Source organism: Oncorhynchus tshawytscha, linkage group LG16 (assembly GCF_018296145.1).
Source record: "Oncorhynchus tshawytscha isolate Ot180627B linkage group LG16, Otsh_v2.0, whole genome shotgun sequence".
NCBI lineage: Eukaryota > Metazoa > Chordata > Actinopteri > Salmoniformes > Salmonidae > Oncorhynchus > Oncorhynchus tshawytscha.
This window is the reverse complement of record NC_056444.1, coordinates 69,214,296-69,358,474: the sequence shown is the minus strand read 5'-3', so window position 1 is coordinate 69,358,474 and position 144,179 is coordinate 69,214,296. Positions and strand designations below refer to the sequence as shown.

The 144,179-nt window shown below is 42.5% G+C and overlaps 4 protein-coding genes and 1 long non-coding RNA gene across 7 annotated transcripts; 3 read left to right on the top strand and 2 right to left on the bottom strand.

The window, feature by feature from the left end:
- Positions 1 to 2,942: 2,942 nt before the first annotated feature.
- On the top strand, positions 2,943 to 30,268 carry LOC112215219 (PAN2-PAN3 deadenylation complex catalytic subunit PAN2-like). The gene is given in 20 exon segments (XM_024374148.2): positions 2,943 to 3,600; positions 4,250 to 4,419; positions 5,322 to 5,444; positions 5,583 to 5,658; positions 5,776 to 6,046; positions 6,148 to 6,493; positions 8,125 to 8,221; positions 8,320 to 8,442; positions 8,608 to 8,727; positions 8,872 to 9,000; positions 9,268 to 9,467; positions 10,207 to 10,297; positions 17,709 to 17,768; positions 17,884 to 17,974; positions 18,261 to 18,418; positions 27,702 to 27,747; positions 27,750 to 27,838; positions 28,782 to 28,961; positions 29,261 to 29,354; positions 29,483 to 30,268. Coding segments are annotated over 20 exon segments (2,976 nt in total). The 5' UTR covers positions 2,943 to 3,315; the 3' UTR covers positions 29,710 to 30,268.
- A 7,657-nt stretch (positions 30,269 to 37,925) lies between these two features.
- Positions 37,926 to 43,652, top strand: LOC121839553. The gene is made up of 3 exons (XR_006079000.1): positions 37,926 to 38,241; positions 41,049 to 41,085; positions 43,459 to 43,652. It is a non-coding gene; the product is annotated as an uncharacterized LOC121839553 (long non-coding RNA).
- A 19,441-nt stretch (positions 43,653 to 63,093) lies between these two features.
- Positions 63,094 to 117,037, bottom strand: LOC112216233 (spermatogenesis-associated serine-rich protein 2). 3 transcript variants are annotated; one of them, XM_024376074.2, is made up of 13 exons: positions 116,851 to 116,972; positions 87,599 to 87,936; positions 84,257 to 84,336; positions 73,221 to 73,329; positions 73,032 to 73,081; positions 70,608 to 70,839; positions 70,280 to 70,462; positions 69,927 to 70,062; positions 69,492 to 69,550; positions 67,966 to 68,075; positions 66,229 to 66,331; positions 65,877 to 66,025; positions 63,094 to 65,737 (listed from the first exon to the last, which is right to left on the bottom strand). In XM_024376074.2, exons 2-13 carry the CDS (start codon positions 87,621 to 87,623, stop codon positions 65,435 to 65,437), a joined length of 1,539 nt encoding a protein of 512 aa, XP_024231842.1. In that variant the 5' UTR covers positions 87,624 to 87,936; positions 116,851 to 116,972; the 3' UTR covers positions 63,094 to 65,434. The 3 variants fall into 3 exon arrangements, with proteins under 3 accessions (XP_024231842.1, XP_024231841.1, XP_024231840.1); XM_024376073.2 differs by lacking the exon at positions 116,851 to 116,972 and adding an exon at positions 92,779 to 92,916; XM_024376072.2 differs by lacking the exon at positions 87,599 to 87,936 and having other exon boundaries at positions 116,851 to 117,037.
- LOC112216235 (partner of Y14 and mago A) lies at positions 117,038 to 126,496 on the top strand. Its single transcript, XM_024376076.2, has 3 exons — positions 117,038 to 117,172; positions 119,157 to 119,250; positions 125,194 to 126,496. Exons 1-3 carry the CDS (start codon positions 117,142 to 117,144, stop codon positions 125,675 to 125,677), a joined length of 609 nt encoding a protein of 202 aa, XP_024231844.1. The 5' UTR covers positions 117,038 to 117,141; the 3' UTR covers positions 125,678 to 126,496.
- Positions 126,497 to 135,977: 9,481 nt separating this feature from the next.
- LOC112216232 (transmembrane protein 198) lies at positions 135,978 to 140,230 on the bottom strand. Its single transcript, XM_024376071.1, has 5 exons — positions 139,981 to 140,230; positions 138,390 to 138,864; positions 136,867 to 137,442; positions 136,581 to 136,720; positions 135,978 to 136,379 (listed from the first exon to the last, which is right to left on the bottom strand). The coding sequence occupies exons 2-5, from the start codon at positions 138,577 to 138,579 to the stop codon at positions 136,221 to 136,223; spliced, it is 1,065 nt and encodes a 354-aa protein (XP_024231839.1). The 5' UTR covers positions 138,580 to 138,864; positions 139,981 to 140,230; the 3' UTR covers positions 135,978 to 136,220.
- Between the last annotated feature and the right edge of the window lie 3,949 nt (positions 140,231 to 144,179).

Below are 144,179 nucleotides of genomic sequence, written 5' to 3'. Positions count from 1 at the left end.
CGCCAAACGCGTGAAAAAATATACATGTCAAATAACACTATTTGACACGTTAAGTAAGCTTTTAATTTGACATGTCAAATAACAGAGTTTAATTGCTAAATGTTGTCTTGGACCGTAACTTCTGGGGTAGCTAGCTAGCTTTAGCTTGATACCTAGCTAGCACCAATACAACTAGCCTGAAAACAATGAAATGGGGTATCACTCTACTCGGTGACACCTACAGAACACAACTGTGAAGAGTTTACGCAAATATTAGCGTTGTAGCTCTTATAGCGGGACTGTGACTGTGTGAAATAATCTCCCCAGTCAGCGGGACTGTATTGACATTCATATTGCACTGTAAAGCTTTATATGGATATTTTTTCCAAATGTCCTCCTTAGAGTTATCAGACTCCACAACATTTACGCAGTATTGTTTTTCTTTTTTAATATATATTTTTTTGAATTTACCCCCTTTTCTCCCCAATTACGTGGTATCCAATTGTTAGTAGCTACTATCTTGTCTCATCGCTATAACTCCCGTACGGGCTCGGGAGAGACGAAGGTTGAAAGTCATGCGTCCTCCGATACACAACCCAACCAAGCCGCACTGCTTCTTAACACAGCATGCATCCAACCCGAAAGCCAGCCGCACCAATGTGTCGGAGGAAACACTGTGCACCTGGCAACCTTGATTAGCGTGCACTGCCCCCGGCCCGCCACAGGAGTTGCTGGTGCGCGATGAGACAAGGATATCCCTACCGGCCAAACCCTCCCTAACCCGGACGAGGCTAGGCCAATTGTGCGTCGCCCCATGGACTTCCCAGTCGCGTCCGGTTAAGACAGAGCCTGGGCACGAACCCAGAGTCTCACCCGGGAGGCCTATTGTTTTTCTTATGGAATAGTGTTCAATACACATAGGTTGACAATAAATGTGGCTCAATTCACAGATGTTTCAGAGTCCCACAATAAGAGCTACGACGGTAATGTTCTCTGGGTGTCACTGAGTAGACCTATACCCCATGTCATTGATCCACAATCCACAGGTAAGGCTGTACAGTGAAATAAGTATGCCCCCAATGCAATTCTAAAGACTAATACAGCCAGTGTGATTTCAACCAATTTTTGTCGAATTAACAAATTATTGTATTTTGTTGATTTTATATAACATTCCAACCTCTTTTAGCATGATCTATTCAATTATGGCATAATTCTACTATTTGTATTAATTTGCATCACTGTCAATGATATACCTTTATTTTGAAGGCTAACCGCAAAGTCCACTATTGTGGCGTATCCTTATTGTAGCTAGCTTCACATAGATGGGCCCGAACATTAATCAAATAAGAGCTGTCTTATAAATTAGGGTTATTTTAGATGATGACACCTAGCTATACTATAGCTACTGTTGATTATGTCGTTTTGCTATGTTTTTGGGGAAGAACATTGTTTGCATCCATGAGCTAGCTAGCTTTTTTTAAATGACCAGCACTGTAGGTGTGCGAGACAAGTTTACCAGCATCATAGAATCATAGCCTACGTATCGATGAATCGTGTTGACATTTGAAATACGAGTGATAGTGAAATCAATGTGTAATAACAACGTAAAAAAAATGTATGTACGAGTTCAATTAAAAATGTGGCGTGTAGTCATATTCATGTCCTGATTGGTCAACAAGATTATTTGACACGTCAAATAATGTTATTTGACATTTTGACGTGTATTTATTACTGTTATTTTTTGACACGCAAAGACCCAAACGGTTTTTGACCTGCGCATGATGCGCGCTGTGACACCACTCTAGGTGCACTGGGACCACCCCTCTTCTTGCGTTTCATCCATATGTATACATCACTCCTGGCCATCATCTCACATTTGACTCCTGCTGTCATCATCATTGACTGACCAATTTCCTCCTTTGTAATGTATTCTGCGGTTAGTTTGACACGTTAGATAGTTATAACACTACAGCTCATTGTCTAGGAGGTGAAATTAACCAACATTTGTTACATGAAAAGTTGCTGTGAAATGTACAGTAGTGGCTTCCAATACGTGTGCTAGGAGTGGTGTACATTTTCTGCTTGCTGCTTAAGCCTTTAACAAATTATTAAGAGAAAAATATTTTGTTAACCACTAAAAGTGGAGTTAGGCCTACACTGAAAAGTACACAGACAAATACCACAATGAGTAATGCCATTATTATTTTAGAGCACATGTTTTTATTTCATAAGGAAAGAGAAGGGAAGGAAATGTAGATGATCAATTAATTAAACTCCACTTGTATGGTGAAGCCAATGCATGAATATGCATGATCAAAACAAAAAAAATTTAAAAAAAAAAATTGGTTGAACATTAAACTCCCAAAACACGAACACTTGCCATCAGGCCTGTATAACAATACAATATATTCTGATTCCCACTCAGATTTAAAATACACATTTTACCAGGTCTAGATTTGGCCTAGGCATAAGCCATATGCTTGACAACAAAAATGATAATAAAACATTCAATTTTGTAAGCTTACTGCCCTGGCAAAGAGGTGAGACAGTTAATTAATTTACTTTTAATTTAAAAAATGAACACCAGGCAACTATCATTTTACCGTCAATGTACCGGCATATGTATTCTGCAACGTTTTTAACATTGAGGGTTGGTTCTGAACTTTGTCGTTTCGTGAATGTTACACTATTTGCCCCGGAAGTACTTGGTTGTTATGATGAATGAAACAATCATGGCTCCAGTGAAGTCTCCATAATACAATTATCACTTGAGATTGATAAGCTATTTGGGGCACAGTGTACATATATACATTTGGTAAACGATTGATTTATTAATTTCCATTGATTTTGAGAATGGGATTCTTAGGAGTTGTATCCAAGTTGTAGCGCTGTAGCTCGCAACTAACGGTTACTAGCTAGTTAGCTAGCCAACAGTTGCTTGCTATTTCTTATACAGGTGAAAAAGTCAGGGCTACACTTGCTGGGCCGATACAGTTAGCTAGCTAGCCTATTTCCATTGCATTTGAATATAATGAACACTGTACTATTACAATCCAGTGCTAGCAATATGGTTACCTAGCTCACGAATCCAGCAGACCAAGAACAATATCCCTGACGACCTACCTATTATGCTTAGTGAGTGTAGGTATACCGACAGGCATGCTGACAGGGCCAGTTTAGCTGTAACACCAAGAGGCCATTGGTGTTGTTATAAGAATGCTATCAAAGATAATTCATAACCTATAGCTAACTGGCTCATACAGTTAGTATATAAGCCAAGATGCAAGCCTATTCGAACAACATGCACCCATTTGATTTTTTAGGTCAGCTATACTCATGAACTTTGACGGTCTGGACCCAGGGATGGGTGAATACGCACCTGCCCTCCATGGGAGTCTAGAGCCAGGTATGGAGCCCTCAATGGACCCACGGCTCAATCCTGTCTTGTTGCAAGGTGTGGAGCTCAATCCAGATGGTTTTACCGTGGCCGTACCCGAATCTGTGCACATGATGGAAGGGATGTTCTCAGAACTCCACAGTGTGCATGCAGAAGTGGGCGTTCCTGTCACAGCAACTCACTTTGACCTGCAAGAGGAGCTGCTCTGGATGGGGAACCACAGGGTAAGAGAAAAATATTATGCCAGAATATAGAGTATTACTGTGTTAGGTTCTAATTATCAAAGTAAGAACTCGACGGACACAATGAAAGCTTAAACCAAGTTTATTCTTCCCAAAGGATCGAACAGCTGAACCGACAAAAGACATATTCACACAAGCACTGATATTTAACCCTTTCTCCTATGCTGAGTCTCCTACACATCTGAACAGCCAATGCATCTCTGTTGCTAAGCAGAACCTTAGTGATACCTGTTCTTCCCCACTTCATCTGACCTGACCTCTGCCCCAAAGTGCTCAATCCTCTTATCAGTGCTGCCACAAGTGATCATTTTCCCTGCACTCAGCACATTCCAAACTTAATTGCACCCACCATATACCTTCCTCCTACAGATGACCATTAACTTCTGGTATAAACCCTCTCTATACCATAGCACTCAATATTTCAATAGGATACCTGATAATTAACCCTATTTGAAGTTTTAGGAGTCAGAACCCAGAATCCATCAACTGGTACTTGGAACATGAAGTGCGTCCACAAATGTTTTTGTACACTTTGGTTTCAGCTGCCACTTTTGTGTACATTTGCAAAATGGGGTATTCAGCAACATTTTTCTAACATACAGAATTGTTTCACCACTCTCTTTTTCCATAGGGGCATGGAATGTCCTTCTTTGGTCCCACAATGGGTCGCTACTCTTCTTTCCAGGCGCACTCAACTGATGATATTCGTTAGATTCAGAGCATGGAGACAGGGGTTCTGTTTCTCTCTAAGAGTAATCTCAAGTGCCAAACTCGTGGAGGCCTTGTCATGTTCGACTACCTGTGAGTTGATTTCAAATGATAATTCACATTATTGTGGTTCTTACTGATTTATATTTTTATTTAAGCTTTATTTAACTAGGCTAGCCAGTTAAGAACAAATTCTTATTTACAATGATGGCCTACCAGAAGGCAAAAGGCCTCCTGCGGGACAGGGGCTGGGATAAAATAAAATAAATACAAAATAGGACAAAACACACATCGCGACAAGAGACACAACACTTCATAAAGAGAGACCTAAGACAACAACATAGCATGGCAGCAACACATGAAAACACAGCATGGTAGCAACACATGGCAGCATCACAACATCGGGGCGGAAGGTAGCCTAGTGATTAGAGTGTTGGACTAGTAACCGAAAGGTTGCAAGATCGAATCCCCGAGCTGACAAGGTAAAAAAAATATGTCGTTCTGCCCCTGAACAAGGCACTGTTAACCCACTGTTCCTAGGACGTCAAAAATAATTTGTTCTTAACTGACTTGCCTAGTTAAATAAAGGTAAAAAAGTATATATTAAAAAAATTGGTAGCAGCACAAAACATGGTACAAACAGTATTGTGCACAGACAACAGCACAAAGGGCAAGAAGGTAGAGACAACAATACATCACGCAAAGCCACCACAACTGTCAGTAAGGGTGTCCATGATTGAGTCTTTGAATGAAGAGATGGAGATAAAATGGTCCAGTTTGAGTGTTTTTTTTTAGTTGGGGAACATTTATTTTAAATGTTTTATGCAAACCATACACCCATGTTAACTTAGGTTCAAAGGTGAGTGCCGAAAGGATGCTTGCAAAAATCAACATTTAGTTGAAACATGTTATAGTTTCAAATCAGTTTGGATGTGCATCTTGAATACTGTACAGTATAATGGTATTGTCTTAATGAATTCATGTGTGTATTTTAGAATGGAGGAGGGAGCTGACATGCATAGTCTGCTTATGACAGGAAACAACGCAATGCTCATGGGTGGACTACAGAATTATGTGCTTGAATTTGACCTTAATACTGTGCAGCAGACACAAAGGTATTGCATGACACCAGCATGTGAAAATATAGGCCTAACTCTAAGGATGCAATACATTTTTGGCCTATAGGCTCTCAAAAATAAGTGATTCAATAGGTAAATAATTGTACACATTGTGATCTTTCCTTCCTATGCCTAGTTTACGGTCGAAGCTCCAGGGGTAGCTATCATGCGGCAGTACAATCGTTTCTTATTCTGTGGGAACATATCTGGGAAGGTAAGGACAACAAGAGAGGCCCAAGGCCACTCCTGTTTCTCAGTGTTTGGAAGATGTTACTAGTTATTTTTTTTTACATTAGTATATATCTCACCTTCTTGCCTTCCACACAAACAGGTGTCGCTTTGTGACCTGCGCACCTTCAAGCTAGAACATGAGTTTGATGCCTTCTCCAGTAGCCTGTCAGACTTTGATGTCCATGGCAACCTCTTGGCTGCGTGTTGGTTCTCCAGTCGAGGAATGAACGAACTAGCGTGTGACCGCTTCCTCATGGTGTTTGACCTGCGCATGATGCGCACTGTGACACCACTCCAGGTGCATGTGGACCCCCTCTTCTTGTGCTTCATCCCTACGTACACGTCACGCCTGGCCATCATCTCACAGACAGGTATTGATCAAATGGAGAATGTGTTTGTTGTGCAGCCTGCTAGCTGTATTTATCAGAGAATGCAGAAAATATGACTGACTTTATTTTCCCTCCATCCCCAGGACAGTGTCAATTCTGTGAACCCACTGGGCTAGCCAACCTGGCTGATGTCTTCCATGTCAACACTGTTGGCCAGTTGCTCATGAGCTTCGACGTGTCCTCCAGCAAGCAGGCTTTGGTCTTTGGGGACTCTGGAGGAGGTGTGCACCTTTGGTCAGACGCCCCAGAGGTCTCCTACAACGGTTATTCACAGGAGACTGAATTTGCTCTGCCCTGTCTGGTGGACTCCTTGCCTCAGCTGGACTGGATCCATGACCTGTTGCCCTTGTCCCTCATCCCCATGCCCTTTACCAGCTCAGAGCCACTACTGTCAGACTGGGTCACCACACAGGCCACTCCCAGCCCTAGGTAAGTAACACATTGTTTTAAGACAAGTTGTGATCACCTTTTGGGGACTTTGATCTGCTAAAGTAGGCTATGTGGTGAATTCACTGCTTCTTGAGGTGGGGTAACACCAACCTCTCTTCAAAATGTCCCTTCACAAGGAGGGCTTTTGATAGATATCTTGTGCCCGAAGGATGACTAAGTTAAAACCTGTTGAGGCTAGGGGGCAGCATTTTCACTTTTGGATGGAAGGCGTGCCCAGAGTAAACGGCCTCCTACTCTTTCCCAGATGGGAATATATGCATAGTGTTATTACTGGTGGATAGAAAACACTCTGAAGTTTCTAAAACTGTTTGAATTATGTCTGTGTGTATAACAGAACTCATATGGCAGACAAAAACCTGAGAAGAAATCCAAACAGGAAGTGAGAACTCAATTTAGAAAACAGTGCCATTGGATGTCCACCTTAGATATGGATGAGAATGCACTTCCTAGGGCTTCCACAAGATGTCACCGTCTTTAGATTCTGATTGAATGATTCTACTATAAAGGTGGGGCTCATAATAGCTCTTTGAGTGGGTGGTCTGGCAGAAAGCCTCGGTTTCATTACGTGCGGTCACGAGAGAGTGTTCTTGCGTTCCTATGCTTTTCTTCAGACAATGCAATTCTCCGGTTGGAAATTTATTGCTGATTAATGTTTAAAACATCCTAAATATGGATTGCATACATCATTTGACTTGTTTCTACGACCTGTAACGGAACCTTTTGAGTTTTTGTCTGGAGGAATTGCTCGTGCTTTTTGAGGATTGAATGCTGGGCTGAACAAGCTAACAACAAGTGGCTAAATGGGCTTTTTGGAACTTTATGGAACAAATCAGTAATTTATTGTCGAACTGGGATTCCTGGAACTGCCTTCTGATGAAGATATTCAAAGGTAAGTGAATATTTATAGTGTTTTTTGTAGCTTCTGTTGACGCCAAAATGGCGGTTATTTCTTTGGGTTCTGAGCGCCGTTCTCAGATTATTCTTTTTCTGTAAAGTTTTAAAAAAAATCTGACACAGCGGTTGCATAGAGGATACATTTAACTTTCATTCTGTGAAAACACTTGCATCTTTTATCAATGTTTATTGTGAGTATTTCTGCAAAATCACCAGATGTTTTGGAATCAAAACATTACTGCACATAACGCGCCAATGTAAACTGAGATTTTTTTTTTTCTATATATATATATATATATATATATATATATATATATATATATATATGCACATTGTCGAACAAAACACACAATACATGTATAACATGATGTCCTATGAGTGTAATCTGATGGTGATAATCAAAGGTTAGTGATTCATTTTATCTATATTTATGCTTTTGTGACTGTGAAATATCGCGTTTTTGAATTTGGTGGTCATCTAACATAAATATATGTTGTTTTCGCTGTAAAACATTAAACAAATCGGACACGATGGGTAGATTAACAAGATGTTTATCTTTAATTTGCTGTATTGGACTTGTTAATGTGTGAAAGTTAAACATTTCTAAAGAATATTTTTTTCAGCTGAATGGGAGGGGGTGTTCCCTTTAGGGAACTCTCCCCCCCCCCAGCCCCAACAGTAAGTATCCAAATATTTCTCACCTTTTTTCTCTCCAGACGAGCACCCCCAGTGGACCCAGAGATCCTGCATACGATGAAGACTGTCGGGTTCGTTGGTTACGCCCCCAATCCTCACACCCGTCCCCGGGACCAGGTATGTCAATCATCCACAAATTCTGTGTCTCAGAAAGAGTTGGGTTCTGAACTATGCTTTGCTTGTATAAACATCCCCTCCTATTTGCTGTATTTCAGGTTCCGTACAAGATCAAGGAGGTGGAGCTGGACTTTGACAACTACAATCAGGGGGTTCCTGAGTCTCCTATTGGTCGAGATGAAGAACCACACATCTACATGGTGCCCAAAAAATACAGGAAGGTGTGTCCCTTACTTATTACATTGTTATCTACTTGTAAATGTGAAATGTGTGGTTCAACAGTATGGATTTGTGTTATGAGCACAATGTGGTTCATTGTGGTTTTGAGATTAGCTTGTTGTGTCAATGATGAGAGCTTACATCTTTGATTGTTTTGTGCCCATCAGGTCACCATTAAATACTCCAAACTTGGGCTGGAAGACTTTGACTTCAAACATTATAACAGGACCCTGTTTGCTGGCCTGGAACCTCACATTCCCAATGCTTACTGTAACTGCATGATCCAGGTGAGAATCGGAAATGTGTGGCGTTCATTTATATAGTGTAAATATACGGTTGATTTATCCATGTTTATTCGTATATTATTTCATTATTTGTTCCCATTTACAAATATCAGTGAGTATTTTCCCCCTGTGTGTCTGATTTGTTAGGTGTTGTATTTCCTGGAGCCAATCCGCTGCCTGGTCCAGAACCACCTGTGTCAGAAGGAGTTCTGTCTGGCATGTGAGCTGGGCTTCCTCTTCCACATGCTAGACCTGTCACGAGGAGACCCCTGTCTGGTAGTCACCAATAGCCATGACACATCTCACTCTGTCCTATCTTTCTATCCCTACAAAATAACATACTCTTTGCATGATAGAGCACTGTAGTAGTGTGCTTATGTAACAGAGTTGTAATAAAGATAGTTTGATGGAGTTGTAATAGAGTGGTAATAGAGCACTGTAATAATGTGTATGTATGCACTGAACTGACTGACCACAATTAAACCGTCCTGCTGCCTACTCCCATTGCCATTCACTTATTGCAACCACTGTCCCCTCTCACAGGCTAGTAATTTCCTCAGAGCTTTCCGAACTATCCCGGAGGCGTCTGCCCTGTGTCTGATCCTGGCTGACTCTGATGAGCAGACGGGGAAGGCCAGGTTGGGCCGTCTCATCCAGAGCTGGAACCGCTTCATCCTCACCCAGCTCCACCAGGAGACCCAGGAGCAGGAGGGGCCACAGGCCTACCGAGGAGCCAGCAGCAGGTGACACTGATCATTTGCACACATTTTTACTGCACCTTTTAACTTTTGTTTTAACATTTTTCTGCCCAAGCAATCAAAAAACGAACAGATATTCTTTAAAATGATTTGCGTTTATTACACTATCAATGATAGGAATTAAATCAGCTTGTGGATAACAAAATATTTCTTTAGTGTATACTAGAGCATCTGGTGTGTTTAGTGATGATTTGGCTTCATTATTTTTCTCTTAATTTGTGTATTTTTTACCCTTTTTTCTCCCCAATTTCATGATATCCAATTGGTATATTACAGTCTTGTCACATCGCTGCAACTCCCGTACAGACTCGGGAGAGGCGAAGGTCGAGAGCCGTGCGTCCTCCGAAACACAACCAAGCCAAGCCGCACTGCTTCTTGACACAATGCCCGCTTAACTCGGAAGCCAGCCGCACCAATGTGTCGGAGGAAACAACGTACACCTGGCAACTGTGTCAGCGTGCATTGCTCCCGGCCAAGCCACAGGAGTCGCTAATGCGGGATGGAACAAGAACATCCCTGCCGGCCAAACCCTCCCCTAACCCGGACGACGCTGGGCCAATTGTGCGCCGCTTCATGGGTCTCCCGGTCGCGGCTGGCTTGCGACAGAGCCTGGACTCGAACCAGGATCTCTAGTGGCACAGCTAGCACTACGATGTAATACCTTAGATAACTGCACTACTCTGAAGGCCCGCTTTGTCTCCTTTTGATGCTTTATTTGTTACAGTGTTCTGGGCTCCTCAGGAGAGTCTGTGATTGGAAGGAAGTTTGGGTGTGAGGTTGAGAACAGCAGCCTGTGTCGCTGTGGAAAGGAGACAGTACCTACCGGCCAAACCCTCCCTAACCCTCCCTAAAAATATTCCACTTAGAGGAACGGCAAGCCAGACAAAAATTAAAACGGGCCTATTTATATAATGAATACAGTGCATTTGGAAAGTATTCAGACCCCTTGACTTTTTCCACATTTTGGTATGTTACAGCCTTATTCTAAAATGTATTCAAAAAATAAATCCTCATCAATCTACACACAATACCCCATAATGACAAAGTGAAAACAGGTTTTTAGAAAAACAGAAATACCATATTTACATAAGTATTCATAACCTTTGCTATGAGACTCAAAATTGAGCTCAGCTGCATCCTGTTTCCATTGATCGTCCTTGAGATGTTTCTACAACTTGATTAGAGTACAGCTTTGGTAAATTCAATGGATTGGACATGATTTGGAAAGGCACACACCTGTCTATATAAAGTCCCACAGTTAACAAAGCAACAACCAAGCCATGAGGTCGACGGAATTGCCCGTAGAGCACCGAGACAGGATTGTGTCAAAGCACAGATCTGGTGAAGGGTATGAAAACATTTTTGCGGCATTGAAGGTCCCCAAGAACACAGTGGTCTCCATCATTCTTAAATGGAAGAAGTTTGGAACCACCAAGACTCTTCCTAAAGCTGGCTGTCCAGCCAAACTGGGAAATCGGGGGAGAATGGCCTTGGTCAAGGAGTTGACCAAGAACCTGGTGGTCACTCTGACAGAGCTGTGGAGATGAGAGAACCTTCCAGAAGGACAACCATCTATGCAGTACTCCACCAATCAGGCCTATATGGTAGAGTGGCCAGACGGAAGCCACTCCTCATTAAAAGGCACATGACAGCCCGCTTGAAGTTTGCCAAAAGGCATCTAAAGACTTTCAGACCATGAGAAACAAGATTCTCTGGTCTGATGAAACCAAGATTGAACTCTTTGGCCTGAATACCAAGTGTCACATCTGGAGGAAATCTGGCACCATCTCTACAGTGAAGCATGGTGTTGGCAGCATCATGCTGTGGGGATGTTTTTCAGAGGCAGTGACTGGGACACTAGTCAGGATCGAAGGAAAGATTAACGGAGAAAGGTACATAGAGATCCTTGATGAAAACCTGCTCCAGAGTGCTCAGGACCGCAGACTGGGGCGAAGGTTCACCTTCCAACAGGAGAATGACCCTAAGAACATAGCCAAGACAACGCAGGAGTGGTTTCTGTAAAAGTCTATGGGTGGCCCAGCCAAATCCCGGGCTTGAAATCGATCTAACATCTCTGGAAAGACCTGAAATTAGCTGTGCAGTGACACTCCCCATCCAACCTGACAGAGCTTGAGAGAATCTGCAGAGAAGAATCAATCAATCCAATTTATTTATAAAGCCCTTCTTACATCAGCTGATGTCACAAAGTGCTGTACAGAAACACAGCCTAAAACCCCCAAAATCAAGCAATGCAGGTGTAGAAGCACAGTGGCTAGGAAAAACTCCCTAGAAAGGCCAAAACCTAGGAAGAAACCTAGAGAGGAACCAGGCTATGAGGGGTGGCCAGTCCTCTTCTGGCTGTGCCAGTTGGAGGTTATAACAGAACATGGCCAAGATGTTCAAATGTTCATAGATGACCAGCAGGGTCGAATAATAATAATCACAATGGTTGTCGAGGGTGCAACAGGTCAGCACCTCAGTAGTAAATGTCAGTTGGCTTTTCATAGCCGATCATTCAGAGTATTTCTACCACTCCTGCTGTCTCTAGAGAGTTGAAAACAGCAGGTCTGGAACAGGTAGCACGTCCGGAAAACAGGTCAGGGTTTCATAGCCGCAGGCAGAACAGTTGAAACTGGAGCAGCAGCACGGCCAGGTGGACTGGGTACAGCAAGGAGTCATCAGGCCAGGTTGTCCTGAGGCATGGTCCTAGGGCTTAGATCCTCCGAGAGAGAGAGAAAAAGAAAGAAAGAAAGAAAAAGAGCGCATTGGAGGGAGCATACTTCAATTCCCACAGGACACCGGATAAGACAGACTGACCCTAGCCCTCCGACACATAAACTACTGCAGCATAAATACTTGAGGCTGAGACAGGAGGGGTCGGGAGACACTGTGGCCCCGTGCGACGATACCTCCGGACAGGGCCAACCAGGCAGGATATAACCCAAATGGGAGAAACTCCCCAAATACAGATGTGCCAAGCTTGTAGCGTCATAACCAAGGAGACTTGAGGCTGTAATCGCTGCCAAAAGGTGCTTCAACAAAGTACTGAATTAAGGGTCTGAATACTTATGTAAGTGAGAGATATCAAAAAATTATATACATTTGCAAAAATGTCTAAAAACTAGTTTTTGCTTCGTCATGATTGGGTATTGTGTGTAGATAGATGAGTAGAGTAAAAAAAACAATTTAATCCAACTTTACTTAAATCTGATGTCTCACCCCGTGTTCAAGAATAGCTTTTTTTCCTTCATTCAGATTTGAAAATGAAATAATCTCCAAAATATCACTATTTTTAAAACAAGCTATAGAAAGCTGGTTGCAATTTCAGTTTAATCTCAAATATACTAATTGATTAAAAAAAAACATCATTTTTGGAAAAAGTGTTTAAAAATGGTATAATCAGGGGCCTCCCGAGTGGCACACAATTGGTCCAGCGTCGTCCAGGTTAGGGGAGGGTTTGGCCGGGGGGGCTTTATTTGGCTCATCGCGCTCTAGCGATTCCTTGTGGCAATAGATATACAGTGGGGCAAATTTTTTTGTATTTAGTCAGCTACCAATTGTGCAAGTTCTCCCACTTAAAAAGATTATGACAGACAAAAATCTGGAAAATCACATTGTAGGATTTTTAATGAATTTATTTGCAAATGATGGTGGAAAATAAGTATTTGGTCAATAACAAAAGTTTATCTCAATACTTTGTTATATACCCTTTGTTGGCAATGACAGAGGTCAAACGTTTTCTGTAAGTCTTCACAAGGTTTTCACACACTGTTGCTGGTATTTTGGCCCATTCCTCCATGCAGATCTCCTCTAGAGCAGTGATGTTTTGGGGCTGTTGCTGGGCAACACGGACTTTCAACTCCCTCCAAAGATTTTCTATGGGGTTGAGATCTGGAGACTGGCTAGGCCACTCAAATCAAATCAAATTTTATTTGTCACATACACATGGTTAGCAGATGTTAATGCGAGTGTAGCGAAATGCTTGTGCTTCTAGTTCCGACAATGCAGTAATAACGAGCAAGTAATCTAACTAACAATTCCAAAAAAAACTACTGTCTTATACACAGTGTAAAGGGATAAAGAATATGTACATAAGGATATATGAATGAGTGATGGTACAGAGCAGCATAGGCAAGATACAGTAGATGATATCGAGTACAGTATATACATATGAGATAAGTATGTAAACCAAGTGGCATAGTTAAAGTGGCTAGTGATACATGTATTACATAAGGATGCAGTCGATGATATAGAGTACAGTATCAACGTATGCATATGAGATGAACAATGTAGGGTAAGTAACATTATATAAGGTAGCATTGTTTAAAGTGGCTAGTGATATATTTACATCATTTCCCATCAATTCCCATGATTAAAGTGGCTGGAGTAGAGTCAGTGTCATTGACAGTGTGTTGGCAGTAGCCACTCAATGTTAGTGGTGGCTGTTTAACAGTCTGATGGCCTTGAGATAGAAGCTGTTTTTCAGTCTCTCGGTCCCAGCTTTGATGCACCTGTACTGACCTCGCCTTCTGGATGACAGCGGGGTGAACAGGCAGTGGCTCGGGTGGTTGATGTCCTTGATGATCTTTATGGCCTTCCTGTAGCATCGGGTGGTGTAGGTGTCCTGGAGGGCAGGTAGTTTGCCCCCGGTGATGCGTTGTGCAGACCTCACTACCCTCTGGAGAGCCTTACGGTTGAGGGCGGTGCAGTTGCCATACCAGGCGGTGATACAGCCCGCCAGGATGCTCTCGATTGTGCATCTGTAGAAGTTTGTGAGTGCTTTTGGTGACAAGCCGAATTTCTTCAGCCTCCTGAGGTTGAAGAGGCGCTGCTGCGCCTTCCTCACGATGCTGTCTGTGTGAGTGGACCAATTCAGTTTGTCTGTGATGTGTATGCCGAGGAACTTAAAACTTGCTACCCTCTCCACTACTGTTCCATCGATGTGGATGGGGGTGTTCCCTCTGCTGTTTCCTGAAGTCCACAATCATCTCCTTAGTTTTGTTGACGTTGAGTGTGAGGTTATTTTCCTGACACCACACTCCGAGGGCCCTCACCTCCTCCCTGTAGGCCGTCTCGTCGTTGTTGGTAATCAAGCCTACCACTGTTGTGTCGTCCGCAAACTTGATGATTGAGTTGGAGGCGTGCATGGCCACGCAGTCGTGGGTGAACAGGGAGTACAGGAGGGGGCTCAGAACGCACCCTTGTGGGGCCCCAGTGTTGAGGATCAGCGGGGAGGAGATGTTGTTGCCTACCCTCACCACCTGGGGGCGGCCCGTCAGGAAGTCCAGTACCCAGTTGCACAGGGCGGGGTCGAGACCCAGGGTCTCGAGCTTGATGACGAGCTTGGAGGGTACTATGGTGTTGAATGCCGAGCTGTAGTCGATGAACAGCATTCTCACATAGGTATTCCTCTTGTCCAGATGGGTTAGGGCAGTGTGCAGTGTGGTTGAGATTGCATCGTCTGTGGACCTATTTGGGCGGTAAGCAAATTGGAGTGGGTCAAGGGTGTCAGGTAGGGTGGAGGTGATATGGTCCTTGACTAGTCTCTCAAAGCACTTCATGATGACGGATGTGAGTGCTACGGGGCGGTAGTCGTTTAGCTCAGTTACCTTAGCTTTCTTGGGAACAGGAACAATGGTGGCCCTCTTGAAGCATGTGGGAACAGCAGACTGGTATAGGGATTGGTTGAATATGTCCGTAAACACACCGGCCAGCTGGTCTGCGCATGCTCTGAGGGCGCGGCTGGGGATGCCGTCTGGGCCTGCAGCCTTGCGAGGGTTAACACGTTTAAATGTCTTACTCACTTCGGCTGCAGTGAAGGAGAGACCGCATGATTCCGTTGCAGGCCGTGTCAGTGGCACTGTATTGTCCTCAAAGCGGGCAAAAAGTTATTTAGTCTGCCTGGGAGCAAGACATCCTGGTCCGTGACTGGGCTGGGTTTCTTCCTGTAGTCCGTGATTGACTGTAGACCCTGCCACATACCTCTTGTGTCTGAGCCGTTGAATTGAGATTCTACTTTGTCTCTGTACTGGCGCTTAGCTTGTTTGATAGCCTTGCGGAGGGAATAGCTGCACTGTTTGTATTCAGTCATGTTACCAGACACCTTGCCCTGATTAAAAGCAGTGGTTCGTGACTTCAGTTTCACACGAATGCTGCCATCAATCCACGGTTTCTGGTTAGGGAATGTTTTAATCGTTGCTATGGGAACGACATCTTCAACGCACGTTCTAATGAACTCGCACACCGTATCAGCGTATTCGTCAATGTTGTTGTCTGACGCAATACGAAACATCTCCCAGTCCACGTGATGGAAGCAGTCTTGGAGTGTGGAGTCAGCTTGGTCGGACCAGCGTTGGACAGACCTCAGCGTGGGAGCTTCTTGTTTTAGTTTCTGTCTGTAGGCAGGGATCAACAAAATGGAGTCGTGGTCAGCTTTTCCGAAAGGGGGGCGGGGCAGGGCCTTATATGCGTCGCGGAAGTTAGAGTAACAATGATCCAGGGTCTTTCCACCCCTGGTTGCGCAATCAATATGCTGATAAAATTTAGGACCTTGAAATGCTTCTTACGAAGCCAGTCCTTCGTTGCCCGGGCGGTGTGTTTGGGATCATTGTCATGCTGAAAGACCCAGCCACGTTTCATCTTCAATGCCCTTGCTGATGGAAGGAGGTTTTCACTCAAAATCTCACGATACATGGCCCCATTCATTCTTTCTTTTACACGGATCAGTCGTCCTGGTCCCTTTGCAGAAAAACAGCCCCAAAGCATGATGTTTCCACCCCCATGCTTCACAGTAGGTATGGTGTTCTTTGGATGCAACTCAGCATTCTTTGTCCTCCAAACACGACGAGTTGAGTTTTTACCAAAAAGTAATATTTTGGTTTCATCTGACCATATGACATTCTTCCAATCTTCTTCTGTATCATCCAAATGCTCTCTAGCAAATTTCAGACGGGCCTGGACATGTACTGGCTTAAGCAGGGGGACACGTCTGGCACTGCAGGATTTGAGTCCCTGGCGGCGTAGTGTGTTACTGATGGTAGGCTTTGTTACTTTGGTCCCAGCTCTCTGCAGATCATTCACTAGGTCCCCCCGCGTGGTTCTGGGATTCTCACCGTTCTTGTGATCATTTTGACCCCACGGGGTGAGAGTTTGCGTGGAGCCCCAGATCGAGGGAGATTATCAGTGGTCTTGTATGTCTTCCATTTCCTAATAATTGCTCCCACAGTTGATTTCTTCAAACCAAGCTGCTTACTTATTGCAGATTCAGTCTTCCCAGCCTGGTTCAGGTCTACAATTTTGTTTCTGGTGTCCTTTGACAGCTCTTTGGTCTTGGCCATAGTGGAGTTTGGAGTGTGACTGTTTGAGGTTGTGGACAGGTGTCTTTTATACTGATAGCAAGTTCAAACAGGTGCCATTAATACAGGTAACGAGTGGAGGACAGAGGAGCCTCTTAAAGAAGAAGTTACAGGTCTGTGAGAGCCAGAAATCTTGCTTGTTTGTAGGTGACCAAATACTTATTTTCCACCATAATGTGCTAATTAATTCATTAAAAAAATCTACAATGTGATTTTCTGGATTTTTTTCCCTCATTTTGTCTGTCATAGTTAAAGTGTACCTATGATGAAAATTACAGGCCTCTCTCATCTTTTTAAGTGGGAGAACTTGCACAATTGGTGGCTGACTAAATACTTTTTTGCCCCACTGTATATATAGACCGATTTTATATATATATCAATCGATCAATAATATAATAATACTCTTAGCAAAGATGTTTCTTTAATTTATAATCTGTAGAAACTATGAGAATAGAATGGTTCAGAACTTTTGAAACAGCACAGTGGAAAAATATATGGCAGCTAGAAATCAAAACTGGATAGTCTACAGTGATAAGATGTGAGGGGTTGAATTTTGGCTGAAGGCTGGGACTAAAAACAAACAATAGTTAACTAATGTAAAATATACTGTCCATGAAATGTATGTAGTATGTAAAAGCTGAAAGTGGAAGCATAAGTATTGTTGTCCATTAGTTTACTAGGGTTAGGGGAAAATAATAAAGAAGGAAATATATTTCAAAAATATATATTGGGAATGGAAATTATGCAGACAATTACATTGATAAAAGCCACAATCTATCTGCATTAAAATAAAAAAGTAAAATGAAAGGCTAAAAGTTCTATTTGAAAACCGTATTTGACTAACTTATTTTTGTTGATATTGCGGTGTAAGGGGGTAACACATCAGCAGTGGTATCTATTCAATGACTTCCTGATTGAGCCAATTGACAAGGTAATCTTTGGTTACTCACTGAATCAACACATCAAATATCTTATCAATAAATGAGCTCTTATCAATTCCTCAAATATAACAATGTGTTTGTATTTTGTTTTTGTGTGTGTCTCAGGCTGAAGCAGCACAGTTTGATGTGAACTGGAAGCTTCCAGCCATCCTGTATTACGCCAAGAGAAACTACCACTCCAAATACGACCTACGCAGTAAGCCATCCACTCATTGTCTGTTACAGTTTCTTCATTTATCTGATCAGGGTCAACATGACTGTAGATTGCCATACATTTTACATACAGGATTTCATTTAAATCATATAAAATAAATAAGGTAATTTCAGCAGTAGATATTTTCTTTAGTGCATGCCACTCCACAACATAACCTTGACATCCTCTGTGAAGATGAGGGATGGTTGTGGTACTGTGTATGACTGCACTCATTACCTGTTTAAGAACATGCCCACCCTGACACTTGATGCCTGTCTGTCTTCCCCAGTTAAGAACCCCATCGAGGCCAGTGTGCTGCTGACAGAGGCATCGCTGGCGCGAAAGCAGAGGAAGAGCCACGCCACGTTCATCCCCCTCATGGTCAGTGAGATGCCCCAGGCCGGGGACCTCGTGGGACTGGACGCTGAGTTTGTCACCCTCAACCAGGTCAGTCTGGCAGGTGTGATTGCTAGATTTAGAGTATACAGTGCATTCGGAAAGTATTAAGGCCCCTTGACTTTTTCCACATTTAGTTATGTTACAGCCTTATTCTAAAACAGATTAAATCTGTTTTTTTAGGGATGCACAATATATTGGTGAGCATATCGGAATTGGACGATATTAGCTAAAAATGCCAACATCAAAGCTGACGTGCATACCTATATAATGTAAGTAGATGACATAATGACGCCACGAAAAATACAGCGCTACACAGAAGAAAAGCAGAAAAATACTAAGCGCACACTTCCAACAACTAAACAAGTTCAAGTCAAGCAGTCATTTGAAACAGTAAGAAAATTTCAGCGTGACAACTCAAAGGTGAAATCCATTAACTCCAAGATAATGGAATTTATTACCCTTGACAATCAACTATCTTCTGTCGTGGATGATGTTGGCTTTCGCCGACTCGTCGAGCCCGGTACACACTTTTTTTCAGATGTTGCCCTACCGGAGTTACAGTATCGCTCTTCGTCCAAGATGGCGTAGCAGTAAGTCGTCCTGTCACGTCGTGTCCCTTGTATATATCGTTTCTTTTTCGTTTTTTACGTATTTTTCTTCGCATATCTCTTTAAAAACATTTTGCTAAACCTAAGCTTCCAAATACTCTCCTGCAACCCGCCTCACCCAATGTAGCTATTTTTCCTAAAGTATTTATATTTACTTCGGAACCGGAACCCCTCAACTGAAGCTAGCCAGCTAACCACCAGCTATGCTAACGGTCTTCAGCTAACCGGTCTTCAGCTAAGCTAACCTTTAGCTCGGAAAGCTCTCGCCAGTTCGAACAACGTGACTCTAACCAGAGCATAACGGACCTATTTATTTTTCATTCCCGGATTCATCCCCGGATTCCCACCGCAAACGGAACATTTTTCAGCTGGATCTTCACAACTAGCTATCTAGCTAAACCGCAACCCCGGATGATTACTCCTGGCTAGCGTTTCCACCCACTTAGCGTGAAGCTAGCCCGGCCAGCGCACCTGTGCTACCACCGTAGCATACTCCTGGGCTACAATACCCGGGCCCACGACCGGTCTATCGATGTCACCGCATGAAGAGGAATAAACAGACTCACCCCATCGCGACGTCCCCCAAAGGCTAACTCTCTAGCCCTCGCTATCTCCCTGCTTGCTAAATTCGGCCTGCTAACTGCTAGCTTGTCTAGCCCCGGTCCGCTAACTGCTACCTTGTTTAGCCCGGGCCTACGAACTGTTAGCTTGTTAGCACAGGCCTGCTAACCGTCTGAATCGCCGCGTCCCAAACACTCACCGGACCCATATTTACTTTCTATCTCTTCTTGATTTTTAATCTGTTTATACCTTTCCGGAAACCTGCCTCACCCAATGTGATACGGAATCGCTATTATTTTTAATTTTTAGAACACACTCAAGAACCTCCAGAAGCTAACCAGCTAACTAGCTACAAGCTATTTAGTCATTGTTAACTTTTTTCAACCTGGATAACACTCGCCAGTCCAGCTTCCCTGCCCCATCCACCGCTGCCCCCTGGACACTGATCTCTTGGCTACATAGCTGATGCACTCTGGACTGTCCATTAATCACGGTACTCCATTCTGCTTGTTTATGTTTTATCTGTCGGCCCCGTTGCCTAGTCAACGCCATTTTACCTGCTGTTGTTGTGCTAGCTGATTAGCTGTTGTCTCACCTACTGTTTTAGCTAGCTTTCCCAATTCAACACCTGTGATTACTGTATGCCTCGCTGTATGTCTCTCTCAAATGTCAATATGCCTTGTATACTGTTGCTCAGGTTAGTTATCATTGTTCTAGTTCACAATGGAGCCCCTAGTTCTACTCTTCATACCCCTGATAACTCCTTTGTCCCACCTCCCACACATGCGGTGACCTCACCCATTACAACCAGCATGTCCAGAGATACAACCTCTCTCATCATCACCCAGTGCCTGGGCTTACCTCCGCTGTACCCGCACCCCACCATACCCCTGTCTGCGCATTATGCCCTGAATATATTCTACCATGCCCAGAAACCTGCTCCTCTTATTCTCTGTCCCCAACGCTCTAGGCGACCAGTTTTGATAGCCTTTAGCCGCACCCTCATACTACTACTTCTCTGTTCCGCGGGTGATGTGGAGGTAAACCCAGGCCCTGCATGGCCCCAGGCACCCTCATTTATTGACTTCTGTGATCGAAAAAGCCTTGGTTTCATGCATGTCAACATCAGAAGCCTCCTCCCTAAGTTTGTTTTACTCACTGCTCTAGCACACTCTGCTAAACCTGATGTCCTTGCTGTGTCTGAATCCTGGCTCAGGAAGGCCACCAAAAATTCAGAGATTTCCATACCCAACTATAACATCTTCCGTCAAGATAGAACTGCCAAAGGGGGAGGAGTTGCAGTCTACTGCAGAGATAGCCTGCAAAGTAATGTCATACTTTCCAGGTCCATACCCAAACAGTTCGAACTACTAATTTTGAAAATTACTCTCTCCAGAAATAAGTCTCTCACTGTTGCCGCCTGCTACCGACCCCCCTCAGCTCCCAGCTGTGCCCTGGACACCATTTGTTAATTGATCGCCCCCCATCTAGCCTCAGAGTTTGTTCTGTTAGGTGACCTAAACTGGGATATGCTTAACACCCCGCCAGTCCTACAATCTAAGCTAGATGCCCTCAATCTCACACAAATCATCAAGGAACCCACCAGGTACAACCCTAACTCTGTAAACAAGGGCACCCTCATAGACGTCATCCTGACCAACTGGCCCTCCAAATACACCTCCGCTGTCTTCAACCAGGATCTCAGCGATCACTGCCTCATTGCCTGTATCCTCCCTAAAACACTTCTGTGAGCAGGCCTTTCTAATCGACCTGGCCCGGGTATCCTGGAAGGACATTGACCTCATCCCGTCAGTTGAGGATGCCTGGTCATTCTTTAAAAGTAACTTCCTCACCATTTTAGATAAGCATGCTCCGTTCAAAAAATGCAGAACTAAGAACAGATACAGTCCTTGGTTCACCCTAGACCTGACTGCCCCGACCAGCACAAAAACATCCTGTGGCGGACTGCAATAGCATCAAATAGTCCCGTGATATGTAACTGTTCAGGGAAGTCCGGAACCAATACACGCAGTCAGTCAGGAAAGCTAAGGCCAGCTTCTTCAGGCAGAAGTTTGCATCCTGTAGCTCCAACTCCAAAAAGTTCTGGGACACTGTGAAGTCCATGGAAAACAAGAGCACCTCCTCCCAGCTGCCCACTGCACTGAGGCTAGGTAACACGGTCACCACCGATAAATCCATGATTATCGAAAACTTCAATAAGCATTTCTCAACGGCTGGCCATGCCTTCCGCCTGGCTACTCCAACCTCGGCCAACAGCTCCGCCCCCGGCAGCTCCTCGCCCAAGCCTCTCCAGGTTCTCCTTTACCCAAATCCAGATAGCAGATGTTCTGAAAGAGCTGCAAAACCTGGACCCGTACAAATCAGCTGGGCTTGACAATCTGGACCCCCTATTTCTGAAACTATCTGCCGCCATTGTCGCAACCCCTATTACCAGCCTGTTCAACCTCTCTTTCATATCGTCTGAGATCCCCAAGGATTGAAAGCTGCCGCAGTCATCCCCCTCTTCAAAGGGGGAGACACCCTGGACCCAAACTGTTACAGACCTATATCCATCCTGCCCTGCCTATCTAAGGTCTTCGAAAGCCAAGTCAACAAACAGGTCACTGACCATCTCGAATCCCACCGTACCTTCTCCGCTGTGCAATCTGGTTTCCGAGCCGGTCACGGGTGCACCTCAGCCACACTCAAGGTACTAAACGATATCATAACCGCCATCGATAAAAGACAGTACTGTGCAGCCGTCTTCATTGACCTTGCCAAGGCTTTCGACTCTGTCAATCACCATATTCTTATCGGCAGACTCAGTAGCCTCGGTTTTTCGGATGACTGCCTTGCCTGGTTCACCAATTACTTTGCAGACAGAGTTCAGTGTGTCAAATCGGAGGGCATGCTGTCCGGTCCTCTGGCAGTCTCTATGGGGGTGCCACAGGGTTCAATTCTCGGGCCGACTCTTTTCTCTGTATATATCAATGATGTTGCTCTTGCTGCGGGCGATTCCCTGATCCACCTCTACGCAGACGACACCATTCTATATACTTTCGGCCCGTCATTGGACACTGTGCTATCTAACCTCCAAACAAGCTTCAATGCCATACAACACTCCTTCCGTGGCCTCCAACTGCTCTTAAATGCTAGTAAAACCAAATGCATGCTTTTCAACCGATCGCTGCCTGCACCCGCATGCCCGACTAGCATCACCACCCTGGATGGTTCCGACCTTGAATATGTGGACATCTATAAGTACCTAGGTGTCTGGCTAGACTGCAAACTCTCCTTCCAGACTCATATCAAACATCTCCAATCGAAAATCAAATCAAGAGTCGGCTTTCTATTCCGCAACAAAGCCTCCTTCACTCACGCCGCCAAGCTTACCCTAGTAAAACTGACTATCCTACCGATCCTCGACTTCGGCGATGTCATCTACAAAATGGCTTCCAACACTCTACTCAGCAAACTGGATGCAGTCTATCACAGTGCCATCCGTTTTGTCACTAAAGCACCTTATACCACCCACCACTGCGACTTGTATGCTCTAGTCGGCTGGCCCTCGTTACATATTCGTCGCCAGACCCACTGGCTCCAGGTCATCTACAAGTCCATGCTAGGTAAAGCTCCGCCTTATCTCAGTTCACTGGTCACGATGGCAACACCCATCCGTAGCACGCGCTCCAGCAGGTGTATCTCACTGATCATCCCTAAAGCCAACACCTCATTTGGCCGCCTTTCGTTCCAGTACTCTGCTGCCTGTGACTGGAACGAATTGCAAAAATCGCTGAAGTTGGAGACTTTTATCTCCCTCACCAACTTCAAACATCAGCTATCTGAGCAGCTAACGGATCGCTGCAGCTGTACATAGTCTATTGGTAAATAGCCCACCCATTTTCACCTACCTCATCCCCATACTGTTTTTATTTATTTACTTTTCTGCTCTTTTGCACACCAATATCTCTACCTGTACATGACCATCTGATCATTTATCACTCCAGTGTTAATCTGCAAAATTGTAATTATTCGCCTACCTCCTCATGCCTTTTGCACACATTGTATATAGACTCCCCCCTTTGTTTTCTACTGTGTTATTGACTTGTTAATTGTTTATTCCATGTGTAACTCTGTGTTGTCTGCTCACACTGCTTTATCTTGGCCAGGTCACAGTTGCAAATGAGAACTTGTTCTCAACTAGCCTACCTGGTTAAATAAAGGTGAAATTAAAAAAAAAACATTTAATTGTTGAAACATGCATCTATGAGCTACGTGTTATGGGTGTCACTGCTATTAGCTTCACGACTGACATTTGGACCAGCGATGTCAGCCCCATGAGTATGCTGAGTCTGACAGCACAGTGGGTTGATAAGGATTTCGTACTGAGGAAAGCCGTATTGCATGCTCATGAATATGCTGGTTGTCATACCACTGCTGCCATTTCAATGGCATTTGAGAACATGTTTAAAACTTGGAAACATGAACACACTAGTTAGCGCCATTCGAACAACTGACTGGAGAAATAAGCTAATCAACTGTGTCTGCAGCAGACGTGATACCCTCTGTCATGGCATTGAAACGCCTGCTCAACAAAACTGCCAACACAAACCGTGGGGTTAAAATTTGAGGCTGTGAACAAGCGATTCAGTGGCATTCTCTCTGAGCCTCTTTACTGTGTTGCCACCATGCTCAATGCTAGGTAAAAGGACTGTTACTTCGTTGCAGACAAGAAACAGGGTTTCCTTGAAAAATTACATACACAGCTGGACAAGATGGAAACGGACACAGTGACAGTGGGTACAGAGGAAGAGGCATCACAGACAGACAGAGCTGAAACTTCACTGCTTGACATGTATGATGAAATCCTGGTTGAGAATGAAACAAATGAACAACGAAACAGCACAGCAAGTAAGTGAAATAAATAGGTTTTGATGATGTTTTACTGGTAATGGGGACATAAGTAAATACCAACAAAATAACTTTTTGGTCAATGTGGTGTGTAACCTTTTATTTAACAAGACAAGTCAGTTAAGAACAAATTCTTATTTACAATGACGGCCTACCCCGGCCAAACCCGGACGACGCTGGGCCAATTGTGTCACGGCCGGATGTGATACAGCCTGGATTCGAACCAGGGACTGTGGTGATGCCTTTTGCACTGAGATGCAGTGCCTTAGACCGCTGCGTCCATGTGTGTGTGTTAACTATTTAACTGTACTATAATGCTTAAAAGGCTGCAAAAAATGTAAATATCGGTTATCGTTATTGTTTTTTTTGTCAAGGAAAATATTAGATGTCAGTATCGGCCAAAAATGTCATATCGGTGCATCCCTCGTTTTTTCCCCCTCATCAATCTACACACAATACCCCATAATGACAAATCAAAACCAGGTTTGTAGAATTTTCTGCAAATGTATTAAAAATAAAAAACTGCAATATCAAATGTACATAAGTATTCAGACCCTTTACTCAGTACTTTGTTGAAGCACCTTTGGCAGTGATTACAGCCTTGAGATTTCTTGGGTATGATGCTACAAGCTTGGCACAACTGTAGTTGGGGAGTCTCTCCCATTTTTCTCTGCAGATCCTTTCAAGATCGGTCAGGTTCTGACTGAGCTCAATTGTCAAGAAACGCATATACAGTGATTACTTTTTTGTCTCTTTTATACAAACTTTGAGAAATAACGAGGAGTGCCCCTAATGTGTTTTGTGTGGGAAAGTGCTTAGTAATGTGTCTCTCAAAACTAACAAATTAATAAAACGACAAGTCCTGACCAAACATCCAGGCAAAACATGATGGTAAACCCAGGGAGTTATTTCAGAACAGGGCAGAATGCTTCAGGAAACAGTGCTTTGAAAGTGGAAAAGTAAGTCAACTAACAAGGCATAGTTGTCATTAACGTTAGCCAAAGCAAGCTAACTAGCTACTGATAGTGCATCCCTAAGAAACCGTACAGATGAAGATGGAAAATTCAGGCCTACTGTACATTTTACTGTAGAAATTATTGTTGAAAACAAGTTTAGGTTGGAACTGTTGCAAGTAATACTTTTTATTCTGAACTGGAATAAACTGATTGAAGCAAGATGCTTTTTGAGACAAACACAGTTCTGGGTTGCTCATCTTCAGCAGGAAGTGGTCTCCTGCCTGACTGAGAAAGCAGTAGATGTTCAGATCCACTTTGGCACCACATACCTATGTAAGTCAGGGTTCTCAAGTACAGAAACAGTGTCAATGCTGAGCATCACCTCAGTGTTGCACTGTCAAAAACTGATCCCAGATTAGACCTGCTTGTTGAAAACCTTAACCAGCCACACACCTCTCATTAGTAGTGTGTGTGTGTGTGTGTGTTCTGGTCTACATCTGTGTGATGTGATCAATCAGTTTATTCCAGTTCAGAATAAAAAATATGCATTTTAACAGCAACAGTTCCAACCTAGACTTTCTATCAACAATAATTTATACAGTAAGATGTACAGTAGGCCTGGTTATTTTTTTATCTACTGTTACTTAGGGATGCACAAGCAAAAAGCCTGTGTGTGTGTGTTCTGTTAGACATCTGTGTGATGTGATCAATATGTTTATTCCAGTTCAGAATGAAATTATTTATTGTATTTTAACAGCAACAGTTCCAACCTAGACAGGTATGTAAGAGTGTTTTTAATGGGAAAAATAAACATTAGGTATATGGGTATTTCATTGTTATTTGTTTTTGTCTATATTCTTTTTAGGCATAAGGGCAATGAAATGTACCGATATTTACGTATAGTTGCATATTTTCCTAAGCTTGGGTCCCAGGAAAACATAGAATTTCTCATTTGGGTCCCAGGCTGAAAAAGTTTAAGAACCCCTACTCAAGGATATTCAGAGACTTGTCCTGGAGCCACTCCTGCATTGTCTTGGCTGTGTGCTTAGAGTCGTTGTCCTGTTGGAAGGTGAACCTTCGACCCAGTCTGAGGTCCTAAGTGCTCTGGAAGCAGGTTTTCATCAAGCATCTCTCTGTACTTTGCTCCGTTCATCTTTCCCTCGATCCTGACTAGTCTCCCAGTCTCTGCCGCTGAAAAACATCCCTACAGCATGATGCTGCCACCATCATGCTTCAGTGTAGCGATGGTGCCAGGTTTCCTCCAGACGTGACGCTTGGCATTCAGGCCAAAGACTTCAATCTTGGTTTCATCAGACCAGAGAATCTTGTTTCTCATGGTCCTTTAGATGCCTTTTGGCAAACTCCAAGCGGGCTGTCATGTGCCTTTTACTGAGGAGGGGCTTCCAGCTAGACACTCTACCATATAGGCCTGATTGGTGGAGGGCTGCAGAGATGGTTGTTCTCTCATCTCCACAGAGGAACTCTAGAGCTCTGTCAGAATGACCATCGGGTTCTTGGTCACCTCCCTGACCAAGGCCCTTCTCCACCGATTGCTCAGTTTGGCCAGGCGGACAGCTCTAGGAAGAGTCTTGGTGGTTGCAGACTTCTTCCATTTAAGAAAGTTTGAGGCCACTGTGTTCTTGGGGACCTTCAATGCTGCAGAATTATTTTAGTACCCTTCCCCAGATCTGTGCCTCGAAAACAAACCACGTCTTGGAGCTCTATGAACAATTCCTTTGACCTCATGGCTTGGTTTTTGCTCTGCCATGCACTGTCAACTGTGGGACCTTATATAGACAGGTTTTTGCCTTCCCAAATCATGTCGAATCAATTGACTGTAGCAAAGGGTCTGGTTAGTTATGAAAATAAGGTATTTCTGTAAAAATATATATATATATTTGCAAAAATGTATAAAACCCTGTTTTCGCTTTGTCATTATGCGGTATTGTCTGTAGATACATTCGGAATTTATTTAATACGTTTTAGAATAAGGTTGTAACGTAACAATGTGGAAAATGTAAAGGGGTCTGAATATTTTCAGAATGTACTGTAAGTCAGAGTATGCTAGGTCAACAATGTATCTGGGTAGAAGGTTCCTTTAGGTACAGATCCGGGATCAGTTTTTCCTGCCCAGATCCTAACCTTAACCATTTAACAGGTGTATAATAGGGGCAGCTTCACCCTAGCAACATAGCAATGAGGATAATAATTAACAACTGTGATACATCAAGGAGCTCTGCTTGGAGATCCACTGTGTAAATTCCCCCTTATGGACCGCATACTGTCTATATATAGGAGGAGGCAGAGCTACGCAGCGACGGCACCAAGTCCACCATTAAGCCATGTCTATGGCACGGATCACCTGCGTGCGTGGTCAGGGTCCCAACGAGGGAGTACCGTTCATCGATGACTACATCTCTACTCAGGAGCAGGTAATGCAGGTAATCCTTCCTGTTTGGCCCTGTCCGGGGGTGACCTCGGATGGGGCCACAGTGTCTCTTGACCCCTCCTGTCTCAGCCTCCAGTATTTATGCTGCAGTAGTTTGTGTCGGGGGGCTGGGGTCAGTTTGTTATATCTGGAGTACTTCTCCTGTCCTATTCGGTGTCCTGTGTGAATCTAAGTGTGCGTTCTCTAATTCTCTCCTTCTCTCTTTCTTTCTCTCTCTCGGAGGACCTGAGCCCTAGGACCTGAGCTCCAGGACTACCTGACATGATGACTCCTTGCTGTCCCCAGTCCACCTGGCCATGCTGCTGTTCCAGTTTCAACTGACCTGAGCCCTAGGACCATGCCCCAGGACTACCTGACATGATGACTCCTTGCTGTCCCCAGTCCACCTGGCCATGCTGCTGCTCCAGTTTCAACTTCCACCTGACTGTGCTGCTGCTCCAGTTTCAACTGTTCTGCCTTATTATTATTCGACCATGCTGGTCATTTATGAACATTTGAACATCTTGGCCATGTTCTGTTATAATCTCCACCCGGCACAGCCAGAAGAGGACTGGCCACCCCACATAGCCTGGTTCCTCTCTAGGTTTCTTCCTAGGTTTTGGCCTTTCTAGGGAGTTTTTCCTAGCCACCGTGCTTCTACACCTGCATTGCTTGCTGTTTGGAGTTTTAGGCTGGGTTTCTGTACAGCACTTTGAGATATCAGCTGATGTACGAAGGGCTATATAAATAAATTTGATTTGATTTGCAGCCCCTCTCGCCCTGGCAATAATAATGACTACTTTAGGATGGATGGATGGATGGATGGATGTCCAGATAATTATTGCTATGCAGTAAAATCTGATGTGACAGCTTCCTAACAAAGCGACCTAGTTTTAACTAATCTTAGTTCTTAAAATGTATTCTTCCTCGCTGTTTTGCTGGTGCAGGTGGTGGACTATCTGACCCAGTACTCAGGCATCAAACCAGGGGACCTGGATGCTAAGATTTCTTCTAAGCACTTGACCACTCTGAAGTCAACATACCTGAAGCTGCGCTTCCTCATTGACACCGGAGTGCGCTTTGTTGGCCATGGTTTACAGAAGGACTTCCGGGTTATAAATTTGCTGGTAAGTTTGTATACTTAATTTACCTGATTTTTAAATGGAACCAATTTTATCTGTGTTTCTATATCCCTGGCCACAGTTTTAATAAAGATTATGGGCCGGTTTCCTGGAGACAGATCAAGCCTAGTCCTGGACTAAAAGCATGCTCAATGGGGAATCTGCTTTGAAAAATGGCTGTTTAGCCTGGGAGTAGTCTTTATATGTGTCCAGGAAACCAGCCCTATAGGTTAGCTAGATTAACAGTAGACAGGGTAATTTCAATGAAGGGAGTGTGGGAGCTCATTTTGATATACCTTGTTCAGGTGCTGAAGGATCAGGTAGTTGACACCGTCTACCTGTTCCATATGCCTCGTAAGAAGATGATTTCTCTGCACTTCCTCGCCTGGTACTTTCTGGGTAAGAGCTTATACTCCTTCACCACTGTTTTGGTCATATAGAAATTACTACTTAGTCTGCCATTTTCCAAATTCATCCATGCAACAACCAAATTGTGTGAAATGGAAAACTTCTACTTCCTTCTCCAGACCTTAACATCCAAGGTGAGAACCATGACAGTATTGAGGACGCACGGACTGCCCTTGCTCTGTACAGGAAGTACCTGGAACTGAGTTGTGGAGGAGCGATTGACGAAGTCCGCAAAGTTCTGAAGGGACTCTATGAGAAAGGCCGCAAGCTAGACTGGAAAGTCCCTGACTGTGACACAGGAGATGGTCAAGGTAGCCCAAAAAGTATGAAACTGGCATTGCAATAGAGGGTGTAATGTTGGTGGGATCTGGATATTATTGGGGCTAACTTTATTTTTATTAGCAGTATACGGGATCTATCAATCTTCGTTGATTGAATGTAGTCCCCTCAGTACAGTCTTCCCCTCAGTGAAGGGTCTGTGAAGAGTGCCTGAAGACATTCCTGCCAAACTGATTTAATCCTGGTGTTTAATCATTTCAATCAGCCTTTTATTTATTGTTAAAACCAGTACTCACAAGGTATTGACTCCCATAAAGTATGAAACTGGACAGGTTATCAACAAGAGCAGAATGCTGAAAGAGGTTGTGTCAGTGTCCCAACTTTCCACATCATCTTGCTTGCCTGTACAGTACCCTGATCTGACTCTGCCATTTACATTATTTGAAAAAGGACTGAACAGTTTTGATCTTCTCCAAAACAGAAGTCAAAACAATTTCTACTTTCATAAAGAGTGTTTGTCTTTATGCTGTACATTATGCTGCTTACATGGGCAAATAATGTTAAGATTTTGATAAACTTTTTATAGTGATGTTTTTTTAAATAAAAGCTTAATATAGTACACTGAATTGTATATTCATATTTCTATTTTCTTCCTAATTCACATTTTATGATAAAGTGGGAGATAGACATTTAGCTTAAAAGCTAGAATCCTCAGTTGCTACATCCACTTATACATTAATGATATATACGCATTGATTATTGAGGAATATAACTTTATTTATTTATTTCACCTTTATTTAACCAGGTAGGCAAGTTGAGAACAAGTTCTCATTTACAATTGCGACCTGGCCAAGATAAAGCAAAGCAGTTCGACACATAAAACAACACAGAGTTACACATGGAGTAAAACAAACATACAGTCAATAATACAGTAGAAAAATAAGTCTATATACAATGTGAGCAAGTGAGGTGAGATAAGGGAGGTAAAGGCAAAAAAAGGCCATGGTGGCAAAGTAAATACAATATAGCAAGTAAAACACTGGAATGGTTGATTTACAGTGGAAGAATGTGCAAAGTAGAGATAGAAATAATGGGGTGCAAAGGAGCAAAATAAATAAATAAAGTATGGATAGAGGTAGTTGTTTGGGCTAAATTATAGATGGGCTATGTACAGGTGCAGTAATCTGTGAGCTGCTCTGACAGCTGGTGCTTAAAGGTAGTGAGCGAGATAAGTGTTTCCAGTTTCAGAGATTTTTGTACTTCGTTCCAGTCATTGGCAGCAGAGAACTGGAAGGAGAGGCGGCCAAAGGAAGAATTGGTTTTGGGGGTGACCAGAGAGATATACCTGCTGGAGCGCATGCTACAGGTTGGTGCTGCTATGGTACCAGCGAGCTGAGATAAGGGGGGACTTTACCTAGCAGGGACTTGTAGATGACCTGGAGCCAGTGGGTTTGGCGATGAGAATGAAGCGAGGGCCAGCCAACGAGAGCGTACAGTTCGCAGTGGTGGGTAGTATATGGGGCTTTGGTGACAAAACGGATGGCACTGTGATAGACTGCATCCAATTTATTGAGTAGGGTATTGGAGGCTATTTTGTGAATGACATCGCCGAAGTCAAGGATTGGGGTATGTTTGGCAGCATGCATGAAGGATGCTTTGTTGCGAAATAGGAAGCCAATTCTAGATTTAACTTTGGATTGGATATGTTTGATGTGAGTCTGGAAGGAGAGTTTACAGTCTAACCAGACACATAGGTATTTGTAGTTGTCCACATATTCTAAGTCAGAGCCGTCCAGAGTAGTGATGTTGGACAGGCGGGCAGGTGCAGGCAGCGATCAGGTGAAGAGCATGCATTTAGTTTTACTTGTATTTAAGAGCAATTGGAGGCCACGGAAGGAGAGTTGTATGGCATTGAAGCTTGCCTGGATGGTTGTTAACAGTGTCCAAAGAAGGGCCAGAAGTATACAGAATGGTGTCGTCTGCGTAGAGGTGGATCAGAGACTCACCAGCAGCAAGAGCGTCATCATTGATGTATACAGAGAAGACAGTCGGTCCAAGAATTGAACCCTGTGGCACCCCCATAGAGACTGCCAGAGGCCGGGACAACAGACCCTCAGATTTGACACACTGAACTCTTATCAGAGAAGTAGTTGGTGAACCAGGCGAGGCAATCATTTGAAAAAACATTTTAAATATGCTTAATGAACTTATTTTAACTGTCATACCCCAGCAGAACCAAAAATATAACGGTGTTTTACACCAATGTTTTTAAACAATGTGAAATTTAAACCAACACTATATAGCCTCAAAACATGGTTAAAACATGATGTTGATATCATTGATGAGTCCTTGCATCCACAGCCCTGTCTGAATTTGAGAGGGGTTACATTTCTCCAGGCCCATTGCTTTTTACCAAAACAGAGGTGGGGTAACTCATGTTTCACTTTGAGGGCTAATTATCCCATATATTGTAGTGTAGCGCGACATTGTGTGACGGCACGAGTTTATAGCACCCCCTGCTGACCATACTTGGAAATGTTTGCTTCTGTAATTCCAGGTGAGACGGGTGTAATCATTCATCCTGAATAGGTCAACGCAGGCTACTTCCAGTCTGCTTGTCTGACCATAATAAACCATTGAAAAGTTTTCTTCAACAGAAACTCTTTCTTTGCCTAATTTTGCAATGTCCAATACGTTTTTGTTAGCTACCCTACATTTGTGCAGGAACGACGGGAGGTAGGCTATTTACTTTTGCAGCTTTTGAAAATGTTTTTCTGGAGCAAGTAAAAAAAAAAAAAATTTTATTGGTTAACGCTGCACAGAGTTGCAATTTAAATGAGTAGACACTGGGTGAACGTATTTATAAATGTTAAAATGGATTTGAATTAGGTCTAAAACGTGCTATTTGGGTTATTGGACGGGATCATGCGATGACGACCACCCAACGTTTCATTAGCCGTGCGCTAACCCGTGCTGTTACGTCATCTGTGTCTCTATTGTGATGTATGAGATTAGGTGGTTGTCAAAAAATGGCCAATCATACGGTCATCATTTTCTACAATACAGGTCATGAGGCAGTCGATCAGCAGAGATCTTACCAGCCAGCCACCCTACTCAGTAGACCCCTAGATCATACTCCACCGTCTCGACAATTATGATCGGACAGAAGAACAAAGTAAATCCTGTATTTCTCTACCCTAGAATATCCCATAGCCAAATATCCAGTCCATAATAATGACAATGGACTTTTCGACTGCAATCAATTTAGTCTCCATAGGCTTATTAATGTTTTAGGATACGTTTAGCAGATTATGTCCTTATTAAGCCGCATACAGACAGTCCGGGAAAACGCTGCTGCCTCTATTCGTTTTCAAGTGAAAATATATTTCTCAAGCGGCAGAGAAAAATGACCAGCACGTGCGGCAGTAGTTGTGGTCGGTAGCTAGCTGCGCCTTCGATGCCGCTGGGTGGGAGGCAAATCTGCCGCTGGCTTTCCATAGAAAATTGAGGGGGCTACGTTTTATTTCGTTGTGTGTAGACCAATGCATGCTCAAAAAAGGTGCTAGTTAATATAGCCTACCAAATAAGGGTTATTAATTTGCACCTGTAGGAGAACCCTTTGGATAACCTTTTATAAAGGTTCTATGTATAACCATCCACAACTAGATGTAACTTAATTAGAGGGTTCTATGATTCCCATACAGGGACAAATCAAAGAACCATAAGGGGTTGATATTGTTGCTGTGTGGGAACCGTTTTTGGTGCAATGTGGAACCTTTTTTTTTTAGACCCATAGAGGGTTCTCTGATTTGTCCCTTTAGGCCAGTGTAGGGGACTGTTTTTTCATGCTATGTACAACTAATTTTTGAAGAACCATAAAGGTTATTTGGGTTGTCCTTGTAGGAGAACCGTTTTGCTGCTATGTAGAACTTATTTGGAACAAATTTAAGGGGACTATTTGATTTCTACAAGGGAACCCTTTCTGGTGCTATGTAGTGAGTACCCTCTTATGAAAAACTCTATTCTGGGTTCCAGGTAGAACCAATAACTTGTTCTATCTGGGACTGAACTAGAATTGCATTATCTGATTACTATTTACATTTAGCAGAATGGCTTATCCATAATTAAACTTGAGGAGTTGAACCCTTTTGGAACCCTTTTTTAAAAACTGTAGTAGATCATTTATTTCACATATGCAATCCATTCTCTCTTCTCTTCATCTACAGCGCAATAGTCTAAGGCGTAGCAGTCGCCGTGCCATGCAGGTGAGGTTGCTGTAAGCTAGCATGCTTTCCATGCAGTCTGTTAACATCTGTTGCAACGATGCATCATACCATTAGGCCTATATTCAGCTGAGACCCAACTATACTGATTATTCTACATAGAGGATGCTTTTAAGTCCATGGCAGGATCATCTTTTTGTTTGTTACGACAATCCCAAATGGCACTCTATTCCTTATTTAGTGCACTACTTTTGACCAGGACCCATAGGGGAATAGGGTGCCATTTGGGACAGATTATTTTATTTAATAAGGGTACAGGAAATACAATTATGTTCACAGGCCACGTTGACCTACCCTGAGGTGATCGTTCGGAGTGTGGAGATGACATCGGTCAGTCGGAGAGACATCTCCTCTTCGATCAGCAACAACACCTACAACCGATACTTGCTGGAGAAACAACAGAAGATAGGTTTGAAACACTTAGATGTTGGTAGCCCTTAAAACTCTTACCCATATGTGTTTGAAAATGGCTGATTTGGGCACTGATAATCGCCTAAATTGGAACGCAGTGGCAATTCAGTAAAATGCTATAAATTACGTCAGAGCTCAGGCTCTAAGCTTCACAGCGCAGAATGCGGACGCAACAAAGTTACCCCCATCCCTCCCGCTAATTGTGCAATGTTTGCACCTTTTTCGTTGTCTGAGTGAGGGAAATGCTGTAAATTAAGAGGGCTCAATGTATTTTGAAAGATGAGGTTGAGGATTATAATAAATATTGCTTTGATGTCCTACAAGCAAGTCAAACACCCGAGTCCAAATGTGCACTTGACATTTCCATATCATAAAACTCATGTCATATACAGTGTCAACGTTTATGATCACTATGTTTGATGTAGTTACAAGATGACATAACGTGGTACCCTGGGTTGTTCTGAACAGAATGAGCCTATGTTTGTCTATTGTGGAGCCAATTTCCTGTGGAACACGTACCTGAACGCATGCATGACTCCTTTCAATGCGCATCAAAATCATGATTTGTTTCTCTGAATTGCCCTATGAAAGCCTAACACTGTAAGATTGTATTTTATAACTTAGCTAGTCATGTTGGCAATAGAACAAGATTTCAAATGATGCCCACCTGACCCATGGGCTGTTTTTTTTTATTGCGTAAACAACAACAGTAATCGTATGATGGTGGGGATGCAAGGTTATGTTCAAAACAACTACAAGTGTGTTTGCTTCGGTTCATTTGAGCGATTAAAGTGCATCGAAATGACTTAGGAACTTTGCACTTTTTGGAGAAGCGTGTGTCCACTTGGAGATACCAGTTAGTCCTCTCACTCAAACCCATTTTTTTGTCATGTTGCACCTACTCCACATTTTCCAGGAATATTCTTTCTTATTTTCAGATTTCGTAATCAACAAATGCAGCGAAAAGTAAAGTAAATATAAAATGCACATTAAATCAAAAGTCTTGTGTCAGGTGAACTGTTGTGTCCTCATCTTTGGTTCAAATTTTCCCTAAATCCGCAAACTGTTCCCTTTCAAATGCTACTATGCTTATGCATATGCTTTTTATATTTATTCTGTTAGAAACATTTCAATTTAGACCTATAAGCCAAGGGTTAAATAGGCAAATGGATGGTGTTTTTTCAGTTTGGGCGTCTTACACAACAGATTTTGTATAATAAGGAAATACTTGAGTACCAGTTTGGTAAACTGAAAAAAAAACAAAAAAAAACATGTAAAGTGTTGGTTTGATGAGCTGAAATAACAGATCTCAGAAGTTTTCCATATGAACAAAGTGTATTTCTCTCAAATTTTGTGCACAAATTTGTTTACATCCCTGTTAGTGAGCATTTCTCCTTTGCCAAGAGAATCCATCCACCTGACAGGTGTGGTATATCAAGAAGCTGATTAAACAGCATGATAATTACACAGGTGCACCTTATACTGGGGACAATAAAAGACCACTCTAAAATGTGCCATTTTGTCACACAGCACAATGCCACAGATGTCTCAAGTTTTGAGAAAGCGTGCAATTGGCATGCTGAATGCAGGAATGTCCACCGGAGTTGTTGCCAGAGAATTGAATGTTAATTGCTCTACCATAAGCCACCTCCAACGTTTTAGAGAGTTTGTCAGTACGTCCAACCGGCCTCACAACTGCAGACCAAGTGTAATCACCCCAGCCCAGGACCTCCACAACCTGCTTTTTCACCTGTGGGATCGTCTGAGCCCAGCCACCCAGACTGGTGAAACTGGGTTTGCACAACCAAAGAATTTCTGCACAAACTGTCAGAAACCGTTTCAGGGAAGCTCGTCGTCCTCACCAGGGTCTAGACCTGACTGCAGTTCGGCGTTGTAACCGACTTCAGTTGGCAAATGTTGACCTTCGATGGCCATTGGCACGCTGGAGAAGTGTACTCTTCATGGATGAATCACGGTTTCAACTGTACCGGGCAGATGGCAGACAGCATGTATTGGGTCATGGGGGCGAGCGATTTGCTGATGTCAACGTTGTGAACAGAGTGCCCCATGTTGGCGGAGGGGTTATGGTATGGGCAAGCATAAGCTACGGACAACGAACACAATTGCATTTTATGGATGGCAATTTGAATGCACAAAGATACAGTGACAATATCCTGATCAAACCATTGTCATGTCATTCATCCGCCACCATCACCTCATGTTTTAGCATGATAACGCAAGAATCTGTAAACAATTCCTGGGTGCTGAAAATGTCCCAGTTCTTCCATGGCCTGCATACTCACCAGACATGTCACCAATTGAGCATGTTTGGGATGCTCTGGATCATTGTGTACGACAGCGTGTTCCAGTTCCCGCCAATATCCAGCAACTTCGCACAGCCATTGAAGAGGAGTGGCACCACATTCCATAGGCCACAATCAACAGCCTGATCAACTCTATGCAAAGGAGATGTGTCGCGCTGCACATGGTGGTTACACCAAATACTGACTGGTTTTCTGATCCACGTCCCTACCTTTTTTTAAGGTATCTGTGACCAGCAGATGCATATCTGGATTCCCAGTCATGTGAAATCTGTCACACCTTGATCTGTTTGACCTGTCTTTGTGCTTGTCTCCATCCCCCACCAGTTGTCTCCCATCTTCCCCCATTATCCCGTGTATTTATACCTGCGTTTTCTGTTTGTCTGTTGCCAGTTCATCTTGTCCCATCAAGTCCTACCATCGTGTTTCCTGTGCTCAAGTTTTTGTTTTTCTTAGTCCTCCCAGCTCTGACCTTTCTGCATGTCCTGACCCTGATCCTGCTTGCCGCCCTGTACCTGCCTGACTCTGATTTGGATTACGACTCTTTGCCTGCCTTGACATACCTTTTGCCTGCCAATTGTCTCTGCATCTGGGTCTTAGCCTGAGATTAGGTTCTTATGAATTTATTTCAATTGACTGATTTCCTTATATGAAATGTATCTCAGTTAAGTCTTTGAAATTGTTGCATGTTGCTTTTATATTTTTGCTCAGTGTAGATGAAGGACAACATACATTTCCCAATAAGCAAAAACTGGTTGAATCAATGTTGTTTCCACTTCATTTCAACCAAAACATTTAATGTGATGATGTTGAATCAAAGTGGATAACTGATTGGATTTGAAAATCAGTGCAAGAGAATTATTTATTTTTTCAGACAAATTTTAGCCTAAGTCTAATGACATGGTGACATTTTTTGTTGATTTCACGTTGAATTCACATTAGTTGACAACTCAACCAAATGTAATTCAAAACTAGACGTTTAAATGACATGTGTGCCCAGTGGGTTGATACTTAGATTCGTTGTTAAGCCTTTGTCACGGCTGGCTAGGTGTGTAGCGAGGAATCAGGCGCAGAGAGGTCCAGGGGAAAAGTGCACTTTAATACGGCACAAAAATGAAATGCCCAACACGCAGGGCGCAAACACTGACCAACCCAAAACAACGGGTAACAAGGTCCAGAGCACTAACAACACCAACGATACAACGTGAACATCAAAATAATCCCGCACAACAAAGGGGCGGGTTCCATACGCCAAAATAGGGAAGAAAATCAAGCACACACAAAATAGGAACAGGTGTAACAAATGAGACAAAACTAACAGAAAAGAAAAAGGGATCGGTGGCGGCTGGTGACGATGACCGCCGAGCACCACCCGAACAGGCGGAGGAGCCAACTTCGGCGGGAGTCGTAACAGCCTTTGTCAAGTACTTGTTACACTGTAAAGATTAAACATCTAATCAACTTCATTTTTGGGCTTACAGAGTTGGTTTGGTTCCAGAAGACAGGGAAGAAATCAACTCTGGCTGTCGGAGCAACCAGTCCAACACCTGCTGTGTTCAATGTCACTAAGGGTCTATCTGACAAGTAAGGTATTTTTTACATATCCTTTGTGGTTCAGGGTTGGTATGATGTCGACGGATCCCCAGCAGTTGTCAATTTATGAAGTGCATATACACATTAGGCCTACAACAGAGCCATAGATTGATCTGGCTGTACTGAAGTTGCATTGCACACATGATCAGATCTGACAACGCCTGGTTGTTTTATTGTCTCAGGATGTATCATATTGAAGTGGATCCTTAGACTTTCAAATAAAATCAAATGTTATTTGTCACACACATGGTTAGCAGATGTTAATGCGAGTGTGGCGAAATGCTTCTGCTTCTAGTTCCAACAGTGCAGTAATATTCAACACTTCTCCAGGCGTTGTGAGATCTGATCATCTGTGCAATGCAAATGCCAGGCTATGTAGAAATCTATGGCTCTGTTGTAGACCTGGAACATAGCCATTTGAATTATTTCTATTGACCAGCGATATGTGAGTAAAGACCTTTAAACAGGTCAACGTTCACAAGGCCGCTGGGCCAGACGAATTACCAGTACGTGTACTCCGAGCATGTGCTGATGTAACAGTATATTAGACCGTCCCCTCGCCCATACCCGGGCGCGAACCAGGGACCCTCTGCACACATCAACAACAGTCACCCACGAAGCATCGTTACCCATCACTCCACAAAAGCCACGGCCCTTGCAGAGCAAGGGGAACCACTACTTCAAGGTCTCAGAGCAAGTGACGTCACCGATTGAAACGCTATTTAGCGCGCACCACCGCTAACTAAGCTAGCCGTTTCACATCCGTTACACTCACCCCCCTTTTGACCTCCTCCTTTTCCGCAGCAAACAGTCATCCGCGTCAACAGCATCAATATAACAGCATAACTTTAGACCGTCTCCTCGCCCATACCCGGGCGCGAACCAGGGACCCTCTGCACACATCAACAACAGTCACCCTCGAAGTATCGTTACCCATCGCTCCACAAAAGCCACGGCCCTTGCAGAGCAAGGGGAACCACTACTTCAAGATCTCAGAGCAAGTGACGTCACCGATTGAAGCGCTATTTAGCGCACACCACCGCTAACTAAACTAGCCGTTTCACATGCGTTACACTGACCAACTGTCAAGTGTCTTCACTGACATTCTCAACCTCTCACTGTCTGAGTCTGTAATACCAACAGACCACCATAGTCCTTGTGCCCAAGAACACTAAGGTAACCTGCCTAAATGACTACCGACCCGTAGCACTCACATCTGTAGCCATGAAAGGCTTTGAAAGGCTGGTCATGGCTCACATCAACACCATTATCCCAAAAACCCTAGACCCACTCCAATTTGCATACCACAGATGATGCAATCTCTATTGCACTCCACACTGCCCTTTCCCACCTGGACAAAAGGAACACCTGTGTGAGAATGCTATTAATTGACTACAGCTCAGCATTCAACACCATAGTGCCCTCAAAGCTCATCACAAAGCTAAGAACCCTGGGACTGAACACCTCGCTCTGCAACTGGATCCTGGACTTCCTGACGGCCCGCCCCCAGGTGGTAAGGGTAGGTAACAACACATCCGCCACGCTGATCCTCAACACGGGGGCCCCTCAGGGGTGCGTACTCAGTCCCCTCCTGTACTCCCTGTTCACTCATGACTGCACGGCCAGGCATGACTCCAACACCATCATTACATTTGCTGATGACACAACAGTGGTAGGCCTGATCACCGACAACGATGAGACAGCCTATGGGGAGGAGGTCAGAGACCTGACCATGTGGTGCAAGGACAACAACCTCTCCCTCAATGTGATCAAGACAAAGGAGATGATTGTGGACTACAGGAAAAGGAGGACCGAGCACGCCCCCATTCTCATCGACGGGGCTGTAGTGGAGCAGGTTGAGAGCTTCAAGTTCCTTGGCGTCCACATCACCAACAAACTAACATGGTCCAACCACACCAAGACAATCGTGAAGAGGGCTCAACAAAACCTATTCCCCCTCAGGAGACTGAAAAGATTTGGCATGTGTCCTCAGATCCTCAAAAGGTTTTACAGCTGTACCATCGAGAGCATCCTGACGGGTGGCAACTGCTCAGCCTCCGGACAGCAAGGCACTACAGAGGGTGGTGCATATGGCCCAGTACATCACCGGGACCAAGCTTCCTGCCATCCTGGACCTTAATACCAGGCGGTGTCAGAGAAGGCTCAACTCCAGCCACCTTAGTCATAGACTGTCCTCTCTGCTACCGCACGGCAAGCGGTACTGGAGCGCCAAGTCTAGGTCCAAGAGGCTTCTAAACAGCTTCTACCCCCAAGCCAACCAGACTATTTGCACCCCCCCATTTTTTTTAACCTCTATTTTACTAGGCAAGTCAGTTAAGAACAAATTCTTATTTTCAATGACGGCCTAGGAACAGTGGGTTAACTGCCTGTTCAGGGGCAGAACGACAGATTTTGTACCTTGTCAGCTCGGGGGTTTGAACTTGCAACCTTCCGGTTACTAGTCCAACGCTCTAACCACTAGGCTACCCTGCCGCAATGTTGGTTAAGGGCTTGTAAGTAAGCATTTCACTGTAAGGTGTTGTTATTTGATTTGATTTATGACGTGACCAAAGATATTGCAGAGAGATGGCGAAGCATGAGGCTGCACTCATCAGCACCCAAACACAGATACTATTAAGCATCTGCCTTTGTGCACAGGAATTAGCTTCTCTCTCTCCTGCAACATTGTTTCGCACTGTCTTTGTGTCGGCAGTTGTGCCACGGCTCATGTTTACGTCATATTACTCAATCTACATTTAAATCAAATTGGAACACATTTTAATTGCCATTTGTTTCAGGCAGTGGCAGTCCATACAAGGGGAGATGCCAGGCAATGTAAGATTATTTTCTCTTTATTCCACCAGAAGAGGCTGGTGGGAGGAACTATAGGAGGACGGGCTCATTGCAATGGCTAGAATGGAAAGATGGAACGGTATCAAATACATCAAACATATGAAAACCACGTTTGACACTGTTCCATTATTCCATTCCAGCCATTACATTGAGCCCGTCCTGCTATAGCTCCTCCCACCAGACTCCTTGTCATACCGTTTCTGTACCATACAGGGTAAATGGTATTATCACCGAAGCCTACTTCATAGAGCTCCTCCCACCAGCCTCCTGTTCATTCAACATACAGTCGAGGTTGGAAGTTTACATACACCTAGGTCATTAAAACCTGCTTTTCAACCACTCCACAAATTTCTTGTTAACAAACTATAGTTTTGGCAAGTCGGTTAGGACATCTACTTTGTGCATGACACAAGTAATTTTTCCAACAATTGTTTACAGACAGATTATTTCACTTATAATTCACTGTTTCACAATTCCAGTGGGTCAGAAGTTTACATACACTAAGTTGACTGACATTGACATAATTTGAGCCAATTGGAGGTGTACCTGTGGATGTATTTCAAGGCCTACCTTCAAACTCAGTGCCTCTTTGCTTAACATCATGGGAAAATCAAAAGAAATCAGCCAAGACCTCTGAAAAAAATATTGTAGACCTCCACAAGTCTGGTTCATCCTTGGGAGCAATTTCCAAACGCATGAAGGTACCACGTTCATTTGTACAAACAATAGTACACGTATAAACACCATGGGACCATGCAGCCGTCATACCGCTCAGGAAGGAGATGCGTTCTGTCTCCTAGAGATGAAGGTACTTTGGTGCGAAAAGTGCAAATCAATCCCAGAACAACAGCAAAGGACCTTGTGAAGAGGAAACAAGTACAAAAGCATCTATATCCACAGTAAACCGAGTCCTATATCGACATAACCTGAAAGGCCGCTCAGCAAGGAAGAAGCCTCTGCTCCAAAACCGCCATAAAAAAGCAAGACGACGGTTTGCAACTGCACATGGGGACAAAGATCGTTCTTTTTGGAGAAATTTGAAACAAACAGAATCAAATCAAATCAAATGTATTTATATAGCCCTTCGTACATCAGCTGATATCTCAAAGTGCTGTACAGAAACCCAGCCTAAAACCCCAAACAGCAAGCAATGCAGGGGTAGAAGCACGGTGGCTAGGAAAAACTCCCTAGAAAGGCCTAAACCTAGGAAGACACCTAGAGAGGAACCAGGCTATGTGGGGTGGCCAGTCCTCTTCTGGCAGTGCCAGATGGAGATTATAACAGAACATGGCCAAGATGTTCAAATGTTCATAAATGGCCAGCATGGTCAAATAATAATAATCACAGGCAGAACAGTTGAAACTGGAGCAGCACACAACTGTTTGCAACCCAACTGTTTGGCCATAATGACCATTGTTATGTTTGGAGGAAAAAAGGGGAGGCTTGCAAGCCGAAGAACTCCATCCCAACCGTGAAACACGGGGGAGGCAGCATCATGTTGTGGGGTTGCTTTGCTGCATGAGGTACTGGTGCACTTCACAAAATAGATGGCATCATGAGGTAGGAAAATGATGTGGATATATTGAAGCAACTCAAGACATCCGTCAGGAAGTGAAAGCTTGGTCGCAAATGGGTATTCCAAATGGACAATGACCCCAAGCATACTTCCAAAGTTGTGGCAAAATGGCTTAAGGACAACAAAGTCAAGGTATTGGAGTCGCCATCACAAAGCCTTGACCTCAATCCTATAGAACATTTGTGGGCAGAACTAAAAAAGTGTGTGCGAGCAAGGAGGCCTACAAACCTGACTCAGTTGCACCAGCTCTGTCAGGAGGAATGGGCCAAAATTTACCCAACTTATTGTGGGAAGCTTGTGGAAGGCTACCTGAAACATTTGACCCACGTTAAACAATTTAAAGGCAATGCTCTCAAATGCTAATTGAGTATGTAAACTTCTGACCCACTGGGAATGTGATTAAAGAAATAAAAGCTGAAATAAATCATTCTCTCTACTACTATTTTACATTCTTAAAATAAAGTGGTGATCCTAACTGACCTAAAACAGAACATTTTTAGTAGGATTAAATGTCAGGAATTGTGAAAAACTGAGTTTAAATGTGGCTAAGGTGTATGTAAACTTCTGACTTCAACTGTGCCCTTCCTCACCATCAAATCCCTCAATTGTTGTTACTCATATACTATTACAGTATATTGTAAAAATCTCTTTAAAAATCTCTTTAGTAATGTAGTTTCAGGAGACATGTCAAAAGACAAAGTGCTAAATATCTTTGGTATTCACATTACCTCTAATTTAAAAAAAGATCTGACTTTTCTTGCCACTCTGTGTAAAAAAAGATGACAAGAGAGGACTTTAATGAGACCTGCAACACCATCCTATCATGGGTGAAAGAGGCCGTTGGGACTGCTGTGAAGCCTGCCCTGGACCTGACCTGGGAAATCATCACCACTAACGGATCTTCAATATTGTCCACCCCCTCCAGCTGTTCACGAACAGAGGAATGCTCAGTTGTGATCTGTCCCTTTCCATCAAGGTATTTTGAACGTAATAGTACTCTATGGTCAGTGGTAAGAACTTTGACCTGTGTTAATTATCACATGTCATACATTGACTGTACTGCTACTCTGCTGTTCTCTGAATTGTATTTATTATGGATCCCCATTAGCTGATGCCACAGATTGTAAACGGTCATGGTCAAAACATATTGATACAACATTAGCTATGATGGGGAGAAGTCTGTCCATAATAAAGTGCTCTTCTGCCTCCTTAGCAGCATTATCAACAAGGCAGGTCATACAGGCCCTAGGTTTGTCGCACCAGGGACTACTGTTCAGTCGTGTGGTCAGGTTCCACAAAGAGGTACTTAAGGAAAATTGCAATTGGCTCAGAACAGGGCAGCATGGCTGGCCCTTAGATGTATACAGAGAGCTAACATTAATGCACACAGAGAGCAGCTACTCTTCCTGGGATCCAGCAAAATTAAGGCAGTTATACAATTTTAAAAACATTATAATACATTCACAACAGATTTCACAACACATTAAGTGTGTGCCCTCAGGGTCTTACTCTACTACCACATATCTACAACACAAAATGAATGTGTACGTTTGTGTATTGTGTATGTTTGTGTTTCTTCACAGTCCCCACTATTCCATATGGTGTATTTTTTTCAAATCTAATTTGACTGCTTGCATGAGTTACTTGATGTGAAATAGAGTTCCATTTACGCATGGCTCTTTGTAGTACTGTGCGCCTCCCATAGTCTGTTCTGGACTTGTGGACTGTGAAGAGACCTCTGGTGGCATGTCTTGTGGGGTATGCATGGGTGCCAGTAGTTCAAACAGACAGCTCAGTGCATTCAACATGTCAATACATCTCACAAATACAAGTAGTGATGAAGTCAATCTCTCCTCCACTTTGTGTGGAAACAAGTCTCTCACCGTTGCCGCTTGCTATAGACCACCCTCTGCCCCCAGCTGTGCCCTGGACACCATATGTGAACTGATCGCCCCCCATCTATCTTCAGAGCTTGTGCTGCTAGATGACCTAAACTGGGACATGCTTAACACCCCGGCCATCCTACAATCTAAGCTTGATGCCCTTAACCTCTCACAAATGATCAATGAACCTAAATATACCTCTGCTGTTTTCAACCAAGATCTCAGCGATCACTGCCTCATTGCCTACATCCGTAACAGGTCTGCGGTCAAACGACCACCACTCATCACTATCAAACGCTCCCTAAAACACTTCAGGGAGCAGGCCTTCCTAATCGACCTGGCCCGGGTGTCCCGGAAGGATATTGAACTCATCCCATCAGTAGAGGATGACTTGTCATTCTTTAAAAGTGTCTTCCTCACCATCTTAAATAAGCATGCTCCTTTCAAAAAATGTAGAACCAGGAACAGATATAGCCCTTGGTTCTCTCCAGACCTGACTGCCCTTGACCAGCACAAAAACATTCTGCATTAGCATCGAATAGCCCCTGTGATATGCAACTTTTCAGGGAAGTCAGGAACAGATATACACAGGCAGCTAGGAAAGCTTTTTCAAGCAGAAATTTGCATTCTGTAGCACAAACTCAAAAAATTTCTGGGACACTGTAAAGTCCATGGATAATAAGAGCACCTCCTCCCAGCTGCTCACTGCACTGAGGCTAGGAAACACTGTCACCACTGATAAATCCACTAAAATTGAGAATTTCAATAAGCATTTTTCTACGGCTGGCCATGCTTTCCAGCTGGCTACCCCTACCCCGGTCAACAGCCCTGCACTCCCCACAGCAACTCCCCCAAGCCTCCCCCATTTCTCCTTCACCCAAATCCAGATAGCTGATGTTCTTAAAGAACTGCAAAACCGGGACCCCTACAAATCAGCCGGGCTAGACAATCTGGACCCTCTCTTTTTTAAATTATCTGACGAAATTGTTGCAACCCCTATTACTAGCTTGTTCAATCTCTCTTTCATATCGTCTGAGATTCCCAAAGATTGGAAAGCTGCCGCGGTTATCCCCCTCTTCAAAGGGGGAGACATTCTAGACCCAAATTGCTACAGACCTACAGTGGGGCAAAAAAGTATTTAGTCAGCCACCAATTGTGCAAGTTCTCCCACTTAAAAAGATGAGAGAGGCCTGTAATTTTCATCATAGGTACACTTCAACTATGACAGACAAAATGAGGAAAAAAAATCCAGAAAATCACATTGTAGGATTTTTAATTAATTAATTTGCAAATTATGGTGGAAAATAAGTATTTGGTCACCTACAAACAAGCAAGATTTCTGTCTCTCACAGACCTGAAACTTCTTCTTTAAGCGGCTCCTCTGTTTTCCACTCGTTACCTGTATTAATGGCACCTGTTTGAACTTGTTATCAGTATAAAAGACACCTGTCCACAATCTCAAACAGTCACACTCCAAACTCCACTATGACCAAGCCAATTGCAATTTTCCTAAGTCCCTCTTTGTGGCACCTGACCACACGACTGAACAGGTGCGACAAAACTAGGGCTTATAGGACCTGCCTTGTTTATAGTGCTGTTAAGAAAGCAATCCAGGGTTACTCCAAGCAGTTTAGTCACCTCAACTTGCTCAAATTCTACGTTATTCATTACGATTTAGTTGAGGTTTAGGGTTTAGTGAATGATTTATCCCAAATACAATGCTTTTAGTTTTATAAATATTTCGGACTAACTTATTCCTTGCCACTCATTCTGAAACTAACTGCAGCTCTTTGTTAAGTGTTGCAGTCCTTTCAGTCGCTGTATTAGCTGACATGTACAGTCGTGGTCAAAAGTTTTGAGAATGACACAAATATTAATTTTCACTAAGTCTGCTGCCTCAGTGTCTTTAGATATTTTTGTCAGATGTTACTATGGAATACTTAAGTATATTTACAAGCATTTCATAATTGTTAAAGGCTTTTATTGACAATTACATGAAGTTGATGCAAAGAGTCAATATTTGCAGTGTTGACCCTTCTTTTTCAAGACCTCTGCAATCTGCCCTGGCATGCTGTCAATTAACTTCTGGACCACATCCTGACTGATGGCAGCCCATTCTTGCATAATCAATGCTTGGAGTTTGTCAGAATCTGTAGGTTTTTGTTTGTCCACCCGTCTCTTGAGGATTGTAAACAAGTTCTCAATGGGATTCATGGTCTGGGGAGTTTCCTGTCCATGGACCAAAAATATGTTTTGTTCCCCGAGCCACTTAGTTATCACTTTTGCCTTATGGCAAGGTGCTCCATCATGCTGGAAAAGGCATTGTTCGTCACCAAACTGTTCCTGGATGGTTGGTAGAAGTTGCTCTCGGAGGATGTGTTTGTACCGTTCTTTATTCATGGCTGTGTTCTTGGCAAAATTGTGATTGAGCCCACTCCCTTGGCTGAGAAGCAACCCCACACATGAATGGTCTCAGGATGCTTTACTGTTGGCATGACACAGGACTGATGGTAGCGCTCACTTTCTTCTCCGGACAAGCTTTTTTCCGGATGCCCCAAACAATCGGAAAGCGGATTCATCAGAGAAAATGACTTTACTCCAGTCCTCAGCAGTCCAATCCCTGTACCTTTTGCAGAATATCAGTCTGTCCCTGATGTTTTTCCTGGAGAGAAGTGGCTTCTTTGCTGCCTTTTTTGACACCAGGCAATCCTCCAAAAGTCTTTGCCTCACTGTGCGTGCAGATGCACTCACACCTGCCTGCTGCCATTCCTGAGCAAGCTCTGTACTGGTGGTGCCCCGATCCCGCAGTTGAATCAACTTTAGGAGACGGTCCTGGTGCTTGCTGGACTTTCTTGGGCGACCTGAAGCCTTCTTCACAACAATTGAACTGCTCTCCTTGAAGTTCTTGATGATCCGATAAATGGTTGATTTAGGTGCAATCTTACTGGCAGCAATATCCTTGCCTGTGAAGCCCTTTTTGTGCAAAGCAATGATGATGGCACTTGTTTCCTTGCAGGTAACCATGGTTGACAGAGGAAGAACAATGATTCCAAGCACCACCCTTCTTTTGAAGTTTCCAGTCTGTTGTTCGAACTCAATCAGCATGACAGAGTGATTTCCAGCCTTGTCCTCGTCAACACTCACACCTGTATTAATGAGAGAATCACTGACATGATGTCAGCTAGTCCTTTTGTGGCAGGGCTGAAATGCAGTGGAAATGTTTTGGGGGGATTCAGTTCATTTGCATGGCAAAGAGGGACTTTGCAATTAATTGTAATTCATCTGATCACTCTTCATAACATTCTGGAGTATATGCAAATTGCCATCATACAAACTGAGGCAGGAGACTTCTCAAAACTTTTGGCCACGACTGTATAGTGTTGAGTCATCCGCATACATAGACACACTGGTTTTACTCAAAGCCAGTGGCATGTCGTTAATAAAGATTGAAAAAAGTAAGGGGCCTAGACAGCTTTCCTGATTATACCTGGATTATGTTGGATACGCTTCCATTAAAGAACACCCTCTGTGTTCTGTTGGACAGGTAACTCTTTATCCACAACAAAAGTCTTTAAGGCAATGGGTGGCTACTTTGAAGAATCTTCAATATAAAATATATTTTGATTTAAAATAGATTTTGATTTGAACCAAACACTTTTTTGGTTATTACATGGTTTCATATGTGTCATTTCATAGTTTTGATGTCTTCGCTATTATTCTACAATGTAGAAAATAGTAAAAAAAAATAGAGAAAAACCCTTGAATGAGTAGGTGTGTCCAAACTTTTGACTGGTACTGTATGTATTCAAAATATATAAAAATTTGAAGAAAAAAAATTGGCAAAAGTTTTGCACTGGGTCTTTAGTAGGATTAGAGCACCAATATAGACAGTATATTCGGAAAGTATTCAGACCCCTTGAATTTTTTCACCTTTTTTTATGTTACAGCCTTATTCTAAAACTGATTAAATAGTTATTTTCCCTCATCATACTACACACAATACCCTATAATGATGAAGCGAAAACAGGTTTTTAGAAGAAACCCCCCCCGGAAATATCACATTTACATAAGTATTCAGACCCTTTGCTCAGTACTTTGTTGAAGCACGTTTGGCAGCGATTACAGCGTCAAGTCTTCTTGGGTATGATGCTACAGACTTGGTATACCTGTATTTGGGGAGTTTCTCCAATTCTTCTCTGCAGATTTCTCTCAAGCTCTGTCAGGTTGGATGGGGAGTGTTGCTGCACGGCTATTTTTAGGTTTTTGGTTTAGGTTAATTGTTAGATCTGGTTCAAGTCCGGGCTCTGCTGGGTCACCAAAGGACATTCAGAGACGTGTCCCGAATCCACTCCTGTGTTGTCTTTGCTGTGTGCTTAGGGTCATTGTCCTGTTGGAAGGTGGACCTTTGCCCCCGTCTGTGTTCCTGAGCACTCTGGAGCAGGTTTTCATCAAGCATCTCTATGTACTTTGCTCCATTCATCTTTTCCTCAATCCTGACTAGTCTCCCTGTCCCTGCTGCTGAAAAACAACCACACAGTATGATGCTGCCACTACCATTCTTCACCGTAGGAATGGTGCCAGGTTTCCTCCAGACGTGACGCTTGGCATTCAGGCCAAAGAGTTCAATCTTGGTTTCTTCAGACCAGAGAATCTTGTTTCTCATGGTCTGAGAGTCCCAAGCGGGCTGTCTTGCTTTTTACTGAGGAGTGGCTTCTGTCTAACCACTCTACCATGAAGGCATGATTGGTGGAGTGCTGCAGAGATGGTTGTCCTTTTGGAAGGTTCTCCCATCTCCACAGAGGAACTCTGGAGCTCTGTCAGAGTGAACATCGGGATCTTGGTCACCTCCCTGACCAAAGCCCTTCTCTGATTGCTCAGTTTGGCCGGGCAGCCAGCTCTAGGAAGATTCTTGGTTGTTCCAAACTTCTTCCATTTAAGAAAGTTTTAGGCCACTGTGTTCTTGGGGACCTTCAATGCTGCAGACATTTTTCTGTACCCTTCCCCAGATCTGTGCCTCGAAAACAATCCTGTCTCAGAGCTCTACAGATAATTCTTTCAACCTCATGGCTTGGTTTTTGCTCTGACATGCACTGTCAACTGTGGAATCTTATATAGACAGGTGTGTGCTTTTCTAAATCATGTCCAATCAATTGAATTTACCACATGTGGAATCCAATCAAGTTGTACAAACATGTCAAGGATTATTGGTCACGATAACAACACCCACCCGTAGCACACGTTCCAGCAGGTATATCTCACTGATCATCCCCAAAGCCAACACCTCATTTGGCCGCCTTTCCTTCCAGTTCTCTGCTGCCAGTGACTGGAACGAATTGCAAAAATCGCTGAAGTTGGAGACTTTTATTTCCCTCACCAACTTTAAACATCAACTATCTGAGCAGCTAACCGATCACTGCAGCTGTACATAATAGTCCATCTGTAAATAGCCCATCCAATCTACCTACCACATCCCCATACTGTTTTTATTTTATTTACTTTTCTGCTCTTTTGCACACCAGTATCTCTACTTGCACATTATCATCTGTAATTTTCACTCCAGTGTTAATCTGCTAAATTGTAATTATTCACTCCTATGGCCTATTTATTGCCTACCTCCTCATGCCTTTTGCACACACTGTATATATACTTTCTTTTTTCTACTGTGTCATTGACTTGTTTGTGTTATTGGCTTGTTTACTGTCTACTCCATGTGTAACTCTGTGTTGTTGTCTGTGTCACACTGCTTTGCATTATCTTGGCCAGGTCGCAGTTGCAAATGTTCACTTGTTCTCAACTAGCCTACCTGGTTAAATAAAGGTGAAATAAATAAAAAACAATAATCAATGGAAACAGGATGCACCTGAGCTCAGTTTCGAGTGTCATAGCATAAGGTCTGAATACTTAATTACATTTGAAAAAATATATATATAATTACAAAAATCTAAAAAGCATTTTTTGCTTTGTCATTATGGGGTATGGCGTGTAGATTGATGAGGATTTTATTTAATCAGTTTTAGAATAAGGCTGTAATGTAACAAAATGTGGAAAAAGGGAAGGGGTCTGATTACTTTCCGAATGCACTGTAGACATCTGTAGCGCAGGCACACAAAAAAATGTCAGTATCTCTGCTTTGGCAAAAAATGTAGTTGTATAATTAAGCAATAAGGCCAGAGGGTGTGTGGTATATGGCCAATATACCACGACTAAGGGCTGTTCTTATGCACGACACAACACAGAGTGCCTGGACACAGCCCTTAGCCGTGGTATATTGGCCATATATCACAAACCCCCAAGATGCCTTATTGCTATTATAAACTGTTTACCAATGGAATTAGAGCAATAAAAATAAGTGTTTTGTCATACCCGTGGTATACGGTCTGATATACCACAGCTGTCAGGCAATCAGCATTCAGGGCTCAAACCTTTCTCTGGGATTTGTCAACAACAAAACCCTGTCCTCAAAAATGTACATCAAAAGGTGCAAAGTTATGGGCAAAGACACATAACATCAAATTAAATATTTTTCTTGATCAAATAACATGGAAAACAACCACTTTGTGTGCAGTATTAATTTACCATCCTTACAAACCACTTGTACATTAGTGTATTGTACACAGGCTGGTCATCTAGGTTTGTACCTGTAGACTTTCCATCAGTATGAAGAAAAACAATGCACAATACAGTAATTGAGTACATTGAGACTTCAATGAGTTTTTGCTGATGTGATGATGTGGCTCAGTTGGTAGAGCATGGCGCTTGCAATGCTAGGGCTGTGGGTTCGATTGCAACAATTTCAAAGATTTTACTGAGTTACAATTCATATAAGGAAATAAGTCTATTTAAATGAATTCATTAGGCTGTAATCTATAGATTTCACAACTGGGAATAGAGATATGCATCTGTTGGTCACAGATGCCATTTAAAAAAAATGGGCCTCACAATGGGCCTCAGGACCTCGTCACGGTATCTCTGTGCATTCAAATTGCATCGATAAAATGCAATTGTGTTCGTTGTCCATAGCTTATGCCTGCCCATATCATAACCCCACTACCACTATGGGGCACTCTGTTCACAATGTTGACATCAGCAAACTGCTCACCCACATGACACAATACACGTGCCTCTGTCGTTGGGAGGCAGATTGGACATACTGCCAAATTCTCTAAAATGAAGTTGGTAGAGAAATTAACATTAAATTGTCCCCAGCACAAAGTGCACCTGTGTAAGGATCATGCTGTTTAATCAGCTTCTTGATATGCCACACCTGTCAGGTGGATGGATTATCTTAGCAAAGAAGAAATGCTCACTAACAGATATGTAAACAAATTTGTACAGAACATTTGAGAGAAATAAGCTTTTTGCGCATATGGAACATTTTGGGGATCATGAAACATGGGACTAACACTTTACATGCCCCCCCCCAATATTGCTCAACTGAAAAGAGAATTTGAACAAAAGAGCTCGAGTTTGAACATGCCAAAGTTTCTTTAGACAACTTCTGCCCTATATGTAGATGAAAGCAAGCAACAATTCTGAACTCATTGCTATGCTAACAGAACAAACCAAGTGAGCAAGCAACATTTGTTTTGGTAAATGATCTTGTGTATGTCATAAATTACATTATAGCATGTTTCAATGTCTATCTTGATATTTCAGTAGCAGATCCAAGAGTGCTTTGTTGGATGAGGTTGACGATGAACACGGTGAGTTGCCCTGTGGATCAAACAGGTCCAGGCCAAGTAGGAATGGAAGTAGACTGTTGGTGGAACCAGTAGTAGTTCTGTTAGGTGGGTCGCAAGAAGACGTCTATCAGTGCATTCAGTCTGAGATTGATGAGTCAGTAAGCAACATAATTCTCTCGTCAGAGCTTAGAGATGACAATCTGTTGAAAGCACTGAGTTCATCCAAGACTGTGAGCTCTGATATCTTTGAGGTGGCAATAAGGGACATCAACGCTGGCCTCTCTTATGTCCTCCTGCAAGCAACATGTAGCAGAAGCAGCCAAGTTGCCAGAGAGATGCTTTGCGTTGTCTCTGTGAAGTTGCTGCCGTTGTTCCCTGAGCTGACAGGAAAGGTGTTTCCCAGTGTCCCTGTAGAATTGCAGAGAATACTGGAATCGAAGTTGCCTCATGCCACAGCACAGGTTATTGTTTCTGTCATTGATACCATGATTCATCTCTGTGGAAAGGAATGCACAAGGGATACTACAGGAGGACAGGATTCTGTTAATAGCCAACTAAGTAGATTTCTACATGCTGTGTCTGACAGAATCAAAGACATGATATTGAAGATCAAATCATTTAGCCCCCAGCCTGACAAACAACCCGGAACATCCAAATCCATGGAATCTCTCCAGGACACAATGCCATACTCAAAACCCAAGCTTCTATTGTCAACCACCTCATCCATAGACCAGTCTTGCTCAAGCTTGATAAAGCTGTGCTCCTACTGTTATTCCACACCTGACTTTAACAGAGAGTTCAGTGACCTGGAACAGGAGAGACAAGTGGTTCAGTCACCTCAGCCGTCAATGTCAAGAAAGGAGGTTGTTGACATTGGAGACATTCCATCTGCAATTTGGGGCCAATCAAAAAATATGGAATTCCATAAAATAGCCTCAATGGCAGTGAGCCAGATCTTGGAAAACACTGTAAATGAGATCACCACACTTTTTGATTCCAAAATCTGCACCATTTACCAAGGGGGATCACCCTCTATAAAGCTTCCACACAACACCGGTGAGGCAGCATTTGGTGTGGTAGATATCATCTTGGAGGGTGTGCGGACTGTAATTGATGCCAACAAGGATTTATTAAATACTCTCACAGACCCTATACTCTTTTGGGAGCAAGTCCAATTGGTTTCTGACATTATCCTTCAAATGGTACAGGCTAAATTGAAGGAAATGTTCACCGTACAACTGCTCCTCAACACTGAAAGCAACATCGGATTTAGTCAACACGGTGTAGTAACCAGTGCAAAAGAGATCCTGAGCCGGATCTTGGTGAACATCAAGAAGGGACTGCCAACATGCGAGTTGAAAGGGTCCAGGGAGGCACTTGCAAAGCAGTTTTTGGACTCCCTAATCCATAACCTCGAGCTACTGATCACCAGGGATGTGGATCAACAGCCAGAACAAGGTGCCTCCAGCTGCTTTGTTGAACAGAGAGTGGCTGACAATAGTACCTCAATTATTGCAGGGACTAGATGCAGCAGTTCTCTAGAGCTCGAATGTATGGTTGCTGATGTTAGGCCTATAACAACTAATTTGTATCATGCTATTGTGGAGACAGCAAACGTCCTCTCTAAGGATTCGATTGACTTCTTGACTGAGACTGTGCTCATTGAAAAGGCCCAGCAGGTAATGCTAGATTCCAGCAGCACCAATATACTACGCCTGGCAATCAGTAATTCACAGATGGCTTTCAAGAAATCATGCCCTGAGAAGGAGGACCTTCAGAAACAACTTGTTTTGGATTTTGTGAAGACATCGGTAGGGAACCTACTCCAGAAGTGTTTGGGTTTAAATGCTTCCCAAGATGAATCTCAACCCTTTCAACACCCTGCCTCTGGCCCAAGCCAAAAGTCTATTCGCTCCATCCCCGGCTGGGTGATGTCAAAGCTGAAGGGTACTAAGACAAGCGTGGAAACTGTCTCTGCAACAGCCTTGATCACAACAACCATGGTCCAGGAAGTAATGGGCTCCATCCAACTGAGCAGAGATCTGTCAGTGGATGCAAGTGTTTGCCTCAGCAAAGGTAAGGCATTTATTCATTTTATACATTATTTTCTAAACTGAATATTATCTCAAATGTAAGGGAGATTTGAATATAAGATCTTACTTTCAATCAATTCAAATATTCATATTTTTTTACAAAATGTCCATTTTATTTTTTAAAGATCCTTCAAATTTGTCTTTGCCGCTTGAGGATATTCAATGTTATGAGGAGCTAGTAACAGAATGTGACATAGGAAAAATGGCTGAGAAACCTTTGGACACTGAGGCTGACTGTCCAGAAACAGGACTGAAAACTGTAAATTGGCACGAGAGAGTCCCCTATTTCATGGGTCTTTGTCGAAAGAAAGCAAAGACAATGCCCCAGGTAAGTCTGGCTAAAAGTCTGGCTTCGGACAAAACCAATTCTCAGTTCAGTGCAGAGGTTCCCAGAGTCATTGCTTTGTCTGTGGTACCAGAAATAAGCACTGATAAAATGCCTGAGCCATCTCTCACCATCACTAAGGCTCAAGGAAAGACTACCAAAAACAGGCGAGAGAGATCCTATTTCCCTAGTTGTTGTCCACAGAAGGAGCAAAAGAACGCCAAAGTGAGTTCCGTTTCTACTTTGTCTGACAAAGCTACGTTTGTTGATGACGTGTACCAGGACCTGTTCCAAGAAAAGGGATCTGCCATAAAACTGTGCCAATCAGTTCAGCAATTGCACCTTGCGGTAGAGGAGTGCAGTGCAGAGAGATTACACAATTTATTGGGTTTTAGTAAAAAGAAACCAGAGACAATGTCCGGTGTAAGTCTGACTAAAAGTCTGGCTTTAGATAAAAATGATTCTCAGGAAGATGTACAAGAGTTTCAGGCCACTTCAAGTCAATGCACGGTGGCAAGAACCTCATCCCCAGTGGAATTGATCAGCAATGGGTCTGTGCATAGTGTAATGAATGCCCTTCTCTCGAACGTCGAAGATAATTCGGTTGAATCAGTGTTGGAATTGCACCAGGCAGCAGGCGGGTTCAGTGCAGAGGTTCCCAGAGCCATTGATTTGTCTGTGGTTCCGGTAATCAGCACTGACAAAATGCCTGAGCCATCTCTCACCATAACTAAAGCTCAAGGAAAGACAACCAAAAACAGGCGAGAGAGATCCTATTTCCCTAGTTGTTGTCCACAGAAGGAGCAAAAGAAAGCCAAAGTGAGTTCCGTTTCGACTTTGTCTGACAAAGCTAAGTTTGTTGATGAAGTGTACCAGGACCTGCTCCAAAAAAAGGGATCTGTCATAAAATTGTGCCAATCAGTTGAGCAATTGCACATTGCAGTAGATGAGTGCAGTTCAGAGAGAATTCCCCATTACTTGGGTCTTAGTCAAAAGAAACCAGAGACAATGTCCCTTGTAAGTCTTGCTTCAGACAAAACTAATTCTCAGGAAGATGTACAAGAATTTCAGGCCACTTCAGGTCTATCCACGGAGGCAAGAACCCCATCCCCAGTGGAATTGGTCTCCAATGGGTCTGTGCATAGTGTAATGAATGCCCTTCTCTCAAAAGTCAAAGATAATTCGGTTGAATCAGTGTTGGAATTGCACCAGGCAATAGAGGAGTTCAGTGCAGAGGTTCCCAGAGCCATTGCTTTGTCTGTGGTTCAGGCAGTCAGCACTGACAAAATTCCTGAACCATCTCTCACCAGCACTAAGGCTCAAGGAAAGACAACCAAAAACAGGCGAGAGAGATTCTATTTCCCTAGTTGTTGTCCACAGAAGGAGCAAAAGAAAGACAAAGTGAGTTCAGTTTCTACTTTGTCTGACAAAGCTATGTTTGTTGACAACATATGCCAGGACCTGCTCCAAGAAAATGGATCTGCCATAAAACTGTGCCAATCAGTTGAGCAATTGCACCTGGCATTAGAGTGCAGTGCAGAGAGATTTCCCCATTTCTTTGGTCTTAGTCAAAAGAAACCAGAGACAATGTCCCTTGTAAGTCTGACTAAAAATCTGGCTTCAGATAAATATAATTCTCAGGAAGATGTACAAGAGTTTCAGGCCACTTCAAGTCAGTGCACGGTGGCAAGATCCTCATCCCCATTGGAATTGATCAGCAATGGGTCTGTGAATAGTGTAATGAATGCCCTTCTCTTGAAAGTCGAAGAGGATTCGATCGAATCAGTGTTGGATTTGCACCAGGCAGCAGGCGGGTTCAGTGCAGAGGTGCCCAGAGCCATTGCTTTCTCTGTGGTTCCGGGAATCAGCACTGACAAAATGCCTGAGCCATCTCTCACCATAACTAAGGCTCAAAGAAAGACAACCAAAAACAGGCGAGAGAGATCCTATTTCCCTAGTTGTTGTCCACAGAAGGCGCAAAAGAAAGCCAAAGTGAGTTCCGTTTCTACTTTGTCTGACAAAGCTAAGTTTGTTGATGAAGTGTGCCAGGACCTGCTCCAAGAAAAGGGATCTGCCATAAAATTGTGCCAATCAGTTGAGCAATTGCACCTTGCAGTAGATGAGTGCAGTGCAAAGAGATTCCCCATTTATTGGTTCTTAGTCAAAATAAACCAGAGACAATGTCCCGTGTAAGTTTGGCTAAAAGTCTGGATTCAGACAAAACTAATCCTCAGGAAGATGAAGAATTTCAGGCCACTTCAGGTCTATCCACGGAGGCAAGAACCCCATCCCCAGTAGAATTGATCTCCAATGGGTCTGTGCATAGTGTAATGAATGCCCTTCTCTCAAAAGTCAAAGAGAATTCGGTTGAATCTGTTTTGGAATTGCACCAGGCAGTAGAGGAGTTCAGTGCAGAGGTTCCCAGAGCCATTGCTTTCTCTGTGGTTCCGGGAATCAGCACTGACAAAATGCCTGAGCCATCTCTCACCATAACTAAGGCTCAAGGAAAGACAACCAAAAAGAGGCGAGAGAGATCCTATTTCCCTAGTTGTTGTCTACAGAAGGCGCAAAAGAAAGCCAAAGTGAGTTCCGTTTCGACTTTGTCTGACAAAGCTAAGTTTGTTGATGAAGTGTGCCAGGACCTGCTCCAAGAAAAGGGATCTGCCATAGAATTGTGCCAATCAGTTGAGCAATTGCACCTTACAGTAGAGGAGTGCAGTGCAAAGAGATTCCCCCATTTATTGGTTCTTAGTCAAAATAAACCAGAGACAATGTCCCGTGTAAGTTTGGCTAAAAGTCTGGATTCAGACAAAACTAATTCTCAGGAAAATGTACAAGAATTTCAGGCCAATTCAAGTCTATCCACAGAGGCAAGAACCCCATCCCCAGTAGAATTGATCTCCAATGGGTCTGTGCATAGTGTAATGAATGCCCTTCTCTCAAAAGTCAAAGAGAATTCGGTTGAATCCGTTTTGGAATTGCACCAGGCAGTAGAGGAGTTCAGTGCAGAGGTTCCCAGAGCCATTGCTTTCTCTGTGGTTCCGGGAATCAGCACTGACAAAATGCCTGAGCCATCTCTCACCATAACTAAGGCTCAAGGAAAGACAACCAAAAAGAGGCGAGAGAGATCCTATTTCCCTAGTTGTTGTCCACAGAAGGCGCAAAAGAAAGCCAAAGTGAGTTCCGTTTCGACTTTGTCTGACAAAGCTAAGTTTGTTGATGAAGTGTGCCAGGACCTGCTCCAAGAAAAGGGATCTGCCATAGAATTGTGCCAATCAGTTGAGCAATTGCACCTTACAGTAGAGGAGTGCAGTGCAAAGAGATTCCCCCATTTATTGGTTCTTAGTCAAAATAAACCAGAGACAATGTCCCGTGTAAGTTTGGCTAAAAGTCTGGATTCAGACAAAACTAATTCTCAGGAAAATGTACAAGAATTTCAGGCCAATTCAAGTCTATCCACAGAGGCAAGAACCCCATCCCCAGTAGAATTGATCTCCAATGGGTCTGTGCATAGTGTAATGAATGCCCTTCTCTCAAAAGTCAAAGAGAATTCGGTTGAATCCGTTTTGGAATTGCACCAGGCAGTAGAGGAGTTCAGTGCAGAGGTTCCCAGAGCCATTGCTTTCTCTGTGATTCCGGGAATCAGCACTGACAAAATGCCTGAGCCATCTCTCACCATAACTAAGGCTCAAGGAAAGACAACCAAAAACAGGCGAGAGAGATCCTATTTCCCTAGTTGTTGTCCACAGAAGGCGCAAAAGAAAGCCAAAGTGAGTTCCGTTTCTACTTTGTCTGACAAAGCTAAGTTTGTTGATGAAGTGTGCCAGGACCTGCTCCAAGAAAAGGGATCTGCCATAAAATTGTGCCAATCAGTTGAGCAATTGCACCTTGCAGTAGATGAGTGCAGTGCAAAGAGATTCCCCCATTTATTGGTTCTTAGTCAAAATAAACCAGAGACAATGTCCCGTGTAAGTTTGGCTAAAAGTCTGGATTCAGACAAAACTAATCCTCAGGAAGATGAAGAATTTCAGGCCACTTCAGGTCTATCCACGGAGGCAAGAACCCCATCCCCAGTAGAATTGATCTCCAATGGGTCTGTGCATAGTGTAATGAATGCCCTTCTCTCAAAAGTCAAAGAGAATTTGGTTGAATCCGTTTTGGAATTGCACCAGGCAGTAGAGGAGTTCAGTGCAGAGGTTCCCAGAGCCATTGCTTTCTCTGTGGTTCCGGGAATCAGCACTGACAAAATGCCTGAGCCATCTCTCACCATAACTAAGGCTCAAGGAAAGACAACCAAAAAGAGGCGAGAGAGATCCTATTTCCCTAGTTGTTGTCCACAGAAGGCGCAAAAAAAGAAAGCCAAAGTGAGTTCCGTTTCGACTTTGTCTGACAAAGCTAAGTTTGTTGATGAAGTGTGCCAGGACCTGCTCCAAGAAAAGGGATCTGCCATAGAATTGTGCCAATCAGTTGAGCAATTGCACCTTACAGTAGAGGAGTGCAGTGCAAAGAGATTCCCCCATTTATTGGTTCTTAGTCAAAATAAACCAGAGACAATGTCCCGTGTAAGTTTGGCTAAAAGTCTGGATTCAGACAAAACTAATTCTCAGGAAAATGTACAAGAATTTCAGGCCAATTCAAGTCTATCCACAGAGGCAAGAACCCCATCCCCAGTAGAATTGATCTCCAATGGGTCTGTGCATAGTGTAATGAATGCCCTTCTCTCAAAAGTCATAGAGAATTCGGTTGAATCTGTTTTGGAATTGCACCAGGCAGTAGAGGAGTTCAGTGCAGAGGTTCCCAGAGCCATTGCTTTCTCTGTGATTCCGGGAATCAGCACTGACAAAATGCCTGAGCCATCTCTCACCATAACTAAGGCTCAAGGAAAGACAACCAAAAACAGGCGAGAGAGATCCTATTTCCCTAGTTGTTGTCCACAGAAGGCGCAAAAGAAAGCCAAAGTGAGTTCGGTTTCTACTTTGTCTGACAAAGCTAAGTTTGTTGATGAAGTGTGCCAGGACCTGCTCCAAGAAAAGGGATCTGCCATAAAATTGTGCCAATCAGTTGAGCAATTGCACCTTGCAGTAGATGAGTGCAGTGCAAAGAGATTCCCCCATTTATTGGTTCTTAGTCAAAATAAACCAGAGACAATGTCCCGTGTAAGTTTGGCTAAAAGTCTGGATTCAGACAAAACTAATCCTCAGGAAGATGAAGAATTTCAGGCCACTTCAGGTCTATCCACGGAGGCAAGAACCCCATCCCCAGTAGAATTGATCTCCAATGGGTCTGTGCATAGTGTAATGAATGCCCTTCTCTCAAAAGTCAAAGAGAATTCGGTTGAATCCGTTTTGGAATTGCACCAGGCAGTAGAGGAGTTCAGTGCAGAGGTTCCCAGAGCCATTGCTTTCTCTGTGGTTCCGGGAATCAGCACTGACAAAATGCCTGAGCCATCTCTCACCATAACTAAGGCTCAAGGAAAGACAACCAAAAACAGGCGAGAGAGATCCTATTTCCCTAGTTGTTGTCCACAGAAGGCGCAAAAGAAAGCCAAAGTGAGTTCCGTTTCTACTTTGTCTGACAAAGCTAAGTTTGTTGATGAAGTGTGCCAGGACCTGCTCCAAGAAAAGGGATCTGCCATAAAATTGTGCCAATCAGTTGAGCAATTGCACCTTGCAGTAGATGAGTGCAGTGCAAAGAGATTCCCCCATTTATTGGTTCTTAGTCAAAATAAACCAGAGACAATGTCCCGTGTAAGTTTGGCTAAAAGTCTGGATTCAGACAAAACTAATCCTCAGGAAGATGAAGAATTTCAGGCCACTTCAGGTCTATCCACGGAGGCAAGAACCCCATCCCCAGTAGAATTGATCTCCAATGGGTCTGTGCATAGTGTAATGAATGCCCTTCTCTCAAAAGTCAAAGAGAATTCGGTTGAATCCGTTTTGGAATTGCACCAGGCAGTAGAGGAGTTCAGTGCAGAGGTTCCCAGAGCCATTGCTTTCTCTGTGGTTCCGGGAATCAGCACTGACAAAATGCCTGAGCCATCTCTCACCATAACTAAGGCTCAAGGAAAGACAACCAAAAAGAGGCGAGAGAGATCCTATTTCCCTAGTTGTTGTCCACAGAAGGCGCAAAAGAAAGCCAAAGTGAGTTCCGTTTCGACTTTGTCTGACAAAGCTAAGTTTGTTGATGAAGTGTGCCAGGACCTGCTCCAAGAAAAGGGATCTGCCATAGAATTGTGCCAATCAGTTGAGCAATTGCACCTTACAGTAGAAGAGTGCAGTACAGAAGTCTCCAAAGCCATTGCTTCGTCTGTGGCTAGAGTGATTAGCGTAGAAAAAATGGCTGAGTCATCTCTTAACACTATTGCTCAAGGAAAGCAAACCAATTACAGGCAAGAGAGATCCTATTTCCCTAGCTTTTGTCTGCAGAAGAAGAAAAAGCTAAACAAAACCGAACAGAGTTTTTCTACTTTGTCTAACAAAGCTAATTCCTCTGGTCCCCAAGAAGTCCTACCGAAAGTCTGTGGCAGTGCCACCCCAAGTCTATGCAATACAACAGAATCTCAGTCCACAGCTACAAGAACTCAATCTACACCCGTGGTTTCCTTCTCCAGTGGGTCTGTGCATAGCTTGGTATGTGCACTCCTCTTGAAGATCCGGAAGAATGCCGATGGATCTCCTCCTCAGTCAGAGCCAGAGCTGATTGAGAAAGCCCTGTCTGTCAGTGGATCTGTGTTGACACTGTTGGCAGAGGTCAACGGAATGTCCGTTGATGAGGAATCATCTACCCCTAGTCGGGCACCTCCTGATGAGGTAGTTGAAGCAGTGTACAAGGACCTGCTGCAGGAAAAGGGTTCTGCAATCGAATTGCACCAGGCAGTGGAGCAGTGCAGTGCAGAGGTCCCTAGAGTCATAGCCTGGTCTCTGGTAAAGGAGATAAGCACTGCTCCCCCCAATGAATTCCTTGCTGCCCCAGCTTTCCTCCTCTCCTCTGTCTTGCTTCTCTCCGGACATCCAAGTAAGGCGATCTCATTATCTGGAAATGCCAAATCACTTGCCGCAGCAGCAAGTGATAGACTCCCTAAGGATGAGAGTCAGAAGAGGTTTGGCTTGTTGCCAAAGCTGCCTAAGACACATAAAATGCAGAAGATGCCAAAGTTGAAAGCAAAGGTATGGTTTGAAAGTCTTTGAATTAATAACACTTTATTTAGTTAAGCGTCTCTATTTTGACATTTTATGCTGCGTTTATGAACCATCAGTTTTAATTGCTAGTGAATTACAATGATGGGAAGGATCAGAATTTCTGTTTCTGACAGCTTTGTGACTTATGTTAACACTTTATGACCTTCCAGAACAAAGTGGATCCACTGGCCATCTACCCCTCTTTTGATCTTCTGAGAGAGGATCCACTTGAGGACACTTATGATCATTCATAAGGAAGCCACCTCTGATGATCATATAAACGGTCAATCGAAAAAATCCCAAACATTTTTTGTTGAATACACATCATGATGGGTCTAGGCCCTGATTTTAGCTCATGCACAGAATTGATTTATCTCATGAGTTACGCTCGCACATCTTAAGTCAGGATATGACATGTGTTAACACCATAGATATTTGTCAGCAGTCTGACTCACTACTCTGTAATATGTTGGGATGCTGAGCATGTGCAAATTAGTTTCTGAACTGTGGTGAAATGTTTTATGACTATGGGGTCCTCACTAACTCTCTCTAATTAGACTTACAGTACAGCCGTCCTTTTACATCACCTTCCAACCCATTTGGAGAACTGACATTCTGGCTCTGGCACTAACAGACAGTCTCTCTTCACTAGCATTGCCAGTGTCATCACCAAGGCCTTCACTAGAGCACTTCACCCAGTCATGACCAGATCTAGGACCATCCGTAGTAATAGTTAACTTGACCACCTGATAATTCAAGAGAGGATCCACTGGATCTTGGGACCTTATGATCACCCATCTTTGTTTAGATAAACTTGTTAGTTCAGAATCCAATTTATCATTCCATTGCTTTCATTCTTGAGGTTGGTAGCCACACAATTACATTTAGACTTTAGCTAGGTTTCCATGCAAATATTCTAAACTGAGATTTAGACTTGTCCCATCAAGCCTCTGCCACAACGTCTTAAACCACCTTACTTGCTCCAATATGGCAAATTGAATTACATAACTCTTATATAGTTAACCATACAATGAGAAGTGATGAGCGTATCGCCATTTACTTTGCTTACAGTTAAGTTGACATATGAATCTGTAAAATACAGTCACCTTGAACTGTGCCCATGAAAAGCATATGAAGACAAAGGACACCTGCTTATGTATTGCAAAGTTTAATAGTAAATGAAAAGTGTGCCTTTCCGCATATGGGGGGGTGTATTAGAATGGATGGGGAGGGCAGATGTCTTTGGTCCATACTTCATGGTTGCTGTAAGGAGGGGGGTGTATGAATTGGATGGAGGCAAGAGAAGGCACTTAAGTTTACAGTTTGCACTGGAAGAATTGGACTGAACTAGATTGTTAGTTCAGTCCATATGACTGAACTATTTCAGGGGTAAACCATATGCTCAGCATGTATATAACATACAAAATGCCCCATGTGAGCGCAACAGAATTATAGCTATATATACACACACAGTAAAGAAATAAAATGTAAAAGAAAAAAAATTAACATGCTACTCAATCTAGAATAGATTATCCAATTGGAAAACAATGAAGTTATTTTTTTATAGGCAGAGAAAGAAAAAAAGGAAATGTTTTTCTCTTTGGTGATCACCAGATAGTTGAGAATGTAGACAAAGCTGTGAATGTGAATTCTTACACTTGGTAAAAGAGATGGACAGGCATAAATAATTCCCCATAGAGAATAACTCTAGTTTTTAGACGACTAAGAAATACTACATGTACATGCGTGAAGCTACCACAAGGTAACAACTAGCAATGTGTTGTGGAGAGAAAATGCAGTGCATGCATCTCCACAATTGAAGAGTAGGCCTACTGTCATTAGGATTACTGAAAATAGGCCTAAATTTAGTGCAGATCTGAGATTAGGAAAAATTTGCTGAAGGCAGGAAGCTCCTGGAGTTGGCTACCAAGCCTTATGTGCTCAAGCACAGTTGCTGATACATGCCAACTGATCTACCCTGCTGTATACACTTTGCACTTCCCCAGAAGACTTTGTAAACCATTGAACAAGTAAGAACTACATAATCTTTATGTTGATGTGCAATATAATAAAAATGAAGACATTTTACTCATGGCCAAATTATATTATGAAAAGAAGACTTCAGTACCTATGTTTATAACATATCTAAAACACAAAGGTATTCCTATGGATAACTTCCCACCAGTAATATTGGAGGAGATGGAGGGGGTTCTCTCAATTCTTCTACTCATTGGGTATGACCCTTTGGTACACATAGGAAACAGCTGTATAACCTTATACACATGCCTTGCAGTTTGTCACGACACCGCTTTGCTTTCGGTAAATGGTGAACCAAGCCCCATTTCCAAAGAACATTATCAGGGGAAAAAGCAAATCCCGAAAAGCAACATTATGCCTCCAGGCAGTGTACAAGGGGAAACAATCAGATATTTCTCCAGATTTTGTTAAGTTATTGTATACTTTACTAAGAATCTTAAATCAGTCACAACTCAGTAGTCATAAAACGTATTCGAACTAAGATTGAAACAGCATTCACAAATTTGATCCGATTTTTTCCCCTTCTCTAGGAAATGATCAAGAGGAAAGTTAACATTAAAAAAGGACAAAGAATGTGCACTGATGTTCGTGATGCAGGCATCTCTGCATTTCGAGAAAGGCAAAGTTACACTGTGATACATGGCAAGCATGTCAAGTGTGTGCCGTTTATGGTCCTGTCTGAGATGCACTGAAAATAAGAGTAGACCAAATAACACCTAAATATATGTACTTCTAACAAAGGGAAGTCCAAATTCAGACTGTAGATGTAGGGGAGTGGGGGTTCCTTTCTCATACCTGAGACTTGAGAAGTGGAATAATTCATAATTAAATATGTATGTAATAAAGAAATCAAGCCTTCTCCTTGGATTATACAATAACAATATAGAGAAGGACAGGACAACTATCCACTAAACTATTCTCATACATGTGAGGGAGGGAATAAACAACTGCCATCAGGCAACATCCAAAGTGATTGCCTCTAGTTCTAATTATAAACTGATTCTTTGTCCAGTTCAAGGAGTACATATTATTTACAGACACAACCAGTATTTATGGAAAGCTCTAAATGAATTGGATACAAATAAACTTATGTAGTGTTGATTGTATGCCATTGATGAAAGTCTTCCATACATACTAGCAAGCATGCCATAACATATGGAACTAAAATGGTGATGGACTACCAAACAAAAAAAGGCAACCAAAATTAATTTGATGCTTGAGAAGAAAAAATAAAATAAAAATGCCTTTTAGCAGTGCGCAAAATGCATATAAATCACCGCAGTCTCTGTGCTGAACTCATCATCAGATAACACTGGCCTCTGAAGGAGCAAAATGCTGCTCAATCAACAGGCATGAGAAAATAGGTCTTATTAGCAGATTTTCAAGTTTGGTGGATGAATGGTTTTGCCTATGGGTGGCACTAGAGCTCATTTGACAAAAAGATGTAAACTTGTATTCTATTCTTCATCAAAAAGGAGTTAGTGGGGTGGAAGGGGCAGGGTATCAAGGGTGGAGTGCCAGGGTTAGTAGGGGGTTTTAAGCCAGGTAGTTCCGGTGTCAGGGGCAGTGTGTCCGCGGAGGCCTTTGGGGCAGACCGTTATGAGAAGGGTGGTCTTGACGGTAAGAAGAGGATGGAGTGGAGTTGGAAGGGCCTCTTGTGGAGTTGGAGGATTGTGTTACAGTGCTGGTAGGATGGCTGGGGCCGTCACCTTGGCCTTGGTTGCCCTGGTAGCCTTGGTAACCCTCGGAGCGGTAGCCTCCGCGATTGGTGTTCCTGTCGCGATAGGAGCCGCCATTATACCGCTGACCACCGGAGTAGTATCCCGGGCCCGCCGTATACCGCCTGTTGCCTTGGAAAGTCTGAAAGGTGCAGATTAAAATCACACTTAAAACACAAAGCAATCATATCATGTTTAATATTTTTACTCCTAAGGAAACATGACTGAAAACGGTTAGCAACTCCTTTAGTTGCATGTTTATGATTGCTTTGTGAGCTGACCGTTTTGTTCGGATGGGTAGGGTGTCCTTCGAAGTTGGAGCCCTGGTGCTGAGACTGAGGTGGTGCTTCTAGGGACCCTGGGCCTGTGATGGACGAGGAGGTGGAACTACAGCGGGAGCGGCTGGAGTAGCCTGTTTGAGGGTGGTACACTGAAAGGAGAGGGCGTCACGAGGGCAGGCGTTACCATAGAGATACATAGTATTATTATACAAATATGTGTTCTATTTAATTCTGTGGGCGTTACCATCAAGACAATTGATTAATTACCCTCTAAATAGCAATGCAATACTGTATGATCACAGTGAGTTTCTGTAAGAGGAAAGACACCAAAGAGAAGAAAAAAGGAATGTACCTGATCCAAATCCTGTGACGCTTGTCTTCAGTGGTTCTAGCTCGAAAGTGAACTTCACAGCTTTTCCCAGGTCTTCATCATACTTGCGTTCACTTACAAAGTGCTGGAAAAAGAAGAGACAAGACCTACAGTATGTGGATACCCCTTAAAATGAGTGGATTCGGCTATTTCAGCCACACCTGTTGCTGACAGGTGTATTAAATAGAGCACACAGCCATGCGATCTCCATAGACAAACATCGGGCAGAGTTCACACAGAGTTCCAAACTCTGCAATTGGCCTCTGGAGCACTGGAAACACATTCTCTGGAGTGATGGGGGGGTGCGTTCTCAGCCCTCTCCTGTACTCCCTTGTTCACCCATGACTGCGTGGCCATGCACACCAACTCAATCATCAAGTTTGCAGACGACACTACAGTGGTAAGCTTGATTACCAACAACGGCGAGATGGCGAGGGCCCTCAGAGTGTGGTGTCAGGAAAATAATCTCAAACTCAACGTCAACAAAACAAAGGAGATGGACTTCGTGGACTTCAGGAAACAGCAGAGGGAGCACCCCCCTATCCACATCGACAGTAGTGGAGAAGGTGGAAAGTTAAGTTCCTCGGCGTACACATCACGGACAAACTGAAATGGTCCACCCACACAGACAGCGTGGCAACAGCACCTCTTCAACCTCAGGAGGCTGAAGAAATTCAGCTTGTCACCAAAAGCACTCAAACTTTTCCAGATGCACAATCGAGAGCATCCTGTCGGGCTGTATCACCGCCTGGTACGGCAACTGCTCCGCCCACAACCGTAAGGCTCTCCAGAGGGTAGTGAGGTCTGCACAACGCATCACCGGGGGCAAACTACCTGCCCTCCAGAACACCTACACCACCCGATGTCACAGGAAGCCTCTCTAGCCACTTTAATAATAAAAAATTGGATGTAATAAATGTATCACTAGTCACTTTAAATGTTAAAATAAAAGGTAAAAAAAAACAAAAAACAATGCCACTTTATATGTTTACATAACCTACATTACTCATCTCGTATGTATGTACTGTACTCTATGCCATCTACTGCATCTTGCATATGCCGTTCGGCCATCGCTCATCCATATATTTATATGTACATATTCTTATTCATTCCTTTACACTTGTGTGTATAAGGTAGTTGCTGTGAAATTGTTAGATTACTTGTTAGATATTACTGCACGGTCGGAACTAAAAGCACAAGCATTTCGCTACACTCGTATTAACATCTGCTAACCATGTGTATGTGACCAATAAAATTTGATTTGATGAATCACACTTAACCATCTGGCAGTCTGATCTGGGTTTGGCGGATGTCAGGAGAACGCTGCCTGCCCGAATGCATAGTGCCAACTGTAAAGTTTGGTGGAGGAAGAATACTAGTCTAGTGCTATATTTCATGGTTCGGGCTAGGTCCCTTAGTTCCAGTGAAGTGAAATCTTAACCCTACATTATACAATGACATTCTAGACTATTCTGTGCTTCCAACTTTGTGGCAACCGTTTGGGGAATGCCTATTCCTGTTTCAGCATGACAATGCCCCTGTACACAAAGCGAGGTCCATACAGAAATGATTTGTCGAGACCGGTGGAAGAACTTGACTGGCCTGCAGAAAGGCCTGACCTCAACCCCATTGAACACCTTTGGAAAGAATTGGAATGCTGACTGCGAGCCAGGCCTAATCGCCCAACATCAGATAGTGTTCTTGCGGTTGTCAACTAACCTTTATGTCCGCTCGTAGCTCACTCAGTTGGTTCTCAGACATGGATGCTGATTGGTCAGTTAGCCTGCGGAGCTCCTCTGCTCTTTTTTGACGGCCATCCAAAATGGCCACTTAAACACAGATACACAATATCAGGCAACTGCTCGCTCACCAAATATTCAGACACCTTCAGTTGTACGGAGAGAAATCCACACATAAGCAATACCATACTGAAACTTGGGACTAGCTATGTCCTCAACATGAGAAGGTAAGACTATTAGTTGACTAGTTTTTCCAAAATAAAATCATACAGAATACAACACTGCATCCCTAAATAACTCCACAGGCTTTTCCTGCTGCTGACCAATATCAGGACTGAGGAGGGAAAAAGAAAAACCACAAAAAAACTCCCACAGAGGAATCGTACTGTTTGTTTATCAGTTGCTAAGAGGAATCAAATGACAGAAAATACTTCTCTCCTCATGAGGTTAAAAGGGGAAGGGAAGAAAGTCTAATCCATTAACAGTAACACACACCTAAAGGAAGGGAATAGATCAGGGCAGAAACTGGTACATTTGAAGGAATTTTGAGTTTCTGTAATGTCAAAGAACTTCTCTAGAGTTCCCTCGCTTCTTCCCTCAATTCCCCACACACCTAGACACAAAGAAAGCATTTAGTCTCCCTTGAAACCTGACACTATTCACTTTTTCCAAGCTCAGGATACACAACACTGTATTTGGAGGTAGTAAAGAATAAAGGGAGAATGGCCTACTTGTGGAAATATGCAGTCTTGCTCTGTCATGTTTCACTACATTGAAGACGGGTATGCCTAAGGCCAAAAATAACCTTAAGGACATACATTCGAAGAATGCTGGTTGGTTACGCGTTAACTTATGAACTGGGAGGGAGTAGGTGACATCTATAGGTAGCCTATATGGAATGTCCTAACTGGGACAAAGGCTTTCAGGAAAATAATAGAAACAGTGTTTATTAGACTTTGTTTCTATTATTACTGAGTGTACAAAACATTAAGAAGACCTTAATATTGATTGGCACCCCCCCTGCCCTCAGAACATCCTCAATTCGTTGGGGCATAGACTCTGCAAGGTGTCAAAAGCATTCCACAGGAATTCATGTCCCACGTTGACTACAACACTTCCCAGTGGTGTCAAGTTGGCTGGATGTCCTTTGGGTGTGGACCATTCTTGATACACAAGGGAAACTGTTGAATGTGAAAAATCCAGCAGCTTTGCAGTTCTTGACACAAACCGGTGCGCCTGTCACTTACTACCATACCCTGTTCAAAGGCACTTAAATCTTTTGTCTTACCAATTCATCCTCTGAATTACACAATCCATGTCTCAATTGTCTCATGGCTCAAAAATCCTTCTTTAACCTGTCTCTGAAGTGGATTTAACAAGTGCCATCAATAAGGGATCATAGCTTTCACCTGGTCAGTTTGTCATGGAAAGAGCAGGTGTTCTTAATTTTTTGTACCCCGAGTGTACATTGAAGTCCAAATGCTAATTGAAAGGCGTTGTACTCACTGGCTTCTGCTTTGACTTTGTCCATCTCTGTCAACAGAGTAACCTCTCTGTCCATTAGACTAAGAGAGAGGTTGGGAGAAAGAGATATGAAATGACATGTTCTTTACTACGATAAGTTGACCATGATTATTTACATTTCTAAGATAGTCTGTACTTTGATTTTGGCAATACTCACCATTTGTCAACTATGACAACACTGGTTAGCAATAGGCTACATGTAATGCTGAAAGAGGTACTAATGGTGGTTGCTGTAGTGCAGATGTGAGAGCAATGAACTGGTTCAGTGATCAAATCTCTTAAATTGCTTAGCTAAACATTCTGCTTAAAAATAATGGAATTTGTGGTATGTTATATCCAACCATAACAATTTCATATTCCAAATATTAACTACAACTTTACAAACTAATGTAGTGGAGTTAATGTTGGGAGATGTACCAGCTCTGGAGCTCAGCAAACGTCTGCTTCATGGTCTTAATAGAGGAGTCCATTTCATCCTTAACCAACACTCTGTATCGAGTAAGCGACACTGTGCATCTCTGCAGGTCCTTCACAGAGCGGTCAATGTTGGGCGCTGAGTGTCAAAGAACAGGGTCAGAGGTCACTTGTCTTAAACAAAGCATTACTAGAGCTGTTGTCATTAACACTCCAGTGCACACATCCTAGTTTTATAAGATAATACACAGTTTATGCACCTGGGACTACTAATCTACCATCGGACTGCAGGAAACCCATGGATTTGACAATATTCTGTATCAACAATAAGGAAATAAAGCACATTTGGCACTAACCAATCTTCCTGGCTCCAGAAAATCCCTGTTGGCTTTCATCAGTGGTGAGCACAGAGGAAGTGGATGATTGCTGGGAGTTGGTTCTGGGACGAAACTTGTTGCCACGGGGAGGCTGGTGATTCCTTCCTTCTTGAGCATGAGGGGTGGTGCTTGGGCCACTACAAAAAGAGTCTGCTTCCACACCTTTAAGGAGAAAGACACTGTAGTGTGATATTTTCCGATGGGTAGGCGTTGGCTTCAACTACAGAAGATTATCAAAAGTGTAGTATAGTCTCAACAAACCAAAGTTTGACCGACGGATAAAATAAAGACTGCTCTATAGCAATACCTGTAATGTCCGACGTGGCAGGCTCAGATTCGAGCTCAGCTGCATCCAAGAAGGCAGAATCCAACTGCTCACTCAGAGAGTCTAAAGAGTCTCCCTCCAACACAGAGCCATTGGCATGGAACCCATTCACTGCTTCTGTACTCTCAGTCTCTGAAGGCTGTGTGGTTTCGGCTGGAGCAGGCTCCTCTCCCGGAGGCTGTGGCTGGGGCTTGGGCTTCTTTTTCTTCTTGGGCTGGATGTTGTAGAATCAAAGTCAGACTAACCACTACAATAAAACCTTACATCTTTTGGAGTTCATACATAACAATGTGCTCTGCAAAAAAGAAACATCCTCTCACTGTTAACTGTGTTTATTTTCAGTAAACTTATTTGCCCTAGCCCTAACCCTTCGATCCAACAGGTTCCAGATGTGCTCAATGGGATTGAGATCCGGGCTCTTCGCTGGTCATGGCAGAACACTGACATTCCTGTCTTGCAGGAAATCACGCGCAGAACGAGCAGTATGGCTGGCGGCATTGTCATGCTGGAGGGTCATGTCAGGATGAGCCTGCAGGAAGGGTACCACATGAGGGAGGAGCATGTCTTCCCTGTAACGCATAGCATTGAGATTGCTTGCAATGAAAAGCTCAGTCTGATGCTGCTGTGACACACCGCCCCAGACCATGACGGACCCTCCACCTCCAAATCGATCCCACTCCAGAGTACAGGCCTCGGTGTAACACTCATTCCTTCGACGATAAACGCAAATCCGACCATCACCTCTGGTGAGAACAAACCGCGACTCGTCAGTGAAGAGCACTTTTTGCCAGTCCTGTCTGGTCCAGCGACAGTGGGTTTATGCCCATAGGCGAAGTTGTTGCCAGTGATGTCTGGTGAGGACCTGCCATACAACAGGCCTACAAGCCCTCAGTCCAGCCTCCCTCAGCCGATTGCGGACAGTCTGAGCACTGAGAGAGGGATTGTGTGTTCCTGGTATAACCCAGGCAGTTGTTGCCATCCTGAACCTGTTCCACAGGTGTGATGTTTGAATGTACCGATCCTGTGCAGGTGTTGTTACATGTGGTCTGCTACTGCGAGGACGATCAAATGTCCGTCCTGTCTCCCTGTAGTGCTGTCTCAGGCGTCTCGCAGTACGGACAATGAAATGTATTGCCCTGGCCACATCTGCAGTCCTCATGCCTCCTTGCAGCATGCCTAAGGCACGTTCACGCAGATGAGCAGGGACCCTGGGCATCTTTCTTTTGGTGTTTTTCAAAGTCAGTAGAAATGCCTCTAGTGTGGCCTCCTGGGTGGTGCAGTGGTCTAGGGCACTGCATCGCAGTGCTAGCTGTGCCACCAGAGACTCGGGGAGCGGGAGGTCGATGGAGCGACGCACAATTGGCCTAGCGTCATCCGGGTTAGGCCGGTAGGGATATCCTTGTCTCATCGCACACCAGCGACTCCTGTGGTGGGCCGGGCGCAGTGGACGCTAACCAGGTCGCCAGGTGCACGGTGTTTCCTCCAACACATTGATGCAGCTGGCTTCCGGGTTGGATGCGCGCTGTGTTAAGAAGCAGTGCGGCTTGGTTGGATTGTTTCGGGGACGCATGACTTTTGACCTTCGTCTCTCCCGAGCATGTACGAGCCCATAATGTTGTAGCGATGAGACAAGATAGTAACTACTAACAATTGCATACCACGAAATTGGGGAGACAATTCAAAAAAGAAAACAAAAAATACCTCTAGTGTCCTGTTTTTATAACTGTGACCTTAATTACCTACCATCTGTAAGCTGTTAGTGTCTTAACGACTGTTCCACAGGTGCACGTTCATTACTTGTTTATGGTTCATTGAACAAGCATGGGAAACCGTGTTTAAACTCCTTACAATAAAGATCTGTGAAGTTATTTGGATTTTTACGAATTATCTTTGAAAGACAGGATCCTGAAAAAGGGATTTTTTGTTGTTGTTGCTAAGTTTAGCTATGGTTGAGCAGAATGTAGGTCCCCATGACAGACACCAGATATGTTCAGCTTGAGCTGCTGACTTCAAAGCAAAATGGGAGATAGGTGACAACAAAACAGATTATCTGGGACGGATGTTGAAAATTTGTGTGAGCTAGAAACTCTATAGTGAAATGCAGCCGATGATTGTTCAATTTATTTTTACTCATCTCTAACCAACTAAACATACATTTCCTATGACTAGCATTTACAGTTCAAAGTTAAGTGGATTTAAAGTAAGTGTTTTATTGCTCAAAGTCTGGATTGGTCTGTCACTGGAAGTATATCCTTTGAACTTGTTTTTAAAAAGTGTTGTCTCATAATCCTGTGAGGGACAGGCCATACTTAAAATGTCATGACACATAATACATTTCATTCATACTCATGTGGCCCTTTCATACAGAATGCAATACCCTTATGTAAAGAACAAAGTTAAGGTTACCTTCTTTTTACCAGTTACATTCCACTCCTTCAAGATATCAATGGCACTACCTGAAGGGAAAATGAAGCAATTGTGAGTTAAGAAGAATGCTCTCTTTCCATAACAGCCTGCATTGACATGCCGACAATGTTGCAGATTATCAAGGTTTAAATACTCATTAAAAAAAAGATCACTATGGCATTCCCATACCTTCTAGGAAAGCCTGGACGGCCTTATCAACGCAGTTCTCAAAGTGCTGCAACACCAGAACAATCTCATTGTTGCTTTTGTTGGGAACAACGGCCCTGACGGCACTAATCTGTGAAGAGAACGAATAAGAGAACGATCTGGCAAATTAAGGAAAATATATAGCATAGTGATACATATCCCAAGGCCCTGGGGCCTCATTTCTAAATGTTGCGTTTTTGCAACATACCATACAACATGTGTGCGCCAGTTTACACAGAAGTTGGCATTCATAAAATCTGAACTTGTCGTGATAATGTGCTTAATTTTGTGCAAACTTTAGACCATACGTACACACTATAACTAGTGGTTGTATTCCAGGTAAAATAATTAGACTTAAGAATTTATTTCCTATTATATAGGAAGAATAAATTCCTCACCTTTACTGTCCGTGATGGGTTCATATTTCCGAAGTAGCCAAAGGCCTATATCAAATTACCATACACATCTCTCATTTAATTGGGCTTAGTAAATAGATCTACCCTCATAGATATCCTAACCAACCTGCCCTCCAAATACACCTCTGCTGTCTTCAACCAGGATCTCAGCGATCACTGCCTGCGTCCGTAATGGGTCTGAGGTCAAACGACCACCCCTAATCACTGTCAAACGCTCCCTAAAACACTTCAGCGAGCAGGCCTTTCTAATCGACCTGGCCCGGGTATCCTGGAAGGATATTGACCTCATTCCATCAGTAGAGGATGCCTGGATATTCTTTCAAAGTGCTTTCCTCATCATCTTAAATAAGCATGCCCCTTTCAAAAAAATGTAGAACCAGGAACAGATATAGCCCTTGGTTCACTCCAGACCTGACTGCCCTTGACCAGCACAAAAACATCCTGTGGCGTACTGCATTAGTATCGAGAATAGCCCCCGCGATATGCAACTTTTCAGGGAAGTTAGGAACCAATATACACAGGCAGTTTGCTTTCCAAACACTAGCTTTTTCAAACAGAAAATTGCATCCTGTAGCACAAACTTCAAAAAGTTCTGGGACACTAAAGTCCATTGACAATAAGAGCACCTCCTCCCAGCTGCCCACTGCATGGAGGCTAGGAAACACTGTCACCACCAATAAATCCACGATAATTTAGAACTTCAATAAGCATTTCTCTACAGCTGGGCCATGCTTTCCACCTGGCTACCCCTACCCCGGTCAACAGCCCTGCACTCCCTACAACAACTTGCGCAAGCCTCCCCCATTTCTCTTTCACCCAAATCCAGATAGCTGATGTTCTGGATGTTCTGAAAAAGCTGCAAAATCTGGACCCCTACAAATCAGCCGAGCTAGTCCTAGCTGGACCCTCTCTTTCTTAAATTATCTGCGAAATTGTTGCAACCCCTATTACTAGCCTGTTCAACCTCTCTTTTGTATCGTCTGAGATCCCCAAAGATTGGAAAGCTGCCGTGGTCATCCCCCTCTTCAAAGGGGGAGACACTTTAGACCAAAACTGCTACAGACCTATATCTATCCTACCCTGCCTTTCTAAGGTCTTCATAAGCCAAGTTAACAAACAGATCACCGACCATTTCGAATCCCACCGTACCTTCTCCACTATGCAATCTGGTAATGGGTGCACTTCAGCCACGCTCAAGGTCCTAAACGATATCATAACCGCTATCGATAAGGGACAATACTGCGCAGCGTTATTCATCGACCTGGCCAAGGCTTTCAACTCTGTCAATCACCACAATCTTATCAGCAGACTCAACAGCCTTGATTTCTCAAATGACTGCCTCGCCTGGTTCACCAACTACTTCTCAGACAGAGTTCAGTGTATCAAATCGGAGGGCCTGTTGTCCGGACTTCTAGCAGTCTCTATAGGGGTGCCCAGGGTTCAATTATCAGGCCAACTCTTTTCTCTGTATACATCAATTATCTCGCTCTTGCTGCTGGTGATTCTCTGATCCACCTCTATGCAGATGACACCATCCTGTATACTTCTGGCCCTTCTTTGGACACGGAGTTAACTAACCTCCAGACAAGCTTCAATGTCATTACAACACTCCTTCTGTGGCCTCCAACTGCTCTTAAATGCAAATAAAACTAAATGCATGCTCTTCAACTGATCGCTGCCCACACCTGACTGCCCGGCCAGCATCACTACTCTGGACGGTTCTAACTTAGAATGTGGACAACTACAAATACCTAGGTGTCTGGTTAGACTGTAAACTCTCTTTCCAGACCCACATTAAGCATCTACAATCCAAAATGAAATCTCGAATCGGCTTCCTATTTCGCAACAAAGCATCCTTCACTCATGCTGCCAAACATACCCTCGTAAAACTGACTATCCTATCGATCCTTGACTTCAACGATGTCAGCTACAAAATAGCCTCCAACATTCTACTCAGCAAATTGGATACAATCTATCACAGTGCCATCCGTTTTGTCACCAAAGCCCCATATACTACCCACCACTGCGACCTGTATGCTCTCATTGGCTGGCCCTCGCTTCATATTCGTCGCCAAACCCACTGGCTCCAGTTCATCTATAAGTCTTTGCTAAGTAAAGTCCCGCCTTAGCTCACTGGTCACCATAGCAGTACCCACCCGTAGCACACGCTCCAGCAGGTATATTTCACAGCCAATTCCTCCTTTGGCCACCTTTCCTTCCAGTTCTCTGCTGCCAATGACTGGACCGAACTGCAAAAGTCACTGAAGCTGGAGACTCATATCTCCCTCACTAACTTTAAGCACCAGCTGTCAGAGCAGCTTATGGGCTATTTACAGATGGGCTATCTGCAAATGGCCCATCCAACTACCCCATCCCAATACTGTATTTATTTTGCTCCTTTGCACCCCTCTACTTTAACACTCATCTTCTACACATCTCTCACTCCAGTGTTTAATTACTATATTGTAATTATTTCACCACTATGGCCTATTTTTTGCCTACCAACCTCATTTGCACACACCGTATATAGACTTTTCTATTGTATTATTGACTGTTTTTGTTTATTCCATGTGCAACTCTGTGTTGTTGTTTGTGTCGCACTGCTTTGCTTTATCTTGGCCAGGTCGCAGTTGTAAATGAGAACTTGTTCTCACCTAGCCTACCTGGTTAAATAAAAGTTTAAACAATTTAAAAAAAAATAGGCTACATGCATTTTTAAAAATTCTGTATGCGAGCCCATAAGCAGTGTGGTTTATATAGGCTACACAGTCTAATAAAACAGACAGATTATATTTTACATTGAAGTATGTACGTGACTACTGCAAATTATTTTTATTTATTTTTTAGTAGCCTAGACTATGTTTTAGAATTCACAGGCAGTACCGCATATTTTAGGTTGGGGGGAAAAGTTGATGCAAAACATGTTTAAACATTCTGCTGACAGGTCGACAACAATTAGTTTCTGAAATAAAAAACAATGGCCATCACATTCCTTCGCCAAATAAAGCATAAGTTACTGCAAACAATTACACTGGTAGCGTATGTAAAATATTTGACAATATGGGTAGACTATAATATTGCTGTTCGATAGGAGCACAGAGTGCTTAAGTATCTATACCAAGGCAGGAGATTGTGTTTCTATCTATTGATAAAATATTCAACAACAATTCGTCTTTTGCATAGATGTGTGGGCTGTATGTGTCCGCTGCAGTCATTTAACTGTGGCACTGCCACAACGGAAACAAAAATCTCAAACAATATTTCTGTCGAGACAAACTTTGAAGATGCTATAACAGTCGACATGTACTTTTCCTCTGCAAACACAACAAATAATGAATAGAAAAAAATTGACAACCCCATAGTAGAACAGTATCTATAGTGAACTAAAATATAAATGCAACAATTTTACTTAGTTACAGTACATAAGGAAATCAGTCAATTGAAATTAATTCATTTAGGCCCTAATCTATGGATTTCACATGACTGAGCAGGGGGTGCCTGAGAGGGCATAGGCCCAGCCAATCAGAATGAGTTTTCCCCCACAAAAAAGGTCTTCATTACAGACAGAAATACTCCTCAGTTTCATCCCGCTGTCTGGATGGCTGGTCTCTGCCAAATTCTCTAAAACGATGTTGGAAGCGGCTTATGGTAGAGAAATCAACATTCAATTATCTGGCAACAGCTCTGGTGAACATTCCTGCAGTCAGAGCCAGTCCTGACCTCCCTGGGGCCCTAAGCAAAACCCGTGAGCCATGTAAACCATTTTCCATGCTGTTCCCACATGCTTCAAGAGGGCCACTATTATTGTTCCTGTTCTCAAGAAAGCTAAAGGTAACTGAGCTAAATGACTATCGCCCCGTAGCACTCACTTCCGTCATCATGAAGTGCTTTGAGAGACTAGTCAAGGATCATATCACCTCCACCCTACCGGACACCCTAGACCCACTCCAATAGGTCCACAGACAACACAATCACACCGCCCTAACCCATCTGGACAAGAGGAATACCTATGAAAGAATGCTGTTTATCAACTACAGCTCAGCATTTAACACCATAGTACCCTCCAAACTCGTCATTAAGCTCGAGACACTGGGTCTCGACCCCGCCCCGTGCAACTGGGTCCTGGACATTCTTACGGGCCGCCCCCAGGTGGTGAGGGTAGAAAACAACATCTCCACCCTGCTGATCCTTAACACTGGGGCCCCCACAAGGGTGCGTTCTCAGCCCTCTCCTGTACTCCCCTGTACTCATCCATGACTGCGTGGCCATGCACGCCTCCAACTCAATCATCAAGTTTGCAGATGACACTACAATGGTAGGCTGGATTACCAATAACGACGACGACGAGACGGCCTACAGGGAGGAGGTGAGGGCCCTCGGAGTGTGGTGTCAGGAAAATAACCTCACATTCAACGTCAACAAAACGAGATGATCGTGGACTTCAGGAAACAGCAGAGGGAGCACCCCCCTATCCACATCGACGGGACAGTAGTAGAGAAGGTGGAAAGTTTTAAGTTCCTCGGCGTACACATCACGGACAAACTGAAATGGTTCACCCACACAGACAGAATGGTGGAAGGCGCAACAGCGCCTCTTCAACCTCAGAAGGCTGAAGAAATTTGGCTTGTCACCAAAAACACTCAAACTTTTAGATGCACAATCGAGAGCATCCTGTTGGGCTGTATCACCGCCTGGTACGGCAACTGTCCCGCCCACAACCGCAAGGCTCTCCAGAGGGTAGTGAGGTCTGCACAATGCATCACCGGGGCAAACTACCTGCCCTCCAGAACACCTACACCAACCGATGTCACGGGAAGGTCAAAAAGATCATCAAGGACAACAACCACCCGAGCCACTGCTTGTTCACCCCGCTATCATCCAGAAGACGAGGTTAGTACAGGTGCATCAAAGCTGCGACTGAGAGACTGAAAAGAGCTTCTATCTCAAGGCCATCACTGTTAATGTTAGTGATGGCTGTTTGAGTGGCTGCTGCCAATATACTGACTCAAATTTCTAGCCACTTTAATAATTAAAAATGGGATGTAATAAACGTTATAATGTACATATTCTTATTCCTTCCTTTACACTTGTGTGTATAAGGTAGTTGTGAAATTGTTAGATTACTTATTAGATATTACTGCTGTTACACACGCCTCTATGAAGAGGGGACGCAACACCCTGCTACTCAACTCTCCGTGAAGTGAAAGGGGTATGGACTGTAGGTGCGAGTAAGGATGACAAAAGGCAGAGAATCGTACCGTTTACAAGGAATTTATTCCGTCACACGGTAATTTTGGGGAAAAGGGGCTGGACGGCACCAAAGCAAAGAAAGTAAATATTAAAGCCCCCTCTCCTACTATACCTGCCTACCCACTACTTACCTAACAAAGCACCACCTGGTGCCCTAACCAAAATACAGGGGGTGGTCCGCCCAGATCTTACCTAGTGTGCCTGACAGTGACTATACTACGGGTATATGCCTAAGCACTCTCTTGGTGCCTTCCCCTTCCCCCCTGGGAACAAATGAAACAGAATAACACAAACAATTTCAATAATCAAAACACTGCATCCTATTGACACACAACAGACATAACCAATCAGCTCCCTCAGCAACAACTAACATAGTACATACCAAATCTCTTTGAGAAACAACCAACATATGCTATAACCCTCAGCAATCACTCTCAGCAGTGATCTTTCTCTCAGCAATGACCTCCCAGCAATAATCTCTCTTCTGAACAGAACACTGGCTTTTATATAGCTTCAGAAGGCATTGGTAATTGGAGACAGCTGCGTCCTGACGAGGGGGCGGGGTCAGCTCTCCAATTAGCCATGAAGTCGACCAATCAAATACAATCTTAAAATGTTACTAACTGTGCAAACATTTGAATTTAAATCTTACCATCAAAATATTCCTCTTCTGCACTGAGGCAAAATCATCAATGTCGTCATCATAGGACATGTTTCCCCATGTCATGATTTATACTCATGATGGCCAGACCACTCAAACGTTCCTGTGACATGGAAGACCTCAGGAAGCTTTTGATGCACTTTCATTTTGAAAATCTCCTCTCTGCTGATGCTACTGTTACTGGTAGGGCGACTGCAATTCTTAGTGCTATCCAAAGGTTAGGAAAGAGTTCCTCCAGGTTTTTCTCAGAGAAAGGAAAGCAGCTCAAAAAAGGCAGTCATCTTATCTGATGGCAGATCAGGTAAATTCTGAATCTTGTGTGCCAGATTCATTCCACTGATGTCACAGTCATTTCTGAAGGTTAGAGTGTTTTCAACTTCCATGCAGTGGGCCTTTAAAATACTCCCTGGACATCTGAGAGGCAGTGCAGCACTCCATATTTGGTTTTCACCTGGTTGAGCGTTTCAAATCTCTCATCCATGGATATCACAGCAGAGTCGACCACAATGTTAAAGTAGTTGACTTCAAGGTTTTTCAGTGCATCAGTCACTGGTTCATTAGGACATGCAAAGCTGAAATGCCTCCTGCTGTTTCTCAGGCTTTACTCTTTCAGATCAGCCTCCACATGGATTTCTTCACAACGCTTTTGGCTGTTGTCTGGGCCTCAGACAATCCAGTTTCCCTGTATGTAGTGAGGGAGGCCTTTGCATTTGATTAAATTCACTGCAATATTCAACTGCATTGAGGCGGATTGGAGCAGCTTGTTCACCTTGTTTGTCATTATCTCGCACCATACGACACAGCAAATCAAGAAGCCGTAGTACCAAACTTCCTCTGTAAGTGCTTCTGCCTCCACTTTGGCCACAAGATCGTTGATCGTCTGTCTGGCTTCCAGTAATGCCTCCCGAACCTCAGAAGCCTGATACCTGATTGCATGAACAGTTTGGAGCCTACTCTCCCATCTTGTGTCACTCCATGACCTCACGGTTATGTTCACGTGTTTCTTCAAAACAATCCATCTTTGTGTGGCAGCTGAAAAGAAGGTGAAGAGCCTTTGCACATGCCCAAAAAACCCAACTGCATCTTTTAAAGATTTGGCAGCATCTGCAATGACAAGGTTTAGAGTAGGTGCTCCACATGAGACGAACACAGCTCTGGGATTTTTTTCAACAGTCTGGCTTGTACTCCTTGGTGCTTGCCCTTCATGTTGGCCCCATTATCATAAACTTGTCCTCTGCAATCTTCAAATGAAATCTTGAGCTCATTCAGCTTATCTGAGACGACAGTGGACAGATTGTTGAGGTTCAACCGGCTTCATTCACAAAGCCAAGGAAGTGCTCCTTGATCTCTGGCTTTCCCTTTAAAGCTACACTTCTCAGAATAATGGACATTTGCTCCTGGTGACTAATGTCAGGTGTACAGTCCAAGATAATGGAGAAGTACTTGGAGTCTCTTACTTGATTCACTATTGCTTCCAGAATCTTGTCACTCACAATCTGTATCAGCTCATTCTGTGTGTGCCTCCCAAGGTAATGAGCATGTGTTTCTTCATCTTTAATTTTGCTGAGATGATTTTCCATAGCGGGGTCAAATTTGACCAGTAATTCAACCTCTTTTAGGAAGTTGCCATTATCTGGTTGGAAGAGTTTGTCTGATGAACCCCTGACTGCTAGGTTTCTTTCAGCCAGAGACTGGGTGGTACTTATTAAATGTGTAAGGACATCCCGGAATTCCTTTCCTTCAGCCTCAAATGGTAATTGGTATCTGGTCAAGAGTCTGTCCCCGACTTAGGCGCAGATCATGTTCTCTCCACTTAATCATATTGTTTGTGTTCAGGAAGACCCTCATGGTGTTTCAGAATGGCGTTGATATTTGACCAGTCATTCACACCTTCCTTTATTATTTTGTAGAAAAGAGCTTACAGCAAAAACAATACACAGCGTTGTTTTTGATTGAGTATGAAAGCCAGCTCCTGGTAATCTTTTCCCCATTTGACAGCTGTCTCTGTAATATGCCTGAATGGAAACCTCTTCTAGACTTGTCTTTACGGTACGAAAAATCCAGTCCTGGTTGGAATGGACCTCTGCCCACTAACTCAGTCCTCATAAAGTCTGTTAAGATTGGGGCCAATCTGCTGGGTCATTTGGTGGAGCAGCAACTGTTCTATTAGGGTGAGTTGCTTGTATCTGGTGCTGGCTGTACACCTCTGGTTGTGCTAGTACTGGCTGAGGCTGCCTGTACTTCACCTGGGTCTGTGTTAGTATTTGCTGAAGCCAGCTGTACTGGGTCTGTGTCAGTACTTACTGAGGCTGGATGTGGATCAACTGAGTCTGTGCTTGTACTGGCTGATGATCCAGCATCTCCTCTACTGACAAACTTAAGCATAGCACCTGTAAATTATCGATAACAATATTATTAATTTTATCAGCTGCATCAAGCCCATTCCAACTGGCTCCCCCAGATTTCCATTAATACATTTTCAAATATACAATACTATGGCTTGGCTGAATAGTTGATGGTTATTATTTACTGAGAGATGTGCATCCATATTGCCCAGTTTGCTCAGCTAATCAACATTTAAAATTCAATATATAAATCAATAGTCAATGTCAATCCATTGCTTTCCATCTTGCATTAGTCCAGAGTTGTAACTAAATCTTGACTGTGAGACTAGATAATCATTGTCTTGTTTTAAAATGACGTGCACCTATGAGGAGTGCCATCACACTCATATATTGTCTGGACTGGAAACTTGCGCAAGTTTCATTTTGTGCATGTTCACGCGCAACGTGGTTATCTTTTCCGAGCTGCAGTTTATAAACACCGTTGTCATTTATCAAACGTAATAAATAATTGTATTTCACTCACTTTTGTCAGGCACAAATTCACAGAACACAGCCCTGGAAGTGGCTGGAGAGCAAGCAAGACAGACAGACCAAGAGATGCACTGCCCAGTTAGGTTAGTAAGACAGACTAAAGAGATGCACTGCAAGCTAGCACATCAACTTAACGTTACTGTTATTTGCCGACATCAAACGTGGAGAGGAGAAAACAGGTTTACCTGATTGCTGTTCCCGCAATTCACTCATGGTGTTTTTTCCCTTTCTTTCTCTTTTCGTGACCAGAAGGATAGTTCCACTTCATCCTCTCATCCAAGTTGTAAACATTGACACCCGCTTTGACACGGGGGGAGGCGGGGCCCTTGCGTAATTTGTGGGGCCCTATGCAACTTGCGTAGTGAGCGTATAGGGCTGCCCGGCTCTGCCTGCAGTCAGCATGCCAATTGCCTGCTCCCTCAAAACTTAAGACATCTGTGGCATTGGTTTGTGACAAAACAGCACATTTGTGGCATTTTATTGTCACAAACAAGGTGCACCTGTGTATTGATCATGCTGTTTAATCAGCTTCTTGTTATGCCATACCTGTCAGGTGGATGGATATCTTGCCAAGGAGAAATGCTCACTGACAGGGACGTAAACAAATTTGTGCACAACTTTTTGTTTGCATGGAACATTTCTAGAATCTTATTTCAGCTCATGAAACCAATACTTTACAAGTTGCGTTTATATTTTTGTTCAGAATATTTACCTAGTTGGCTTGTTTTGTGTTCTATGCGAGATAGATATTCCTCAATTATATTCCTTAAATTTAAGAGCACTATAGGAAACATGCATTTCGACAAGCAGTCAATGCACAACAATTCTTGTAATCACTGGGAAAACAGCAGTTTTAATGGCCTTTGTTACGAGGCAGTGGTAGAAAAAGTTCCCAATTGTCATACTTGAGTTAAAGTAATACGATACCTCATTGTGACAAATTGTGGGATTGTGACAAAGTGGTTTCTGTGAGAAGTACAGGCAGAGGTCATGTTACCCAAGTAACCCTAACAGGTAGACCTACATTCTATTTACTGTGTTTATGCAAGTTTTATAGGACATCAAATTAATAAATAGGATACTAACTAGTTAAAATACTACATTTGGGATCTAGGCAATTTACCCAATTTATTTATTTCTAGCCACTATGCTGCATTAATTGGGCTACAGGTGATATTGCTTATTGCATACCTGATAATATGGATCATACATAGGCTATATGCATGGACCAATATGTTAAAATAACCTTTACATCCTTTCCCCCCCACTGCATTTTTGTTTTCTCCAGAGGAAACACTAGGCTGTAGCATTTACTTTAAAATTGTTTTGAATATATAATTAATCTTGCAGAATGCAAGGACAGTGTATGGCACTCGCTATAGTCAGCATGCATATTTGAATAGAAAAAGTCATGGCAAAATATCAAAACATTCCACCCACACCTACACATAATTGTGATAAAATTAACCATCGCTTTTTATTTTTAGAAACTTCCATAGACTAATTCAAATAGTTCCAAATTATACAACAAATAAAAGGGTGTTATTGTCACCATTGTGAATGATGCCATTTTTCAGGCGAGGCTATAATCCTAGTTCATACACACCAAGTTTTAGAAAGGCTTTATAATGGAAAACGTGCATGTGTATGGTATGCGCCATGTTTATAAATCAATATATTTTAGTGAAATTTACACAACAGATATAAAAAGAGGCCCATCCTAGCAAAACTGGAATTGTATTCAAATCAATGCAATTGGAATGTACTCAAACCTAGAGAAAAATGTTTTGGTGTATGATCCTTTTCAGTCCTTACCTTCTCCTTCATTCTCTCAAACGTCCCTCCCTGGGACATAACCATTTTCAAGTTAGTGTCGAACACCATACCAGAAGTATCTGGGGGGAAAGAGAGAAAAGATTGCTTGAAAAAATAAATGTGGATTTGGAATCTCAGTTTTTTGCTGGACCTAGGTCTATTTGCAAAACAAATTGTGAATGCATAAGCACATCATTTGTTCAAACAAAGATCTCATACCTAGTCATTCCTGTACATTCAAAGGTATGTGTTGAAAGTCAACCATGGCTGAGAACACAGGGATTGTCATAAATCATGTGGAACAGACGACAGGAGGACTTGGACATTTCCTTACTGGGTGAATAATGAGAAGATGCTTGCTTGATGACCTCTTAAGTAAAATATGCACTTGTTTAACAACTTTTTTAATAAGGTGCTTGAGGACTAGGCCTAAAGATTTTACATCACTTCTATGGGCTTTATTTAGGATAGAACCAAAAATAACTAACCCTAGAGAAATGAAACTTGTCTTAAGAAATCTTAGCATCTGGACTGGCCCAAAATGATCTGAGATCTGCATTGAATTTGAACTGGTTATAACGGATGTACAGTTCTAGAAACAGAATGAGTCAGCAAAGCAGGGGTTTACGCATCAGACGGATAAGAATACCGCCATAAACAAAATAAGCTCAATGAGATGAGAAACAGATGGGTTGCTGCAACCCAAAGACATGTGGCATGAGCAAAGAATGCCAGAGGACAGTTTTGCAGTACTCTGCAACAGCCTTAATGGATGGCTTTATTTCAGAAAGTTCATGAAATAGCCTAACTTTATCTTAGAAAAGTTTGAACCTTTAAAAGGGTATATACTATCCAATGTGGACTGCATGAATGTCAGTTCAAATTGCTGTCCATCTCTCTCAACTATTGTGTTTGAAAGGATCCATTCTACCTCAATAAGATGTCTTGGAATGTATCCTTTCCAAAAGTGGTTCTGGCCAAAAGCAGCAGTGGCAACGATGTTTGGTCTGAGACAGTCAATGTTTTTTGTCTACAGTACAATAGCAGAGCAGGAAAATCTGATGGGACTTCCACCATGCAACCTCCAGATATTAAAATAGAAATTTGCCAGGAGTTCATAGATTTGAGTAGGGACGTCAAACGTTCAGCCCCTATGGACGCTCTTCTAGAGCACCTGGTTAAATTGTACAGAAAAAAACATCTCTAAATGGTTAAATTTGAAATGTGATTGGGCTATAAAAAAAATGCATTTGCTTTATTTAAAATCAACCCCTGAAACTTATCCAAAATGCTGCAGCCTGCCTGGTGTTCAACCTTCCATGTCACCCAGCTCTTCTGCACACTTCACTGGCTTCCAGTCAAAGCTCGCATCCACTTCAAGACCAAGGTATTTGCCTATGGAGCAGCAAGAGGAACTGAGATATGGGTCTTAAAGATGAATGCACTAACTAAGACGCTCTGCAGAACAGTGTCTGCTAAATGACTGAAATGTAAATTAAGATAATTATTTTGCCATATCTAATTCATGTATAATTACTCTACTTTCCATTGATGTGGACAGTAGGTGTTACTACATTACACAAGCTGATGTTTTGACAACATCAAATTGGGGGGGGAATTACACATGCTTTTTACCTCAGATTGGTGATGTTACTACAAAAGTTTATAGTTAACACAATGACAAGATCAATTGCTTAAAGCAGATCAATATCTTGTCATAATTCATGATGGTCACTCTATAAAAAGTTGCTGGCCACACACAAATACACAGATTTTAAAGTCTAACCTTCACTTACATAGAAGCCAACTGTAGTCACGTCATATCGTATGGCGGGTCGTGATTCGTTGAAGAGAAAAAGTAGTTTGTTCCCTTTTCCGTGATGGCAGCTTCACGAAATCAACATCCCAAAATATAGATAGAAGGCTTCTATCTAACCAACCATGTATAGGTTATTCCAAGTTTCCGTGTGGCCTTTGAATAGCGTTAGTTTAAACAGCACTACACCCCAAACGTTTGCCCCTTGTTCTATTGATTTCAGCGTGATATCCATGGAAGTGATTAACAGGAAAAGTGTTATGCTATACTTACCGCATTGGAGACCCACTTGAAACAAAATGCAACACTTCAACATGTAGTTAGCAGTCTTCTATAAAAATGTCCTCTAACCAGTGATGTACAGATTGTTCCCAGATTCCTTGTGTTTTTTTTTATAGCTGTGTTAGTTTTAACAGGATGTGGAACCTCATCTCCCCCCTCTTGCGTAGTTGATTTGAACGGGATAATCGATAGGAGGGATTGAGAAAAAAATTGCATTAGTGTTTCTGTTCTGGTGGCCCCCGTATCAAAATGCAACATTCCAAAAAGTACCTGACTATTCTGCAGGTTGCCCTCCAACCAGTGATGTAAAAATATATCCAGTTTCCATGTGGTTGAGTTGTGGTAGTTTCAACAGAGCATAAACATGAGTCCAAAAACATGCTGTGAATGATTTATTTTGATGATTTAGGCCTACCAGAAATCACCAAAACAGGTTTGCCCTGCCTACTAGGAGATGAGTCTATGGCCTAAACAGACCCATTTGATTAAATTGCATGTCAATTTGTTGAGTGCTGCTTATTTAGCCTGATGCCAGCTCTGTGTGCTATCGTATCAACACCTTGTCATGCCAAATATGATGTGCCAATTAATGTTTGGCATGACAAGGAGTTGACATGACCAAACATATCTAGGGCTAGGCTACTGCTTCTTGCAGGGAGATACAGCAACACAAGTTAGAGCAGCAGATGAAACTTCCACCATTTACAAACATTTATTTAGGAGGACACAATCACTAGGTCAAGGGAGGGCCTATAAAAATGTGTCCCGATTGACTTAAGTGTCTTTGAGAATCAGCTTCACACATTTAATGGTGCACAATGCTGAAATCTCTCCACCATTTCCTGGTTGCTAAAATTGTAATAGTTTGCCTAATTTCAGTTTGTGACAAAACAAGCAAGTATAGCAGAGACCATCATTGTACCATGTAAACTGCTGTGAAATATATTTTCCATAACCAGAAATATTGTATTTTCAGCTGGTGTACAAAACTAAAAGACGCAAAGACGAAATTTAACGGGAAGCATAGAAACAGCGAACATAGAACAGATCTACCACTTCTTAGACTTGCTTTCAATGAAAATTAAAGATCTATAACTAAAATGTCTATGTGAATTTGGCCGGGGGTCACCCAAAAAGTTACAATGCAACATTAAAATGCAGTCTAACACTGGTTATAGCATTTTCAATGCTCGTTTATCTGTTTTTAAAAAACAAATAGCAGAGACGAATGACAGCATACATACCCTTCTGGCTGTTTTTCTTCGCCATGTTGTAACTCCACTAATCCAAAAAGTAAGTAGGTCCCAGCTGATAAGTCCCCCAGAGTACAGCTCTTCAAGTCAAATACAAATCAATAAAAACTATTTTCCAGATATTCAGTTTGAACTAGTTTCCTAAATGGAGACTTCAGCTCTTCATGTGTAGAAATGTTCCTCCTTGATTTCCCCTCAGACAGGATGCCAACAAAGGCTCACAAATCTGGCAGTGGGAGGGGTTAAAGGAGGCAGGGGCAGATCAGGCCTCCACCACTTCGGCTTGGATTCAACTTTTCTTCTCTGTTCTCCCCAAAGTTGATCCAATTCTTAAAAAATGAGACAGAAATAAGGTTACTGTCTTGGGTTGATGTCATAAGCAGAGAGGATTAGAAAGAGTTGCATGAGATGACCTAAGGTGAACAGACAGAAAAAAACCTAGTAGTTCATAATTAATATTGCCCAACAAATGTACACAAAATAAAAAGGTTGTAACATTTAGCATATTCAGAGAAGAACTATTACATTGGTGCTGTTAAGTCTATAACTAGACTATTCTAGGGAAAATGCCTTGAAATGTAGACGAAAATGCATGTGCATGGTCTAGAACTGGAAATAGTCATGCACGTTCACAAAAAACTATTCCTTTGCTCAAAAGTCATAAAACGTGATGAAAAACAGATTTAAATGAATTACTCAGTCTGGGACATCCTTCTAGACACTCTGGACTCAATATTGTACATGGCAGCAGCATATTTTCAGTTTCGCTAAAATGCAGTCAAAGAAACCTTTTAATCATGATTTAGTTTAGTTCCTCTGGGTGAGTTAAACCTGACCTAGACATGCGGCATGTGATGCAGTTTTAAAATAATTTAACTAAACTAATAACTATTAAACGCTCCAAAACAAATCATATGAAGTTACATGCACTCAATAATATGTTTGTGGATAGCCAGATTAATAATAGTTAAAAACGTTTTCATGCTTTGGAAGATGAACGATTTCTCCAATAATCCTGTCTACATGGACACATCTGAAATCAGGCTACCTGATGGGACTTAAATAAATGTAGAAAATCACCCATCAAAATAAATGTTCTAACCCAGCTACCATGTTATTTTTGCGAAGCCTATTTGATTCAGAGTTGGACATATAAAGTTTGCATGTGAAAACTATTTCTAAGATGCATACTTAGTGAAGTGAGTTCAGGGGAAAAACTATGTGCATTAGAGGAAGGAATGTGCTACTGGTGGAGGCACATTCAAATTCACTTCTGGAATGCTGATTAAGGTGTTTACATGTCCTAATAATTAGAAAGATTGCTCAGAAAAACAGGTATGAAAAACGGCGTATGCTTACTTCGATTTGAACTTTAAGCTGATTAAGATAAGCAGAGTAAAGCGTTTACGTGACTCACGTCATACTCGGCCATTTGCCATAATCAATTTAATATTGAATTATTGTGAATGTAAACGTACTCTGAGATCATGTTGAATTTGTATTAGAGTAGGTAGTTAGGATTTTTTTAAAATCAGACATATAGATAGCTTGTCACAATGAAGATTTAGCAATACATATTGACACTAGCCAATATGCCAAGTTAACTTGCTGACAGACGCCATGTCCATAATCAGTTTGATCATGCCAAGTACTTGAGAACCTTGAACACCACCCTCAGCAAACTGTGGAGTCATTTATGGGCCAGCTGTTTCCCACTTAGGTTTCCATTTGACTCAGCAGTCCTGGAAAGCGAAACTTAAACTATGCAAATCCACACCCTTTTCATTATCCCTTCATGTCACAGTCAGGCACTCATTTCATAGCATGCCACCACACCTTTAAACACGTCAAACCATAAGCACTGTCAACAAGTAAGCCAAGACATGGACACGTTGTGTTTATCAAGAGGGATGGTGCTAGTAGGTTACACACCATGTGTTGATTTAGGCAAAACACTGAATTGGACCAGGCAATACATATTTAATTAATTAACCTCGATTTGAAAACCTGAAGAATTTTAGACTAGCAAATTTATGAAACTGTAATAAGATGTCCTTTTGAAGCCTGAGCCAAATTTACAAAGGGTCATCACACAAGATGTTGGCAACCCACTGTCTTGTGAACAGCATTGTAGTTCAATCAGTGTTGCAGGGTCTTGACTCACAAAACACACAGATAAAGGGCACAATCTGGAAATTTGGGCCTGTGTTGATCAACGTTGTTAGGACTGCAGAGACTACAAATTATACCACATGAGACTCAATGACGCCAGGCTGTGTGCTTCCTTATGAATAGACCTAATAAATGTAGAAAATGATTATGTTTAGAATCTGGACAGCTTTTTAAGTTTGCTGTGTGTAATCAAAAAGGACACCGCACTGTAAGTACGTTTACATAAACACTAATAAATCGATATTCAACTAACTAGGGCAGAGTATAGTACCAGTCATGTAAACACCTTACTCTGCTTATCTTAATTGGCTTAAGGTAATAATCGAAGTAAGCATACACCGATTAAATCACTTGGTTTTCTGATCAATCTTTCTAATTATTAGAACATGTAAACAGCTTAATTGGAGTTCCAGTAGCGCAAACCTCCCTCTTATGCAGGAATGAAGTGAAGATTTTTAGGTATTCATCTTACAGTTTTCACATACAAACCTTATGTCCGAACTCAGAATCAAAAAGTATTCGCAAAAATAACATGGTCACTATGGCATGAAGTTTATTTTGATTAGCAATTTTCTGCATTTATCAAAAGTCCCATCATCAGTAGCCTGATTTCAGAGGTGTCCATGTAAACATGATTATTATTCAAAGTTCTGGGACACTGTAAAGTCCATGGAGAATAAGAGCACCTCCTCCTAGCTGCCCACTGCATCTACGATAATCGAGAATTTCAATAAGAATTTTTCTACAGCTGGCCATGCTTTTCACCTGGCTACCCCGGTAAACAGCTCTGCACCCCACAAAGCAACATGCCCAAGCCTCCCCCATTTCTCCTTCACCAAAATCCAGATAGCTGATGTTCTGGAAGCACTGCAAAATGTGGACCCCTACAAATCAGCTGGTCAAGACAATCTGGACCCTCTCTTTCTAAAATTATCCGCCGCAATTGTTGCAACCCCTAGTACTAGCCTGTTCAACCTCTTTCATATCGTCTGAGATCGGTAAGCTGCCGCGGTCATCCCCCTCTTCAAGGGGGGAGACACTCTAGACCCAAACTGTTACAGGCCTATATCTATCCTACACCGCCTTACCAAGGTCTTCAAAAGTCAAGTTAAGAAAGAGATCACCGACCATTTCGAATCCCACTCTACCTTCTCCACTATCTGGTTTCCGAGCTGGTCATGGGTGCACCTTTGCCACGCTCAAGGTCCTAAACGATATCATAACAGCCATCGATAAAAGACAATACTGTGCATCTGTCTTCATCGACATGGCCAAATCGGAGGGCCTGTTGTCCGGACCTTTGGCAGTCTCTATGGGGGTGCCACAGGGTTCAATTCTCGGGATGACTTTTCACTGTATACATCAAACCTCTACGCAGACAACACCATTCTGTATACTTCTGGCCCTTCTTTGGACACTGTTAACTAACCTTCAGACGAGCTTCAATGCCATACAACTCTCCTTCCATGGCCTCCAACTGCTCTTAAATGCATGCTCTTCAACCGATCGCTACCCGCACCTGCCCGCCCGTCCAGCATCACTACTCTGGACGGTTCTGACTTAGAATATGTGGAAAACTACAAATAACTAGGTGTCTGGTTAGACTGTAAACTCTCCTTCCAGACTCACATTAAGCATCTCCAATAGAAAAATAAATCTAGAATTAGCTTCCTATTACGCAACAAAGCATCCTTCAGTCATGCTGCCAAACATACCCTTGTAAAACTGACCATCCTACCGATCCTTGACTTCGGCAATGTCATTTACAAAATAGCCTCCAACACTCTCCTCAAAAAATTGGATACAGTCTATCACAGTGCCATCCGTTTTGTCACCAAAGCCCCATATACTACCCACCACTGCGACCTGTATGCTCCAGGTGGCTGGCCTTCGCTAAACACATAGCCCATCTGTAAATATCCCACCCAACTACCTCATCCTCATAGTTTTTTTTCCCGTTTTGTGCTCCTTTGCACCCCAGTAGCTCTACTTGCACATTCATCTTCTGCACATCTATCACTACAGTTTTTAATTGCTAAATTGTAATTATTTCGTGCTCACTGACCCAACCAACCAAACCACTTTAGAGATTAATAGCATGTAATGAGTAAACCATTTGATTTGTTTTTGAATCCCTTCCCAAACCATTGTTACATTCCTTTGTGGGCTTCCACAGCAAGGCACTTAGTTAACACATCTGATATATTAGTCTCTTGCAGACAATACCTCTCAGTAAAGGTAAGGAAACATGTTATTTGGGTAAACTACCCCTTTAAAATACTTTGCATCCCAATAGTAATACGTTCCTCTGGAAAAGACCATCTGAAACTAACGTGACCTACTTCTAGGGAGAAAAAAAGCAAACATTTGACAAATTAGTTAGTCAAGTCCCAAGAGGTAACGTTGGCTAATGTTGCCTAAAAACTCATTTTTACCATCTTAGCCTTTCTTGGCTAGCCTACCCCATTTGCAATGTCTCATTTTATGGATTGCAAACTAATTAGCTACTGTAACTCACTTAGCTAATTATGTACATTACTGGCCGTTGTTCCTTTATTTAGTTAGCTAACGTTAACTAGCTGACCGGGTACCACCTTACCTACGGAATGTCGCTAGGTAATGCGTTAGATAGTTAGGGCTAGAGACCACCTAACGTTAGTTAGTTAGTAGCGAACTAGCTACTATTCTCGCTTTGTTGAAATAACCTTATAAATGTGCAAAATCCTAAATTAACTGTTAGGTAGTTGTTGCGTTACTGGATTAGCTAGCTATCTACTGTAAATATTTTCAAAACCATCCGAGACTGCAGTGTAGTCACCGCGTATCACTGCATTCTTCAACTCAGCAGCTTCGTTAGCTCGTTACATTGACAATGCTAGCTCTCCAGTTTGACACACAGCAAAGCTAGCTAACTGGGTCTGTTTACTAACTTAATAGACAAGATTGTCAGCTACCTATATAAAATGTAATATTGTATTTTGGAGTGATTAAGCTCCTACCTTGGTGTCTTTTTCTGCAACGTTACGAGTCGTTTGTGTTCTCCACTCCCCAATATTTTCCCGGCCTCTCCAATATGGTGTAATTGCAGACCACCATTTGGGGGCGTTTCTTGACATGGGCGTTAAGATAACATTGTTGCAGGTTAGAAAATGATGTTGGTTAGGTTTAGCTACAGTTGTCAACAACTGTTGTCCCCCCCAAAGGGAAAGAAACGGCCATGGACCAATGGCGAGCATTAATGGGTGTAACTTGACATCAAGAAACGCCGATATCAGAAAAAAAGCCCCTAATTGTGGTCTGCAATTACACAGTTCACGGACTCAGACAAGCACATCTATTCGGTCGTCACTAGTAACAACAGCCACAGTGTCATAAATCCAGCCTATTTCTACTATTTTCTTGTTAAAATTGGATTTTTAACCTAACCACACTGCTAACATTTTACCTAACCATAAAAAGCTGTTTTACAAAAATATATCATAAATATATAGCCAATAATGACTTTGTGGCTGTGATAACTAGTGGAAACCCATCTTCCACATCATCATCACTCCTGAACAGATTGAAATCGGTCATGCACCTCACACATACCAAAATAACCTTTGGACAAAGTTAATTCAGGCTTGATTTAAGATGTTTTGTAAATAATTGAAATGATCAACACATGTATTCTTGATCATTTCTAGAAGGAGGGGGAAAATACTATCTTTATGTGTCAATAGTCTTGACTATATTATAACTTTTCAGAGTCATTGATGTTTTGAGCACTGCAAAGACCTATCCCAGGCAGGGTGTGTTCCAGATTGATTGTCACACACATTGTAGAAGATAATAATCTTATGTCACACTGGTTCCTGAGATGTTACAAGGTACATTCCAGATTTCTGGCACATAGGCCTGTGCAGATTATAGGATTGTAAATCCCGATGTAGACAGAGAGAGAGCTAGTGATGGCTTCTCAATGAAACAAGTCCTGTAAACTCTAGTTTGATCTAATCATAGCTATTGCCCAGTGATATGGTCAAGTGCTGCAAAGGACCTAGAAAAGCTGCAGCTGGCCCAGAACAGTTACACCTTACCCTTCAATGTAATCAGTCTATCTCAATGCAAAGTAGAGGAGAGATTGACTGAATCAATTCTTGTTTTTGTGGCAATATTGTGTTCAAAATTCCAAATTGTTTGTATAATCAATTTACATATATCTCTGACAGCTAAGCTGACTGACAGTGTCTCCAGGAAGTACAAGCATTTTGCAATTTTTTGACTTATTCCACATTTTGTTGTTACAGTCTTTTTTTTGTGTAAATTAAATACAGAAAAATCTCATTTACATAACTGTTCACACACCTGAGTCAATACTTTGTCGAAGCACCTTTGGCGTGTTTACTGCTGTGAGTCTTTCTGGGTAAGTCTCTAAAAGCTTTCCACACCTGGATTGTGCAAAATTTGCCCATGATTCTTGTCAAAATTCTTCAAGCTCTGTCAATTTGGTTGTTGATCATTGCTAGACAATCATTTTCAGGTCTTGCTATAGATTTTCAAGTAGATTTAAATCAGGTCTGTAACTCAGCTACTCAGGAACATTCACTGTCTTCTTGGTAAGCAACTCGTGTAGATTTGACCTTCGTTTTTTGTCCTGCTGAAAAGGTGAATTTTCTCGCAGTGTCTGGTGGAAAGCCGACTGAACCAGGTTTTCCTCTAAGATTTTGCCTGTGCTTAGCTCCATTCCATTTTTTATCCTGAAAAACTACCAGGACTTAACGATTACAAGGATACCCACAAGGATAACATGATGCAGCCACCACTATGCTTGGAAATATGAAGAGTGGTACTCAGTAATGTGTTGGATTGGATTTGCCTCAAACATAACACTTTGTATTCTGGACAAAGTTTATTGCTTTGCAGTTTTTAAATATTTTTTTATTCTGTACATGCTTCCTTCTAGTCACTTTGTTAATTAGGTTAGTATTGTGGAGTGACTGCAATGTTGTTGAGCCATCCTCAAGTTTCTCCTATCACAGCCATTAAACTCTGTAATTGTTTTAATCACCATTCGCCACATTGTGAAATCCCGGAGCGGTTTCCTTCCACTTTCGCAACTGAGTTAGGAAGGGCACCTGGATCTTTGTAGCGAATGGGTGTATTGATACACCATCCAAAAGTATAATTAATAACTCCACCATGTTCAAAGGGATATTCAATGTCTTCTTATTGAAGTTGAATCTGTTTAAAATTCACTGCTCAACTGAGGGACCTTACAGATAATTGTATATGTGGGGTACCGAGATGAGGTAGTCACTCAAAGATCATGTTAAACACAATGTATGTGACTTAAGCACATTTTTACTCCTGAACTTATTTAGGCTTGCCATAACAAAGGGGTTGAATATTTATTGACTCAATACATTTCAGCTTTTCATTTCAGTTGTAAAAAGTTTGAAAAACATATTTCCATTTTGACATGTTGCATTGTGTGTAGGTCAATGACAAAAAACAAACTAAATTTAATCCATTTTAAATTCAGGCTGTAACAACAAAATGTGGAAAAGGTCAAGAGCTTTCTGAAGGCACTGTACTTACCTCACCAGACATTCCACCAGGGGTCTCTTCACAGTCCCCAAATCCAGAACAAATTCAAGTTAACACTAAGTATTATATACACTGCTCAAAAAAATAAAGGGAACACTTAAACAACAAAATGTAACTCCAAGTCAATCACACTTCTGTGAAATCAAACTGTCCACTTAGGAAGCAACACTGATTGACAATACATTTCACATGCTGTTGTGCAAATGGAATAGACAACAGGTGGAAATTATAGGCAATTAGCAAGACACCACCAATAAAGGAGTGGTTCTGCAGGTGGTGACCACAGACCACTTCCTATGCTTCCTGGCTGATGTTTTGGTCACTTTTGAATGCTGGTGGTGCTTTCACTCCAGTGGTAGCATGAGACGGAGTCTACAACCCACACAAGTGGCTCTGGTAGTGCAGCTCATCCAGGATGGCACATCAATGTGAGCTGTGGCAAGAAGGTGTGCTGTGTCTGTCAGCGTAGTGTCCAGAGCATGGAGGCACTACCAGGAGACAGGCCAGTACATCAGGAGACATGGAGGAGGCCGTAGGAGGGCAACAACCCAGCAGCAGGACCGCTCCCTCCGCCTTTGTGCAAGGAGGAGCAGGAGGAGCACTGCCAGAGCCCTGCAAAATGACCTCCAGCAGGCCACAAATGTGCATGTGTCTGCTCAAACGGTCAGAAACAGACTCCATGAGGGCGGTATGAGGGCCCGACGTCCACAGGTGGGGGTTGTGCTTACAGTCTAACACCGTGCAGGACATTTGGCATTTGCCAGAGAACACCAAGATTGGCAAATTCGCCACTGGCGCCCTGTGTCCTTCACAGATGAAAGCAGGTTCACACTGAGCACGTGACAGAGTCTGGAGATGCCGTGGAGAACGTTCTGCTGCCTGCAACATCCTCCAGCATGACCGGTTTGGCGGTGGGTCAGTCATGGTGTGGGGTGGTATTTCTTTGGGGGGCCGCACAGCCCTCCATGTGCTCGCCAGAGGTAGCCTGACTGCCATTAGGTACCAAGATGAGATCCTCAGACCCCTTGTGAGACCATATGCTGGTGCGGTTGGCCCTGGGTTCCCCCTAATGCAAGACAATGCTAGACCTCATATGGCTGGAGTGTGTCAGCAGTTCCTGCAAGAGGAAGGCATTGATGCTATAGACTGGCCCACCCATTCCCCAGACCTGAATCCAATTGAGCACATCTGGGACATCATGTCTCGCTCCATCCACCAATGCCACGTTGCACCACAGACTGTCCAGGAGTTGGCGGATGCTTTAGTCCAGGTCTGGGAGGAGATCCCTCAGGAGACCATCCTCCACCTCATCAGGAGCATGCCCAGGCGTTGTAGGGAGGTCATACAGGCACGTGGAGGCCACACACACTACTGAGCCTCATTTTGACTTGTTTTAAAGGACATTACATTGAAATTGGATCACCCTGTATTGTGGTTTTCCACTTTAATATTGAGTGTGACTCCAAATCCAGACCTCCATGGGTTGATTAATTTGATTTCCATTGATTATTTGTGTGATTTTGTTGTCAGCACATTCAACTATGTAAAGAAAAAAGTATAAGAATATTTCATTCATTCAGATCTAGGATGTGTTATTTTAGTGTTCCCTTTATTTTTTTGAGCAGTGTATATAGAGCCATGATCGTATGCAACTCCCTTCCACTTCAAATTACTAAAGCAAAATCGCAAAATTTGCTTTAAAAAGCAACAACAAAAAAAAAGACCTCACAGCACTATGCCTCTCCCCTACCGGATCTAAATAACTCTTACGCAAACATATGTACTGGTGTGCAACTGTCATTAGAACCTTTTATTTTGTTATTTTGTGTAGTTCAGACTGTGAGCTGTTCCTGTCTATTGATGTTCTTTCTGTATTATGTAATGTTTTGTGTTGACTTTTCCAACATTTTGTAAAGTTAAAGCATTATTCTAAAATGTATTAAATGTTTTTTTCCTCCTCATCCATCTACACACAATACCCCATAAATGACAAAGCAATTTTTTTGTTGTTGTAAAAGACAAAAACAGAAATATCAAATTTACTTACTATTCAGACCCTTTACTCAGTACTTTGTTGAAGCACCTTTGGCACCCACTACATAATTGCTGTCTACTTGGGTGACGCTACAAGCTTAGCACACCTGTATTTGGGGAGTTTCTCCGATTCTTTTCTGCAAATCCTCTCAAGCTATATCCGGTTGGATGGGGAGCGTTGCTGCACAGCTATTTTCAGGCTTCTCCAGAGATGTTCGTTCGGGTTCAAGTCCTGGCTCTGGCTGGGCTACTCAAGGACATTCAGAGACTTGTCCCGAAGCCATTCCTGCATTGTCTTGGATGTGTCCTTAGGTTCGTTGTCCTGTTGGAAGGTGAACTTTTGCCCCAGTCTGAGGTCCTGAGTGCTCTGGAGTAGGTTTTCATCAAGGATCTCTCTGTACTTTGCTTTCATCAGACCAGAGAATCTTGTTTCTCATGGTCAGAGTCTTTTTAGGTGCCTTTTAGTGAGTGGCTTCTACCTGGCCACTCTACCATGAAGGCCTGATTGGTGGAGTGCTGTGGAGATGGTTGTCCTTCTGGAAGGTTCTCCCATCTCCACAGAGGAACTCTAGAGCTCTGACAGAGTGACCATCGGGTTCTTGATCACCTCCCTGACCAAGACCCTTCCCCCCCAATTGCTCAGTTTGGCTGGGCGGCCAGCTCTAGGAAGAGTCTTGGTGGTTACAAACTTCTTCCATTTAAGAATGATGGAGGCCACTGTGTTCTTGGGGACCTTCAATGCTACAGAAATGTTTTGGTACCCTTCCCCAGATCTGTGCCTTGACACAATCCTGTCTCGGAGCTCTACGGACAATTCCGTCGACCTCATTGCTTGGTTTTTGCTCTGACATGCACTGTCAATTGTGGGACCTTATATTGACAGGTGTGTGCCTTTCAAAATCATGTCCAATCAATTGAATATACCACAGGTGGACTCCAAATCAAGTTGAAGAAACATCAAGGAAGATCAATGGAAACAAGATGCACCTGAGCTCAATTTCAAGTCTCATAGCAAAGAGTCTGAATACTTATGTAAATAATGCATTTGTTCTAAATTTGTTATAAATGTACAAACATTTATAAAGACCCGTTTTCGCTTTGTCATTATAGGCTATTGTATGTAGATTGCTGAGAATTTTTCTTTATATATCCATTTTAGAATAACGTAACAAAATGTGTAAAATTCACATGGTCTGAATACTTTCCGAAGGCACTGTACATTCTATAACACACACTCTACACAAACACATTGTAGTATTGGAGATTCCAATATTGTACATTTGTAATGATGGAGTAATGTAATGTAATGTATTGTTTTATTATGATTAAGTGTTTTAATCCTGTTTGGACCCCAGGAAAAACTGCTGCTGCCTTGGCAGGTCAGGGTTCCATTGCTATTGGGGATCCTAACAATAAATACTTAAACTGTCGAGAGTACACCCAAAACTGATCCAAATGGAATGAAACATCACAGGACTTTTGCGCCGTTTACTCAAATGACATTTTCACTGCAGTTTACAGCTTAGAGTAGAATTTTGTACTCAGTAGAAAACAATGACGCAATTATTCATTGTGGTATTGCAGGCTAGTCTAGGCAGGATAGGATAATTAAGGTAGAACGTTAGGAGAATTAGAGTTAAGTAAAAGGGATAGGGTTAGCCTAAATGCTTTCCTAACCTGCTATGAAAACCACTTTGGGCAAAGTGCAATGTTTTTAGGGAGTCCCAGTAAGGATAATTGTATTTTCCCTAAACAGGATCAATAGGGATCTTTTTGAGCAGCACGTCTCATGTCTTCACTGTTCTTTCATGTGCACCTGACTCTCCGCTGCTTATCAGCTATTCCTCTATGGTCTTGTGGATTTATATTGAAAATTGGTGCCGCTTTGAATGATTTATGGTATGATTACTAGTTAGCCTATTGTAGATCTGGACAAACAGTCCACCTACTACTATTGTCACTATGAATGGTGGATAGGTCAGGATAGACAGACTGGTAGACTATATTGACCTGTGGTATACTAAGTGTGCAGAAAAGTGCATAAGGGAAGTAACAAAACACCTTGATAAAGGTAGGTGCATGCAAGCAGATGAGGAAACTTGGCTAGGATGGAAGATATGACATAGTAAAACCTTCAAAAAAAGCAAATGTAAACCAGGGAGGAAAAACTACCATCCCCTGTGTCCAGTAAAAAAACAACCAAGAGCGTAACTTTGTGTTGCATGTTGGGAGTGGGGGGGGTCAGGGTAAATGTATTCCAGTGTCAACCACATCATAAAAATGAGTAACTGAGTAGCACTGTCAAAGATGTTTCTACTGTAAACCTTTGATAGACCACATCCTGTGGTTTCCACTTCTGTGAAGTGTGCTTATACAATAACTCATATCGCCCTTGCACTCCTAAACAACACCATTTTTTGAAAATTTGAGAAAGGGAAAGTCTACAAAACTTAGTCAACAGATTCTAGTTTTGGGAACAGAAAACTGTATTGAGATCAAATGTTTCATCAATGAGAAAATTTGCAGAATGTCAGCCAAAATCCCACTGCAGGCCACTGGGCTTACCACCAAATACGGTAATGAGATTAAGTGGAAATGACAACCTGAAGCTTCAGATTTATACATCCGGTAAAACATCTGTCTCATTGTTCTATCTGTGTCACAAAGCTAGTAGCTGCCTGGCGCTTTACAGTGGGGATTTTTTTCTCCCAATCAATCATACTCATGGTATATTATTGAGGGGTCAAATTGACTTGTTTCTAAAATGTGTGCACCTGCACACAACCCACCCCAAAGCCCCAAAACAGTTAGACATCACTCCCCCATTTTGGACATCCCGCCCCACCCCAGTAAATTTCAAACGGTCCCTTAAGTTTTCCTTTTCTCACTCTTGGTGGGAGAGATCGAAGCATTTGGTTGTTCTCTCATCAATTGGTTCTCTTTGCTCAGCAACGGAAGACCATTCCCTTTTGGACAGGAGCCAATGAAGGATTTTCAAATGTCTGCCACAGCTTCCTTTGTCTTTTGTAAGATCTCAATGTCTTGACATAGATAAGTAGCATCCATTATTTTGTTTAATTCAACTCTTAACGCACACTCTTCAGCTGGGATGTGGTTTTCCCTGACTCTGTCCTGCCCCATGTTTGCCTCCTGCTGTCTGGAGTCTCTGTCCTGCCCCATGTTTTCTTGTGGATGCATCTTCCTTTTAAAGCAACTTGCTTCATTGACAGTGTGATTTTGGTGTGCTTCAGCAATTGAGAACTTGACATGATGTAGCTGGGCTTGTCCGAGTCAATGCCTCCTTCAGCCTTTTCATTGCTTCTTGTTTTTTTCACCTTGAAGCATCCCCTTTGACACTAAATGTGTCATACCTTAAAGAAAACAGTTTAATACATATTTAATCAAAGCTTAGAGAAATTAGAGGCATTGTTGAAGCATCCATTACATTATACTCTGCCAATTAACTCACCTAGTTACAAGCCGAATGAAAAGCTTTGCTGGACAGTCCACTTTTTTGCCCCTCTACACAATCTTTTCTTGCTATATACACATGTTCTGAAGGCTGTTCCTATAGACACATTTGTCAATGAATGAAGAAGTTACCAATCAATGAGTGAAGAAATAATGAAGAAGGCACAACTAACAACAGAGTATTACAACCTTTGATTTGGGGTTATGATAGGTTTATTTAACCCATTATGCCTTTAGACTATTCCAATTCTATGGGTATATATGAATTCCTTATAATGACACTAGACAATGTACCTCAGCTGTAGGTCTTTGATGCTTTGCCATGCAAGGATAGCTCTTTTTCCAACACAAACGGGGACATCATCTGCATAATCCTCCACTTGCCAAAGTAGCCTTCTTTTGATTTTATCCTTTTTATGTTCAGACCTAGAGGATCACCAGAAGTGATCATGTAGGTAAATCAAGAGGGAAAAAGCATATACATATATATAAAAACGACTAAAATGTCTAATCAACAAATCATTTAATTGCATGGACCAAATTGACACATTCAAACCTACCATGTATTGAATGAAGTGTAAGTGGCTCTTTTGTGGTTTTCTAGCAAGAACCCCAATTCTTCCTCAGATTTCACAGTGCCAGACATGTAGCCATTGTTTCTACTTATAACTTTGAAAGAGGCAGGAATCCAGGCAAGATCTGTTGAATGCAAAAATGAAAAACATCTTAGATAAACAGAGAAACCACATTTCCATCCAGTTATTAATGTGAGTACGGCTTCCATCCAGTTATTATGAGATTACGGCTTCCATCCAGTTATTATGAGATTACGGCTTCCATCCAGTTATTATGCGAGTACGGCTTGCATTCAGTTATTATGCGAGTACGGCCTCCATCCAGTTATTATGAGATTACGGCCTCCATCCAGTTATGAGATTACGGCTTCCATCCAGTTATTATGCGAGTACGGCTTCCATCCAGTTATTATGCGATTACGGCTTCCATACAGTTATTATGCGATTACGGCTTCCATACAGTTATTATGCGATTACGGCTTCCATCCAGTTATGAGATTACGGCTTCCATCCAGTTATTATGCGAGTACGGCTTCCATCCAGTTATTATGCGATTACGGCTTCCATACAGTTATTATGCGATTACGGCTTCCATACAGTTATTATGCGATTACGGCTTCCATACAGTTATTATGCGATTACGGCTTCCATCCAGTTATTATGCGATTACGGCTTCCATCCAGTTATTATGCGATTACGGCTTCCATCCAGTTATTTATTACGGCTTCCATCCAGTTATTATGGTTTCCATCCAGTTATTATGAGAGTATGGTTTCCATCCAGTTATTATGAGAGTATGGTTTCCATCCAGTTATTATGAGAGTATGGTTTCCATCCAGTTATTATGAGAGTATGGTTTCCATCCAGTTATTATGAGAGTATGGTTTCCATACAGTTATTATGAGAGTATGGTTTCCATACAGTTATTATGAGAGTATGGTTTCCATACAGTTATTATGAGAGTATGGTTTCCATACAGTTATTATGAGAGTATGGTTTCCATACAGTTATTATGAGAGTATGGTTTCCATACAGTATTATGTGAGTAAACTCATACCGTATATATTTTTTTACTGACCGCTGTGATGGAAACAGGGCGTTTCAGTACAATTCTATAAATGCATACAGATCATTTGTTTGTTCAGCATGGTGGGATCTTTTTGTCTGTAAAATTAATTATGCGAGAAATGGCAGTGGAAACACCTTCATGCGCAAATATTGATATAATAACCATAATATCGAAATAAACTTTGAGTCACGCGATGATATGGTGTGTGTGGTCCTCCCACAACGACTTGGGAAACCATGCAGTTTATTAGGCTACAGATGAAATAACGTATGATGATCTTCACGGGGTGGTGCACGGTGATCTTGATGCTTGACTATTGTTTTTTTTACAAATACATTTTTTTTCTTATCCATAATAATGTCATCATGTAGACTAGCCTATGCGCACTGTATCTACGAGCTGTTGGCTAGAGAGCACGCGCCAAGACCAGAGTTGGCACATTTGCTATTTAACGAAACAGTTTGACAAAATGATCAGTAGAGTCAAAAATGTGATGGAAACACATTCAGCTTTTGATTTTTATTCAGTACATGAAAATGTACGCAAAAAAAGTACATTGTGTACACAATGTCATCACATACTGTTTTTTTTAATCCACAACAAGTCTGCTTGGAGGAAACACACCACTGGTGGGAAACCATGCATATTTTCTTTATGCATATTTTTTTATATTCGCATGAAAGTCTGTCACCAATTGGAAGGAAACCTAGCTTTAGACAGAGAGATAGAGACACTTACACACATACAGCGTGTGTAGCTAAGTCTACTGTAAAGCTCATACCACATGGTTTCCATGTGTTTGATACCATTCCAGACATTTTTATGAGCCGTCCTACCCTCAGCAGCCTCCTGTGTGTAAAGTACATGTAGATACATCTTATAGACACAGAAACAGAGACACAGAGAGAATGACAGACATACAGAGAGAGGGAGAGATGCTCACATACAGTAGAAGATCTAGCTGAATAAGCTGTACAACTCACATGCCTACTATATACATTGTGGCACATTATTTACTATTTTCCCTAGTGGCACAGCTTGAAACTGAGATGCAAGTGCCTTAGTCCACTCTGTTCATAACATATTTTAGTTTTGGGAAGAGAAAACTATTGAAATCAAATGTTTAATAAATAAGAAAATGTGAATAATGTTGGCACGACAATGCCTTTTCCCCCTCAGGAGACTGAAAAGATTTGGCATGGGTCCCCAGATCCTCAAAAAGTTCTACAGCTGCACCATTGAGAGCAGAGGTCGACCGATTAATTAGGGCCGATTTCAATTTTTCATAACAATCGGAAATCGGTATTGTTGGACACCGATTTGGCCATTTTTTTTTTACACCTTTATTTAATCTTTATTTAACTTAGCAAGTCAGTTCCGAACACATTCTTATTTTCAATGACGGCCTAGGAATGGTGGGTTAACTTAACTGCCTCGTTCAGAGGCAGAACGACAGACTTTTACCATGTCAGCTCGGGGGATTCAATCTTGCAACCTTACAGTTAACTAGTCCAACTCTCTAACCACCTGATTACATTGCACTTCACGAGGAGCCTGCCTGTTACGCGAATGCAGCAGAAGCCAAGGTAACTTATCTTATAAAAAACCATCAATCATAATCACTAGTTAACTACACATGGTTGATGATATTACTAGTTTATCTTGCGTGTCCTGCGTTGCATATAATCCATGCGGTGCGTATCGTTGCTCCAATGTGTACCTAACCATAAACATCAATGTTTCAAACGTCACTCGCTCTGAGACTTGGAGTAGTTATTCCCCTTGCTCTACATGGGTAACGCTGCTTCGAGAAGATATCCCTCTAGTGGTGTGGGGGCTGTGCTTTGGCAAAGTGGGTGGGGTTATATCCTTCCTGTTTGGCCCTGTCCGGGGGTGTCCTCGGATGGGGCCACAGTGTCTCCTGACCCCTCCTGTCTCAGCCTCCAGTATTTATGCTGCAGTAGTTTGTGTGTCGGGGGGCTAGGGTCAGTTTGTTATATCTGGAGTACTTCTCCTGTCCTATCAGGTGTCCTGTGTGAATTTAAGTGTGCTCTCTCTAATTCTCTCTTTCTTTCTCTCTCTCGGAGGACCTGAGCCCTAGGACCATGCCTCAGGACTACCCGACACGATGACTCCTTGCTGTCCCCAGTCCACCTGGCCGTGCTGCTGCTCCAGTTTCAACTGTTCTGCCTTACTATTATTCGACCATGCTGGTAATTTATGAACATTTGAACATCTTGGCCATGTTCTGTTATAATCTCCACCCGGCACAGCCAGAAGAGGACTGGCCACCCCACATAGCCTGGTTCCTCTAGGTTTCTTCCTAGGTTTTGGCCTTTCTAGTGAGTTTTTCCTAGCCACCGTGCTTCTACACCTGCATTGCTTGCTGTTTGGGGTTTTAGGCTGGGTTTCTGTACAGCACTTTGAGATATCAGCTGATGTACGAAGGGCTATTTAAATACATTTGATTTGATTCGAGGGTGGCTGTTGTCAATGTGTTCCTGGTTCGAGCCCAGGTAGGAGCGAGGAGAGGGACGGAAGCTATACTGTTACACTGGCAATACTAGTGCCTATAAGAACATCCAATAGTCAAAGGTTAATGAAATACAAATGGTATAGAGAGAAATAGTCCTATAATTTCTAGAATAACTACAACCTAAAACTTCTTACCTGGGAATATTGAAGACTCATGTTAAAAAGGAACCACCAGCTTTCATATGCTCTCATGTTCTGAGCAAGGAACTTAAATGTTAGCTTTCTTACATATTGCACTTTTACTTTCTTCTCCAGCACTTTGTTTTTACATTATTTAAACAAAATTGAACGTTTCATTATTTACTTGAGGCTAAAGTGATTTTATTGATGTATTATATTAAGTAAAAATAAGTGTTCATTCAGTATTGTTAAATAAAATAAATAGGCCGATTAATCAGTATCAGCTTTTTTTTGGTCCTCCAATAATCGGTATCAGCGTTGAAAAATCATAATCGTTCGACCTCTAATCAAGAGCATCCTGACCAGTTGCATCACCACCTAGTATGGCAACTGCTTGGCATCCGACCGTAAGGCGCCACAGAGGGTAGTGCGCACGGCCCAGTACATCACGGAGGCAAAGCTTCCTGTCATCCAGGACTTACAGTTGAAGTCGCAAGGGGTCCGTGAAATAAAAAGTGTTATGAACGTATTCAGTACCACCAGTAACTTTACATATAATATAGAGGGGTTGGGGGTCCCTGAGGACCACTCAAAACCTTGCCTGCCTTTCTTCAAAATATGCAAGGGTTCTAGTACCCAAAAAAGGTTGGGAACCACTGCTATACACACTACTGAACTAATGAACAAAAGAACCGAACATATGTTTGCGGGTTTCGATGGATCCAACAAATTGCTGGCAGATATTTTCCTTCTTGCGACTGTCCAGCCTGTCTTTATGTACATTACAGACAACTATGGTGTTCAGTCTCTCTTGGCCCATGCTAGCCCGTAACCAAGTATTCAACCTGCGGAGTGCACTGAAACTCCTGTCAGCCTCACATGAAGACACTGGCACCACAAACAAAATTCTGATCAGCACATCAACTTGGTCAAACAACCTCCGCACCTCCACTGGAAGCCTCCTGAGGACCTCTGCTGCCTTCCCACTGCTGCTACAGGGGTATTTGTTGCGAAAGAGATGCAACTGCAGCGAAAGAGATTCTCTTTCAGTGCAGTTGCATCTATGTTCAGCTCAGGATACGGATCTAGAGACTCATTAAACTCCCCTGTGAGAAGCGCTCTTTCCAAATTTTGCAGGGTGTTTAGACTGTCCTGGTCAAAACGGTCACCAAACTGAACCTCCACACGATCCAACACTTAAAAACAATTCTGCACTATAGTGATCCACTGCTTTGCCAGCAAATCATATGTCTCATTGGAGTCAATCAATGTTGTTGCTTTCTCATACAGTGCAAGGTGGCTTTCTTCATTTCTCTTGCCCCTAAGAGAAGACCGCACACAGTCGAATGCAGCCTGCATACCAGAGACAGTCTGAGTTTCTTTCTGCAGTGAAATGTTTATGCATTCAAGCTCTCCAAGAACCGCAGAGGCAAGTGTGAGGCCCAACACAGTCTTGCCTTTGCTGAAGTGCTCAAATAAGCCACTGGCAGTTGAAGCTGTCTTGGATGCAGTTTTTGCCATCTCCTCTAGGCTGCTTTGTACTCGCTCATACTGCCCTAGCACAGCTCTAATAGCAGTATTCGGCACAGTCCACCTTGTTGGACATAGGGGTTTCAGGGTGGTCAGATGTGCATCTTAGGACGGGGCAATTGATTCAAACATGCTCTTAAACTTTCCTGACTGTGACATCAACTGATGTAAAAAGGGCTTTATAAATAAATTTGATTGATAGAGGACACCTAACTGATGGACCTAAGAAAGGGAATCCCAGATCAGTGGGGAGGCTGAGCAGCCAGCCTGTGTAATCAGATTTACACAGTGTGCTCCACAATGCACATAGAGGGCTAATGGCTGCTGCCTCCTCACAATTGCCTGTGCACCAGTGTATTTTCCTGCCATGTTTGAGGCACCATCATAACTCTGCCCACCTAAGCTAGACATGGGCAAATTGGGCCTCAACACCACATCAGTTGCCACTTTCACAAATCCCTCGCCTGTTGTCTCCAACAGCCCAATAAACTCATGTTGAGGGACAAGATCATGGTACACATAATGCAGGCAGACACTCTCCTGCTCAGCACCAGAGACATCTTGAGTACCATCAACAATTACTGAAAATTGTACAATCGGCAGAGACCTAATCTCAGCTGTAATGCCTGTGTACATTGTGGTACGCTCTGTTAACTACTTCTGTAAAATGGGATCATCCTCTTCTGCCCTAAGTTTCAAAAGCGGGTATAAATTCCAACTGTCATCCATGTGGCCTCTAACGGCTTGTCCCTGTCTTACTACATGCCGCACCAAACTAACAATTTTCATCAAGCAATGCCTTGCGTCCTCCTGCTGTTTACCCCACGCACTGGATAACTGGGCACTGATTGGATTTAGCTGGTGTGCTGTTACAGTTACAAAGTGGCGGTGGGTTTGTCCGTTTTGATGTGCTGCAAATTTTACAATGGCTTTTCTCCAGTTCTGAAATCCTGCACTAATGAAGGCAGCATCCGCTCTTTGGCCAAAAGATGGCTGGCTTGAAAACCCTTGGCTACAGTGAGCCATGTAGCCAGGGGAAATCGCAAAACCAGTTCTTTTGAAACATCAACACACTGTTGGCAAGAGTTTGCAGTACTATAAATTGTGGGTGTGGCTGATATGGTTTTGTGCCATCACTGAGGTAACTGGACAATGCTGTGCCACTGTCCAATATAGTGGTACTGCTGGCAACAAGGTTGATACCTGGTCCTGACGTTGCTGTGACACTGTCACCTGAAGTCTCTCTCCCTGGCTCTTTCCCTTCCACCACCCTCACTTACAGTCTGTCTCCTGGAAAATAAATAAGGTCTTTGCCATACTCCTAACTATCGATACCCAAAACTACACAATTAATCACAACATTAATACCATTACCTTAAACAAATCTTGGTTCAGTCACCAGTTTAAGTTGAGTGGGGGTATCCATGGCATTGTCCAATTATGTCCCTATTTTACAAGTTTTACAAGAGAGAACCTTTCATAATGTTGCCAAACAAAGACTCAACAAATTTACCTGAGACTCCCTGTCTCAGCCATTCTGTCCCTCACTCTCTGTTCCCAGCTCTGTTGTCTGTATGCCATCCGTTGCATGCTCTGCCTAATGACATCATTATGAAACATTACCATTAGGATTTCACTTTTTTCTTATGAACATTTTATCAACTAGTCTGAGATATTAGGCTACTAGGGTTCTTACTTTGCGTTTTGGTGTACTGAAAAATGCTCTGAGATCCATATTTTTCTACCTGGCTGGCCACACGCACACAGTGTGCAGGTTATTTACAGTAGGAGATGGGCTTCTATCATCTATTATCTTCTATAATGGGCTTTGATCTAGTAGCTAGCTAGCAAATGTGAAACTGATTGCAGTGACAAGGGTTGACAGATGTATGAGCTCACCACTTACACAATGTAAGCTGCAACCTTTTGGAATTGTATTTGAGTTTGTTTTACATTGGCTGGCTTCCCACAATAGCTGAATTTGCAGAACTGAGTTTGCTATAATCTTTGCTATCGTCAGTTTACTCCAAGATCGCCACACAGGTGCTTCAAAGTCCCCTAGCGACAATTTAGCTTTTGCAACGAGACCATTAAATATATTTAAGACAATGGTAGAAGAGAGTGTAACTTTAGTTCTGTTCAGTTTGGAGTTCAGTTTATCGCTAACCTTATCACAGGGACATTGAAGCCCTACAGCATGCTGATCTTGGAATAAGCTGACGATAGCAAAGATTCCATCTTTGACGACGCCACATAAATGGAATAGGTGCTAGCTAGCTTACTAGCTAATGTTTGCTGCATCAGTTTGCTCGTTAACTCCGCAAATCCAGCTATTGTGTGTATAAACCCTGCCAACATAAAACAAAATCGCTATGGTGCGATTGACTGGATTAACCTCACGTGCATTAACTATGTGCATTAAGTGCCTTTCAGACAGTAGACACGAAAACTCTTATCACCTTGCCAGCTAAGGAACACGACATTGCATTGCTAGCTTCTCTCTGACTAAAATTCAAACAGCTGCAAACACTGGTTGATGTTACTGTAGCTAACTAGCAAAAGTCAGCTAATCGCTAACATAAAGAGTTACCTGTAATTCAATGCAAGACTGGTGACGGTTATACACGTGTTTTATTGTATTGCGTGGTAGAAGTAAAAAAATGTCTAACATGTCCTTTGTTTGAACTACTCACTGAAGGTCAGCCACCAAAGACGGACTGTCAGATTCCCACACAAGATCTCAGCGATCCCTGCCTGCATCCGTAATGGGTCAGCGGTCAAACGACCTCCACTCATCACTGTCAAACGCTCCCTGAAACACTTCAGCGAGCAGGCCTTTCTAATCGACCTGGCCGGGGTATCCTGGAAGGATATTGATTTCATCCCATCAGTAGAGGATGCCTGTTTTTTATTTATATTAAATGCCTTCCTAACCATCTTAAATAAGCATGCCCGCTTCAAGAAATTTAGAACCAGGAACAGATATAGCCCTTGGTTCTCCCCAGACCTGACACCCTTAACCAACACAAAAACATCCTATGGCATTCTGCATTAGCATCGAACAGCCCCTGTGATATGCAGCTTAGAAAAGCCAAGGCTAGCTTTTTCATCCAGAAATTTGCTTCCTGCAACACTAACTCAAAAAGGTTCTGGGACACTGTAAAGTCCATGGAGAATAAGAACACCTCCTCCCAGCTGCCCACTGCACTGAAGATAGGAAACACTGTCACCACTGATGAATCCACTATAATTGAGAATTTCAATAAGCATTTTTCTACGGCTAGCCATGCTTTCCACCTGGCTACCCCTACCCTGGTCATCAGCACTGCACCCCCCACAGCGACTCGCTCAAGCCTTCCCCATTTCTCCTTCTCCCAAATCCAGTCAGCTATGCTCTGAAAGAGCTGCAAAATCTGGACCCCTACAAATCAGCCGGGCTAGACAATCTGGACCCTTTCTTTCTAAAATTATCTGCCATTATCTGCCAAATTGTTGCCACCCCTATTACTAGCCTGTTCAACCTCTCTTTCGTGTCATCTGAGATTCCCAAATATTGGAAAGCAGGTGCGGTCATCCCCCTCTTCAAAGGGGGGGACACTCTTGACCCAAACTGCTACAGACCTATATCTATCCTACCCTGCCTTTCTAAGGTCTTCGAAAGCCAAGTCAACAAACAGATTACCGACCATTTCCAATCTCACCATACCCTCTCTGCTATGCAATCTGGTTTCAGAACTCGTCATGGGTGCACCTCAGCCACGCTCAAGGTCCTAAACTATATCTTAACCGCCATCGATGAGAAACATTACTGTGCAGCCGTATTCATTGATCTGGCCAAGGCTTTCGACTCTGTCAATCACCAAATCAAATCAAATCAAATTTTATTTGTCACATACACATGGTTAGCAGATGTTAATGCGAGTGTAGCGAAATGCTTGTGCTTCTAGTTCCGACAATGCAGTAATAACGAGCAAGTAATCTAACTAACAATTCCAAAAAAAAACTACTGTCATACACAGTGTAAGGGGATAAAGAATATGTACATAAGGATATATGAATGAGTGATGGTACAGAGCAGCATAGGCAAGATACAGTAGATGATATCGGGTACAGTATATACATATGAGATAAGTATGTAAACCAAGTGGCATAGTTAAAGTGGCTAGTGATACATGTATTACATAAGGATGCAGTCGATGATATAGAGTACAGTATCAACGTATGCATATGAGATGAACAATGTAGGGTAAGTAACATTATATAAGGTAGCATTGTTTAAAGTGGCTAGTGATATATTTACATCATTTCCCATCGATTCCCATGATTAAAGTGGCTGGAGTAGAGTCAGTGACATTGACAGTGTGTTGGCAGTAGCCACTCAATGTTAGTGGTGGCTGTTTAACAGTCTGATGGCCTTGAGATAGAAGCTGTTTTTCAGTCTCTCGGTCCCAGCTTTGATGCACCTGTACTGACCTCGCCTTCTGGATGGCAGCGGGGTGAACAGGCAGTGGCTCGGGTGGTTGATGTCCTTGATGATCTTTATGGCCTTCCTGTAGCATCGGGTGGTGTAGGTGTCCTGGAGGGCAGGTAGTTTGCCCCCGGTGATGCGTTGTGCAGACCTCACTACCCTCTGGAGAGCCTTACGGTTGAGGGCGGTGCAGTTGCCATACCAGGCGGTGATACAGCCCGCCAGGATGCTCTCGATTGTGCATCTGTAGAAGTTTGTGAGTGCTTTTGGTGACAAGCCGAATTTCTTCAGCCTCCTGAGGTTGAAGAGGCGCTGCTGCGCCTTCCTCACGATGCTGTCTGTGTGAGTGGACCAATTCAGTTTGTCTGTGATGTGTATGCCGAGGAACTTAAAACTTGCTACCCTCTCCACTACTGTTCCATCGATGTGGATGGGGGGGTGTTCCCTCTGCTGTTTCCTGAAGTCCACAATCATCTCCTTAGTTTTGTTGACGTTGAGTGTGAGGTTATTTTCCTGACACCACACTCCGAGGGCCCTCACCTCCTCCCTGTAGGCCGTCTCGTCGTTGTTGGTAATCAAGCCTACCACTGTTGTGTCGTCCGCAAACTTGATGATTGAGTTGGAGGCGTGCATGGCCACGCAGTCGTGGGTGAACAGGGAGTACAGGAGAGGGCTCAGAACGCACCCTTGTGGGGCCCCAGTGTTGAGGATCAGCGGGGAGGAGATGTTGTTGCCTACCCTCACCACCTGGGGGCGGCCCGTCAGGAAGTCCAGTACCCAGTTGCACAGGGCGGGGTCGAGACCCAGGGTCTCGAGCTTGATGACGAGCTTGGAGGGTACTATGGTGTTGAATGCCGAGCTGTAGTCGATGAACAGCATTCTCACATAGGTATTCCTCTTGTCCAGATGGGTTAGGGCAGTGTGCAGTGTGGTTGAGATTGCATCGTCTGTGGACCTATTTGGGCGGTAAGCAAATTGGAGTGGGTCAAGGGTGTCAGGTAGGGTGGAGGTGATATGGTCCTTGACTAGTCTCTCAAAGCACTTCATGATGACGGATGTGAGTGCTACGGGGCGGTAGTCATTTAGCTCAGTTACCTTAGCTTTCTTGGGAACAGGAACAATGGTGGCCCTCTTGAAGCATGTGGGAACAGCAGACTGGTATAGGGATTGATTGAATATGTCCGTAAACACACCGGCCAGCTGGTCTGCGCATGCTCTGAGGGCGCGGCTGGGGATGCCGTCTGGGCCTGCAGCCTTGCGAGGGTTAACACGTTTAAATGTCTTACTCACTTCGGCTGCAGTGAAGGAGAGACCGCATGTTTCCGTTGCAGGCCGTGTCAGTGGCACTGTATTGTCCTCAAAGCGGGCAAAAAGTTATTTAGTCTGCCTGGGAGCAAGACATCCTGGTCCGTGACTGGGCTGGGTTTCTTCCTGTAGTCCGTGATTGACTGTAGACCCTGCCACATACCTCTTGTGTCTGAGCCGTTGAATTGAGATTCTACTTTGTCTCTGTACTGGCGCTTAGCTTGTTTGATAGCCTTGCGGAGGGAATAGCTGCACTGTTTGTATTCAGCCATGTTACCAGACACCTTGCCCTGATTAAAAGCAGTGGTTCGTGCCTTCAGTTTCACACGAATGCTGCCATCAATCCACGGTTTCTGGTTAGGGAATGTTTTAATCGTTGCTATGGGAACGACATCTTCAACGCACGTTCTAATGAACTCGCACACCGTATCAGCGTATTCGTCAATGTTGTTGTCTGACGCAATACGAAACATCTCCCAGTCCACGTGATGGAAGCAGTCTTGGAGTGTGGAGTCAGCTTGGTCGGACCAGCGTTGGACAGACCTCAGCGTGGGAGCTTCTTGTTTTAGTTTCTGTCTGTAGGCAGGGATCAACAAAATGGAGTCGTGGTCAGCTTTTCCGAAAGGGGGCGGGGCAGGGCCTTATATGCGTCGCGGAAGTTAGAGTAACAATGATCCAGGGTCTTTCCACCCCTGGTTGCGCAATCGATATGCTGATAAAATTTAGGGAGTCTTGTTTTCAGATTAGCCTTGTTAAAATCCCCAGCTACAATGAATGCAGCCTCCGGATAAATCGTTTCCAGTTTGCAGAGAGTTAAATAAAGTTCGTTCAGAGCCATCGATGTGTCTGCTTGGGGGATATATACGGCTGTGATTATAATCGAAGAGAATTCTCTTGGTAGATAATGCGGTCTACATTTGATTGTGAGGAATTCTAAATCAGGTGAACAGAAGGATTTGAGTTCCTGTATGTTTCTTTCATCACACCATGTCACGTTGGCCATAAGACATACGCCCCCGCCCCTCTTCTTACCAGAAAGATGTTTGTTTCTGTCGGCGCGATGCGTGGAGAAACCCGCTGGCTGCACCGCTTCGGATTGCGTCTCTCCAGTTAGCCATGTTTCCGTGAAGCAGAGAACGTTACAGTCTCTGATGTCCCTCTGGAATGCTACCCTTGCTCGGATTTCATCAACCTTGTTGTCAAGAGACTGGACATTGGCAAGAAGAATGCTAGGGAGTGGTGCACGATGTGCCCGTCTCCGGAGTCTGACCAGAAGACCGCTTCGTTTCCCTCTTTTTCTGAGTCGTTTTTTTTTTTTGGTCGCTGCATGTGATCCACTCGGTTACACTGGTTGTAAGGCAGAACACAGGATCCGCGTCGCGAAAAACATATTCTTGGTCGTACTGATGGTGAGTTGACGCTGATCTTATATTCAGTAGTTCTTGTCGGCTGTATGTAAAGAAACCTAAGATGACCTGGGGTACTAGTGTAAGAAATAACACGTAAAAAAACAAAAAACTGCATAGTTTCCTAGGAACGCGAAGCGAGGCGGCCATCTCTGTCGGCGCCGGAAGTACCACATCCTCATCGGCAGACTCGACAGCCTTGGTTTGTCAAATGATTACCTCGCCTGGTTCACCAACTACTTCTCTGATAGAGTTCAGTGTGTCAAATCGGAGGGTCTGTTGTCAGGACCTCTGGCTGTCTATGGGGGTGCCACAGGGTTCAATTCTTGGACCGACTCTCTTCTCTGTATACATCAATGATGTTGCTCTTGCTGCTGGTGAGTCTCTGATCCACCTCTACGCGGACGACACCATTCTGTATACTTCTGGCCCTTCTTTGGACACTGTTAACAACCATCCAGGCAAGCTTCAATGCCATACAACTCTCCTTCCGTGGCCTCCAATTGCTCTTAAATACAAGTAAAACTACATGCATGCTCTTCAACCAATCGCTGCCTGCACCTGCCCGCCTGTCCAACATCACTACTCTGGATGGCTCTGACTTAGAACTACAAATACCTAGGTGTCTGGTTAGACTGTAAACTCTCCTTCCAGACCCACATCAAACATCTCCAATCCAAAGTTAAATCTAGAATTGGCTTCCTATTTCGCATCAAAGCATCCTTCACTCATGCTGCCAAACATACCCTTGTAAAACTGACCATCCTACCGATCCTCGACTTCGGCGATGTCATTTACAAAATAGCCTCCAATACCCTACTCAACAAATTGGATGCAGTCTATCACAGTGCCATCCGTTTTGTCACCAAAGCCCCATATACCACCCACCATTGCGACCTGTACACTCTCGTTGGCTGGCCCTCGCTTCATACTCGTCGCCAAACCCACTGGCTCCATGCCATCTATAAGACCCTGCTAGGTAAAGTCCCCCCTTATCTCAGCTCACTGGTCACCATAGCATCACCCACCTGTAGCACGTGCTCCAGCAAGTATATATCTCTGGTCACCCCTAAAACCAATTATTTCTTTGGCCGCCTCTCCTTCCAGTTCTCTGCTGCCAATGACTGGAGCGAATTACAAAATCTCTGAAACTGAAAACACTTATCTCCCTCACTAGCTTTAAGCACCAGCTGTCAGAGCAGCTCACAGATTACTGCACCTGTACATAGCCCATCTATAATTTAGCCCAAACAACTACCTCTTTCCCTACTGTATTTATTTTATTTATTTATTTTCCTCCTTTGCACCCCATTATTTTTATTTTGCACATTCTTCCACTGCAAATCTACCATTCCAGTGTTTTACTTACAATATTGTATTTACTTTGCCACCATGGCTTTTTTTGCCTTTACCTCCCTTAACTCACCTCATTTGCTCACATTGTATATAGACTTGTTTCTACTGTATTATTGACTGTGTTTTTATTTACTCCATGTGTAACTCTGTGTTGTTGTATGTGTCGAACTGCTTTGCTTTATCTTGGCCTGGTCGCAATTGTAAATGAGAACTTGTTCTCAACTTGCCTACCTGGTTAAATAAAGGTGAGAAAAAAAACATCCACTGTTCCTGCATCATGTGCCACTTCTGAGGACTGGGGGAGATCAAACCATTGTGAGGCAAAGAGCAGGGTCGCAATCTTTTGAAATTTAAAAATGCGCGATTAAGTGTCTATAGACAGCACAGGTGCATTCGTTGCATATTGTTAATATTTGTTAAATGACATAGTTATGGTTACAGTGATTTATTGGGGGGGGGCAAATCATATTTCTCTCTATATGGGGGTCGTGTCCCCTCCGCCCCCCTGGGATTTCCGCATATGCCCCTACCTACATGTACAACTTGCCTTGACTAACCTGTAACCTGCACATGACTCGGTACCGGTACCCCTGTATAGCCTCATTATTGTTATTTTATGGTGTTACTTTAGTTTATTTAGTAAATATTTTCTTAACTGCATTGTTGGTTAAGTGAACATTTCACAGTAAGGTCTATTCGGCGCATGTGACAAATACAATGTGATTTGATATCTGGCGCATTGTTTCATCTGTGCTTATGGTCATGGCTAGAAGGGATCCAGCATGTCAAATTAACGTCAACAGTACATTGTTTTGGCTAACCATAACCTAGTTATCCTAACACGATAATTATCCTAACGATGTCAATTTCTCCTAAAGTGTTACGAAAAGTAAAATCTGACGTTAATTTGACAAAAGCTGGACCCCGTCTAGCCTTCACCAGTGCTTATGGTTAATGAGGCTGGCCGCGGGTTTCCACTAGTTACCACAGATCAGCCCAGCCCACAGTCAACATTGGCAAGATAGTAAAAATTAATATATATATATATATATATATAAAGCATGTTTAACGGTAATGTTTAAGTACAAATAGATATTTGATTGTGTATACTTAGCCTTATTAAGCTTTATGGCAGCACGCTAAGCTTTTTTTAGTTATAATATTTACCTAACGTTACCTAGCTAGTTTTGCAAACGTTAACTTAGCTAGCGTCTAGTCAGTGTATGCGATAGAAAAATGGCCGTAACAACGAAAACTGACGATTACATTTTCTTTTACCGGATAATTACTTTTGATGCAACCGTAACAAATGTGTTTTTCTAGCTAGCTCATTGTTCTATCTTTGCCCATAATGTACAACAACTGCCATTACTGCAGCAAGCGAAAAACAGGAAACAGTCATTTTCAGAAGGTCCTGCTATTTGACCCCGCGCAAGAGAAGGAAAAGCCCATTGGACAAGTTCAGGTAGGTCCCTCCCCGTTTTGTTCAGTTTGCTAAGTCCTTAAACAGTACGTGTGTTCCGTTGCGAGACTTGACTACACCGATGGTTCAGCCACCTGGTAGTTATCGTTAATCAAATTGAGCAAAATTATGTAGTAAAGTATAAACTTACCATAGTCATGTCGGTGAAGAAGTTTGAATGAGGTCCCAGGCGGTGATTCTCGGATGAACGTGTACGCGTATCGGACAGTTCTTCCACTTTGACGTATAGCACGAAATGCAGTGGAAATTGTGGGTTGGATCATTTTGCATGGCCTGGTGCCCGGGTTGAGCGGAGTCTGGTATTTAGACCATTCCATTGGTCCTTAATCTCCGGGGGCACTGGGCCATGCAAAACGAACTATCAGTAAGGATGACGCCACTTCCTGTCATTCCTGCCAACGGAAGTAGTTAATTGAGCAAAATGGCAACCCCTTATGTTGAAGATCAATCTGGTAAGGCTGGCTCAAGTCAGACATCCAGTTAAATATTGGTGAAGTTTGAGAATGAACACACAGTTTAGCATGAATAACCCGTAGCTACCCCAGAAAAGTAACCCCACGACGTTCGTTTTGGGGAGTAAACAAATTGTTCCAGCGCGACGTATTCTGTGCTGGCTAACCAGTTACTAGCTAAAACACAACACACTACACTAGCGCTAGATACCTAGCGTATTAGCTAATATTTCTAGTTAGCAGTAGCTATCTCTGTGTTAACAAACTATTTCGATATGATACCTGATTATATTTGCTAGTCCAGATGGGGGCAAAATGTGTTTGTTAGATAACTAACTAGTAGTACCAGCAGCAGCAAGTGGCTAATTTGAAATACATTAGCTAGCAAAGACGCTAGGTAGCTAGTTTACGCTTATAAATAATGGGTAATTCCATGGTAACAGAGTGATAACGAAACTCAGTTTTTTTACTTTAAAATGTATGTCAAACAAAAACAAATGGATGCTAAGTTAATGAAATCACACAACTATGCACAAGGACTACTTTGAAAATGTTCCCCTTTTTATTTACAAAAACATCTTTTAATGCTACTTGAAGAACTGTGCAGATATTACATTTGTTAACAGTATGAAGGCACAAACAGTACAAACCGTTATTCTGTTATCAAACTTTTGATATGCACTGTTAAAGTAAATGTGTTTTGGTAAAATGTATGGTGGAAATGTTTTAAAAGTAATCCTTGTTCATAGAGTTGTATGGTTTGTTTAACTTTGGTTTTTGATAGAAGTAGTCCTTGTGCATAGATCCTCTTAAGGATCGACCCCTTTTTTTCAATTTTCTTCTAAAATGACATACGCAAATCAAACTGCCTGTAGCTCAGGCCCTGAAGAAAGGATATGCATATTCTTGGTATCATTTGAAAGGAAACACTTTGACGTTTGTGGAAATGTGAAATGAATGTAGGAGAATATAACACATTAGACCTGGTAAAAGATAATACAAAGAAAAAAAAAACTGTTTTGTATTTTTTTTTGTACCATCTTTGAAATGCAAGAGAGGAAATAATGTATTATTCCAACCCAGGTGCAATTTAGATTTTGGCCTCTAGATGGCAGCAGTGTATGTGCAAAGTTTCAGACTGATTCAATGAACCATTGCATTTCTGTTTTGTATCAATACTGCCCAAATGTGCCTAGTTTGTTTATTTATAGCTTTAAATGTTCAAAATTGTGTACTCTCCTCAAACAATGGCATGCTATTCTTTCACTGTAATAGCTACTGTAAATTGGACAGTGCAGTTAGATTAACAAGAGTTTAAGCTTTCTGCCAATATCAGATATGTCTATGTCCTGGGAAATGTTCTTGTTACTTACAACCTCATGCTAATCGCATTAGCCTACTTGAGATCTGTCTCAGCATCACTCTGTTACTGTGGAATTGCCCCCTATTAACATACAGTAGCTAGATGGCTTGACAAATGTACACGGGCTAGCTAGCTAACATTACCTATTTAATAACGACTATAAAACATAAACTTCTATTAAATTGTTCTCGGTACTGTTCATGCTACTGCTGATGCAAACGTGGCAAATTGAGAGCTTGCTTTGGACTATAAGGTTCTATCTGCAAAAAAATGATTGATAATTGGCTTCAAAGTTCTGGACCCTCATTGATTTGATGGTGTCAGTTATCAGTGAACTTAACAATGTGAATCGGGGTATTTAGACTACTATATAGGTAGAGAACATTGAACAGAACAGGGCTATGTCATGAACTCAATTTTGACAAATGCAGATTGAACCTTATAGTTCCTAACTCTCAAAATGCACTGTAGTATAGTGAGTAGTGTATTGTTGTAACATACACACAGGGCAATGTTTTAGCAAGCAAGAGTCTACCAGCTGAACAAAACATTGGTTCAAAATAAATACATTGTTTTCAGTGAATTTATCAAATTTGCTCATGTTTGCTCCTCCTGTTATAGGGAAATACATTGCTGCTACACAGCGACCTGATGGAACCTGGAGGAAGCCTCGTAGAGTGAAGGATGGTTATACCCCTCAGGAAGAGGTCCCAGTGTAAGTAATGCTTCTAACAAAGTTACAGTACCAGTCAAAAGTTTGGACACACCTACTCATTCAAGGTTTCTACTTTATTTTTACTATTTTCTACATTGTAGAATAATAGTGAAGAAAAAACTATGAAATAACACATGGAATCATGTAGTAACCAAAAAAGTGTTATAACAAATACAGATTTGAGATTTTTCAAAGTAGCCACCCTTTGCCTTGATGACAGCTGTTGTGAAGTGACTTTCAGTAATGTGATGACTTATTTATTGAATAAACTAACTACGTTTAATTGTCACCCGATTTTAAATTAATCATTTAACAATTAACTCATCAGGAATTTTGGGCACCACAGGAAAAGTTGTTTAACGAGTTACCATTTCCCGAATTAAACTCTAAAGATATATACAGTTGAAGTCGGAAGTTTACATACACTTAGGTCGGAGTCATTAAAACTTGTTTTTCAACCACTCCACACATTTCCTGTTAGCAAACTATAGTTTTTGCAAGTCGGTTAAGGCGCCTACTTTGTGCATGACACAAGCAATTTTTCCAACAATTGTTTACAGACAGATTATTTCACTTATAATTCACTGTATCACAACTCCAGTGGGTCAGAAGTGTACATACACTAAGTGGACTGTGCCTTTAAACAGCTTGGAAAATTCCAGAAAATGATGTCATGGCTTTAGAAGCTTCTGATACAGTGGGGCAATAAAGTATTTAGTAAGCCACCGATTGTGCAAGTTCTCCCACTTAAAAAGATGAGAGAGGCCTGTAATTTTCATCATCGGTACACTTCAACTATGTCAGACAAAATGAGCAAAAAAACAAAACAGAAAATCACATTGTAGGTTTTTTAATGAATTTATTTGCAGATTATGGTGGAAAATAAGTATTTGATCAATGACAAAAGTTTATCTCAATACTTTGTTATATACCCTTTGTTGGCGATGACAGAGGTCAAATGTTTTCTGTAAGTCTTCACAAGGTTTTCACACACTGTTGCTGGTATTTTGGCCCATTCCTCCATGCAGATCTCCTCTAGAGCAGTGATATTTTGGGGCTGTTGCTGGGCAACACGGACTTTCAACTCCCTCCAAAGATTTTCTATGGGGTTGAGATCTGGAGACTGGCTAGGCCACTCCAGGACCTTGAAATGCTTCTTACGAAGCCACTCCTTCGTTGCCCGGGCGGTGTGTTTGGGATCATTGTCATGCTGAAAGACCCAGCCATGTTTCATCTTCAATGCCCTTGCTGATGGAAGGAGGTTTTCACTCAAAATCTCACAATACATGGCCCCATTCATTCTTTCCTTTACACGGATCAGTCGTCCTGGTCCCTTTGCAGAAAAACAGCCCCAAAGCATGCTGTTTCCACCCCCATGCTTCACAGTAGGTATGGTGTTCTTTGGATGCAACTCAGCATTCTTTGTCCTCCAAACACGACGAGTTGAGTTTTTACCAAAAAGTTCTATTTTGGTTTCATCTGATCATATGACATTCTCCCAATCTTATTCTGGATCATCCAAATGCTCTCTAGCAAACTTCAGACGGGCCTGGACATGTACTGGCTTAAGCAGGGGGACACGTCTGGCACTGCAGGATTTGAGTCCCTGGCGGCATAGTATTTTACTGATGGTAGGCTTTGTTACTTTGATCCCAGCTCTCTGCAGGTCATTCACTAGGTCCCCCCGTGTGGTTCTGGGATTTTTGCTCACCGTTCTTGTGATCATTTTGACCCCACGGGGTGAGATCTTGCGTTGAGCCCCAGATCGAGGAAGATTATCAGTGGTCTTGTATGTCTTCCATTTCCTAATAATTGCTCCCACAGTTGATTTCTTCAAACCAAGCTGCTTACCTATTGCAGATTCAGTCTTCCCAGCTTGGTTCAGGTCTACAATTTTGTTTCTGGTGTCCTTTGACATTTCTTTGGTCTTGGCAATAGTGGAGTTTGGAGTGTGACTGTTTGAGGTTGTGGACAGGTGTCTTTTATACTGACAACAAGTTCAAACAGGTGCCATTTATACAGGTAACGAGTGGAGGACAGAGGAGACTCTTAAAGAAGAAGTTACAGGTCTGTGAGAGCCAGAAATCTTGCTTGTTTGTAGGTGACCAAATACTTATTTTGCACCATAATTTGCAAATAAATTCATTCAAAATCCTACAATGTGATTTTCTGGATTTTTTTTCTCATTTTGTCTGTCATAGTTAAAGTGTACCTATGACGAAAATTACAGGCCTCTCATCTTTTTAAGTGGGAGAACTTGCACAATTGGTGGCTGACTAACTACTCTTTTGCCCCACTGTAGGCTAATTGACATCATTTGAGTCAATTGGAGATGTACCTGTAGATGTATTTCAAGGCCGACCTTCAAACTCAGTGCCTCTTTGCTTGACATCATGGAAAAATCAAACGAAATCAGCCAAGACCTCAGAAAAAAATTGTAGACCTCCACAAGTCTAGTTCATCCTTGGGAACAATTTCCAAATGCCTGAAGGTACCACGTTCATCTGTACAAACAATAGTACGCAAGTATAAACACCATGGGACCACACAGCCATCATACCGCTCAGGAAGGAGCTGTGTTCTGTCTCCTAGAGATGAACGTACTTTGGTGCGAAAATTGCAAATCAATCCCAGAACAACAGCAAAGGACCTTGTGAAGATGCTGGAGGAAACGGGTACAAAAGTATCTATGTCCACAGTAAAACAAGTCCTATATCGACATAACCTGAAAGGCCTCTCAGCAAGGAAGATGCCAATGCTCCAAAACCGCCATAAAAAAGCCATACTACGGTTTGCAACTGCACATGGGGACAAAGATCGTACTTTTTTGGAGAAATGTCCTCTGGTCTGATGAAACAAAAATAGAACTGTTTGGCCTTAATGACTATTGTTATGTTTGGAGGAACAAGGGTGAGGCTTGCAATCCGAAGAACACCATCCCAACCGTGAAGCACCGGAGTGGCAGCATCATGTTGTGGGGGTGCTTTGCTGCATGAGGGACTGGTGCACTTCACAAAATAGATGGCATCATGAGGTAGGAAAATGATGTGGATATATTGAAGCAGCATCTCAAGACATCAGTCAGGAAGATAAAGCTTGGTCGCAAATGGGTCTTCCAAATGGACAATGACCCCATGCATACTTCCAAAGTTGTGGAAAAATGGCTTAAGGACAACAAAGTCAAGGTATTGGAGTGGCCATCACAAAGACCTCAATCTTATAGAGAATTTGTGGGCAGAACTGAAAAATAGTGTGCGAGCAAGGAGGCCTTTACAAACCTGACTCAGTTACACCAGCTCTATCAGGAGGAATGGCCTAAATTCACCCAACTTATTGTGGGAAGCTTGTGGAAGGCTACCATCATCACACCTCCTCACTTCACAGAAGGAAACACACATGCGGAGATCATCCGTTAACCTGCTCTGCGTCTCACAAAGTCACAGCAGTTGGAACCAAAAATATAAAATTAGGTCTCATCAGGCCTGATTCACACAGTCTCTTTTGAACAGTTTATGTGGAGGTGTCTGTTACTTGAACTCTGTGAAGCATTTACTTGGGCTGCAATTTCTGAGGCTGGTAACTGTAATGCATTTATCCTCTGCAGCAGCAAAGGGAAGCACAGCCGCGAGCTGCAGAGTGACACAAGCCTACCAAACGAGCTAAATCTCTTCTATGCTCGCTTCGAGGCAAGCAACACTGAGGCATGCATGAGAGCATCAGCTCTTCCGGACGACTGTGTGATCATGCTCTCTGTAGCCGACGTGAGTAAGACCTTTTAAACAGGTCAACATTCACAAGGCTGCACTCCAATTTGCATACCGCCCAAACAGGTCCACAGATGATGCAATCTCTTGTACTCCACACTACCCTTTCCCACCTGGACAAAAGGAACACCTACGTGAGAATGCTATTTATTGACTACAGCTCAGCGTTCAACACCATAGTATCCTCAAAGCTCATCACTAAGCTAAGGATCCTGGGACTAAACACCTCCCTCTGCAACTGGATCCTGGACTTCCTGACGGGCTGCCCCCAGGTGGTGAGGGTAGGTAGCAACACATCGGCCACGCTGATCCTCAACACTGGAGCTCCACAGGGGTGCGTGCTCAGTCCCCTCCTGTACTCCCTGTTCACCCACGACTGTATGGCCAGGCACGACTCCAACACCATCATTAAGTTTGCAGAGGACACAACAGCCTGATCACCGACAACGACGAGACAGCCTATAGGGAGGAGGTCAGAGACCTGGCCGGGTGGTCCCAGAATAACAACCTATCCTTCTACGTAACCAAGACTAAGGAGATGATTGTGGACTACAGGAAAAGGAGGACCTACTAATGACCCTCTCTAATTATCTCTTCCTTTCTCTCTCTCGGAGGACCTGAGCCCTAGGACCATGCCCCAGGACTACCTGACATGATGACTCCTTGCTGTCCCCAGTCCACCTGACCGTGCTGCTGCTCCAGTTTCAACTGTTCTTCCTTATTATTATACGACCATGCTGGTCATTTATGAACATTTGAACATCTTGGCCATGTTCTGTTATAATCTCCACCCGGCACAGCCAGAAGAGGACTGGCCACCCCACATAGCCTGGTTCCTCTCTAGGTTTCTTCCTAGGTTTTGGCCTTTCTAGGGAGTTTTTCCTAGCCACCGTGCTTCTACACCTGCATTGCTTGCTGTTTGGGGTTTTAGGCTGGGTTTCTGTACAGCACTTTGAGATATCAGCTGATGTACGAAGGGCTATATAAATAAATTTGATTTGATTTGATTTTGACCGAGTACGCCCCCATTCTCATCGACGGGGCTGTAGTGGAGCAGGTTGAGAGCTTCAAGTTCCTTGGTGTCCACATAAACAACAAACTAGAATTGTCCAAACACACCAAGACAGTTGTGAAGAGGGCACGACAAAGCCTATTCCCCCTCAGGAAAGTAAAAAGATTTGGCATGGGTCCTCAGATCCTTTAAAAGGTTCTACAGCTGCAACATCGAGAGCATCCTGACTGGTTGCGTCACTGCCTGGTACGGCAATTGCTTGGTCTCTGACCGCAAGGCACTACAGAGGGTAGTGCGTACGGCCCAGTACATCACTGGGGCTAAGCTGCCTGCCATCCAGGACCTCTACACCAGGCGGTGTCAGAGGAAGGCCCTAAAAATGGTTAAAGACCCCAGCCACCCCAGTCATAGACTGTTCTCTCTACTACCGCATGGCAACCAGTACCGGAGTGCCAAGTCTAGGACAAAAAGCTTCTCAATAGTTTTTATCCCCAAGCCATAAGACTCCTGAACTGGTAATCAAATGGCTACCTGGACTATTTCCATTGTGTGCCTCCCCAACCCCTCTTTTACACTGCTGCTACTCTGTTTATCATATATGCATAGTCACTTTAACCATATGTACATACTACCTCAATCAGCCCGACTAACCAGTGCCTGTACTGTACTTTTTTACTGTTGTTTTTATTTCTTTAGTTACCTTTTTTTCACCTAATACCTTTTTTGCACAGTTGGTTAGGTAAGTAAGCATTTCACTGTAAAGTCTACACCTGTTGTATTTTAAATGCCACAAATGAACTTTTAACAAGGCACACCTGTTAATTGCAATGCATTCCAGGTGACTACCTCATGAAGCTGGTTGAGAGAATGCCAAGAGTGTGCAAAGCTGTCATTAAGGCAAAGGGTGGCTACTTTGAAGAATCTCAAATGTAAAATATATTTATGATTTGTTTAACACTTCTTTGGTTACTACATGATTCCATATGTGTTATTTCATAGTTTTGGTGTCTTCACTATTATTCTGCAATGTAGAAAATAGTACAAATAAAGAAAAACCCTTGAACGAGTAGGTGTGTCCAAACTTTTGACTGGTTCTGTACCTCTCTCAAGTCATCCTTTTATATGGATTTTAGGTTGGTTGTTTCCTCATTTCCTCTTTACTTTCAGCTACGAGAATAAATTTGTTAAGTTCTTCAAGGGCAAGCCCGATCTGCCACCAGGTATGAGCCCCGACAATGCGGCCCAGGCAAGGCAGCAGCAGGGGATCCCCGGCATTGCAGAGAACGAGACAGCTGGGCTCTCCAAGACAGCCAAGCGAAACATGAAACGCAAGGAAAAGCGCAAGCAGCAAGGCCCGGATAGCAATGTGGAATCACTAACAAATGCTGTTGAGACTATGACGTTTGCTGAGGACGGTGACAGTGTGACGCCTATATCTAACCCAGCTGGAGCTACTAATGACCCTTCATCTGCATCAGCAGAAAAGGCCAAGAAGATCAAGAACATAAAAAAGAAGCTGAGGCAGGTTGAGGAGCTGCAGCAGAAACTGGACTCTGGGGAAATCAAGCAAGCTACAAAAGAGCAGCAGGAGAAGATTGGAAGGGCCAAAGCCTTACAGGACGAGTTACTGCAGCTTGAGGAGCATTCATGAGATAGAAAATGTTGTAAAAATGGGCAGCAAACCAGTTGTGGAAGTTCGACTGTTCAAAAATACAAACACCCAGTTCTAAAAGAAATGGACATTTACAGCTGCGTTGATGAGCTTCCCTTGAACAGTTTCTGGATATTTGTTGATATCAGACAGCCAATGAACATGAACTTTGGCTTTTGGAATATCAAGTGTACATAAACCCAATAAGTGACAATAAGTGATCATGCTTTTCCCACACTTTGTCCAAAACCAATTACCGAACAACAATGAGCCAGCCAGGTGTTTTCTCTTCATTTAAAATGTACTTTTAAAACAATTTAACTGATTTCTTATGCTTGGCTATGAACTTATTGGCCATTCAATTATAGTTGTAATAGCATTTATTTGTGTACTTAGTATGTTTGTGCATTTTGTATCTTTTTTTATTTTTTATCTTTATCTGTCAAGAATAGCATAAAATATTATATATTAGGTAATTGCATTAAAGATACAAAAATCCTCTATTGAAAAGAATACCTATTTGTTGACCCATCTCTGTACTGAAATGAAACATATTTTCCCAATGATTGGATTACTTCAAATACAGTTTGAATTTGTGTACATAATGAAGAGGTTCATGGTTTACAACATTGTAAACAACTAATAATGTAAATCCCTGTGATTACAGGGGATAGAGAGGATTGTGCTGTTTTTTGATCTGATTTCAGCAATCAGATATGATTAAATGTTAGAATGTGATTCTGGTCCTCTGTAGGGATTCGGATTTGGTTATCCAATCTGACCTTTTAATCACGATTAAATGTAGTTTTTCAAAGGCGATTTGGATAGTTTTGATGCTGAAATTCTGGATTATCTTGATCTCACTGGAAGGGTGGTTCTAGAAAGGTGAATGGCACTACAACCAAGACATTTTAATGTAAACTGAACAAAAATATAAATGCAACATGTAAAGTGCCGGTCCCGTTTCTTGAGCTGAAATAAAACATCTCAGAAGTTTTCCATATGCACAAAAAGCTTATTTCGCTCTAATTTTGTGTACACATTTGTTTACATCCTTGTTAGTGAGAGTTTTATCTTTTGTCATGATAATCCATTCACCTGACAGGGTGGCATATCAAGAAGCTGATTAAACAGCATGACCATTACACAAGTGCACCTTGTCCTGGGGACATTGAAAGGGCACTAAAATATGCAGTTTTGTCACACAACAAAGCCGGAGATGTCTCAAGTTTTGAGGGAGCGTGCAATTGGCATGATCACTGCAAGGAATGTCCACCAGAGCTGTTGCCAGAGAATTGAATGTTGATTTCTCGACCAATGTTGTTTTAGAGAATTTGGCAGTATGTCCAACCAGCCTCACAACCGCAGAACAGTTGTAACCATGACAGCCCAGGACCTCCACATCTGGCTACTTCACCTGCGGAATCATCAGAGGGGGTGCTGAGGACTATTTATGTTTGATTGGCTGGGCCTTGCTCCCCAGTGGGTGGGCCTGGCTCCCAAGATGATGGGCCTATGCCCTCCCAGGCCCACCCATAGATGTGCCCCTGCCCAGTCATGTGAAATCCATAGATTAGGGCGAAATTAAATTATTTAAATTTACTGATTTCCTTATATGAACAGTAACTCAACAAAATCTTTGAAATTGTTGCGTTTTAATTTTTGTTCAGTATAACTAAGGTGACAAGGTTTAAAAAGCTATTTTGCATCTGAAAACCAAAGGTAATGTTAAATTGGTTGTCTTAAAGTAATGTGGTCAGTTGTTATATTGAGAAGTGTCAAATAAATGTATGTACTTATGTGATATGCAGACAATTTTTAATCTAGGTACCTTTTATTAATATAGTTTACTCAGGTTGAGTTAAATGCGGAAGACACATTTCAGTTGAATGCATTCAGTTGTACAACTGACTAGCTATCCCACTTTCCCTTCCCTTACTCATATGTTTCATTATGACAGTGTTGAAGTAGTACCATAGCCTGTCCAGTAGATGGCAAGGTGTAGGCCTGAAATGCCGGATTGTGTGATCTTGATATTGTGTTATCTGAATCAGAATGATCCTATCTGGTTATTTGCTGAAAAACCGTCTCAAAAACAGCTAGATCGATCTGATCTTGCATTGCAAAAACGAGGATTACAGAATCCAGATCATTCTGAACCAGATTAAACAATTTGAAAAACTTGCCCTGGTGACATCAAGAGGCAAAAATGTGACATTGACGTGTTAAATTAATGGATCTTATATATAAGCATACTAATTAACGGTTGTCTCAGAACGGAAATGTGGTTAGTTGTTTTTCTCTCATAGGACAGTTGTAAAACTTTACATTACTGGAGGATTAGGTTTTTATCTCAGACTATCTAGTGAAATGTAGAAACAAACACAAATCTTGATTGAGCAACTTCAGTGATATATTTAGTAAATCCTTCACTGTCTTTCCCTAGTAGTGAATCACTGTTTCATTGTTCATTAATTATGCAATATAAGGTGCATTGAATACACCATCTGTATTGTAACCCTGTCTCAATTGTTATTTAAACTGACCAAGAATAGACCTTTAAAAGTTGTTAGTTATATTGACCTAAGTATTTTGTGTTCCTCTGACGTGATCTGGGATATTAGTGGCAATTTAATTCGTTGACAGGGATAGTTTTTGGGATAGTTGTAAGTTGCTGTGTAAGTGGGCTGTGTACTTTATGAGTTGCTGTCGGTGTCTGGAGTATTTATTTGCTCTAAACTAATCCAAGAATGCATTCCTCTAATGTTTTATTATGTGGTTGTAAACAGGTCCCAGTGGCTAGACAATAATATAAAACTATGTGAAACCATAAACTACCAGTTCCATAGAACGTTATGAGACCGGGACCATCAGAATGAAAATTATGAACTAGGCTTAGAAGACTCCTCTAGATGGATAAAATATACCTGAAATATTTATTGGATTATTTTTATTTTATTATTTTATTGGATTTTATTGGGTAGAGTTCTTAGTTCATTTTCATCACACTGTATCTCACTGAAGAAATAAGAAATAGACAAATAGATACAGTACTTGAAAACATCAATATCTTAAAACGGATTATTAGATGGAGTACAGTCGTGGCCAAAAGTTTTGAGAATGACACAAATATTCATTTTCACTAAGTCTGCTGCCTCAGTGTCTTTAGATATTTTGTCAGATGTTACTATGGAATACTGAAGTATAATTACAAGCAATTCATAAGTGTCAAAGGCTTTTATTGACAATTACATGAAGTAGATGCAAAGAGTCAATATTTGCAGTGTTGACCCTTCTTTTCAAGACCTCTGCAATCCGCCCTGGCATGCTGTCAATTAACTTCTGGGCCACATCCTGACTGATGGCAGCCCATTCTTGCATACTTAATGCTTGGAGTTTGTCAGAATTTGTGGGGTTTTGTTTGTCCACCTGCCTCTTGAGGATTGACCACAAGTTCTCAATGGGATTAAGGTCTGGGGAGTTTCCTGGCCATGGACCCAAAATATCAATGTTTTGTTCCACGAGCCAATTAGTTATCACTTTTGCCTTATGGCAAGGTGCTCTATCATACTGGAAAATGCATTGTTCGTCACCAAACTGTTCCTGAATGGTTGGGAGAAGTTACTCTCGGAGGATGTGTTGGTATCATTCTTTATTCATGGCTGTGTTCTTAGGCAAAATTGTGAGTGAGCCCACTCCCTTGGCTGAAAACCAACCCCACACATGAATGGTCTCAGGATGCTTCACTGTTGGCATGACACAGGACTGATGGTAGTGCTCACTTTGTCTTCTCCGGACAAGCTTTTTTCCGTATCCCCCAAACAATCGGAAAGGGGATTCATCAGAGAAAAGGACTTTACTCCAGTCCTCAGCAGTCCAATCCCTGTACCTTTTGCAGAATATCAGTCTGTCCCTGATGTTTTTCCTGGAGAGAAGTGGCTTATTTGCTTCCCTTTTTGACACCAGGCCATCCTCCAAAAGTATTCGCCTCACTGTGCGTGTAGATGCACTCACACCTGCCTGCTGCCATGTCTGAGCAAGCTCTGTACTGGTGGTGCCCCAATCCCGCAGCTGAATCAACTTTAGGAGACGGTCCTGGCGCTTGCTGGACTTTCTTGGGTGCCCTGAAGCCTTCTTCAAAACAATTGAACTGCTCTCCTTGAAGTTCTTGATGATCCGATAAATGGTTGATTTAGGTGCAATTTTACTGGCAGCAATATCCTTGCCTGTGAAGCACTTTTTGTGCAAAGCAATGATGACGGCATGTATTTCCTTGCAGGTAACCATGGTTGACAGAGGAAGAACAATGATTCCAAGCACCACCCTCCTTTCGGAGCTTCCAGTCTGTTATTCGAATTAAATCAGCATGACAGAGTGATCTCCAGCCTTGTCCTCGTCAACACTCACACCTGTGTTAACGAGAGAATCACTGACATGATGTCAGCTGGTCCTCTTGTGGCAGGGCTGAAATGTTTTTTGGGGGATCCAGTTCATTTGCATGGCAAAGAGGGACTTTGCAATTAATTGCAATTCATCTGATCACTCTTCATAACATTCTGGAGTATATGCAAATTGCCATCATACAAACTGCGTACAACTGTCACTGCAGTTTGGATGTGTGAAAGAAGGCTTTTCAGATCTCAACTGAAATGGCATGACATGAGTCTGATGTAGACGATCTGCTGTATATTCATCTGAATGTGATATCATCTGTATTTTCACCTGTCTGTAACAATCCTCTGTCATTAAGGGGAGTCAGACATTTTCGCAATTGTAAATGAGAACTTGTTCTCAACTTGCCTACCTGGTTAAATAAAGGTGAAATAAAAAATTGTGCATTTTGACAAAGACAAGTAGTGGACAGAGGGGAAGTCTTCTGGCCATGAACTGAGGGACAGAGGCCAACTTCAAACTAAATCCTGATGTCATCTCTGGAATCCAAGCTCTTTGTGTTTAGGGCAGGATGATTATTTATTTTGTTAATACAGATTATGTGATCAATATCTGATAAAACATCAAATAATTCTGTAGTAAGACTTTGATTTCCTGTGGATGTTGTATGTACAGTTGAAGTCGGAAGTTTACATACATCTTAGGCAAATACATTTCAACTTAGTTTTTCACAATTCCTGACATTTAATCCTAGTAAAAATTCCCTGTTTTAGGTCATTTAGGATCACCACTTTATTTTAAGAATGTGAAATGTCAGAATAATAGTAGAGAGAACGATTTATTTCAGCTTTTATTTCTTTCATCACATTCCCAGTGGGTCAGAAGTTTACATACACTCAATTAGCATTTTGTAGCATTGCCTTTAAATTGTTTAACTTGGGTCAAATGTTTTGGGTAGCCTTCCACAAGCTTCCCACAATAAGTTGGGTGAATTTTGGCAATTCCTCCTGACAGAGCTGGTGTAACTGAGTCAGGTTTGTAGGCCTCCTTGCTCGCACATGTTTTTTCAGTTCTGCCCACAAATTTTCTATAGGATTGACATCAGGGCTTTGTGATGGCCACTCCAATACCTTGACTTTGTTGTCCTTAAGCCATTTTGCCACAACTTTGGAAGTATGCTTGGGGTCATGACCCATTTGCGACCAAGCTTTCACTTCCTGACTGATGTCTTGAGATGTTGCTTCAATATATCCACATCAATTTCCATCCTCAAGATGCCATCTATTTTGTGAAGTGCACCAGTCCCTCCTGCAGCAAAGCACCCCCACAACATGATGCTGCCACCCAGGTGCTTCATGGTTGGGATGGTGTTCTTCGGATTGCAAGCCTCACCCTTGTTCCTCCAAACATAACAATGGTCATTATGGCCAAACAGTTCTATATTTGTTTCATCTGACCAGAGGACATTTCTCCAAAAAGTACGATCTTTGTACCCATGTGCAGTTGCAAACCGTAGTCTGGCTTTTTTATGGCGGATTTGGAGCAGTGGCTTCTTCCTTGCTGAGAGGCCTTTCAGGATATGTCGATATAGGACTCGGTTTACTGTGGATGTAGATACTTTTGTACCTGTTTCCTCCAGCATCTTCACAAGTTCCTTTTCTGTTGTTCTGGGATTGATTTGCACTTTTTGCACCAAAGTACGTCCATCTCTAGGAGACAGAACACATCTCCTTCCTGAGCGGTATGATGGCTGTGTGGTCCCATGGTGTTTATACTTGTCTACTATTGTTTGTACTATTGTGGTCTCATGGTGTTTATACTTGTTTATACTTGTGTCTCTATTGTATTATGACAGACCAGCTAGATCTACTGTCTCTATTATAACATGACAGACCAGCTAGATCTACTGTCTCTATTATATTATGACAGATCAGCTAGATCTACTGCCTCTATTATATTATGACAGACCAGCTAGATCTACTGTCTCTATTATATTATGACAGACCAGCTAGATCTACTGTCTCTATTATATTATGACAGACCAGCTAGATCTACTGTCTCTATTATAACATGACAGACCAGCTAGATCTACTGTCTCTATTATATTATGACAGACCAGCTAGATTGTTTCTATTGTTTGCACTATTGTGGTGCCTTCAGACATTTGGAAATTGCTCCCAAGGATGAACTAGACTTGTGGAGGTCTACAATTTTCTTCTGAGGTCTTGGCTGATTTCTTTTGATTTTACCATGATGTCAAGTAAAGAGGCACTGAGTTTGAAGGTCGTCCTTGAAATACATCCGCAGGTACACCTCCAATTGACTCAAATGATGTCAATTAGCCTATCAGAAGCTTCTAAAGCCATGACATAATTTTCTGGAATTTTCCAAGCTGTTTAAAGGCCCAGTCAACTTAGTGTATGTAATCTTCTGACCCACTGAAATTGTGATACAGTGAGATAATCTGTCTGTAAACAATCTTTGGAAAAATGACTTGTGTCATGCACAAAGTAGATATCCTAAACGACTAGCCAAAACTATAGTTTGTTAACAAGAAATTTGTGGAGTGGTTTAAAAACAAGTGTTAGTGTAGATGATAAAGACCCGTTCAAGACGTTATGTGTTTGAAACCTTTGCCTCTTCTGTTCTCCTTTAGGGAAGCCAGCCAATCGTCCCACAGTATACAGAAAGCCAAATCATCCAATCCTAGAGGCAGGTCCACCACATTCTTACAAGGGTACCATGGATGCAATTATGTTAGGTAGGTACCGTAAAGATTTTATCCCAATGTCTGTCATACAAAACAGAATGTAAACTGTATGTGAAACTGCAAAATAGCACAGCACTTTCCTTTGGATATACAAACAACCACTTGTAAATACTGTCTGATATTTATCCAACACCCAGGTCCTTTTTGCAAGACACACATCTTCAGCGGTTAGTATGTGTGGACAGTGTCTGACACTACTGGCTACAACACACCCATCATGATCTCTGTGCTGTGGAAGGATCTACCAGGGAGCCTCAATGCAGCTGTTTACTCTTAGAGGACCAATAAGTCCTACTTCCTAAAAAGTTTACCTTTTTGCCCTGACTCACACTATTCCTAGCCTGGTCCCAAATCAGTTTGTGCTGTCTTGCCAACTTCGTTGTCATTACCAACATTGTTCTACCTGTACATAGGAGTCGTCAGTCAATTCAGCCTTGTACTTTAACTGGAATAACAAAGTGATATTATTCAAGGTAAGGTGCAAATAAACAAACAATGTTTTGGGGATAATATGTGAACATGTAATATACCCTCTAGTCTAAACCCTTTCAGAATGAGTGGAATGTAGCGACCAGATAATAGTTACCTTTCATTCTATTCCTTAAGTGTTCTCAGTATTGGCAGTTGCTGAAGCTGGGGCAATGGACTCCAGCACGCATCCAAAACCCATCTCTTCTCTGGGGCATCCTACAACCCGAATGCTGCCTTCACATGGACAAACAGCCATCTATAGGTTGTCGAAGGTAACTAGTACTGGCGCATCAACAATAACCAAGTTATGGATAAGGGCTACTCTCTCAGAGAGAGAGTGTTTTATTTGTACAGTAAGACCTCAACCTCCAGAAGCAGACACTATAGCCTAGCCAGTATATCACCTAACTCTATGAGGTGAAATATAGTAACATTTAAGGATGTGTATTTATTTTGACAACAGAAGAGTGACAAAAATGTTTTATACACTATCTCTTGTGCAAGGAATGTACAAAGTACGTAATGTATCCCCCACATTGTATTTCACCCTCTTGTACACTGTGCATAAATAAAACTGTTGGATTCTGGGTAAACTTTGAACATTGCTATACCAGATACATGATAGATCAGAAGTATGGTATCTGAGGGATGGTAGAGAATAGTTTTTACATCAAAGTTAATGGTTATCTGTAGGAGTTAGATGGCTTTGGGAATGTTTAGGGGAGACAGGTGGAGACCTTAGAACCTAACAATTAACAATGTCACTGAAGGCAAAAAAAGAAACACTCACTGTCAACTGCGTTTATTTTCAGCAAACTTAACATGTGTAAATATTTGTATGAACATAAGATTCAACAACTGAGACATAAACTGAACAAGTTCCACAGACATGTGACAAATAGAAATGGAGTAATGTGTCCCTGAACAAAGGGTGGGTCAAAGTAAAAAGCAACAGTCAGTATCTGGTGTGGCCACCAGCTGCATTAAGTACAGCAGTGCACCTCCTCCTCATGGACTGCACCAGATTAGCCAGTTATTGCTGTGAAATGTTAACCCACTCTTCCACCAAGGCACCTGCAAGTTCCCGGACATTTCTGGGGGGAATGGCCCTAGCCCTCACCCTCCTATCCAACAGGTCCCAGACGTGCTCAATGGGATTGAGATCCGGGCTCTTCGCTGGCCATGGCGAAACACTGACATTCCTGTCTTGCAGGAAATCAAGCACAGAACGAGCAGTATGGCTGTTGGCATTGTCATGCTGGAGTGTCATGTCAGGATGAGCCTGCAAGAAGGGTACCACATGAGGGAGGAGGATGTCTCCCCTTTAACGCACAGCGCTGAGATTGCCTGCAATGACAACAAGTTCAGTCCGATGATGCTGTGACACACTTCCCCAGATCATGACGGACCCTCCACCTCCAAATCGATCCCGCTCCAGAGTACAGGCCTCGGTGTAATGCTCATTCCTTCGATGATAAACGCGAATCCGACCATCACCCCTGATGAGACAAAACCGCAACTCGTCAGTGACGAGCACTTTTTGCCAGTCCTGTCTGGTCCTGTGACTGTGGGTTTGTGCCCATAGGCAATGTTGTTGCTGGTGATGTCTGGTGAGGACCTGCCTTACAACAGGCCTACAAGCCCTCAGTCCAGCCTCTCTCAGCCTATTACGGACAGTCTGAGGACTGATGGAGGGATTGTGCGTTCCTGGTGTAACTCGGGCAGTTGTTCTTGCTCTCCTGTACCTGTCCCGCAGATGATGTTCGGATGTACCGATCCTGTGCAGGTGTTGTTACATGTGTTCTGCCACTGCGAGGACGATCAGCTGTCCGTCCTGTCTCCCTGTAGCGCTGTCTTAGCCGTCTCACAGTACGGACATTGCAATTTATTGCCCTGGCCACATTTGCCATCCTCATGCCTCCTTGCAGCATGCCTAAGGCATGTTCACGCAGATGAGCAGGGACCCTGAGCATCTTTCTTTTGGTGTTTTTCAGAGTCAGTAGAAATACCTCGTTAGTGTCATAAGTTTTCATAACTGTGACCTAACCCTAACCCTTGCCCATCGTCTGTATGCTGTTAGTGTCTTAATGACCGTTCCACAGGTGTATGTTCATTAATTATTTATGGTTCATTGAACAAGCATGGGAAACAGTGTTTAAACCCTTTACAATGACGATCTGTGAAGTTATTTGGATTTTTACTAATTATCTTTGAAAGACAGGGTCCTGATAAAGGGACGTTTCTTTTTTTTGCTGAGTTTATAGCGTTTACATTGTGTCAGGATATGTTATTGTTAGGCATCAGGGATCCTCTGGGAGGAGAAGAGACACAGTCTGGTATCAATAACCATGACAGCCTTGAGTTGGGGAGGGGTGAGCACTGGGTAGAGGTGAGGTTAGATGAAGTGAGGAAGAACAGATATCACTAAGGTTCTGTCTAGCAACAGAGATGCGTTGGCTGTTCAGTTGTGGAGGAGACTCAGCCTAGTTAAATATTAGTACTTGTGTGAAATGTTTTTTTTTGCCTGAATTACAGCTGTAATGACCCTTTGGGAAGAATTAAACTTGGTTAAGCTTCTCTAGTGTCCGTGAGTTATTTACTCAAAATTGGAACCTAACAACTGTAACAATGGATATCTTCACAAAAAATGTATATTAGGAAACTGACCAAAATAAAGCAATTTTATTTATTTGAGGAATGATCAATGGCTATATTACAATTGACTGTCAGATACCTTTAGAAAGACAGAATAATAAACAAAACAACAAGGTGAATTAGTTGGCTGAATCTCTTGTCTCAAGAATCAGTCTGTTTTTCTTTTTACAACAGTGTATGAATTGTCTGCTGGAGAGAGGTGTTGGGCATCTTAGTGGAACTGGGAGGTGATGCCTACTATTTGGTGTTCGTCCCTCAGACCCTGTAGACTAGGGAGGAGGCATTCAGGGGAACCATGAAGCCTGTCTCAAAGTCGAAGTCTATCATGGTGTGGTTGACTGTGCTGTTGCTGATGATGCTGCTGCTAGAGGAGCCTGTACCCATCTGGCGGTCACGAAGGCTCTGGATGTAACTCTGTAAGGTAAAGTGGTAAAGAAAAAACATTATTGTTGCATTGATCCTCTGTCTAGGATGATAGAAAAAAATTCAATATTTTAAAACATGACATGCAACTAATTGTCTATTAGCTATGTGCATAACGTTTTTCAAAAAAGTGTCTGAATCAAGCTCATTCATGCCCGTTAGGACATGCCCATTAGGAGTGAAGTAACTCACTGGGGCCAGGACGTCTCCAGCATAACGCTTTAGAATTGGAGGCTTGCGATGGCGGTAAGTGCCCAGCTGGGGTCGTCTCTGGGCATCTCTCTGTCTGATTCGCATCAGTTGGACCTGTCTTTGTCGTCCACTGACAGGTACTGGAGGGCATTCAGAGTAAAATAGCATTAGACAGAAAAACAGAATTATGTTGTAACCGGTCAGTTTAACCTAAGTATCGAATGAAGTAGTAATGACATCGAGGAAGTAAGCGTTCCATATTTTTTTATGAAACTGTGCCACTCACCTTCTGTGTGTGACAGTCCTTTGGCAGTGAGCATCCATTGCACCATTACCCCCATCAGACTAAATAGAGGAAACACGCCTGTTATAACCCAGCTGTACCAGCAGAGGGGCCGAGGGGGAACCTGAGACAGGATGTCGTACGCATGGCCAGCCAGCAGAGATGTCTCTACAAAGTAGTCCACGCATGCCATCACCACAGCGGCTCCGACTGCAGCCGTGGCGAGCACAGTGAATAGTTTCTGCCACTGCAGTGTGAGAGTGGCACAAAAGGTGCTCGTGGCTAGGAGTGCACCAAGAGGCGCCCATAGTGGGGTAAGGCTGTAAAACTGTCTGACAACCAGTAGGTTGGCAAGGGTGAGCAGAAACCCCAGCTCTAGGCCAGTAATGATGAGCCCCACAGTCTGTACCAGCATAGTTACCAGGGCACAGAGTACAGACACTCCCAGGAGGATACCTGCTTTGGTCTCCATAGTCAACTGGGTATCCAGCACAGGCTCCTTAAGGTACAACAGGCAGACTAGCGCAGATCCAAACATGAAGCCTGACAGGAACATGACCATCTTAAAGCAGCGGTATCCTAAAGAAAGAGAGACAAGTGGAGGGATGTTAAGTAACAAGATGGAGAAGGAAACAAAATGTACTAAAGTGAACTAGGTTTATTAATTATTTTTATTTGACCCCTTTTTCTCCCCAATTTCGTGGTATCCAATTGTTTTAGTAGCTACTATCTTGTCTCATCACTACAACTCCCGTACGGGCTCGGGAGAGACGAAGGTTGAAAGTCATGCGTCCTCCAATACACAACCCAACCAAGCCGCACTGCTTCTTAACACAGCGCGCATCCAACCCGGAAGCCAGCCGCACCAATGTGTCGGAGGAAACACTGTGCACCTGGCAACCTTGATTAGCGTGCACTGCCCCCGGCCCGCCACAGGAGTTGCTGGTGCGCGATGAGACAAGGTAAAGTGAACTAGGTTTGACTGAGTAGGGATTGTTTTTTTAATTAAAAATAGATGTCACAGTTTGGTATACTGTACAGTTGACAGAATATTAGAGAGAAAGTTTACATCACATGATGCATAGTCTGCTTAAGAAAAACTAAGCGTTTCTTATATCAGACATCAACATTTAATGGATTTGGACCAGGCCAGAAAGCTGCCTGCATCATCCCAGGTGGCTGTTTTCTGACTCTCTCTCAGAGGAATGCAACAGAACCAGGTGACCCATCTACCTCTCTCCTAGCCTGGAGCTTATCCATTATAACCCTGGCTAGTCTAGGTCAAATACCTGGCCCTCCTGTTTTTACTATAAGGCTTAGAGTGAGCTGAGGAAATCACTTCAGTTAGTATGATGAGGTTAAATGTCAGCTGGGAATTAAATGTTGATGTATCTAGTGGAGCATTAGTGTTTTGTGGAAATACTGTAATTGAATTGCAGATATGCCTATCATGTCTTTAATGTGTAAGTCTTGAGAGTACACATGTGGAAGTTCCAACTGTCCTCTATTACAGGTCAGGAACTTACCAAAAAAGCAGTAGATTAGGCCTAACAAAAGGCATACTGAGCAGACGATGGATGGGATGAGGTCATACTTCCTTGTGAACCCCAACTCACATGCATCCACTTCAGCCAAGCCAGAGAGGATATATTGATCAACTTCAGCCTGGCTCAGCACTGCCCCATCAGTGACCAAGAGTGAGCTGGGGTCTGCCATCTTGGAGCAGCTGTTCAACAAGTCTGGATAATTACTGTGCTTTTATTTAGCAATTAAGGCCATCCGTGTAACCGTGTTGTTTTCCTGGTTTAATCTCATTTGGGAGCATATGTCAACAGTCAACACCAAGCCAGTATATTGTCAGTATTCCATTGGGACAGGACTTTGCTTCATTAATTCAATGAAAGAATGTGACAAATGCTTCATGTTGTTAGAATGTAAGTGCTGAGGAAACAGGAAGCTCCTGTGAGATGTGTTTGAATCAGACCATTTCCTGCCCTGCACCTGCAACAAGAGGAGAGGAGAATCAAATACAGCCAGAGAAAATTATATGACATCTGTAATAGGCAGACTATAAATGATCAAACTGGACTCTTCATATCTAGACTTCACATTTACATCTAAGGTAGATAATAGATTGCATGAATACGATGTATTTCAAGAAAAATCCCTCTGTACTCCACAACCCTATCCCCAGGAACCAGAAAAGGAAACTGAGATTTTATCCGGGTCACACACTCTATTGTTAAAATAGAGGATGCAGATGAGGAAACGAGGGGTGGCTTGATGCCGACTGAGTCATTGGGCCTCTTTGTTTTGAACATATGGTAAAGATCTCCAGTCACAGAACAATGCAAAGAAAACAAACACCCCAACAGTAGGACATACCGTTCCAAAACCCCAAAAAGGCATTGTATATTTTTGAATACACAATGTCGCTTGCAGGTGGGCTCAAAAGCTGGGAAAAAATATTGAAAACTATGTAACACAATTAAACAAAACCAAAAATCTGGACAAAAAAGCAATACCTTCAGCATTCAAATCATTACTTTCAATGTGCACATGTACCTTGTTGATCGCATACTTACCTGTGCACACAAGGATAAATTGGGTTGCGTTAATCAACAGAGTATACTCTATGTTATAAGCTTTTAGGCAGATCCCCAGATAATTGAATTAGAGGCCTATTAGTGGAGTCTAGTGAGGCTCATGTCCTTCTGTCCTGACATCTGCTTGTAAGTCACACAGAAAACACTATCACTTTCTATGGCACCAATCAAGTGATTTCCACTATTAGAATATAATTAAGATGTCAGGATGATAAACTTTGCATTTTTGATAACGAATTAAAACTGGACACAGCCATTTTCCAAAAAGAGACTCCCTATATATTTATATAGTCAGACACATGACCTCATTGTCAGTTTATTACTAAATAGTCATATACAACAGGCATTACATGAGTTGTATAGCAACTTCCACTTTGATAATTAATAGGTGGGATCACGTATTTTGATCAGACATAACAGACATATGCCTACCAGAGAGTATTTGTGATCATGAGTTTACAAATACTGTTTGCATGAATTGTTTTAAGAGTCTGAAAATAAGTAGTCTTACCGGACATGAGGCTTATCCTTGTCAGAATTACAATCTGTGATGAGAAGAAATAAGACTGCTACTGATTTGTCACTTTGTATGGTATTCTAGGTGGAGGAGTTGTATCTGTTCCCTCTGTCTTTGCTGTGTTGAGGACATCCAACTCATGCGTGCGTTCCTCTCATCTGTGGACACTGGACGGCTGACAGCATCAGTGCAAGAAGCGACCATCTGTCGCAAGCTTGTGCAGATCAGAGGTGAGGGAATACTGTTGTTGTCCACATGATGTCTCTCTAGTCATACAGATTTGCAACAGAGGAAAATGTAAGATTGGTTGAACCCATGGCCAGACATGTTTCGTCATGAGTCAGGCATGATGTCAGTTAACATGTCAGGGATGGAATATGGAAGTTTACGTTCTAGGAAAAGTAAGTGGTCCAGAAAAGAGGTGAGATTCTGGATGTGATGAGTCAACAGCTCATCCATTAAATACACATTAAATAAACTCATGTAGTCTCATATCTCAGTGAATATTAAATATTTAAAAAATGTCAAAAATCGGACAAAGGAGCCTTGGGATTTATTCTGTAGGTTCAAGATTTTTTTACGGAATATGCATATACAGTCACATCCGAAATGATTGTCAACCTTGAAAAAGATTAGCATAAAAGACTGTATAGAATAAATAATACAAATACGGAGCTAGGTTGTATGCTCAAATAATTATAATATTTTATAGGAATGAACATGCTCGGAGAAAAATATTTTGTTTAAAAATGTATATATATTGGCACCCCTTTTTTTAGTACTTAGTGCACCCTCCCATTTCGAGGAGAACTGCACTTAGCCTTTTTTTCTATAATGTTTAATGAGTTTGAAGAACACATTAGGAAGGATCTCAGACCATTCCTCCATACAGAATCTTTTCAGATCCTTGATATCCTTCAGTCTGTGCTGATGGACTGCCCTCTTCAATTCAAACCACAGGTTTTAATTGGGGTTCAAGTCCGGAGACTGAATGTTGATTTTGTGGTTAATTAACCATTTCTTTGTGGATTTTGGTGTTTTCTTGGGGTCATTGTCTTGCTGGAAGATCCACTTGCGGCCAAGTTTCAACCTCCTGGCAGAGGCAACCAGGTTTTAGGCTAAATTGTCCTGCATGATACTTGGTAGAGTTCATGATGCTGTTGACCTTAACAAGGGCCCCAGGACCAGTGGAAACAAAACAGCTTCATAACATCGAAGATCCGCCTCCATATTTTGCAGTAAGTATGATGTTATTTTCTGCATATGCATCCTTCTTTCAAGGCCAAACCCATCACCCGTGTCCGTGGCCAAAGAGCTCTATTTTTGTCTCATCTAACCATAGCATCTGGTTCCAATCCAAGAGCCAATGCCGTTTAGCAAACTCCAGGCATTTACTTTTGTTGGTTGCTCTCAATAAAGCTTTTTTATGGCAACTCTTCCAAATAGTCCATTGGTTTGGTGGCGTCTAATTGTAGATTTGGAGACTTGGTGACCCCAAGATGCGACAAAGTTTTGTAATTCTCCATCTGTGGCCCTTGGAATTTTCTTTGCCCCCTGAACCACTTTCCTCACTGTGCATGGGGACAAGACACACTTGGGCCCTCTACCAGGCAAGTTTACCACTGTTCCAGTGCACCCATTGCCTGATTTATGAAAGTCAACAATGATTTGTCTCTTTTCATTTGTGAACAATTTGCCTTTCCCCATGGTGATGAATGACAAATGGATTTTACATGTGTGTTACCTAATTTTAATACCGACACAGGAAGCCATTAAAGGCTACAATGCCGTTTGTTAAACTGAGATAAACAAAAAAAAGTTGAATGATAATACAATTTATAGCTGGGGGAATGATAATACAGATTAAAATAATCGTTAGGTGTCAAAATGATTGGCACCCCTATCTTTTTGAGTAATAATAAACTATTAAAGTAAATATTTCTCTCTGAACAACTGAATGAGTATAAAATAATATATATATTTTTTAAATGTAGCATACAATATAGCTCAGTATTTGTATTATTTATTTTATACAATATTTTTTGCTCATCTTTATCAAGGGTGTAAATAATTTGGATGTGACCGTACCAGTGGCAACCCCTCCCATTTGAGGATAGATAAAGCTAAAGTTATGATTCTAGACACTTCTTAAAGAGATGGAATCTTGATGCTCCTTAAAGAGAACTGAATAATTTAATTCCAAAACGCTATAAATAGCGTTTTGTAATTAACTGTTGGGTTGTTGTTTTTTTAATGGGCAAGACAAAATATTGAAGTGCCTTTGAATGGGGTATGGTAGTAGGTGCCAGGTGCACCGGTTTGAGTGTCAAGAACTGCAACGCTGCTGGGTTTTTCACGCTCAACAGGTACCCGTGTGTATCAAGAATGGTCCACAACCCAAAGGACATCCAGCCAACTTGACACAATTGGGGGAAGCATTGCAGTTAACATGGGCCAGCATCCCTGTAGAACGCTTTCTACACCTTGTAGAGTACATGCCCTGACGAATTGAGGCTGTTCTGAGGGGAAAAGGGGGTGCAGCTCAATATTAGGAACGTGTTCCAAATGTTTTGTTCAACTCGGTGTATATCTGCCTCACTCTCAGATAAATAATTAGTACTGCTAGGTTTTACACAGTCAAATGTAACAAATAACTACATTTTTTATATAGAAATGTACAAATGATTAATTTGTGACATCAATATTTAAATAAATAATAATAATTCAATACAGTAATATGAGATCTGTATGTAAAACATTTATATTTGACATTTTAGTAATTTAGCAGATGCTCTTATCCAGAGCGACTTATAGTATTGAGATAGCTAGGTGAGACAACCACATATCACAGTCAGATATACAGTATACGAACCGTCCATTCCAGCTAAACAATGGATATATAGCATTTAGCAAAATATATGAATCTATTTTTTTTAGAACAATCATATTTTACACACCATAAGCAATCATTTCTGATGGAAAAAAAGCAAATATGAAGTTGGTAGATATAGCGTTTTGGAAATAAACTCTTTAACTGTTTAAGGCCACCATGACATTTATAAGACTCATATATATCCCTCAAAAGTAATGCCAGGATAAGAATATTGGGTTTAAAAGACAACAAAGGGAAGTCTCCTCAGAGGGTTGACACTGTAGAGATTAATTTGACTGGATAACTCAGCAATCTACACACAATACCCCACAATGACAAAGCGAAAACAAGTTCTTAGACATGTTTGCAATACTTATTTACATAAGTATTCAGACCCTTTGTTATGAGACTCGAAATTGAGCTCAGGTGCATCCTGTTTCCATTGATCATCCTTGAAATGTTTCTACAACTTGATTGGAGTCCACCTGTGGTACATTCAATTGATTGGACATGATTTGGAAAGGCACACACCTGTCTATATAAGGTCCCACAGTTCACAGTGTATGTCAGAGAGAAAAACAAGCAATGAGGTCGAAGGAATTGTTTGTGGAGCACCGAGACAGGATTGTGTCGAGGCACAGATCTGGGTAAGGGTACTTAAGCAGCATTGAAGGTCCCTAAGAACACAGTGGCCTCCATCATTCTTAAATGGAAGAAGTTTGAAACCACCAAGACTCTTCCTAGAACTGGCCGCCCGGCTAAACTGAGCAATCGGGGGAGAAGGGCCTTGGTCAAATAGGAGATCATGCCTATTTAACAAGGTGTAAAAAATATTTTTTTTGCATGTTGAGATGACATAGACAGAGCTTATATTCTGCTTCTGCTGTCTCCTGTTGTGATACCATCACCCTCTTGGCCTCTTCAAGCAGCTATACATAAGCAGATGTCCAAAATATTGAAAAGTACATTTAAGTAGACATTTGGTATTCTTTGTAACACTGTTGGACTATGGATTTTATTAGTTGTCCCAATTGACTTTTTCTGCCACCTAGCCATGTCAAATATGACCACACCACGTGTAGCAAAAGATTTTCCTCAACAGAGAAAAATATGCAGAATATATTTTATACCTACGGGCACTGTTGCTCACTGACATATCAAACTGCAAGTTTAATTCTCAAGACCTTTCTACGTGGGATTCTTTATGGCACTGCTGATTGGAAAGAAGAGTGTATTGATTGAATGACCATTTCACCTCCATAAATGGAAGGCATTTTTCACTTCAATGGTCTAGTGGTACACCGTCCAGCCAAGGAACGGT

Coding starts and splice junctions, on each gene's coding strand:
- LOC112216233 (XM_024376072.2), bottom strand. CDS start 117,037: ATGGAATGGTCTAAATACCAGACTCCGCTCAACCCGGGCACCAGGCCA. Junction 70,063..70,279: donor TTCTGGAGCCAGGAAGATTG/GTTAGTGCCAAA, acceptor TTTGACACTCAG/CGCCCAACATTGACCGCTCT. Junction 69,551..69,926: donor TTTGCTGAGCTCCAGAGCTG/GTACATCTCCCA, acceptor CCTCTCTCTTAG/TCTAATGGACAGAGAGGTTA.
- LOC112216235 (XM_024376076.2), top strand. CDS start 117,142: ATGGCAACCCCTTATGTTGAAGATCAATCTG. Junction 117,173..119,156: donor TTATGTTGAAGATCAATCTG/GTAAGGCTGGCT, acceptor CTCCTGTTATAG/GGAAATACATTGCTGCTACA. Junction 119,251..125,193: donor CCTCAGGAAGAGGTCCCAGT/GTAAGTAATGCT, acceptor CTTTACTTTCAG/CTACGAGAATAAATTTGTTA.
- LOC112216232 (XM_024376071.1), bottom strand. CDS start 138,579: ATGGCAGACCCCAGCTCACTCTTGGTCACTGATGGGGCAGTGCTGAGC. Junction 136,721..136,866: donor AGGACTGTCACACACAGAAG/GTGAGTGGCACA, acceptor AATGCCCTCCAG/TACCTGTCAGTGGACGACAA. Junction 136,380..136,580: donor CTGGAGACGTCCTGGCCCCA/GTGAGTTACTTC, acceptor TTTACCTTACAG/AGTTACATCCAGAGCCTTCG.